Genomic DNA, 144,179 nt, shown 5'->3' with positions numbered 1-144,179 from the left:
TACTACATGAGATACAGAAGAATGTCGATAACCCAAGATCCCTGGCAACCATTGTAGCAACTGATTTCAGTAAAGCGTTCGACAGAATAAGTCATAATATCGCTATAACTAAATTACTTCGGATGAATGTACGCGAGAGCGTTGTTGCCTGGATCTGTAATTTCCTCGCATGTCGTGTTCAGTGTGTCCGCTATCGTAATGCGATGTCTCCGTGGTTGGACGTGCAATCAGGCGCTCCTCAGGGTACCCGACTAGGCCCGATAATATTTCTTGCTGTTATTAATGATGCCTGCCAACAATCAAATATCACATATTGGAAATACGTGGACGATTGAGTGGAACATTGAGTCAAATAGTCGTATCCAGTTTGTTATAAATGATCTTGTGAAATGGGCCCAGACAAACGGAATGAAACTGAACCCTCGGAAATGCATCACTATGAATGTCTCTTTTGTCCGTAATCCACCTGCTATTTCATCTGTTCAGATAAGTGGCGAAAATCTTGTCAATCATGAATCAGTTAAACTTCTTGGTGGTCTGATCCAACATGACCTTAAATGGTCAGCTCAAGTTGAAAAAATGTTAAAACAGGCAAACATGAGACTCCACATGCTCAGGATATTGAAGGGCTTTAACCTGCCTACAGCGGATTTAGTCAAGGTTTACACAGCATACGTCAGGCCAGTCCTAGAATACTGCACCATTGTTTGGAACTCAGGTTTGACAAAGAAACAAAGTGAAGAAATGGAGAAAATACAAAAACGTGCATGTCGTCTCATGCTTGGCCCCTCATTTGTAAATTACACAAATGCTTTGACTGTTTGATATTTACCACGGTTATGTCAACGCCGTCTAAAATTGTGTCAGAAATTTGCAGTTCAGTTTAATTGTCCACGATCACGATTTGCTGATTGGCTCCCACCTACTAGAATGGAAACACATGGACGTAATTTACGGAGTAAAAACTTGTTCAGTGAGTTTAAGTGCAGAACTAGCAGGTACCGCAACAGCTCTCTTCCATATATTACAAGACTTTTAAATAGTAATCTGTGAAATAACTTTTGTATTGTTGGAGTAGAGTATAAGGGAGGTGTACATTATGCACGTAAATAACTGTAGGTGTTATTTGTAGTCGTCATCTTGGATGAAGTTGGCGATGATGGCAATGATAGTGTTTAATCACCTATCAATGTTTGTTTTGTGTGTTTTTTTTTAGAGTTTTTCATATTTGTAAGGTATGTAAGCGCTGTGATATTTGGATATTTATATTTCATCTGTCAGGCATTGATAGTGTGTTGTTAAGATTGTAATATTTTTTATAAGGAGGGAACAGATATGGATTGTATAATGTTTTTTCGGTTATATGTTTGTGGCTAGGGATTTAGCGCACGTCCCAGATATTTAGAAAGCTTTTCGTCATTGCAAAGTGAAAAATTATTTTAAGAATATGACAAAAATGAGTGCAGTAGCTTCAATCTTTCTTTCTTTTTTTTTTTTGCTTTCTCCCTCCATCCTCTCTCTCTCTCTCTCTCTCTCATTTTTTCTCTCGATAACTTATTGTTTAGGATATTATGGATAATATACATCCAGTTTTGAAAGAAAATTGAACGGCTCATTTGAGTTCCTGATATTTGATATGTATATTTGAGTACAGTGATATTCGGATATTTGTAGAAAATCTGCCAGTTATTGAAAGTATGTTGTTATGATAGTTTCATTTTGTTTTTTAAAAGGGGCGAATAGATATGGATAATGTATGGTTTTTTTTTTGGTTTGTTATAAGTGACCGGGATTCAGCGCATACAGCTGTACGACGATCATAGCAGATTGGGTATCAGGGGATATTTTTTTGTTGTTGTTGTTGGAGGTATATTGTATGAAATATCATAGTAGTTTTGGGGATAGATCTGGCTCTCTAAGAGTTTGAGTATTTTGATTTGAGTTTCGTGGTTGTTGTTTTTTCTATTGAGAAAACGATATCTGATTTGGCTGACTAGTATACCCCCGATAATTTTGAGCAGTTTATTTAAAGTTTGGTGTAGGAGAATAGCTTATTGTTTCTCTCTTTTTTTGTTCTTTCTTTTTTTTCTTTGGTAAAAAAGTTGCCAACTGTAAGTTGATGGTAATGTAAAAGGTAGATAAGTATATTGTTAATTTATGTAGTATTTGAATATTTGATTTGAAATTTATTATTTATGTTGATGGGGCACATTATGTTATGTACGTATACACACGTGTACATACAACCGCAGGTCTTTTTGTGTCTTTTGATACTGTAAATCAGTTGTTTTGTGTGTTTTTTTTTTGCTGTAATTATCTATGTGTAATCAGTTGTTGATGGAATATTGTATTTTGCAAGAGAATTGTATTTGTAGTATATGAATATGAAATAAGGCTTATTTGTTTTGGATAGATTGTTAAATGTGAATGATTATTGTATTGTATTGTATTGTTTCGTTTGTATATTTACATCAAGAACACGCAATTCAGCCTCTGGGCTGCTATGTATTTTCCTTTTGATGAAATAAACCAATATCTAACTATCTATCTATCTATCTATCTATCTATTATAAATGCTTTTGTTATGGTGGCAGCTGCTTATAAAACTTTGTTTTTCTTGCTGTCTCCACATTCTGTTACATTTTTATTGTCAATTTGAATTTATTTATATACTTTGTCTGAATGTTTTTTATCTGTTTGAATGAAGTAAACGCGAATTGAATTGAATTGAATAATGATATAGAAATAGTTATACAATATGTGCAGGCAACGTGAAATGGGTTTCTGGTCCAGTCTTATTAGCAAATCAAATCAAAACAAATAACGAGAACTATCCAAAAGAGATTCCAAACGAACTTTACTGCTCATATATATTCATGGCGTTAAAGAAGGGAACTTATCGTTTTATTTTGCGTTTTAAACAATCATATAACAAGTCTCATTCTTTTTTTTTGCTCTGTACTCTCAAGTAAAAAATATATGATTATACATCACAGATGATTGCGACACAAGGATTACAAACTTATGAAGTTCTGACACGTAATATATATGTAGTTTCGTAGTGACAATCCCAAGAAAACCCATCCGATTATTTCTCAGTATGATATAGCTTATCAAAATCTGATAATATATTTCTTTTCAAAGCATCCGGGGCATTTTTAAAGTAGTCTTTACACTTGCTAAGTATTAGTACTGATTTGAGAAGGAAACAAATATTTTCTTCCTCTGAGCTTTTTCACTTTTATCATGAGTTGCTTCTGTTCCATCCGTTTTTTCTTTGTGTAAGTCGTCGCTAACTCCTACCATACTCAAAATAATAGAACAGAACACCTGTCAGAGATAAACTCCGATTAAAAATAAACTTTGCAACGAGTGAAGCACAGCAGATTGATGTGGATGGGGCGTCGTCTCGAACGGCTGCCTTAGTTCCCGCGGTAAGAAAATGTTTGCATTAATTTGTCTTAAATTTGCTCTTCTGACTAATAAAACATGAAGGCGATATGACGTAAAAGTGTAAACAACAAAGCGTATATATTCATGAATGGAAAACTACAAAATGGGAAAATTAAGAACTGTCTTTTTCTCTGCAATGACGCATACTGAAGGCGTCAATCTCGCTCCTCATTATATTATTTTGGAGGTAATGGATGTGTTCTTCTATCGCATACTTTGTATAGGTAGCTTACCAGCAGTCGATGCTTTAGCGGTACCATGTATACAAGACATTGTGGTATAAGAGGAAACACTATGTGGAGTTATTTCGAAGAGATCAGTAGGATTTTTGTGTGAGAACTTAACATCATTGCGTCATCAGAACTATATCAATAATTCTAAAGTGTTACAACTTTACAAATCCTTTACAAACTTTTTTTTTGTGCGTCTAGACATACTATACTTTTAAGCTGGAAGACAAATCAAGTATGTCGTGAAGTTATCATCAGTTTAGTTGGGGTCACTTGCTCCTCTCGAGATGCTTACCTTGATTTTTTTCTCTAAGTACTCATCATCAATGTGTGAACCACTTAAAGCCCTAAGGGTCAGCGGTAGTTGCTTTCTCTCGCAGGAATGTAACGGAATGATTTTCCCGCCGAGCACATTGTCCTCATAAGCCTTCTGAAAAGCCATTTCAATCATCATAGTCATTTCGGATTTTTCCTTGGTTTGGCAATCAGCCTTGCTGTACAGGACGACAAGATGATTCGACCTTATAAGAATGTTTGCGAGTGTTGTCGTGTAGGGTTCCCCAAGCCCTTCTGACTGCCCGTGTTCGTGCACTTTCCAACCGCCAGCTTTAAAGATATTGCGACACCTTCAACCGAAAATAGGATGGATTTAAGTAAATAACAGGAAAAATGTAGAATGTACATAAAGTGCACTTAAGGTTGCTTAGGAGTCTATTGACACTGTCATGACAGTATTGAAATAAACATTTGTCTTCATCACACACCGATAGTATAATCATCTGTTACTGTATTTGCTGTATAACACCTAATTTCTTTCTCTACTAGTATTTTGATGATAATTACATATAAAACATAACGAAATCAAATAGAACACAACATCTATGTTATCTATGGCAAAACCTAGCATTTAATGAGGCAGATTCCAATATTTGATGCTGTGTTTACAAATCTCTTTTGCAACACAGAAATAAACAAATCATGATTAACTAGAAATGTCGCTATGACGACTGGTATGCCTCCGCCATATTATATGGTTCTCCCAATAAGTTTATAGTACGTCTTGACAATTTTCAGGAGTTCACTTGACCGTTTGAACAGTTTGACCCGTCTTGACAATGTGTGATGACAATTTCACATTACTTTCAAAAAAATAAAATGAAATTTTTGTCAGAAATGTGGTGAGTGTTCACTTTCCTTGAAGTAGGTTTACTTGGATCAATGGCTATATTGTTTTAGGTATTAGGGGATTTGACGATTGTTACTTGACCTTTAACCTTTTTTACCCTTTTTGACCTTTTTATATGCATTGACAAAAATTCCAAAGTATGGAGAAAAAGTGTAATTTCAGCATGAAATGGTAAAATTTTAGCATATAACCTGACCTGTGACCCTTGACTTTTGACCCCATGACCCTAAAATTACCCAGGCGATCACCAACAGGCAGTACATGCACAGATATGTACGAGTCTTCAGAATACGATGATACCTGAACCACTTCCGAGATGTGGAGGAGGAATTGCAATGCAGCTTTTTCACTCGACATTTAACTTTTTGACTTTAGACCTTTTGGGCAAAAACTTTCAAAGAGACTTTCTACTTGGTAAAACATGTATACACTGGGTTTCAAGAAAAATCTTCCAGACATTGCATATAGATATGAGGGAAAAGCAAAACTTTCAAGAGTTCACTTGACCGTTTGACGCGTTTGACCACACAATTCCCACGAGAATTGTTGTCAGGCAGTACATGCACACATTCTAAGTTCCATTAGGACACCGTGAACCATTTCCAAGATATGGACAAAAAAGTGAAATTTTAGCCTTTTTACATGACCTTTGACCTATTACCTCTGACCTCACGTCCTGAAAATTTCTCTGAAGACTCTTTCCCGCGGGCAATACATGCATACACTTAGTTTTCAGGAAATACCTTCAGGTATGGCATAGATATGGGGAAATAGTGAAATTTTGAGCTTTTGACCTTAAAGGGCCCCTGAAATCCAAATGCACGTTGATTTGTGTTGATTTATGATACCCTCAACATCACTTTTGCAGTGAGCCGAATAATTATCTAGAAACATTCCATACATTTGAAAAGAAATGTCTGTTTTAGATTATTTGGGAACGCCCCCCCCAAAAAAAAAAAAAAATCCTTCCAAACCAATATTCCTCAGATGACTTGATCTTTAAGTCATTGCTTAAGTGCTAAAATGTTTAACAAAAGACATTGGAATGCACCTTCCCCTCGACTCAGCATAACTTGCATGTTTATGTGATATTAATGTGACTAACAAAAGACATGGTGAGGGAACGTGCAAGTTATAATGAGTCGAGGGGAAGTTGCGTTCCGACGTCTTTTGTTAAACATTTCAGTACTTTAGCAATGATTGACAGATGAGGTCATCTGAGGAATATTGGTTTGGAAGGATTTTTTTTTTTTTTTTTTTGCGGGCGTTCCCAAGTAATCCTAAGAAAAATAGAAAAAAAATCGTTAAAAATATATGGAATGTTTCTAGATATTCGTTTCACCACAAAAGTGATGTTGAGGGTATCATAAATCAACACAAATCAACATGCATTTGGATTTCGGGCCCTTTATTCTTTGACCTCTGACCTTGAGCATGTGCACTCTGAAGCTGATAGGCAGAATTTCGTCCACTCATGCACATACATTGTACCAAGTCTCTCATTTGGATACTTCAAATGGTGTATTACTTATGCTATCCACAAAATTCATTACAGACGGAAGGACAGACGGACGGACGGACGGACAGAAGGACGGACAACACAATGCCTCCGGTGACACCTCATGGCGGAGACCTAAAACACAGGAGTATGCTAGAAAGCAAGGAATAAAAAACATTCAATGGATATATCAATTCCATTTCGGACGCGTTCAAAGACAAATTAGTCATATGACAGTCATATTGGGTGAGTGTAGCTCTAATGCAGAAAAAACGCTTTAGACATGTTAGCGATTTACTTTGTTTTAGTCTCAAACTCTCAATGATAGTATACAAGTGGTATAGAGAAGCCTCCGTACTTGTTGATGCTTGGTAAATCGTGTGCCCTGGCTTCTTCCGTGAAAGCAAAGTAGATGTCGTAGCTGTTAGTTGTTGATGATTCCTCGTAACGTTCGTCTCTACTGTTGCTTCTGACACTATTGCTCGGCTCTGATGCTGAGGGAGAGCCACTGTATCTAGCGGCCACGAGGTTTGGTTCTTGCCCTAATTATGTAGACACAAAAGTCATTTAGTCAATTGAGTATCTGAATACAAGAAGGACCAAAGTCCATAGAAAAATTTCGAGTAAACTCAAATAAGCATGTCTTTTTCATTTGTCCAATAATATTCTATTTAACTGTGATGGGAAGGTAATATTGTATATACAAATTAAAACATAAATTATTATGACAATTGACATTTACATTAATTGTGGAGAGGCCATTTTGTGTGATGGTCGTTCTTTGAATCATACGTGTATGCATGATAGGCTGCCATATGAGATGAGAGAAACGATGAGAGAGGGCGCTATTTTAATATGAATGTAAGAATGACCCAAGGCCTGGATTTGGGTCATTCTTACATTCATATAACATTTCACTCATTCATTTCAGGCACTTCTGGGGGTAATTAGGATTTATCATTTACACAAGATGAGTCCATGCATAATATACAATTTCCCATGTCAAACTGAATTTGGCCAAAAATTGGACTTGGTTCGTTCATATAGTCAGGTCTCCAATTTTTCTTTCCTTCAACAGAACATAAGCTGAGGAAAAGTATCGGGCATCAAACCGTGTATACAATTGATGACAACATGAAATAGCGATTATGAACAAATAAGATGCATGTATACAGAGTTTAAATTTCATTTAACTTATACATTTCATTAAGGATCCAATGCATACAGCAATGTTTGTATTTTTTAAAACTTTTTTTTTTAAAACCAAAGGACAAACGCTACAAGGAGATGAAAAGAAAGTCCTTGGGTAGTGTCATGTTAACTCTTCTGCAAACCATATATCATTTCTCAATCATGGCCTTTACAGAAACGAACAAATATTTGGATTTATTGTTTGCACTGACAGAACACAATTGCTGAATGTGACTTCATGTGGCTTCTTGACCGACTATTGAAATGCAGCGATCATCGTAAGTATGGAGGAGGAATGCATTCCCCTCTTCCACCACCACAATAATTGCAAGCAAACAATTAGTATAGATTGTAAGGAAATCACTTTAGATGAAGAGTAAGAATGTTTTGAATATACCTTCTCTTGAACCTTCCTCACTTGCAGGTTGAGCATCAATTTCTGTGTATTGAGTAAGGAAAATAATCATTAAATATTTTAGCATTATTGGCTCAAGGAGGATACTGCATGTGTAACACGAAGGGAGGATGTTTTCAAAGATTTTAAAATGAAACACAGAGTGCAATATTATGATATAGGCACAGCAATTTTTCCGTCGTTCCCTATGAAGAATTATGATTTATCTTTCACAACCACTTGCGTGAAGTGAGAAAAAAATGGAATCTATGGTTTTCGACTCGTTTCAAAAGTAGATCGTCATGTCAACGCTGAAATGTATATAATAAATTGCCCCACTCAAACCTAGAAACACTTTACACAACTTAGGTCTTTAGAGCGCATAGACCGAAACTGTTTCCATAGTCAACCATGGCCACAAATGGCGCCCATTTGTACCGTACAAAGTCGCCCTCGTGATGACAGCTGCCAAGATAAGTGGAAATCTCGAAAAACATACCCAATTCCAAGGAATAAAATGAAAGAAAATAAAATAGAAAATGTCCCGATTTCAAGCTTTCCTCCCCCCCCCCCCCCCCCCTTCATCAAGCCCCGGCTCTACACTTGCAACAATGTACTTAAGGAAGCATTTCTCATCTCAATCTATATGTTGAGAAAAAGATTTTAAAAACATGATCACTTTATTAGTGGGCTTTAGACTGCCTTGGGAGGGGAGGGTAAAGGGGGTGGGGTGGTGGAGGGAGCCATTCTAACCCAGTTTGGCGAAATCATCACGGGGTTTTCAAGAAGGAGTCGAAAATATAAAGAAGTGCACATATGGACAACGATCGCATTGCTCACTTGAGCTAAAAATCTTCTATTCTATCCATTCAAATACTGATTAAAAGGTTACGTTTAGCAACCATTTCATTGTAATCATAGTTGAGTAAAGAAACAATGAAATAATACACAATGTGTATATGTTTATATACAATTATGTACCAAGTATGTAAACACGTATATAATACACCCAAGCAGGCCTATGAGTGTATCTATACTCACAGATTATATAACCAATATAAACGCAATCAACGTGAAAGGTTTAAGCAATAAAACACTTTAAGGCAATCACTCACTCACAAACACGAGTAACCACCCGGCCAAACCGAACTCCCAACTTAGTAACGGTAAAACACCTTTACCATGCTCTGGATGGCTTTACTGCTAATACCAAAACATGTTGGATGTGTTACGTTAGTTCATTTTAAACATGGGAAGACCCAAAAAAATTACAATTTCTGTGCTCGTCGAGAAGTCTCAAAGCAGATCTTACGTTCCATGAGCCAATCAGCTACTGTCTTCTGTTTGATTTCTTTGAGAGCAGTAATGAGGCCCGGCATAGGTTGTGTGTTATTCCGACAATAAACCTGGAGTATTTCGTAAATCTGTCGAGTTAGGTCGTCCTTGTAGTTGCTTCTTATTGGGTTGATTTCATGCTCTTGCAGTCCAAGCGTTAAGGCCAAGTGATGCTGGTGACTGAAAGAAAGCTTTTCAGCTAACTTCCACAAAAGAAGGTCTTGGCCTTCTCGTCTTGGTGTGCTGGGAGGGGAGCGAACAAGAACAAAACAAAACAAAAAGTAGGAGGGGTATCAAACATTAACACCAAGAACGTATTTGCAATTACGAAAGGCGATAAGATTTGGAATTTCTTTCAGACCCTGAAAACGACATCCATTCAGGAACTGTGTCACCTGAAGAACGGTATCCCATTAAACCACGGTTTAACCATGGAGCTACTAAAGAGCATCACGGTCAAACCCTTGTCACACAAAAGTGACGACAGGTTACTATTCAATGACCTCTGAAATCACTTGTCACCAGTTAGTTTCCAGAGGTCATAAAAAGATTTGTTTGGAAGTCTGAAAGTAGATGTCATCGTTCGACAAGCGGTGGCGACCAGTTTTGATTAGCTAGAGGCTTTTTTGCTATTGAATCGAAACCATCATGGTGACAAGAATTGTCAGGAAAAAGCCTTTCAATGGTCGTCTTAAAAGTCTGCAACTCCTTGCCGATTGGTCGCCAACTTTATTTTTAGGACTGGTCCTCAGGGATTTCAGGCCATTGAACATGAATATTTTTGTATATTTGTGTTTTTTTCTTGAGATTGTTATGAATTATATTTCTAGCATCTCGTGATCCTAGCGTTACACATTGCGTTATCGTGATATCTGTTACCTCTCCATTCCCTGCAGCTTATTTTGCCATTGCCGGTGATCATTATGCACTTTTAGTGCGTACACGAAGGGAAAGACGTGACAAATACGATTTCGACAAACTGTCCCCACTAGCTGTCTCTCCCCCTCTAAAATAAGATCGTTGAATATTTCATGTGTGTGTTTGTGGGTGTGGGTGTGTGTGTGTGTGTGTGGGGGGGGGGGGAGATACACTTTTTACTTTTGACAATATTCAAAATATTTTCCCGAAAGAGTGCACCAGATCGTTGAACTTCAGGTTAAAAAAAAACAAAAAACATACACAAGCTCTTTTTGTAGGCAAACGGGGATAGGAGGGGAACACTCCTACTCTTCCCGCTCGGTCTATCTCGCCATACAGTCTCGCCATTGTGAAAACGCACACGCAGAAAAAGAGGTAGCAGGGGCAACAATTTGTCCTAGAATATTTATTTGCCTTACTTTTCAACCAATTTTCCAAATATTTCCGCTAAAAGGTGTGGGCCAAATCGTGGAATTTATATTGTAAATATGCAAGATACCCCCTCCCGAAAAAAAACAACAACACAATATTGAACATATTCCAGCTTCCTATCACGCCTATATAGACCAATATTGCTATGAATGGCCATGTATTTAAAATTATATGCACACGTTGATTATATATATGTATATATGTATATATATATATATATATATATATATACTTATATTATATATATATATATATATATATATATATATATATACATATATATATATATGTGTGTGTGTGTGTGTGTGTGTGTGTGTGTGACTGCATAAAAACACTCACTTTCACTTTCGATTATCGTAAAGGGCACCTCAGTTACTAACTTGTTATCATTTCTTTTCAGCTGATTTGCAGAATCGATTTTGAATGACTTCTGAGACACCGATTCGGAGCGCGCCCCCTCAGGACTGGCTACTGTTGCGTCAGGATTTGCTTGTAGGTTGATGGCCTGGGGAGTGGGTGATAAAGACAAAAATAAATAGCTACACCAATAAACTCTCAAGGATTGAAAGCATAACCTCCGAACAGTCCAAGGAGTCACGCTGATATTATACTGTGTGTATCCAACAGGGTGTCATTTGAAATTAGGAAAACAATAAACATAACTCAATGAACTTCACGGAAGCACCACAAACATTCAAGTTATACAGAGATAGACAGTAAATATTAATATAGGCCCCTACTAAAATGGGAAATTTATTATGTTCACTGTGTAGTTGCAAACTCAATAGTAGTGAGGACGATTATGATGGCAACGACTGCAGCGAATGTTCTCATGACACATACACACACACACACACACACACACATATATATATATACAATATATATGTTGATAAGGTAGTCCACGTGTTGGCAAGATAAAAAGATAAGTAACAAAGCTGCAACAAAGTTCATGCTGTATTCACCAACGGTTTATTTCTTCACACAAATTTTCGGGCGTCTCGCCGCCCTTTCTCAAGTGTTGATACTGAGAGAACAATAACAAAATTTCCCATTTTGTTATTGTTCTCTCAGTATCAACACTTGAGAAAGGGCGGCGAGACGCCCGAAAATTTGTGTGAAGAAATAAACCGTTGGTGAATACAGCATGAACTTTGTTGCAGCTTTGTTACTTATACAATATATATATATATATATATATATATATATATATATATATATATATATACATTCAAGTAGACAAGGCGTGTGTTGTTCCTATATTTCCGATTTCACTACGATACCAATTGTGTTCAGATAAATATGAAAATCTGCACGCTCTTCGTGACTGAATTTTCAGCATAATATCTATTGCCCAAGTGTAAACATGTATCCTTGCAGTTCACTTACTGAAATGTTGAGTTGGCCAAAATCGCTGGTCATGCTGGTATTAGGACGTTCAGATGGCAGCTGGCAGTTCACTGAATTTTCCGGCACATCATCTTTTGCAGGTATAGAATTTGACTCTGAAAATGGGTTAATAAGCATGTGACAACCATGAAAATACACTGGTGGTTAGAATTTACTCTTTTTTTCTTCATATCCAAATGACATACACCAAAATGTTAACTATAGTCATTATTTCAAGTTCAATGTTAAATCATATCTAATCAGAGTATTATATCCATATTCATCAAACGCAAACAGACGGAAACTAACCAGAAATAAATTTGATTTATTGGTGAAAAACTGAGCAAAGAAAATGGGATTCCAACGGGATTCCCACCCGAGAGTACCGGATGCTAGCCAGGTCCTCTCCCGACTTAGCTATAGAAAGCCCTAGTACAGTGTCCGTCCCAAGATGGTCAGAAGTTATAGCAATGTGCTTTGTGTGCTTTGTGTGTGTGTGTGTGTGTGTGTGTGACACACACACGCACACACTAAAACCTGACATAAACCCGAAGGATAATTCAACTTGGGGATAAATGCGAGGGATCAGCGAAGTGATGCAGCTTTTTGAGTATGTAAAACTTCCATTCCCCCATTTTTTTCCTTATCGGTCACTCATCAGAAGGAAAGTTTGTCGCTTCCGGCCACCCATCGAAATGCATCGGATCGCAGTCTGATGAATGCCACTTGGTTGTTTGACTATCATGTCAGTGTCAGACGTGTGGCGGCTGATCTTCATCGGACGATCTTGCCTCATCGGATCACCCCTCGCCATGTCTGACCAAGGAGGTTTTATACATGGAGTTCCAACTGGCTGTAATTATTCAAATAGTTGTCAGATTTCTATTGATGTACAAAAGAATTCCACAGGTGCACTGTGCCTTTGATGATCGATGTTCCAAGCCGCCGTCTTGCTGAGCAATCTGAAGATTCATTTTGAACGTTATCATAATGTTGGCCATGCAGATGTATTTTGCTTATTTATTTGTCAAATGAAATAAAATTTCACTTAATAATAAAGCATGTAAAACAAAAGTCAATTCCGTTCAGAAATTTGCGCAAAAGTGTAAATCAGAGCTGTATTATGTGAAAATGTTTAAAACTGTACCATCCTGGAAAGCTGGTTTTTATCACTTTTCGACTTAATTTCCCCAAATGAAACTAACATGTAATAATCTTCAAGTATAATTCTTTATTGATAGATATATCAGATGAGTGCCCGCGTATGCCCAGTCGAGTAATTTTCATCTTCATTTTAGCATATTTTCCTCAATTTCTGTTCACGCATCCACGTGTCTGTACCACCTAGCTTTTATAAGAAGGAATAGTGAAAAGTAGTTACCATCACAAAGACATATCTTAATTTGAAAGTGGCTGGTGATTATGCAATGAGACACGAGTCAATTGTCTTCCTATCGGCGCGGCAGATCCTGTTTGGCACATGCCTTAAATATTTTTGAGCGGCGGCTTCTAACATAGATCAAAGGGAATAACTCTGTTGTTACTCCATCTCTTCAACATCCTTGGTCTGACACCCACCTGATAGTCAAAAAACACTAGTCGGATTCACTGGACTGTGATCCAATACACTTCGGTGGGTGCCCGGAAGCGATAAACTTTGCTTCCGATGAGTGACTGATGAGAGGAAATCTCTCTGTAATGGGGGTATTACAAACGCAAACAGACATGACAGAGGGAAACTGACTGAAAAAAATGATTTATCATTTGAAAAATGAATAACTAATTCATATTTATCCTCACAAATAAAAGCTGTCAACCTGCAAGTTTGCATGGTTTTATAAACTTTCACTATTAGGTGTCACTTAGTGTGCCAATTAACCTATGATTTGTTATGATTTCACTAAATACTTGACCTGTATGTCATATTTTGTGTGACGTTACCATAGTGCTAATAGTGTTTATTTCAGGAAGTTCAAATTTATGTACTAAAATAACATTAGAACTGCAGCTATATACCGTGAGTACCAGTGCTCAACTTCTATTTTCGTGAACGGTCCCTTGCAGTTCAACAGAATGTAGGTCAAGACTATAAACTTTATATAAAAACTCTGGCATCAACTGCGTACATCCAAATTAAACCCAACGATGTGTGTGTGTGTGTGTGTGTGTGTCTGCGTGTGCATGTGTTATTAAAGAAAGAATATGTCCTAATGTTATACATCTATTTGCTTTTTTAAAGATTTATCATGAGAAAGGCGTTCATTTGTTTATACTCACAAAATTAGAAATGATACAAACGATTGAAATGAGATGGTAGTCACTAAGGTAAAATAAAAGAAATGGTCTATGTGAGCTCTGCAGTGAATCTCGTGCAACTTTTCAAGTTTCCAAATCCTTTAAAATTGGTTTCTGCTTCTTAATGCCTGATTTAACTTTTCTTCATAAACCTCAAGGACTTCCAAATACTTTAGATACATTGAGTCTTTTAATGGACACACATCCACACTACATGTACATACATTAACATGTCTTGAAGGAGAGAGAGAGAAAAAAAATTTCATACTAAGAGTACAGATCCAAAATATGAGTAACATATTTTATCATACGTGCCCCCGTTGTCTCTGATGTAACCAAAAAAAATGAAGCAAAAACAGAAACAAAGACAAATAAAAGAGAAATACTCGCGTTTGAAACACCATGCTTACAGAAACACTGACAATATTCATTTTTTTTCTCCGAATTTGTTAGCCCTCCATTGGACTATTTTGTTGTATCAATGTCATCATAATACAGCTCTAAATATTTAACCATAATCTCGTTTTTTTTCCTAACATTTCTCTCTAACATTTACACAAACAGATGTTGGAGTGACTGCCGCTTTAAACTGAGCTTGTTGAGAGTAGCCGATACAGAATACATATAGCTCTCATCTGCATAATATCAAATAATAACTCGTATCATACTTGAATCTCCCTTGCACCATGCACAGTGCTAGAATTAACGGTTAAAGAAATGCTTTAGTGGCATGGTGATATTTGTGTACTGACACAGCATGATAATGACATCAAATATATTAACATCGGAGGGTTTTTTAATCAACTATTATCATGGTTTTACAGTTCAACCGCATTAAGCTTGGTGATTTTTAAAGCTGAATAGTCATACCATTTTTCTTTAAGAAACAACGGTGATTTCATTTGATTTGATTTATTAGTTTCTATTTTATCATTGTACATGTACATGCATATATATACATACCTTGTTCGTATCCTACATATACATAAACATAAACATAAGCTGTTAACAAAATTATTCTTTTCTTCATTACCTTTACGCAATGCACAGCAAAACGTGTTAGCAATACAACAATGAATAATACAGCGGGACTACAATAAGCGTGGCTTGATTTGTGTGCAGCTCTGGTAGAGAATACACATAACTGTAAATTGTTTGAGATGTCGTAGTCTTACCTATTGTGACTGATGCAAACTGTTCCCTCACTTCCTTCATTTTGTCGAGTAGCGAATCCTTGGCACTTTTTATGATGCTTTCAGTTCGTTGGTTCATTCTTTCCAAGCACTCAGCAGCGGCTTCGTCAGCTTTTCTTTGAGCCATCTTGATGAGTAGCGTTATCTGACGAAAAAAAAATATGAAGGGGATTTTTTCTCTTTTTTTATATTACTGAAAAAAGTACTTAATGCAATAATCTTGAATGTCTCATGCCATGTTTACATTAAGTTAATTTTCGACCATTCTAAATAACAAAACTGCGAAAAGCAATTTAAGGTTCAGAGGACGATTGCAGATATATATTTCAAAAGAACACACACACAAAAAAAAAAACCCTTCTATCAAACATGAATGAACTGCAATCCTAACTTATGCTCCACATTTGACTTACTTACTTACATGTACTTAAGTAAGTGAGTAAACCTGAACGAAGTGCAATCCTAAACTATGCTCCACATTTGACTTACTTACTTACTTAAGTAAGTGAGTAAACCTGAACGAAGTGCAATCCTAAACTATGCTCCACATTTGACTTACTTTCTTACTTAAGTAAGTGAGTAAACCTGAACGAAGTGCAATCCTAAACTATGCTCCACATTAAATTCGACATACTTGCTTACTTACTTGTAAACCTAAATGAAGTAGGCCTACAATCCTAAACTATACTACACATTTGACTTACTTTACAGTAGAAAAAAAAATGCGATCGTTAAAATATAACATTTTAGTATACGACAGTGAAATATCACTTAATAAGAAAAAAAATCAAAAAAAAATCAAAGTTTAATTTTTTTCTACTGGTGCTGGTTACTCTATCGTGTACATATATCTACATTATGTATAACAGGTATTATGTAATATAAGAGGACATTATGTCCTCTTTCATCACCTAGTTGTGCTTATTTTAATGAAAATTTATCTTTGTAAGATCGATACTAGTTCTTGAACCCATTTCTCCTTTTTACTCACTATTAGTATGAATTTTAACACCGGGCTAATGTGAAGAGAAAAAACAAATTCAACTTTAAATGACGTCATACAAAGTCTCGTGCTGAAGAAAATAGTCGAGAATGTGGCAAAATGGCCACGATAGATGTGTCTCCGAAAATGGTGATACTAAAGTGAAACACTGATTTCAGCTACCACAATAATGATTATTTCAGTGTGAATTAATTCTTGTGTCATTTGCACACAATTCAACACTTAAAATCATTATTTACTATGTGCGCATGAAAAAAAAAACAACTTAAGTGCTTCAAAATCGTTCTACAATGTGAGTTAGGGATAGAAACAACCAACATGACCAATGTAAAAATTCTACCCATTATTTTCAATGTTCAATGTTGTTAGATATACAAAACGTGAACAAAAGTTATACCAACAATTGTTTTTAGAATAAACCGTCTACAGTAATGGCTTATTGAGAGAAATAGTGTTATCTACTTGTGTTTCAGGCTTTATTGCGAAATTTTTATATGGTCGTATGTTTTTTGATACAAATGACCTGCACATATGCATCAGAACATTTTTGAATCGCCGCTCCCGATGCTAAACAATACCAAAATTGAATATTTCAAATGTCAATCTTTTGCGAGACATTTGACAGCGTACCTTAATATCTTGTATATAAAAATATGTTATGTGCATTGGACCCTACTATACCGTTGTTATCGGTAGAAAATGACATCATATATCATATAGAACCGTTGATTGAATTGGAGAATGGACTTTATAGACTGAATATGTTCATCTATCCATATACACTAGACACTCCTCGCGCCCGAGCAATATCAAACCTTGTATGACATTGCCTCTTTGGCATACACCTTCCCAGAATGATAATGTTTCATGTTCAATACTTGTCGGGTTTTATATCCAGACACGTTGCTTGTATGTAAAATCTCTCAAGTGATTTGTGGCCCATGGTCTCAAACAAGCAAATCAAAATACACACATACATTTGTATCATAGTCGTAGGTTGACTTGGAAAGCTATAAATAGAACACGCCAGCATCTGGGGAAAACCGAGCAGTATGGAAACAGCATAATGTGGCAATACATGTACATGTACTGTAATTCAACCCATACAATGGCTATTATTCGGGTACCACCATTGACAAGCAATCCGTGTTTAGACATGTTCATGGTAGACCTACACTAGGGCCTATATCATAGATATTTCGGCTGTTGGCAAAACACAAGTTTAAATCATTGAATGAATACAAAAATATGAGGGAAATCATTGCCTGACATTAAAGAGCACGTTATATGCGTTGAGAGTATACTGTCGGTTTTGAAATACCCATGACTATATACGTATTCCATTCCCACATCAGCAGTCGCAGACTTAGGTTTACGCATTATGTGTTTTATTTTCGGATCAGAAAATCTTACAAGGCTGGATAAAGGCTCCATTCATTTCACGTACTATCACTCAAGGGGTACGCATAATACGTGAAAAGCAAACTGGCATAACCATAACTGATAAGGCACACATTTTGTAATATTTACACACGAATTGGAGAAAAATGGTGACATTACCTGCACAAAGAGCTGGCTCTTGGTTGTTCTCAACCTCGTGGAATGATTCCACGTTGTGTTCAGTGCAATGGTGCGATACGATATCGATCGAGCTATATTTAGCATTACGTACGCGCACGTTTGTGTTAACAGCTGCAGTGTACGACTCGTCAAAGCTATTTGTGGAGGTACAGTATGTACTTGTAGATGGAAAGAGAACGAAGTATAGAAGTCTAAAGCTTATTGTCATCACGCCCTTATGCACAAATGGGATGAAACGGTCATTCATTGCAAATCGACCTCTATAAACAGTTAATAAAACATCCAGAAAAAGAAAGAAGCATATCGAAAATGTTTTCCTTCTCTTTGGTGAGTGTGAATTTTGGAATGAGATGCGTCTTACCCCACCATAGTTTGCATCCAATCTATGTTTTTTTTTTTTTTTTGAGGGCCTTTAATTGTTTCTTTGCTCTTTTCTTGGCGATGTCTACATTCGACCTTCTTGGAAGACCATGCTCTATGTGTGTGATTAGTTTCCGTTTCCATCCTCATACACCAATGTTATCGCACATTATAGCTTCGTATATTGTCTCCTTAAAGGGGTGGTATAGTTATGGTTGAGACCCGGCTTCAGGTTTGTAACTTTTTTTGGTGAGATAATGAGAAACCCTTTATAAAATGTGAAAGAGCATGTAATTCCAACGTTTATTTGATAAAACTAACTTGGTTTTGAAATGGTTGAGATATCTAAAACAAAGATATTCTAATAAAAGATGAGACCACATTTTACCAGAACCACTTTGATGTACTTTGTTTTGGGATATCTCAGGCATTTCAAAACCAATTTTCATCTGATAATCTTTTGATTCCTCTTAGAATGGTATGCTATGTACTATTTCATAAGTGGTTTCTTAGTATCGCACAAAAAGTTAAAAGCCCAACCCTTATCTCCACTAATACTATACCATCCCTTAACCTTTTTAACTGTATTATATCCCATTCAATGTTATGCTTTACTGCTGCCATTGCATGCCTTTCTACAAAATTAATGTCTCCCTATGAGTAAGCTGGATCCAGAGTTGCATACACACACACACACACACACACACACACACATATATATATATATATATATATATATATATATATAAGATAAGAAACAAAACTGGAACAAAGTTCATGCTGTATTCACCAACGGTTTATTTCTGCACACAAAATTTCGAGCGTCTCGCCGCCCTTTCTCAATGATATATATATATATATATATATATATTAACATATCATGAAGCCAGGGAACATTGTAAATTCTCTCCAGAGGAAGAGGAAAAAATAGAGAATATATTAATTTCGTTTATGCTACCGCCCCGTCAACTTTGCTATATAATAAATACAAAATGTTACGTGTTATTTTAGCAGTGGCAGTGAAAATTGCTGTCAGACATGACGTAATGCACTTGCGTAACATGCAGTGGACGGCTATTGCCATGATAAAACAACCTTCATCTATGAACTAATCATCGCACACTGACAATAATTTACTGTGTAATGAACGCTTTATATAAGTTGAGCACAAGATTTGTAGACGTCGCATGTCTTGGGATGTGAAACCTCCAATGGCTGTTTTACCCCTTTTGAGGAATAAAATAACGATGAAATTTACAAAGCAATATTTTCGTTATTAGATTATAGTTCGGTAACTTAGAAGGAAAAAAAAAGGAAAAACGAAGTTTTTCTGCGCGATGTGTTTGCATTGCTTACAAATTCCTGGCTTATTAACGGGGATGTTGCAAGAAAGTCGAATTGCAATTAATGGTTTATTGCAACTTTCTTGCAACACCCCATTGCCGTGACATTTTTTGGGAAAAGCTGAGGGTACAATCCCTACGTTGTATAAACACACAGACACAGACTGGGACACAGACACTCCACACACACACAGGCACAGACATTCCCCACAGTTTATCTGAAATAAAGTAATCAATGAAAATCAAGCGCATGATGACTTGTGTAGACTCATGATACACTGACCATTGCTAATAACGTTTCTACGACACAATTAATTTTGCAGGCAGAACCCACTTTGATAATGGTGAAGAGTTGATAACTAAGATGTAGGACCGAGGCCCTATATGTATACATTGTTTCAAAACAGTATACAAATGACGCACAGGTCTGAGTGCGTCAGTCGGAATTGTGTGCATAAGGTAACTATGGAATGCTTAACCAACGAGGCGAAGCCGAGTGGGTTTAGGCTAAATTCCAGTTACCGCATGCACACTATATTCCGACTGACGCACGAAAAGACATGTGCGTCATCTGTTTTATAGAATGGGTAATTTTCTTGCCAAAAACCCATTTTTCTATCGTGTTACCCGATGACAAATTTACTGGGTGTATTTCCTTTTGGCTTGCCATAGACGAGAGCTCCCCGAAAACCATACATCAGTTTTTACTGGACGCATGGTTTTTCTTCAGAACCATGCATCCAGTAAAAACTGATGCATGATTGTTTTAGCCAATATGCGTCCCGTACTGAGTGCGCGAACGCTTGCTTAGGGTGGGATTTCACGGAGCACGCGAACGATTTGCGAAGGACGCGAATGGCAAAATCCAGCATTCGTATTTTGTTCTGCAAAAGATCGCCAAACGAACGTGAGGGTTCGGAAGCGTCGTCAATTGTTCGCGAACGTCGTTTTTACTTCGGCGAGAATTTCAAAAAAGTTTGAAATTTTCTGCGAACCTTTTCCGCACACTTGGTCGTAATTTGCTCGTGAATTGTTCTCGAAAGTGTCTTTAAAGCCTCGTCATATGCGCAAGACCTTCGCAAGACACGCGCGATGTTCGCAAAATGTTCGTGAAACCACAAACAGACTCCGAAACTTTGGAGAATGTCTCGCGTATGTTACGCGAAATCTGCGAAGTTTTTCCGATCATTTCACGACGTAATCGCAAACTGTTCGCGTACCTTTTGAGACATTCTCGCGAACGTTTTGCGCTCGTTTGGGGGATGTATGACCTATACGTTTTCTACAAATAAAAATCGTAGCATACACCTAAACATCAAACAATTATTAACAACTATAGTAACAAAAGAAATTAAAGACTAGCAAAGAGAAAGAAATGTTTGATATACAAAAAAAAAATCGCAGAATACACTTAGAATTAATCTAAAGTATGTAAAATTTCATTTGAAGTATAGAGATTATGTGTTGGAGGAACTGCAAAAAAAAAAGAAGATCAAATGCTTTACTAGTGAAGATACGTCCTAGGGAAAAAATGTAGGCAAGCACACGATAGAGAGATGAGAAAAAAAGAAAGGAGAAATAGAGGAAAGAAAAAAAGTCAATTAAAGACAGCTTCCACCTCTCCTTGGGTACATTTTCTCCCATGATTATTGAAAATTTTTCGTTGTTCGCATTTCCGTCGCGTGTTCTTCGTGTACGTAACATGCTGTACTTAGCAATGATACACACGACATTCGCACATACGTCGTGGAAACTTCGCACACATTGCGCAAGAATAGTTTTCGGCTTCATTGTCTGAAAACATTCGGAGAAAAACTTTTCCGAATGTTGGATTTTATCATTCGCGTCCTTCGCAAATCGTTCGCGTGCTCCGTGAAATCCCACCCTTAGTGCTCGAACCTTTGTTACAAGTGGGTGATACTGTAACATGTTCACCACTGTGACTCAGCGTGAGGCCAGTACAAATCAACACATAGCTCTCGACCAATGAGATCGCAGGATTCTCGCTACCCATTCTATAACCATTCTTGTTGCATGAATGGGTGGCAAGGCGTATAAATCTTCAAAGTACTCCACAAAACAAACCTATACTTAACAAACACAATCAAATATGTTAAACGTATATTATGTGCAAAATGCGAAAAATATATCCACAAAATGCCAATGAACCCATGCATACAAGCTATACATTTACACTTGCACAAAATCGCATTCACATGCAAAATCTATGCTACTGGGAGAAAAAGCTCATGGACTGGATATAGCCTTTAACCATGGCCCTCTGGCTGTATGGTGGTGAGGGAATTGTGACGAAAGAAGCATACTATCGCTCGGCTGGGCTCGCTTTAGATCCCCCGTAGTAGCCATCATAGTATACTGCGAGAGGGCCTGGACAAACGGCTAAGACTGGATAGGGAAGTACGTTTTTAGATAAAGAACGTCCGAGCCTATACAGGTTCTAGTGTGTGCCTGTGTATAGTGTGCGAATGTATGTGTGTGTGTGTGTGTGTGTGTGTGTGTTATTAAACTATATCACTAACTTCCCTATGTTATCCAATCTGTGTAATTATGAAAAATATATAGGTCACATTCCTCTGAAGATATAAACGCAATACTCATAACGCTAATGTTCTACCGCATACCGTATCCATCTTATTGTACAAGATCGTGTCTGTAAACATGGGAGCAGGCTTGAATTAATCCTATCTAAGCTTCATTCTTCTTCATTGCCATGATTATTCTCAAAGTACTAATTTTCTTCGTGCTGGCACATATCATCTAGTGATTTATTTACATCCAATCTTCGATCATTAGTTTACATTGTCCCACAATTAATCCTCGGCATTTACTCATCTATTGAACAGTCTCAACAAAATATTGGTGACCGTTTTGTATGGTAATATATAACACATGTACTGTAATTATGTCACAAATGTATGTGTAATCATAATTTTTGAAATTGGAGAAACTAGCTATAATGAGTACAGTACTCTCCGCGTAATCGGGTATCGCTTAAACGGGTACTCCGTTTAATTGGGTAGTAAATTCAAAATCAGTTCCAATGCACATTAAAATTACCTGATAATCGGGTTGCCTCTTCGCATAAACGGGTAAATAATTGTCTTCTTATCTAATTTCTACCCACATTTTATCGCAGATATAATACTTTAAGAAATCGTGAATGTCAAATTTTCCACGGCTAATCATATTCTCTGCTTAATATGCAAAGAATACTGATCATTCGGGGAGTGATTAAACATGAAAACAGACATGTACAAGTACCAACTTGCCACACGGAAACGAACATTAGGCCTGCACATCTAACTGGCACTCACAATTGCATAGACAGACAGGAGTTGACAACACTTGCACTCATCCTGTGCTCCGCAGCAACATTCACAATGCGAGAAGTTTGCAACGAGAATCAGGCCATGCACTAGCTCCATAATTTTCCCAGGTCACTTCTCAAAAAGTAACCCGATGTTCTACGTGACTAGTGCTCGCAAAGAGACGTGTTCATTTCGGAAAACGCCTACACTGTAAAAAATGCGACATGCGACATGTTTATGAACTAAACACAGTGTTAAAAATATAAACACTTTGTTTAACATCTAAACACCCGGTGTGTATAGCACGTTTAAAGTATTGAGAGTTAAAGTGTTTAGCTTGGAGTGTTTAGTTGGAGTGTTTATTCTGGTCACGCTATGTTAATCTCAATATGTCCATATATATATGTAAAATTGTTGGAAATGGTGTGTAAATTGCAATTTCTAGTTTCCTTTTATCACTAGAAAGTGGAAACTGTTACGACATCAAGATGCACTATGAAATAATTCATGTTTTAGGCCTTTCATGGAAATGCCTAATCAATAGATAAAAGGATAACCTAAAAATATGTAATACAACTGTATTAAATCTATATTTTGGTCTCGCATGTACAGTCCTATATTTTAACTGCTAGAAAAAAAAAAGGAAATTGCCTTTGTTAATGATTTCGTTCATGGTTTAGGGCATTACCCAAATGTTTGTTGGTTAGGCCTAAACACTTCTGCTGTCAGGGTAAACAGACGCGTTTACATTTAGAACGCTCGTAAACACGTTCTAAACACCGCACATGTTTAACATAAACACTGTGATACTCGTACTCTGATCTACAAGACAGCAGCGCATGTGACATGACGGCCGCGGCCACAACGCACGCAGTGGTGCCCTGTGCGTGCGCTTCTAGCGCACACTCGTGCTATACATATTATGACCATAATCAATGCACAATTGGCGGGAAAGGAGATGTGCGCGTACGTACCTGTACGGATGGATCTGTCTGATTGGCTGGCTGGTGCTGCGCTAGCAGCGTGATGTGCGTAGGCCTACAGTACGTGCGCATTCGTTCTAGGCTTGGTACACTACACTGTACTTACGACTCGATCGACTGCACTGATTCGACTGTTGTATCCCCGTATTCTACGTAAGCTAAGGCCAAGGAGCGGATCTATAGCTAAGATGGCGTCGAAGCGATAAAGTTCTAGCCTGGCCGGCCTGCATGAAAGCGGTAAGTCTGCTAAGCCTGCTAAGTCGGTGAATAACCAGATTTATTGCAAAATTGCCCTCGTTTAATGTAAAACTGTAGTAGGCGTAGAAATAGGCTAAGCCCTTAAAGATTTTGCTCGTTTGTTTTAGTTTTCTATTACTAAATCTGACGGTTAGCGTTTATAGAACGGGGAACGCTGCCGCTCTAACTGTAACGTGTTAGTGTTGTTAACGTTACAATACGCCTACACTCTACAGATTACCGGTACCGTAGTTATGGGTAAACTCGGCCTAGCGGATAAACTCACTGTATCTTTTACGAAGTTATGAAGTATCTTTCATGTGAATGACGATGGGTTAGTGACTATATTTTGAGTGAAATTCAGTTTTATTCCCTGTAAATTCTTCATAAATCAACAGGTGGTGAAAATTGAATGTAAAGCCCGTTAGGATGTCTTGGAAAGGGATGCCGATGACACCAAAGTGGGTGACGATGATGTCCTGACGACTGTATAAATTCTGCAAGACATTACCTCTGCTGGCAGAGAACGAGGCATGCTGCAGTCAGCAGAGAAATCAACTGGGTATAGTACATCACTGTATACTACCCATGTGGAAAGTGGAAATCAAGTAAGTACTCAAAATTGCAGAGCCAAATCAATGAATATTATGTACATGTACTTAAAGGGCATGTAAATGATTTTCTATAAAATGCAGATTTTAGATGCTTTAAGTTCTTCTGTTTGTTTGTCTGTTTGTTTGTTTGTTTGTTGTTGTTGTTGTTGTTTTTTTTTTTTTGGGGGGGGGGGGGAGGGACCTACTCCCGACTGCCGAATCCATTCCATTACCTAAAATAAATATGGAAAATTGATTTATTGCAAATATTGTTGAAAGTGTAAATTACAGATGTGAAAATCTTCACCCAAGAGACAAAGGATACAGTAATGGTCGTAACTCTGCTTGATAATGATGATGAATAAGAAAGAAGCAACAACAACAAAAAAGACTTGAACTATGTCCAGAAAATTCAGCAAAGCAAGTAAAAACTGACGCAAGACAGTGCTAATGTGACGAAGGGATTCTGTCATTCCTTTTAATTTGAACTTGCTTATGGATTCAGTCAACTTCTTTGCTACCCATTCATTTTCAGAATCTATGGGAGCAGTTAAGTCCATTGTATTGCAAAGCCAACTGATTTGTTTTCCTTGTGTAATCATTTGTTTTTACCAGCACCAGTACGTCATGGAAGAATTGATCAGGGGTCACGCCAAACCTGTCTGGATTAGAATGAAACATGCATGCGCTTACTTCTATACAACCCGTCTAAAAGTGCAAACATCTGAGGATTACAAGGACATCGCAAGATATACTGATATATATTATATCTATAGGCCTACATGCCATATGAAGGAAATGAACCATGGATAACAATTTTTAATATTAATAATATTTTTCCCGCTAGCCATGTGATGTCTCACATCGTCATGATGGACTACAGACCTATTAGGAGGCATCCCACCTGTTAGAGCAACCTTTCTATTGTTTTTTTTTTCTTCACTGACAGTGTGCATGTAAACCTGTATACTAGAATAAAGTAAATCATATGGGGGATGATAGGGTTTTGTATGCGATAGGGCTTCAGTTCTCCGTGTGTGTGTATGCGTGTATTACATAATGACGAACCTCTACAGAAATATGAAGGTAGGGGGCCTATATAATTCGAAGAGGAATTCAATGCTTATTTGATGAAAATTGGTTTTGAAATTGTCCTCTGTGCTTACGATGATGGTCACCTTCATTCTTATTGCTCATAGATATATGTGTAATTGTCTTTTTTTTAACAGCTGGTACGTAAAATTGTAATTTTATCTAATATGTAAAGACACTTGCTCGAAATAGTTTTGCACTATTTAGAAAATAGTTTTATTCACTTCATTTTATTCATCAACCAATGTCCTTGTAATTCACTGTTAAGATATTACTCAAGAACTCTGTTCGATTGGCTTTCTGTTATATTCTTATGCAAAAAGGAATATAGAAATCAAAACAAATCAAATCAAAATATCTGCCATTTCATTTTTTCCCCTTAGGTGCTTCCTATACAATCAGCAGATATTTTACGCAAATAAGAGGCCAGTAGTTGTATTTGTTCGGAATTCTTTGCAATTTTCTTGTAGACCTGATAGGAAATGCAGTATTCGGTAGTTAATATTTTCTTTCTGAGATATTCTTGAAATCGGTCACATGGAGAGAGGTATTAGAAATGTAGTACAACATGTATGGAGAATAGGGAGGAGTCTTGCAACTGACTGACAAATTGACAAGGGAGGAGTCTTGCTGATCACACTGCGTGTTCATGACAGCCTTGCATACCCTCCCGCCTCCAGTTGCAATGCATTATTTTTTCTTTGTTCATATCCTCTTGTCTTTACCAAAAATTCTGCTGTGTCGAGATTGAAAGTAGCCCTCCATACCATGATTATGTGGAGTATGATGAGACTGATTAGACTCAAATAGACTATTCATGTATACCCATTGAGTTTGACTTTTTTCTCCAAGGTTCTAGCAAGGTACAGTTGTAGAAGTTTTTTCTCACTCACCCCTTGAAATCCACTAATATTCTAATATTTCTCTCAAAGTAGCAAAAGTGAAAAATCCATACAGTATTGTTAGCCTATTGTACTTTCAGTGATCGTCGCAGTGAATAGAACAATATCATGTATGTATTTAAGTTCCATTATTGGTACTGATCAGGGAGTGCAGATGTTCACCACAGGCTAAATACACTGAAAACATTTTTTTTTTTGTCTCTTTATGATGGAGTGCATCATCTATACTCCCTGATCAGTACCAATACGACCATAGTGTTGTGCATGGTATAATTTGCCGTGAGCCTAATCTGGTTCGGGTACCCCACCAAGCACTTTGCCAATAATTGATGCAATCTTGGATTTGTTCACAGACTGCAGTTATGTTCCTGCTATGGAGGTGTTACATATATGTCAAGCTTCCGAAGCGTTGAGTTGCAATTCACAATCAACAAGTTTATTAGTTTGTTTTACAATACTAAGAATTAGTTCTGAATACAATAGAAAGACGGCAATTCTTGAAAGTAGGCCAAGAATTACATGTGACTGAAAAGTAATTGTTAAATGCAATATTTTTTTTTCTCCAAAATGAGTTGTGTGCCATTTCCTGCATATACAAACTTTACTGTCTGTATAGGAGAGAATTTCATTTACGTCTTCCTGTACAGGCCAGTGACTCCTAGGTATCTTGCATTTAACTCAGTATGGTGTCGTATAGCAAAACATGGCAATATCTAAAGGGGAAATCCAGTGCAAATACAAGTTAGTCTGATAAGAAAGAGTAAAATATTAAGAGTTCATCGGTAAAATTTTGATCGAAATCGGATGTAAAATAAGGAAGTTATGACATTTTGAAGTTTCGCTAATTTTTGAGGAAACAGTTCTTGAATGGTTGATATGAATATGCAAATGGCAACGTGGGCATGTCATTCCCCACTTACTTAATATAAAGTTTTTCATCCAAACGCAATTATTCCCGAGGCTCAAGTCCTGATATATCTAACTGATCACTTACTGAAGTTATTCAACCAGCAATACCATTATGTTTCACATTTCATTAACATAAACATTGAATTTCATCATTTCTTTTTGTACACGATCAATGGAAAATGTGAGGTTATGACATAGTCAACTCACTAATTTGCATATTCATATCCACTTTTAACTGCTTTGCAGAAATTAGCAAAACGTCAAAAAATTTTAACTTCCTTATTTTTCATCCGATTTCATTCAAATTTTTACTGTTAAACTTGTAAGATTTTACTCTTTTTTATCAGACTATCTTATTTATTGGACTCGATTTCCCCTTTAAAGGATTTTAACTTATTATTCATCAGATATTGTCCAAGCTTTGACTGGTGTTTTGATAACTTACATTCAGAGAAGTGCCTTTGACTCTTGTAGCCAAAATGTTTGTGAAAGTTAACCCAGGTCTTCCCTGGTATTATGCGTTGTAAGTGTGCTGATGATTTGGTACATCCTTGGGTAAATTCTATATAATGTTATGCGTTTATCTCATTCCATGCAAAAGTGGAAACAATCCACTTTACATTAATAATTACATGGGAATTAACATGCATGATGAGTAATGTCTCATTTAAACACGTAAAAATTAGCATGTATGAATGTATGATGTGTAAACATGTCTCATATAAACACGTGGAAATTACCATGTATGATGTGTAAACATGTCTCATATAAACACTCAGCATGTATAAGGTGTAAACATGTCTCATATAAACACTGAGAAATTGCGATGTTTAATATGTAAACATGTCACATGTTTAGTGTATGCAATTTTGTGATCGATCTAAAAATCAGACATGTGTTCTGAGAATAAACACTCAAATGGCAAATAAACATGTCGCAGTGTTTTTAATCTGTCACAGCGAATAAACATGTCGCAGTGTTTACATTGTAAACAGTGCGTCATGTTTATTTTTTGGTTCAGTGTTTAGATCTTAAACATTGTGGGTGATTATGTGACTGTGCGGTGTTTAGTATTTAAACACTGTGAGTGATTATGGTGTAAACGTTTGGTGTTTAGGCTATGAACAGAGCAGGTGTTTAGTTTTTAAACATCAGAACCGTTTAAAACATAAACATGTGTGTGTGATAAACACCTAGGGTGTGCTGAAAATAAACACAGCATGTGTTTAGTTCCTAAACATGTTTAATATATAAACGCGTCGCAGTGTTTTTAAACTGTCACAGAAAAGTGTTTAGTTAGGTGTTTAGAAACTAAACAAATTTTTTACAGTGTACATGTTAGCAAAGAGCCTATAGTCAAACGACTAAAGTTTTCTGAAGACATATTTGTCCATAAAATGAGTGTAACTTATTGTTCGTGACTGAGCAAGTCTAAGGTACAGCTGTATGTATAATGTGCCGTGCAGGCATACAGTGTAGGTGTTTGGTGCAGTGGAAAATGCATGTACACACACGTTGGGTATGTCAATTGTGAGTGAGACGTGTTCTTCTGTTAATCGGGTACTCCGCTTAATCGGGTAAGAAACGCTCTGCTCGAGCCTACCCGATTATGCGGAGAGTACTGTATCATATTTGTATTATGTTTGATTATATTGGGAAAAATGTAAATGATGCCATACGGAGAATAAATAAATCAAATCAAATCAAATCAAATCAAATCAAATCAAATCAAATCAAATCAAATCAAATCAAATTAAATAAAAAAAAAGAAGATTGATAGGCTAATCATTCCTAAATTTCATCAAGTCTTTTGGTGTCTAACTCTGCATTTTCTACCAGATGTCCGAAGCTTTTCCTGTGCCCCTTTTAAATGAATAAACAAACTTTCCTCTTGAAGGTGTGATATTATGTCACATCTGTATCTATATTTTGCCTGTGCTGATGCTTATTTTTTCTTCGAAATCAGTGCTAATATGAACGCTAATGAATTTTTCACGAAGCCAAAATACTGAATTAACAATAGACCTTCGTGTCTTCCCCTTATCTAAATAGTACGTGTTTTTCTTTCTCTTAATTCATTGGTCTTTCCAATTAAATTAGAATGTATAGGTAAAATCTGCAGAACATACAACACACACATACACACACGCAAACGCACGCACATACTAGGTGTTGCAAAAAAGATTTCCCACTTTTGATCGTTAAGATTTCAAAAACTATGTATATCAGATAACACTGACATTGATATGAGCAATAGCTGAATAGTGTACATTTTTGTTGGAGGCAATTTCAAAATGACAGCATGATTCAGTTTCATTAAATCAAATATTAATTTTTCAGTTAGGTTTCAGATTTTGCTCAATTTTCAACCATCTGCACTAAACTTTAACTTTGCACAGACTTCGATTGATGTTTATGGGAGTGTGTAGTTGACACTCAGACAATGGTCCTGGACAATGAACAAGATTTGAACGCTCTATTATTTATTCATGAGAAATTCCACTAACACAACTAGTCTTTATTCATTCTAAAATGTGGTGTATGCAAGCACGTGGAAACATGTGCTTACTTTTTCATGTGCATGCATTTCACCCTTTGCTAGGAATTTAGACTAGCAGTGCTCAGGCAATCCATCATGAATGATTAATAAAGTATTCACGTGCCTTGGAGCAGACCTTTGAACAGGTGGTATCCGTGCAGGTGTATTGTTCAGGGTCATTGTGGTACACACTCACATACACATCATTAAGCCCCGGTCACACAGCGCTTTACGGCTTAAATCACGGCCAAAACCTGTCTAAAAGTGGTCTCCCGTGAAGCAGACGGTGTTGTTCGCGTTGAAGTCGAGTTAACGACGAGCTACGGTCGATCAAGGAGGTTCTAGAGAATGGAGTCACAGCCGTCTTACTTCCTTTGCTAGATGTTCGAAGCCGCCGCTCAAAAATATTTGAAGCATAGTGGCAAACTGGATCTGCCGCTCAGAAAGGAAGACAATTGACTCGTGTCTCATTGCATAATCACCAGCCACTTTCAAAGGAAGATATGTCTTTGTGATGGTAATTACTTTTCGCTCTCCCTTCTTATAAAAGGTAGGTGGTACAGACACGAGGATGCGCGAATAGCAATTGAGCAAAAAAAAAAATGCTGAAATAAAGATGAAAATTACTCGACTGGGCATATCCGGGCACTAATCTGATATATCTATCAATAAAGAATTATACTTGAAGATTATTCCATATTAGTTTCATTATTGTGGAAATTAAGCGGAAAAGTGATAAAAGCAGCTTTTCAGGATGGTACAGTTTTAAAAATTTTCACATGATACAGCTCTGATTTACACTTTTGCGCAAATTTCTGGACGGAATATTGACTTTTGTTTTACATGCTTTATCATTACTTAAAATTTCATTTCATTTGATAAATAAATAAGTAAAATATGGCCAACATTATGATAACGTTCAAAATGAAAATTCAGATTGCTCAGCAAGACGGCGGCTTGGAACATCGATCATCAAAGGCACAAGTGCACCTGTGGAATTCTTTTGTACATCAATAGAAATCTGACAACTGTTTGAATAATTGCAGCTAGTTGGAACTCCAATGTATTAAACCTCCTTGGGTCGATTTATAGACGTGGCAGGACGCGGGGAAAAATCGGAACGGCGTCGGACGCGGGGAAATATCGGAACGGCGTCGGACGCGGTAAAAGTTTTGAACTGCTCAAAATTTTACTCCGCGGACAACCACGGGTGTCTCACGTGGTAAAAACGCGCAACACACGTGAAACACAAGTGATAATCCGTGTTCCGGCAGTGATTAAAACTTGGGGAGACGCGGTAAGACGCGAAAATATAGCGGGCAGAGCACCGTCATCTGGCTTGAGCCGAAAGGGTGGGTTGGGTGGTGGCGCGTCGCGTTAATGGGAACACCACCCTTCGTCCAAAGCCCCCCCCCCCCCCCCGGTTTTGCCGAAAGAGTGCGTTGGGAGCGTTAGGTCGCGTCGCGTTGACTGGAACCCCACCCTTCGTCCAAAGGTCCCCCGGTTTTGCCGAAAAGGTGCGTTGGTACTTTTTCTCATGTACTATTAAAAGACGAGTTTTTAATTTATATTTAACCTTCAAACAGCCATTCTAAAGAGGCTATCGTCCGATCTAATATTTAGTTCGTCCAGTGTTCATTTTGGCCCGATATCCATTTGGTCTAATATCCGTTTCTGTTTCACATTACAGGGCATGGATCATGTGGACAATCAGTGGCTTATAGTCCAGCTGCTGGGGGTGCTGGCCTGGCACAATGGGGGAAGGGGCAAGGGACCCTAAACTTTACCCTACTCTTATTTCATGTGTATGAACATCTGTTTTCTCCCTCAATGCAGGGTCAGAGGGTAGTCCGTAGTCGTATAAAAAGGCCCCCCCCCCCAAAAAAAAAATAGCCCAGTTGGTCATATAGACGAAACAATGATTGGACCAAATGGTACATGATTAGACCAGGAAGCTGGCTATTAGACCAAATGACAATAAGATCAATGGTTATTAGACTAAATGGGCGTAGACTAAATGATGATAGACAGAGGCTAGACCAACTGGGCAATGGACCAAAATTAATGATGTGTACACCAAATTTATATTGGACAAATTTGGTTTTATTTTAGACCACTTGATGATTAGACGAAATGGAATTAGACCAACTCATAATAGACCAAATCGATATTTGATGATATAAATTAGTGTTAGACCAAAAATAGACCAAATGGCTATTAGTAGACGAATTGACTATAGACCAAATAGTAATTAAACCAAATAACAATTAGACCAAACAGTAATTGGACGAAATGATGACTAGACCAACTGGTTATTAGACCAACTGATATTAAACAGTCTATTATACACCAACTGGCTGTAGACCAAATGGTAATAGAGTGTAAACCGATCCGGACGATAGCCTCTTTGAAATGGTTGTTTGAAGGGTAAATATAAATTCAAAACTCGTCTTTTAATATTACATGAGAAAAAGTACCAACGCACCCTTACGGCAAAACCGGGGGGGGGGGGGGGGGGGGGCTTTGGACGAAGGGTGAGGTTCCAGTCAACGTAGACTTTTGTCAAGGCCCTCTCGCTGTACGGTGAAGAGAGCTCAGCTGAGTGGGGTTGCGCGAGGGCCTTTTGAGATCTGCTTCGCATCCTTTTGTTAGCCCTTTGAATTACCGACTTTTGCTCCCCGATTTCGGGAGCAAAAGTCGACCAATCAGCGTGTCTGTCTGCGCGAACCCGATTTAGATGGAGCGAATGCACGCCGCAGACCTCACAGAACTCTACACACAGAGTGTGTAGAGTTCTCTGGCAGACCTCTGCGGGTGGTCAGTGATGCATGCGAACAGGCATGACAACACCAAGACTGAGAACTCGGGGAGCGCGCCATTCCATTGGTTGACCGGAACCCGTTAAAATGAGTATTCAGAAGGGTTCACGTGTCATGAATAATAATGTACGACGCAGATCTCAAAAGGCCCTCGCGCTGGCGCTACAGTCAACGTGACGCGACTCAACGCTCCCAACGCACCCTTTCGGCAAAACCGGGGGGGGGGGGGGGGCTTTGGATGAAGGGTGGTGTTCCCATTAACGCGGCGCGCCACCACCCAACCCACCCTTTCGGCACAAGCCCCGTCATCTGGCGAGTGTTACGCGTTGGAAATAGCGTGTGTTTAGCGGCTTATCACACTGACAAATTGATTTTTCCGCGTACATACACGTTGCTGGACGTGGTTAGTCGTGCTTAGGCAGTGCTTCAGCAGTGGAACAGCCGCCAACGACCATACCCCGTACAAACCACGTCCAAACCAAAATTGACCAAAAATTACCACTTACGACTACGTCCACCAGATTTCCATAACTTTTTGTACGTGATTTAGACGTGGAGTGCTGTGTGACCGGGGTATAAGTTCCTGTGTAAAGTTCAGATTTTGTACAGAGGGTTCAAATATGAACAAAATCGGGAACCTTACTTTGAAAGAAATCATGGATTTCATGAAACTGATCTAGGTTTTCTCCTTTCAAATCACCTTTAACTAAATTGTACACTATTCAAATATTACTTATACCAATGACAGTTTTATCTGCTATATACATTTTAGATTGACTTACTTTTTTGTTTTCTAATGATGCTTAATCATCCCCCTTACATTTATATATATATATATATATATATATATATATATATACATATATATATGTATATATATATATATATATATATATATATATATATATATAAAGTACTTTTTGATCTATCTCTATAAAGATGTGCTGGTGTACCTGTTTGTGTACGTTTGTGTGTATTTTCTAGAATGGATGCATTTCATATTCATTACACAGTAACTACTTCTGTCTATCAGTTCTCCGTAATAAAAGACACGCCGCACCTCTTAGGTCTGATATTTCTTCTCTGATCAAATGTCGTCTTTATTTAGCCATGCCAATCTGCAAGTGATAAAAAAAAAACAGTAGGAACAAGTCCCATCGTTATCTTTTCTCGAACATTATTATTAAGACGAATTTGCATAGAGTCCAAGGTAGTTTAGATAGCTTGAAGCTTAGATGTTAAGCAAAGGTTTAGTTGAGATTTGGTTTTCCAAATTTCTTTTTGATAATGATTTTTCTGAGGTCATGGGAAACCTCTTGAGAACTTACTAAAAGAACATGTAATTCTAGAAATAATTACAATTTTCTCCATGAAAATTGGTTTTGAAACGGCAAAGATATGCAAAATGGAGTAATCCTACGATAAAAGCTGAGAACAAAATTTTATGAGGATGGCTTTCCTTTGCCCTGTATACCTCAGCCATTTCAAAATCGATTCTTCTCAAACAAAGTTTTAATTCTTCTTAGAATCATATCCTGCGTAACATTTCATCATGTTCATGATGTGGTTTGTACGTATTTCGCTTAAACATTAAAAGCTAAACCCTTGATCCCCTCAACCAATAATATACCATCCCTTTAACTGACTACACAGTAAAAAGTAAGGCAAAAGGTACACAAATAAACAATTTTCGGAGGAACAAATAGATTAAAATTGAACTTTTACACAAGATTATTCTTTTGGAAAAATTACATACCGATGGGATGAGTATTATATCATCACAAACCAAACTAATTTTCTCGCTAGATTAATGCATTGGTGTAACAATGTATTTTCCAAATTCAAGAGTTTTTCGATGTTTAGGCTAGTAACAAATAACATTTGCGGATGATCTAAATTCTTTTCTTATCCGATTTCTGTCATTAGTTCTTTGCGTAACCTTCTATTTGGATTAAAACAACCCAGAATTTATATGTTTAATTGAGTGGATGTCCTCTCTATTCAATTGATCGACCAATCACATTACGAAAAATATATCATAAACAACAGAATACCAGTATATCGTATTAAGAATATATACAATACGCAATGATAGCCAGATTTCTATAATGACAAGGCAATGGAAATTTCATCCATTGAATGTATGTGCATATATATGTATAAAACAATAATTTTATATTTTCACCTGATTATGCTACCAAAGTTCTCCGTAGGTTCTAGCTTTACAGACATAAGTATAGACCTCAAAAAGAAAAGAATCATCCAAAATGGAAGAGGTTTTAAATAGAAGTACTGATTTATGATACCGGAAGACAGATTTCCAACAAAATTACGTAATACAGTAATTTACTCTTTCCAACCTGTTATCATACACACTTTGATACACACGAATCTTTGATGTATCCTGTAAGTACGGTATATACAATAATTCAGTACTATTACAAGGTTGTAAGAAATAAACGTTTCAATGATGTATAGATAAAGATAGTATGGCACCCAATATCAAGTGATAAGCATGCCAAATGTGGGCTTTAAATCTAAAATAACAATATACAATGTAATGCCAATGGTTACAGTTAAACATGATCTTAAAAAATCGTTTGCATAACGAAAGCGATGTTGAGAAAAATGATTTTACTGGTGAATGCGATCTGGCAATTCAACTCGATGTGATTTGTCCACAAAATTAGTAAATTGTATTCCTCTTTATACATGTATACAGGTCTTGGGTTTGACATTTTGTTGTTTGTCTTTGCTTTCAACCGATTGTGCAAGGGAAGTGACATACAAAAGTGTGAAGACTTCCGTATTTTTTTATAGGGGAGGTTGAGCTGTTCAACCCCGGAAGCGGCAGCGAAAAAATGCAACAAAACTCTATTTTTGTTTTGGTTTGCTTGTCAGTCGATATATTTCGGAAGTGGCATTAGAAAGCGTTAAGCTCTTTTGTCTTGATTTTGATTTCCTTGTCAGTTAATTTTCTACTCAATAAACTGTCATCCAAAATGTCTTCCCCCTTCTCTCCTCAATATGAATCGACGTCCCTGTTCCCATAAACTGGGCCCCTCACTTTTCACAATGTACCGCCGGTATGACACATTAACTTACATTGCCAGTTCCATAAATGATAAGATAGTATGCAGAACATTCTTTTTTTTTGCATAGGATGTTATTTAGATGCACCTTCATCAATCAACGTCGAATCAATGAATTAATCAACGAGAAGGTAAAATAAAACCAAGAATGTTATAGAATATTTGGTCGGAATTTTCAGGGTATGCATGTTACAGAGAAGCATTTCTCAAACATGGTCAATATAATAATGCAGGAAAATAAAAATTTGAAGAGACATAGGCATGTAAATGAGAGACAATTCAGAGGTGTATTTGTGATACCATTTTATTGCTTACTTGACGCACTTAATTCTGTGATCATGGGAAGAATTCAAAAGTTCTCCTTGATTTTTATAAGATTATGGATTTGTTAATTGTACTTTAGCTTAAATTCAGTGGTTTGTCGTCCAAGAACAAGAATGTGGACTTGACTATAGACAGAAACATCAATTGTCAGATGACGTTCCGTTTATATTTAACATACTTTGTATGCAGTGGAGTTGGATGTGTAGATACTTCTGTATAGACCTGTTATCCAAATCTGGTTAATAGTAAAGTTATACCATGTTCCGCAAATAGTGCCATTGTATAATTAATCTATGCGAATAAGATTAGAACTGATTCGAATTCAGTGATTATAAATGCGAACAATGCTTTGTAAGTCGTTATATTTCTTTTCTAAATGTACTTTGAAGTATTTCAAACATTTGTGTGGCAGAAGTTTATGACAACCAAACATCATAACATCGATGTAAAATAAGGTAATTTCTCTGTGAATTATAAGTGCATTTTTGACTAGTATACGTTGATCATAATATACCGTGAAATATTATATCTTTATTTTCTTTTCGTTGATGACCGTATATTGCAAAATTCAGTATTTATGCTTTCTTTTGTAAGTTTTGGAGTCAATTGGTTGGTACTCAAGGGCATTTGTGACATTTTTTTTCTAATATGTTCAGTGGAAGAAGAAAATGAAATGATTTACTATCATGTATTCGAGAAGTTAGCCGACTTGTTAACATTAGTTACGTTGTTCTCGTTCCTTCCTCACTCCAAGATCAATGCTTCTTGCGAGTTTTCTCTCGAAGTATTCATCACCAATATGGACCCCTGTCAAAGCCTGGAGGCACAATGGCAAGTCTACCTGGCGGCAACAGCTTACTGGAATGATTCTTCCAACCAGATTCATGTCGTTAAACGCCTTCTGGAAAGCCATTTCTATGATCATATTCGTCTTGGGATCTTTAGTGTACTTCTCATCAGCAGCACTGTATGCAACGACAAGGTGGCTCGACACTCTGAGGATGCTTTCAATTGATTCCATCTGCGGAACTCCAAGTCTCTCGTCACATCCGTGTTCAAACACTTTCCACTCCGGATGTCTTTGGAAAATGTCCCGTAACCTGGTGCGTACAAATGATGTAAGATGGTGAAAAACATGCATTTACACTGTTCTAGGCTGTTGAACTGAGAATCACTTTGCGCTGCTAGTGAAAACTTTTGAATCTAATAAAAATTTGGAGGCCACACCAATTTTGCAGGGTATGGAATTTCTTGATCTCCAGGTTAGGAAATAACTTACTTGGAGGAAATTTGCGATTAGTTCAGAAATGTTTAAACTCCACAATGAATAGCCCATAAACGCCAGAACCAATGAGAGAGTTAATCATAATTCCATAACATTTCTTTTTTAAGGCTTGAGTAGTTGCATAGATCATTCGAACGTGCCCAGACTATTTATCCACATCTACAATTTATATGAATCCTTACGAAAAAATGTGAGAGGCCATTTATCAGATGATAGTTTTACAGACAAGACAATAAATTCACATGTGTAACGCCCAACAGAGAATCAAATTGTCCATCCATGCATTCTTGCAAACTAAATAATTTTCTGAAAACATATCGTACGTGGGAGGGGGGGGAGGGGTGGAGGGCATCTAGAAGGACATCATATCAAATTAAATATTTCACTACTGACATCGATGATATTTCCTGCCATTCTTGTAGAAAATTTGAATTTTATGAAACGAAGCATCCTCAAAAAAGTGCAAAACGTTTAAAAACATTTAAAACGTTTCGTTATGTCCTCTGTACACCGAAAATGGACTGCCACTCCACAAAATATACTCATAACACGTCCCGTCACCTGGTCGGACTTTTTGATTTCTTTCCACCGTGATAAGCTAGTTATCCTCATCTATAATTTCTATGAATCCTTACGAAAAGCTGTGAGAAGCCATTTATTGGGTGATAGTTTTACAGACAAGACAAGAAATTCAGATGTGAAACGCCCACCATAGAATCAATTGTCCATCCATGCATTCTTGCAGACTAAATAATTTTCTGAAAACATATCAAACGTGGAAGGAGGGGGGGGGAGGAGTTGAGGGCATCTAGAGGGACACCATATCCAATTAAATATTTCGTTACATCGATGATATTTCCTGCCATTCTTGTAGAAAATCTGAATTTTATGAAACGAAGCATCCTCAAAGAAGTGTAAAAATTTTGGGGCCACTTTCGGACTGCCATAAAAACAAAAATGAAAGTGCACCTACTGATGTATATATTTACTCGGAATTCTTCTACTTCTTAGAGACCTTTCTTTATTTTTTCGAGAATCTGTACTGCTTTAATACTGTGAATCCTCGTGTAGATTCTCAAGTTGCTATGGCGCAGATTACGTTCCGTTATGTCCTCTGTACACCGAAAATGGACTACCTCTCCACAAAATATACACAGGACACATCCCGCCACCTAGACGGACTTTTTGAATGTCTTTCCACCGCGAAGTGCTTGAATTTTCTTGGGTAAAAAAGCACGGACTGAAAAAAAAATGCATATCCACAGAAAAGTACCAATCGTATTGATCATCGCATCTTTTGCTTCCGTGGAACGAAATCAAGAAACAGAAGTAGCCTTCTCTGGAAGCCATGCACTAAACCGTCAGTATCATGGAAACGTTCCTATAGAATGCTTAATTGGCTTCGATGTATAGTACGCGGCGGTTTCAGTCAGTTATTTTTCCACTATCAAACTTGTAAATGACAGTCGTTTTTGGAAAAAAATTAAACAATAATTACAGTGATTGACGGAATTGTTACACACCATCGACATCATGTAGGCTGCATGTCTATACGTACTTGTTTATGTTCGTCTCTTCGTGTTTCTTGGTTTCCGCCGAGGTAACAAAGAAGATATCGTAAAACTCCGAAGGCCGTGAATCCTCAGAAGGGTCACATCGACCTCCACCACTGCATCCGGGAGTTGGTTCGGAAACAGCCGGAATGACCACGCCTTTGCTGCCATCATCTTCAAGTAGGCATGCTTCTCTTTCTAGCGTGGAGCAAATAGGAGTGTCTCTTTACAATAAAGATCCGTATTTCCTCAGGCAATCAAAGGAAACTTGCAGTATACAATATGCAAGCATCTCGTACATAATTTGTATAAGCGTGATTTCATGAATATATTTATATAAATTATTATGTACGTAATTAGGTGTACATATATATATATATATATATATATATACATTATATATATATATGTATATATATATATATATATATGTAGAGAGAGAGAGAGAGAGAGAGAGAGAGAGTGTTCCTGTCCCAAACGTACGCGATGCCTCAACGTCTGCTTCTAGTCCAATTTTTTCCACTTATACATGTATATGGTAATATGCTCACATTGAGTATATAAACAAAGAGGAAAACGAGGCGTAAAGGATATCATACAAGCAGGATATTAAAAGTCAGGGATCAGTTAATGGAAATTGACTGTAAAATATTACTCGGAGACGTATATTTGATTTTCTGATTTATGTTCAATCTCAACTTTAATGCAAACGTTTGGGGCTAGCACTGTCAATGAAGACAGAAATCTTTCATAGTATCATGCTTCATATTTCTAGAACGCAACTCAATGGTTTTAATCTATATGTTTTGTTTATGGTTTTATGTTTTCTGCTCTTTCCTTTAATTGCAAACTTTTAAGAGCACGTTATCTGTATTGAGTAATATTAATAGTATTGAGCAATATGAATACGAGAATAAACGAAAATGAGACTGTCAACATGCCGTTTGTTGAAACGTTACACAGTAGCATTTGAAAACATTCGTTTCCATGTAAAGGCCTCTTACGAAACAATGAAAACTCACAGTTTAAGGTACCTGCTATTGATAGCAATGCCGTTGTAGAAAGCGATACACCTCTGCCTATAATCATGATATTATCCAACATTTAATGATAGTGGTATAATAATGGTAGGCCCACTGGTAGAGCAGTGGCAACATTGAACAGGCTACCCTGGATATAATACTAAAAATAATTATATCACATCTGTATCTATATTTTGCCTGTGCTGATGCTTATTTTTTCTTCGAAATCAGTGCTAATATGAACGCTAATGAATTTTTCACGAAGCCAAAATACTGAATTAACAATAGACCTTCGTGTCTTCCCCTTATCTAAATAGTATGTGTTTTTCTTTCTGTTAATTCTTTGGTCTTTCCAATTAAATTAGAATGTATAGGTAAAATCTGCAGAACATGCAACACACACATACACACACACAAACACGCACATACTAGGTGTTGCAAAAAAGACTTCCCACTTTTGATCCTTAAAATTTCAAAAACTATATACATCAGATAACACTGACATTGATATGAGCAATAGCTGAATAGTGTACAATTTTGTTGGAGGCAATTTCAAAATGACAGCATGATTCAGTTTCATTAAAATAATCAAACATTAATTTTTCAGTCTAGGTTTCAGATTTTGCTCTATTTTCAACCCTCTGTACTAAACTTTAACTTTGCACAGACTTCGATTGGTGTGTGTGGGAGTGCGTAGTTGACACTCAGACAATGGTCCTGGACAATGAACAAGATTTGAACGCTCTATTATTTATTCATGAGAAATTCCACTTACACAGCTAGTCTTTATTCATTCTAAAATGTGGTGTATGCAAGCACGTGGAGACATGTGCTTACTTTTTCATGTGCATGCATTTCACCGTTTGCTAGGAATTTAGACTAGCAGTGCTCACGCAATCCATCATGAATAATTAATAAAATATTCACGTGTCTTGGAGCAGACCTTTGAACAGGTGGTATCCATGCAGGTCTATTGTTCAGGGTCATTGTAGGTACACACTCACATACACATCATTAAGCCCCGGTCACACAGCGCTTTACGGCTTAATCACGGCCAAAACCTGTCTAAAAGTGGTCTCCCGTGAAGCAGACGGTGGTGTTCGCGTTGAAGTCGAGTTGAAGACGAGCTACGGTCGATTTATAGACGTGGCAGGACGCGGGGAAAAATCGGAACGGCGTCGGACGCGGTAAAAAGTTTTGAACTGCTCAAAATTTTACTCCGCGGACAACCACGGGTGGCACAGGTGGTAAAGACGTGCAACACACGTGAAACACAAGTGATAATCCGTGTTCCGGCAGTGATTAAAACTTGGGGAGACGCGGTAAGACGCGAAAACTTAGCGGGCAGAGCACCGTCATCTGGCGAATGTTACGCGTTGGTATCACAGTAAATAGCGTGTGTTTAGCGGCTTATCACTGACAAATAGATTTTTCGGCGTACTTACACGTTGCTGGACGTGGTTAGCCGTGCTTAGGCAGTGCTTCAGCAGTGGAACAGCCGCCAACGACCATACCCCGTACAAACCACGTCCAAACCAAAATTGACCAAAAAATTACCACTTACGACCACGTCCACCAGATTTCCATAACTTTTTGTACGTGATTTAGACGTGGAGTGCTGTGTGACCGGGATATTAGTTCCTGTGTAAAGTTCAGATTTTCTACAGAGGGTTGAAATATGAACAGAATCTGGAACCTAACTGTGAAAGAAATCATGGATTTCATGAAACTGATCTAGGTTTTCTCCTTTCAAATCACCTTTAACTAAATTGTACACTATTCAAATATTACTCATACCAATGACAGTTTTATCTGCTATATAAATTTTAGATTGACTTACTTTTTTGTTTTCTAATGATGCTTAATTATCCCCCTTACATTTATATAGATAAGTACTTTTTGATCTAATCTCTATAAAGATGTGCTGGTGTACCTTGTTTGTGTACGTTTGTGTGTATTTTCTAGAATGGATGCATTTCATATTCATTACACAGCAACTACTTCTGTCTGTCAGTTCTCCGTAATAAAAGACCGCCGCACCTCTCAGGTCTGATATTTTTTCTCTGATCAAATGTCGTCTTTATTTAGCCATGCAAATCTGCCAGTGATAAAAAAAAACAGTAGGAACAAGTCCCATCGTTATCTTTTCTCGAACATGATTACTAAGACGAATTTGCATAGAGTCCAAGGTAGTTTAGATAGCTTGAAGCTTAGATGTTAAGCACAGGTTTAGTTGAGATTTGGTTTTCCAAATTTCTTTTTGATAATGATTTTTCTGAGGATGGGAAACCTCTTGAGAACTTACTAAAAGAACATGTAATTCTAGAAATAATTACAATTTTCTCCATGAAAATTGGTTTTGAAACGGCAAAGATATGCAAAATGGAGTAATCCTACGATAAAATCTGAGAACAAAATTTTATGAGGATGGCTTTCCTTTGCCCTGTATACCTCAGCCATTTCAAAATCGATTCTTCTCAAACAAAGTTTTAATTCTTCTTAGAATTATATCCTGTGTAACATTTCATCATGTTCATGATGTGGTTTATACGTATTTCGCTAAAACATTAAAAGCTAAACCCTTGATCCCCTCAACCAATAATATACCATCCCTTTAACTGACTACACAGTAAAAAGTAAGGCAAAATGTACAAAAATAAACAATTTTCGGAGGAACAAATAGATTTAAAAAAAAGCTTTACAGACATAAGTATAGACCTCAAAAAGAAAAGAATCATCCAAAATGGAAGAGGTTTTGAATAGAAGTACTGATTTATGATACCGGAAGACAGATTTGCAACAAAATTATGTAATACAGTAATTTACTCTTTCCAACCTGTTATTACACACACTTTGATACACACGAATCTTTGATGTATCCTGTAAGTACGGTATATACAATAATTCAGTACTATTACAAGGTTGTAAGAAATAAACGTTTCAATGATGTATAGATAAAGATAGTATGGCACCCAATATCAAGTGATAAGCATGCCAAATGTGGGCTTTAAATCTAAAATAACAATATACAATGTAATGCCAATGGTTACAGTTAAACATGATCTTAAAAAATCGTTTGCATAACGAAAGCGATGTTGAGAAAAATGATTTTACTGGTGAATGCGATCTGGCAATTCAACTCGATGTGATTTGTCCACAAAATTAGTAAATTGTATTCCTCTTTATACATGTATACAGGTCTTGGGTTTGACATTTTGTTGTTTGTCTTTGCTTTCAACCGATTGTGCAAGGGAAGTGACATACAAAAGTGTGAAGACTTCCGTATTTTTTTATAGGGGAGGTTGAGCTGTTCAACCCCGGAAGCGGCAGCGAAAAAATGCAACAAAACTCTATTATTGTTTTGGTTTGCTTGTCAGTCGATATATTTCGGAAGTGGCATTAGAAAGCGTTAAGCTCTTTTGTCTTGATTTTGATTTCCTTGTCAGTTAATTTTCTACTCAATAAACTGTCATCCAAAATGTCTTCCCCCTTCTCTCCTCAATATGAATCGACGTCCCTGTTCCCATAAACTGGGCCCCTCACTTTTCACAATGTACCGCCGGTATGACACATTAACTTACATTGCCAGTTCCATAAATGATAAGATAGTATGCAGAACATTCTTTTTTTTTTGCATAGGATGTTATTTAGATGCACCTTCATCGATCAACATCGAATCAATGAATTAATCAACGAGAAGGTAAAATAAACCAAGAATGTTATAAAATATTTGGTAGGAATTTTCTGGGTATGCATATTACAGAAAAACATTGGTCAAAACATCAAACATGGTCAATATAAGAATGCAGGAAAATAAAAATTTGAAGAGACATAGGTATGTAAATGAGACACAATTGAGAGGTGTATTTGTGATACCATTTTATTGTTTACTTGACGCACTTAATTCTGTGATCATGGGAAGAATTCAAAAGTTCTCCTTGATTTTTATACGATTATGGATTTGTTAATTGTACTTTAGCTTAAATTCAGTGGTTTGTCGTCCAAGAACAAGGCTGTGGACTTGACTATAGACAGAAACATCAATTGTCAGATGACGTTCCGTTTATATTTAACATACTTTGTATGCAGTGGAGTTGGATGTGTAGATACTTCTGTATAGACCTTTTTTTTTACCCAAATTTGGTTTGTTTGTTTTTTTTTCGTTGACGACCGTATATTGCAAAATTCAGTATTTATGCTTTCTTTTGTAAGTTTTGGAGTCAATTGGTTGGTACTCGAGGGCATTTGTGACATTTTTTTTCTAATATGTTCAGTGGAAGAAGAAAATGAAATGATTTACTGTCATGAAATCGAGAAGTTAGCCGACTTGTTAACATTAGTTACGTTGTACTCGTTCCTTCCTCACTCTTAGATCAATGCTTCGTGCGAGTTTTCTCTCGAAGTATTCATCACCAATATGGGTCCCTGTCAAAGCCTGGAGGCACAATGGCAAGTCTACCTGGCGGCAACAGCTCACTGGAATGATTTTTCCAACCAGATTCATGTCGTTAAACGCCTTGTGGAAAGCCATTTCTATGATCATATTCGTCTTGGCATCTTTAGTGTACTTCTCATCGGCAGCACTGTATGCAACGACAAGGTGGCTCGACACTCTGAGGATGTTTTCAATTGATTCCATCTGGGGAACTCCAAGTCTCTCGTCACATCCGTGTTCAAACACTTTCCACTCCGGATGTCTTTGGAAAATATCCCGTAACCTGGTGCGTACAAATGATGTAAGATGGTGAAAAACATGCATTTAAACTGTTCCAGGCTGGTGGTCTGAAAATCACTTTGCACTGCTAATGAGAACTTGTAAATCTAATCAAAATTTTGGGGCCACACCAGTTTTGCAGATCATGGAATTTCTTGATCTCCAGATTAGCAAACTGCTTATACCAGGAGAAAATTTGCAATTATTGCAGAAATGTCTAACTCCACAATGAACATCTCATAAACGCCAAAACCAATGAGAAAGTTAATTATAATTCCATAACATTTCTTGTTTTTTGAAAAGGCTGGTGTGGTTGAATAGAACATTCGAATGTGCCCGAACTATCAAACCCCATCTATGATTTCTATGAACCCTTACGAAAAATTGTGAGAAGCCGTTTATCAGAGGATAGTTTTTAGACAAGAGACTCAGATGTGTAACACCCATCCGAGTATCAAATTGTTCATCCATGCATTCTTGCAGACTATTTAATTGTCTGAAAACATATCAAACGTTGGGAGAGGGGGGGGGGGGGGTTAGGGCATCCAGAGGGACACCATGTCCAATTAGATATTTCATTACATCGATGATATTTCGTGCCATTCTTGTAGAAAATTTGAATTTTATGAAACGAAGCATCTTAAAAAAAAAGTGTAAAAATTTTGGACTGCCATAAAACAAAAATGAAAGTGCACCTATATACTAATGCATATATTTTCTCAGAATACTTCTAGTTCTTAGAGACCTTTCTCTATTTTTTTCCGAAATTCTGTAATGCTTTAATACTGTGTATATAACCTCATGTAGATTCTTAAGTTGCTATGGCGCAGATTACGTTCCGTTATGTCCTCTGTACGCCGAAAATGGACTACCACTCCACAAAATATACACATGACACATCCCGCCACCTGGACGGACTTTTTGAATGTCTTTCCACCGTGAAAAGCATCTTTCGCTTCCGTGGAACAAAATCAAGAAGCAGAAGTACTGGAAGTTATGGAAGCGACTAAACCGTCAGTATCATGGAAACGTTCCTACAGAATTCTTAACTGGCATCGATGTAAATGTAAGCGGCGGTTTCAGTCAGATTTTGTTTCACTAAACTTGTTAATGATAGTCGTTTTCGACAAAAAAGAAGAAGAATACAACAGTCACAGTAAGTGACGGAATTTTTAGACATCATCTACATCAAGTAGACATATTATGTCTATACGGGTGCACGTCATGAGACAGACACCCACGAGACAATAAAGCCCACGACTCATACAGCCCATGAGTTCGGCACTAAGCAAACAAGGCCCACGAGACCGACACATTGAACCCCATTTTGTATCTGTCGAATTCGTCGGCTGTCTTTACCTAGTGTCGGTCTCATGGGCTTTATTTTCATAGTGTCGAACTCGTGGGCTGTAGGACTCTTGGGCTGTACGACTCACGGGTGTCGGTCTTGTAGGATGACCCCCTTAATACGTACCTGTCTATGTTCGCCCGTTTGTATTCTTTGTTTCCTTCGAGGCAACAAAGAAGATGTCGTAAAACTGTGACGGCCGTAAATCCTCAGAAGAATCACCTCGACCTCCACTTCCGCATCCAGAAGTTAGTTCGGAAACTGACGGAATGACCACGCCTTTGCTGCCATCACCTTCCAGGCATGCTTCTCTTTCTAGCGTGGAGCAGATAGGAGTTTCATTTCACCATCAAGATCAGTATTTCCTGAGGCAATCGAAGGTAACTTATAGTATTTCTATATGCAAACATTATGTACGTAGATATATGTGTAAGCTTGATTTTATGAAAATAATTGTATATTCAAATAACGTGAATATATGATTATATGGTCATACATACAAGGTATATATGTATCAATGATATAATATAATCTATATACACACCGTATATATATATATATATATATATATATATACAAATAATCATACATGCATATATTATTGAGTAAAGATAAAAAGAGGAAAGCAAGGCGTCCCTGGGCCCTTTTGCACCAAAAAAAAAAAAAACCAACAACAACAAACAATGTAATACAAGCTAAATAAGTCAGGGATCAGCTAATGGGAATTGACTGTAAAATACTATTCAGAGACCTTTCTTTAATTTTCTGACGTGTGTTTGATCTCAACTTTATGCAACGAGGCCATTTTTTGTGCTTTTTTTAGAGCTCGTTATCTGTATTGAGGATCGGTCAGAATATGAATACCAGAATAAACGAGAAATGAGACTGTCACCATGCCATCTATTGCAACGTTACACAGTAGCAGTAAAAAAAAATATGTGTTTGCTTGTAGGCTTTTCAGTGACTGAACAATGAAGACTCACAGTTTTTAAGTTTGATACCTGTTGTTGATGACAATGGCGTCGTAGAGATTTCGCGTGAAACTGAGACGCACACTTTAATTATAATCATGATAATAATTATCCTACACCCAATGATCGTGCCATAAGTGGTAGAGCAGTGGATAGAGTTCTATTATTAACAATTAACAAATTGCTTGGATACAATGTGGGATCGAATCTACATACCCTCACGTTCTTCTTTTCCAAGAATTGATCCAGTTCCTGTGTGTGTTTAGAAACATTATAAGCAATATTCAATATCAACTTTCATTGGGGGAAAATATTGGCAAATACTCCAGACAAAAATGTAAATATTCAAGGGTTACAAAATGAGTAACACGCAAAGACAATATATACAGCAATTTGATTCTTGGAATTATCATTATTTCTAGCACGAAAATCATCATAAGCTTTCGATTTGGATTTCCTACATTCTTGCTTAGTGTAATGTTTATGATTTTATGTTGTCTGCTCTTTTCCTTTCTGTCCTTTAGTGATTGAATTATGAGTGCATAGACCATGTAGATGTTGTTGTCACTTGAAATTAAAGGCACAGTTTTATGCATTTTATTTGGTTTGCTAACTACAAAATGAGGTCAAGTTTTTTTTTTAAAGAATATTTTATTCTTCATCAATGGAAACAAAATATAAAAATAAATTTATACGAAATTCTCCGGACCAATTTCATAATCCTTTACATCAATGAATACAAAACTGATACCAAAACTTTACATCAGTTTAACATGTTTTGATACACTCTGGTACATTTTTTTTTTCACAATCCATATACACAATCCATATATAAACGTCTCTTATTTTCTAGTTTTACATTACTAATTCCTCAATCTCTTAACAATTTTATTCTTTCATTACATAATAAATTCTATTAACTGAATCACTTACCCAAAAAAAATTTCTTTTCAGCTTTCATTCAATCCAACCTAAAATATCAGTATCCATTGATTGAAGTTCATTGTTAAAAAGAAAAAAACATAACAACCCCCCTCGCAACCCCCCCCCGACCACTCTATACCCCGTCCATTCTTCCTCTTACTACCCCACCCCATCCCCCCTCCCCCTTCCAAAACCCCCATCAAAACAAAACCTCAAAGGCAACTGAAACCTGTGTGTCCTGACTTACATTATTACACATAATACGAGTGCGTGGAAAAGGCATTTCCTGGTGGATGTGCAGCAGACCCTACTCTATGAAATAAACGCAAAACAAATTCTCAATTCTTTTTCCAGTTTTCCCACTTTTGTAAATGTATTGACAACGTATTACGTATAACTGCAAATTTTTCTTCTTCTAACATATCCTGCTCTATAGACCTTTTAATGAAATATTCCGTTGGGGGTGTCTTATTTTTCCTTCCTAAAAAAAGCAATTTCTTCACCAAAATTATAACATGGTTAACTAAGTTTGAATTGATTAATCAATCTTGATGGAAGGGCTTGACTGGTTAAACTGTAGGCCTAAAGTGCCGTGCACAAAATGTTGTGTTGACTAGGACACATTTATCCATATTATCATAGTATTTACATGTATTATATATATATATATATATATATATATATATATATATATATATATATGTGTGTGTGTGTGTGTGTGTGTGTGTGTATGTGTGTGTGTGTGTGCATATACGTTCTTCTTCGAAATTGGAGATTATTGTATGTATGTATAATCTCACATCAAACCTTACGTTTAATGAGCCAATCAGCTGCTCCTTTCTGTCCCAAAATTTTGATGGCGGCTATCAGGCCTTCCAAGGCTTGACGCTCATCTTCACCTTGCCGATATGTCCGGAGTATTTCGTAATACTGCATGATTATGTCTTTTTCGTTGCGGTATATTATCGGGCCAATTTGCTCTTCCTTTATTCCGAGCCGTAGTGCCAGCTTACGTTGTTGCTGAGGTTGTGCAGATAGCCTCTCACTCAAATCATACAACACAAGGTCACTGAGGGGTCTGTATGGAGAAGAACATGCATTTGAGTGCACTTCATAAGAACTATCGTGATATAAGACATAAAAAAATGATCTATGGCCCTGACCGGTAAGGCCTCCTTGACGGAATTATTAGTCATTACATTTGTGTTGCCAAATGGTGATAACTGGCAATCACACATTCTGTTGATTCTTCAGACTTTGTAAGACCAGTACCAAACCGTCACTGGTCTTTAACTCTAGTACTTTGTTTTTGGAGACGCAACAAGCATTAAGAATACAAAAGGCCTAAAATCTTATTTCATTTCTTTCTGAAAACGCGTATGCCTTCCAATCAAATCTATAGCTCATTTATCATTCCACTACATTGCAATAAGTTTTGCTTTTATCACTGAATAATTGCTATTGACGATATTTTGAGGTAAGAAGTTATGTTTGAACAATCTTAAAAGAAATTGGACAAAATATGAGAAGACAAAACCTGAAATAGAAACTGAATTAGTACTGTAAACGCTACCTTCATGAATATGATTCAATTCTATACTCTTCTATATTTCATACAGTAATGGTATCATGAGCTTAACAAGTAGTTGTTTCATTATCTTTCATCATTTTCCATTATCTCTTGATAAAGCTGTATGAAACACGGGGTTATAGGTTTCAATGTTTGTTGGTGTAGCATACGTGCACACACCCACATATACGTGTTTAGGATGAGAAAAAAAACTGATAAAAAGATCATTCACAACAAATTTAGAAAATCGACATTGCACTAGGTGATTTCTCAATTTTAGGAGAAGATTTAAGCTTCAGGTATTTTACTTGGTGGGGGGGGGGGGACATCGGAGATCTGAATGCGTTTGGAGCTTGATTTATTTCAGTGCTTATAGACTGCAACCTTGACGATGCGAAAAGTTCTGAAAAAAAAGCACATAAAAAGGGGAATTGAAACCCATAATTACAATTGTTCATCAATGCAGCAGTTAGATAGTGGAGGTGCACCAAATACTACGTAATGACTGTGGGTGGTTTACAGTTTTTATTGTTACTAGCCGTGCTAGTGTTCTATCAGTTTTCTTTATATACTATCAGTTTTTATTGTTACTCTAGTGTTCTGTCAGTGTCAGCATGTGAAGCATAATAGATAAGCAAAAATCCAGGAAATGTTTATAATTTTACGGGAGGAGGGGGTGGTGGTTTCTTACTCAATATTCTCTCTTCCTGGCTGAGGACCGGCATTAGACTGACGGCAAAGTGGAGCCGCTCGTGCTTCAGAGCCCTTCGACCAAGGAGCTACAGATGAAGCTCCCTGCTCCGACTGTGGGATTAATAAGTCAGGTGCGGTGTTTGGACTACTCTTTGATGGGGAATGTGCCACCTGCTGTACCAACAAGAAATCATTCGCAGTCAGTGAACTCCTGTTTTGTATGACTTGTGGGTTTTACAAATTTTTCATGTCGGTCTCGTGGGCCATACGACTTATGGGTGTCAGTCTCGTGGAATTGCCCATAATATTTATGCCCATTATCACCTCTGATGGCAACTACACGTAAAACATTGAATTATTGGTGTTTATTAACGTCGATGAAGGGAAAATTGTCAAATCATAAAATATAGGTTACAGTATGAGGGTTATGATAATCGATTCAGATAGTGAATGAAATAATGATAGAGTGCTATTCAAAGACTTATCAACAATTAATAAATAGATCGCTGGCGGCCAGATGAAAGAAAAAGTACATCTGTGAATCCACTTGGAATTAAACCACTACATTACCACTCTTCGTACAGATAGGTACTGCTATATGTTGCAAATAGTTCAGTCCTTGTATGTATGCGGAGATACCGCCCATCCAAAAAGGTGTACTGCATACCATTTTAACCATAAAGCTAAATGTTTAAATGCATACAGTGTACGAACATCGTTAAGGACGATCCTTTTTCCCGACTTGTACAGAATGTATACAAATTTCAAAGATTCAGATACTTTAACGATACACTGGTATGCCAAATAGGTAACAATTTACATGTGCAAATTAGGTGAAGTAATGATGCCAGGTCAACATACCCTTCTGCAATAATTGGCACGTACAATTTCTGTTCATTCTTTAAAAAAAGCAAAACAAAAACAATCGATAATTAATTAATGGTATTGATTTCTATTTGCACACCTGATTTATATTTCGATGAAATTTTAGAATGCGATGACTATAGGGGTATGAATTAAAGAAGGCCATTCGCATTTTCGCGATTTTAAGGAAGCGTGCACGATCACTATTTCTAGTCTTAAAATACTTCTAGAAAATTTAAAGATAAAGGTTGTCTACGATTTTGGATCCAATCAGCATTCAGTTTAATAAGCAGTCAAGAGAGTAATGACAATTCTTGAGGAACAGTAAAACAAGTGGGGCAGAGATGATGATGAAAGTATGTGCCATCTATCGCATGTCTCTACATGCATTATTTTCTCTATACAGTATAGCAACGCTGGGTTCTAACCGTCAATGTTAAGCATTATTAAGCCGTATAACATCATTATTCGGGAACTTACTGAAGTGTCGTCTTGGTTATCAATATTGGTAGCCGGACATCGAGGTGGTCGCTGAGATTCTACTGAATATTGAGTCGGATGAACGTCATTACATGGTGCTGCTATAGAAGTTCCGTGGTTGTTGTTGGCAGCTGCAGAACAGTCCTCTGGTTTGGGGCAAAATACATCATGGCTCATACCAACGTTTCCTTTCATGGGCATATGAAAATATACCAAGAAAGTGAGACCATTAAAAATTTTACAGGATAGCATCGCGGGAAAATCTGCTAATGAAAATACCTGCCTATTTTCTACTTATGATAACATGACAACAGTTTCCCCCACAGTTATAACCGCCAAGTTCCTTTTTGACTTTTGACACAATAAGTAACCTAAATCTACCATGTCCTTTATCTGTTTGTGACGATAAGCTTGCCATAGTTATTCTTTCTAACATAACGCTTGGATTTTATGTGTTGCGTTATCACTGTGGACCGCATACGTTTTATACCGAATCCTTTAAAATCTTCACTGAAGTTTAACTGAAATTCAGTGTAATTTGATGATTGATACAGTCAATGAGCGTATACTACTTCTGCAACTTAGACTGATATTGATATAGGTTCCTTGCGGTTTAGGAGAAAATATGAAGTAACAATAAAGAATTAAAATACACGCGACGAATTTGACTGCACGCATCCAAGACAAGTGTCAGATGAAAATTTACATTAATTATGTGGTATTTATCATATTTTGCGTTTTCCTTTTTTTGAACGATTTACCGATGCAAAAGGTTATACCTTTTAACGATAAACTAAAAAGCGGGATACATTGTATAATCAGATAGATTTCAGAGCGTGCAGCTTCGGTATCTGAACAACAACACCGACAATGCATTCTGAAAAAAAAAAAACTCGTGCATAGCTTCAATATTTTTCCTGTTTCTTATTGTTCCATAAATCATAACCTCAACAAGTAGCTGAATGCGTGAATTGTCAAATACAACAAATAAGAGAACTAATACAGTCTTGTGAAATGTAAGGAATCTAAAGAGGCATGGCTTGTAAGGTGTAGATTCCAAGAAGCTATAATTTGAAGTAAATTCTTTCATGAATTTTACGCTTCTCAAGAATGACAAATTATGAAGTGGTAAAATACACATAAAATGCTCAGCAAAATAAAGAAAATCCGTACAGATATGATCAATTCATAGAAGGAAGATTTTGATTTCAGGCTTTAATATATCAAAAATACTGATTGCATTGGTTCTTAGTAAAGATCATTACGGAAATTGCGTCTTATGGAAATTATTTGATTTTAGGAAAGGCATAGCAGAGAGAGGGTGATGACAATAATCTATTTTTTGTATCATATTCTAAAAATATTCATAAATAATTGTTATTCTTCACGAAAATCGATGAAAACATGTTTCGAAGGTTAGCTTTATTTAACTGACGTACATAAATGATCCAATGTTGAATCCCAGAACAGGGGTAGATAGCGATTCGTGACCGGATTCACCAAACGCAATCCCCCCTCCCCCTATACAATCACATGTCGGAATTAATTTGTCGACATGGTACTATTTTTAGTATTGATATTTTGATAGTGATATGTTAATTTATAGGCCGTTTTTCATCTACGTCAACATCGGTACGTCATTCTACAGCTCAGCCGGATAATTTACTCAAGCTCTACCAGGGTTTATCTTTACAAAACAACTGTGATCACTTGTTTAGATCATCCCGGTCTTACGTATGTTCACGTCAGCAAACTCTAATATCAAGTCTGCTACTTTGTTGAGATTTGAATCCTTGACACTGTCCATTAGATGGTTGTTTCCTTGTTGGTACAAGTTGTTTGTTGACATGGTTGAAGCGCCTGTGCCATCATCTTCTTGAGCCATCCTGACAAGTAGGGTAGATTTGGCGGGTAAAAATAAGAAACGGTTTATTATTATTATTATTATTATTACGAAAGGGGTCATTCGCAAAGTCTGTTTTCTTGCCTGCAGTAGCAATTAATGAAGTATAAAGCGTTTTGATAGAAAACAGAGTGGGACAAGGTATGATCTGCAAAGCAAAAGGTGATGAATTAGAACAAAGCGGACTAATTATTTCACGAAAATAAAAACCCACTGTCAACCCTTCAAGTGCAATCCGTTATCCGTCGCCAGTTGACATTCCTATGCAGAAACAAATTCGAAGATACAATATGATAACTTTGACATCACCATGTAAGGGGAAAAACAATATGCAGTTACATGGAATAGTAAAGATACGTACTCATATCTCCATTGATATTGCTCCAAACTCTACACGTATAGTACTTTAATATGTGACATTCTGTTAAATGAGACGATTATGTTATCATGTCACGAATGCGTAGGGCGATATGTGGGAAATATTAAGAGAATCTTACAAAATTTTACTTTTTAAAAAAGTGCACATTTCTTCGACTTGTCACTGATTTATTTCAAGGGTAACATTATTCCACCTGCCTTCTGCAAGAGGGAAGTTGTGCGTTATTTTTTTTTTTTGTAATGCGAGAACAGTGAAAATTATTTTCTTTATATCATTGTTAACTTATGACATAACAAGCTGAAGTAGTCTTCTCATCCAGCAGTCATAGAGCATAAACTTGTAAAAATCAGAACTTTGAACGGATTGTCTGATTTTCCTCAAACTCTCACTGATGTGTTCTACAAATATTGTTGCATTCACTCAATCCACAGGCTATGAAGGTGACCTGAATTGTCCTTTAACGCAGGAATAAGAATATGACATCTCGGTAAAACCGTTGATTGAACTGATAATGTGAAAGGCGACATTAGCCACCTCAAACGTGGTATATATGGGCAAGTCCAAGATGATGTCCCCTCAGATGCTCAAAATTCATCTTGATTTAATCAAATGTTATTGATATCATGTTGTAGTCAAAGAGTTCCAGCAAAGAAAATATTCAATTATGCAAATTTATGCAAGAAATATGGCCTTAATTTGCATAAATTAAAAACAAACCTTACGTGTGGGACAAATTAAAAATATTCATCTAAAATCAGTTGAATGTGTCCTTGACCTAGTTCCTTTATGGACATGGCCCCTGTATAAGCTATTATGATATCCAATTGGTGAGACAAGGTCAGCACATTAATTATGCAAATTATGCACTTTCCCAGAACGAAGTGTCCCATACGTAAGGATTTGAGTATGTTTTTTGTTATTTTTCTGAAGATTTCTAACATTGACCAATCATACTTTAGGAAGTTCTAATTTATTCATTTTAACTCCAGACTGGCAAAACTAAATGTGGAAATTTAATTAGTCCTTCATCTTATTTATAACTAATTAAAGTTTGCTTACGTATGGGACATTACATGCAAAGTGAATGGGAAAACTGCCTTTTAACATGGATGCTATATGTCCTTAAATTTGTTTGGTTAATGGTTATCTGTGCCCCTACACTGAAGGATATATGTATATATCTGCCTCTCCTACTCAGTTGACCTCAGGGAAAGTGTAAGAACAGCATAATTGAGTCATTCTATGATTAAGAAAGGAAAATAAGAATATTCATTTATACTAGTATTTTCTTATTTTCACTACAGGCTGTGAGGCTGGTCTTCAATAAACATTCCTCCTTTTAACATTTTGATATTGGACATTTTGTTGATTCAGTTCTCATTTTCAACTGTACCTCTCTACAAAATGACTTTTCCAAGAGAATGGGATTCTCTGAGTGTCATTTTAGGTGCAGTACACTGTTCAGCATGTACTACTGGCTGTACAGCCTCAAAAGGGAAATCAAAACAATTGTGCTTGTGGCGCCCATCAATGACAACATTACAGGTCTTACTGAAAAGAAAAATCACTTGAGGTGACAGCACGTAACTTTGTCATTACTGATAGCAGAGGAAAAACCCTATGAGAATATTTTTTATTTTGATATTTTTGATATTTCAACTGCACACCCCTTAGAATAATTATGTCATGACTTATCAAGGTTATGAACATAATTTCTGAAAATAATGTAAAATGAAGACTATAGTTTACATTTGCTATAAACCACAATATCAATGCTGGTTCTGTGGTTGGAGTGCTAAAAACACAAATTACAGAAACAAATAGGGAATTCAATTTTCTTTTCCATTTTGTGTTTGAAGAGACAGATGTGGTCGGAGACACCTTCATCAACTCATACTTACTTTGTACCCCATATCTACACAATTATCAACATGCATTGCAATCTGGTAGTGTATGATCAAATGAGGTTAGTAGAATTTATCAAAATTGTAAGTTTCAGATCAGTGAGTTACTTAAGTGTTTCAATTCCAGAATTACATTTTCTCTTAAGATTTGAAAGTTCAAATATAATATTTTCTGTATCACTACACAAGCATGTTGTACATACTTATACATGTACAAAGTAACACAAATGTTGTCGTCTTTGGTTTCATGGACCTGAAGCCAAGCAATTTGAAGAAAAAAAAAAAGCCAGCATTGGTACATACATTCTTCTATCTCTTTGGTCTACCACTGCTTTTAAAATCTAAAAGTTTCATTAAAATTTGATTGATTTTGCACAAGCTAAAATCCACATGGCAAAACATGATGATTACAGAGCAAAATGAAGTACTCTTGTTGTTGTTGTGTTTTGTGCTGCATTTCAAACAATTATAAAGCTCTGTAAAAACTTAGTCAACTTGCAAGGTAAGCCTAGAGCTACTGAAAGTACCCACTTCAAACTGTATTAGCAAATTACATTGCACATGACATTTGATTTTAAAGTTGAAATTATCAAGACTACAAATTAGTCATGGTACATGTCCATGTATGCTGTATCAAGGTCGCAAGCTAGAATTCGCACATTTTTTATTTTCATTTGATAAAAAATATTGACCAGAGTATTACAAATGGGCTCGAAATAGAGTGTCAGTAACTGTATCTGTATATGTAGACATCATGAGGACAGTGTTAATGCATGACGGAATCCAAACTAAGACATTTAATTGTAAATTGGTAATTACTTTTATTTGTCTTATTTTAGCTTTTGTTAGGTACCTGAACCGGGAAAGTACCCACTTAGAAGTCTATTTCATTTGTTACATGTTGTAGTATGATTTGTGGAACTGAATATGACACTATCGGGAAATTTAAAGCCATTCCCATGAATGCACTTGTGCACTAAAGACAAATGTCCCATACGTAAGTTGAGCCATGTCCCATACGTAAAGTGTACTTTCGTTAATTAAACCAACATCATGAAAATATGCTTTATTCTTTTGCAGTGAAACTTTGCTGAAAGATACTTCAGTATTGTACCTTTCTTCACTTCTAAACTTGATCAGTAAGGTACTTTCAGAGAATTTTCAATTCAAACTTTATTTTGAAAAATCCAGTTTTTCTCTGGTCCCATACGTAAGTTGCCATATTTTTTTTTAATAAAGTAATTAACCCAAGGTCAAATGACATCAAACTTGAACACAATATTTTTCTCAGGGATACCAGTCCTCCTGATGACAAACAGTAAAATCCAAGTGCTCCTTCATTACTTTTCAGAGGTTTGAAATCTCTGAATGTCCCACACATAAGGTGCGCGATATCTTCGACTTGCACATATCTATTTGAAATCCAATCACCGATAACGTTGTTTCATGTTTAAGATGGCATCCTCTCAAGTATTTTTTCAGTGATTTTCAGCGACAAATTTTCTCTCAAGCAATCAGATGCCATGACTTTAAACAGTAGCTTAAAGCAGATGTCCGTGATTGATTAGTTTCAATTATGAAACGCTGCCCAGATCTTATTGGGTTTTTAATTACTTCACTGCAAAACTTCATAATATATTCTGGGCAAGTCCAAGATAACGCGCGTGTTACGTATGGGACATTCAGAGACTTTTATGACCTGAAAAAATAGTGTTAATGGCCTTTGATCATATTAAACTTTATCATGGTGATTGATATTTAGGAGAAGTATAATCATGTAAGAAAAAGGAGAAAAATGATTTTGACAATTATATTGTAGAAGAGAAAATATGTGCCGTTACGTATGGGACCAGAAAAATTTTGTTTTTTTGAACATTTTTTTTCAACCTCAAAACTCTCTGAAAGTATTTCATTCTACAACTTGTAACTCACTGTGATGAAAGTCACAACACTCAAGATTATCAGAGGTAAGTTTCAAGTCATGAGGCAAAAAACACCAATTACAGGTTCTAATAAAAAGACAGACATGACGTGTTACGTATGGGACAGTTACGTATATGGGACACTTTGTCCCCCGTTCGTTTAGTGTGTGGAGAACCATGTTTATGGGTAGCTTGCATAATTATTGAGTAAAATCAGTTACAACTACTCAAATACTCATCCAGATTGTTAAGTAAACAATATTCCCCAAATATTTACCATCATAATCATATTTAATCATATTTTATAATTCTTATGACCAACCTGAGTATGCATGCCCTTTGTCCCCCATTTGTTTAGTGTGTGGAGAACCATGTTTATGGGTATTTTGCGTAATTATTGAAGTAGAATCAGTTGAAATTACTCAAATACTGATCCAGATTGTCAAGAGAATCAATATTCCCCAAATATTTATCATCATAATCATATTCAATCATATTTTATATTTTTATGACCAACCTGAGTATGCATGCCCTGTATTTTTATCAGGATAGTTACTCCTTGAAATTGAAAAGTAAAGTGTTTACTTCCAGTGATGAAGGGCAGTTTGCCATTCAGTTTCAATAAAAAAAAATGGCACAAGAAATATTAATATTTGCAAATATGCAATACCTGCTGCGTTGAACCCCAGTGATCAAGTAGATATGTCTGTCTAGCAATCAGGTTGTTGATTTGAGTCACACTTCAGTATGTATACCCATGATTTTTTTTTTCGTCGTGGCTACTACTAAAAACTGTAAACTGAATAACTGCGATATCCAGAAATGTGCTGTCCTAATAAAAGGTGGGTCACATTTTCCATTAGGACCACTTCGTTTTACTTTGTATTTGTTTGTTTTTGTTTTTTTTAATATCTCAGCCATTTCACATTGGATCTTCATCAAATAAACTTTGAATTCCTCTAGTCTTAGAATTGCACGTTCTTTAATGATTCATATAAGTAGTTTCCAATAATCTTGTAAAATGTTGAAAACTGAATCCCCATTTCTACGAAAACTATACTATCCCTTTAATGCTGATTTTCATTGTGTATTTTGGCATCTCCCCCTCCCCCTTTCTGAAAATTGTTCAGGCAAGTACATGTATTGTTTCAAGTGTCTATTTTAACTCAAAAGTACATATTGTAGCTGCAAAGTTTGGATGCTTTCTGTAGGATGATTGACGATTTGTGTACTGAGAGACCTTTCCAGCTAGCTACATGCATTCACATGCAATAAGTATGAGGATGTCCCATACGTAACGCATCTGTCCAATTCGTAACATTATTTAATTGCCTAATAAAAAGCATTTCTTTTACTATTTTTTCTTCTTTCTGTGGCATTTAACTTCTTTAAACAATAAATCAGAACTTCCCAAAAGGGCATTCAAATAACCTTAGAAATTTCAGAAAAAACCTAAAAAAATGACCTCAATTTGTTAAGGGACATCTCATTATAGGACACATGCTAATTTGCATAATCATTTGCATAATCCCTAAATTTTCATACCAAGTGAAACTATTTGATGTTGATGTCCACATATTAATCAACTAAAATTTGCTTTCCTTTAAATAAATATGATGTTTTATAAATGTCCCATACGTAACGCTGTACATATTTTACATTTATGGAAATTAAGCCCTTGAAATTTGTATAAATTGACATTATATCATATTTTCCTCCCTGGAAAGCAAAACTTCAACTCATAAGCTTCAAAATGATACCAAACATGTCAATATTCAGGAAAGATGAAATTTTGCCTTCGGAGGGGACCTTATCTTGGACTTTAATACCCGTCTATAATAACTCCTTCTCGACCATTATGCACGTGCACATGTATTGCAGGACTTAAATTTAACTTTGGACAGTGGTTTACATAGTATTTCTTTCCTGCTATATTTTCAGGAAACTTTCGGTACAGAGTTCATGGAGAAATTCATTCATGTGAAAGTTTGCAAAATATCTAGATGTCATCTATAAACTTTAATTTACAGGTGTACAGGCCTACCTTCGAAAAATACTAACATAAAAAAGTGTTTCTTTGATATTAGTCTCTATGCATGGTGTTCAACTTCGTTCCTTATGAATACTGAAATATCCACATAAGAATCTACCTGTCAAGTTCTCAAAGGCACACTCTCAGATATATCGAAAAATAATATTGTAGGCCTATATATAACCCCAAATCCAAAACTTAATCCTTATCTTTACTCTAACCTCATCACTAACCCGTATTTTAATTTTGGCCGGGGGCTATTGTTTTCGAGGAATAATTGCCCTGATACGTATTTAAAGATATACTTTTATATCAATGTTATTTCTAATTGGGTAGAAATGCTAAAACACTGTGACGCTGCTTTAAGTCAAGTCATGGTTTTGCAAAGCCGCCTGCTTTCCAACACAAATCAGCTTGCATATCTATTGTCACGAACCACACCAGTAGTGGGTGGTAGAAGGCTTTACGGTGCACCACGTATTCTTTCTGGAGTATGTTAGTGGCCCTGAAAAGGGCCTACCCAATCCCGACGTTTCGGCAAGCATGTTCTCGCCGTTCTCAAGGGAATTGAGAACGGCGAGAACATGCTTGCCGAAACGTCGGGATTGGGTAGGCCCTTTTCAGGGCCACTCACATACCCCAGAAAGAATACGTGGTGCACCGTAAAGCCTTCTATCACCCAACGTTCTACCTCCACGGAAGCCTTCAAAGAAATCACGCCAGTAGTGCGTTGAACTGGAAAGCTATAAATAGAAGACGCTGCAATCGGGGGAAAACCAAGCAGAATGGAAACCAACAGGCGGTGATCACAGCGGAATAATGGCGATCTATCGCAGCTTTTGAAATCGTGTTCAGATATGTTCATGGTAGGCCTACATGATACAGATGTTTCTACCGTTGGCAAAGCACAGTGTCAAAATAAATGTACCGAACGAAAAATGATGGAAAACATTCCCTGACACAGAGGAGAACGTACGTTATATGCGGTACATGAGAATACTGTCCGAAATTCCCAAGCCTATCGTACGCCATGTATACAATATATTCCGTTTCCACACCAGCAATGTGCATACATGCATGCAGTTGAGATCCGAAGGTGCAAATCAACGCATAAGAATATGCATATAGTCTCAAGGAGAAAGGTTCAAGTCATTTCATGTACAATCACTCAAGGCTCCACAAATACATGAAAAACAACTGGGCATAGGGTACACACTTTGCAGTTCAAGGGCTTTGCACGTACTGCAGGAGTAACAAAGTAATGTTTACCTGAAATTGTACGAAGAGTGGGTTCACATTCGGTCTGCCAGGTGCTCCCGTCATAGAATGATTCCACACTGCATTGAGTCTCGCAATGATGCGATATCGATCGAGCTGTGGAGGGCGTGCGCACACGTTTGTCTATTATATCCCATTCAATTACATGCTTTACTGCTGCCACTGCTTTTCTGCACAATCAATGTCTCCCCATGAAAAAAAAAAAAAAAAAAAACAACAACACTGGATCCAGAGTTGTATGTTTTTGTGTAATAATTATACAAACATGTGTACATAATAAGTGTGTGTGTGTATATATATTATGTGCAATATTAACATAGCATAAAGCCAGGGAACAAAGTACAATACTCTATAGAGGAAGAGGGAAAACAAAATTAGAGAATATATTAATTTCGTATAAGCCAAGGCCCCGTTAACTTTGCTATGATAATCATAATAAATACAAAATGTGATGTGTTTTTCAGCAGTAGCAGTGAAAATTGCTATCAGACATAACGTATTACACTTACGGAGCATGCGCTGACAGCTATCTAACATGATAAAACAACCGTCATCATAAACGAATCATCGTACATTGACAATAATTCACTGTATAAATGAATGCTATGTAAGTTGAACAAAAGACTTGTAAATGTCGCATATCTTGGGATGTGAAATCCCCGATGGCTGTTTTACCCCTTTCGAGGTATAAAATTACGGTGAAATGTTAACAAAGCAATATATTTATGATAAAATTACTGTTCGGTAACTTATGAAACGAAGAAACAGAAAGTTTCTCTGCGAGACGTATTCGTAATTTTTTTAATGCCTGGCTTGAGGAGTGTTGCAACACTCCATTCACAATGACATTTTTTTTTTTTTTTTTTTTTTGGGGGGGGGGGCTTAGGGTACAATCCCTATACGTTGCATAAGCATACAGCCACAGACTAGGACGCAGACACACAGGCATATACACACGCGCCTCCAAAACACACACACAAACGTAGACACTCCCCCTCCCACAGGTTATCTGAAATAAAATCATCAATGTAATTCAAGCGCATGATGACTTATGTTGACTCATAATACCCTGACCATCGCTAAAAACGTCACCTACGACTTTTGTAGTCAGAACCCACTTTGATATAATGTAACAGATTGAGTTGAAGAGTTACTATAAATAAGATGTAGGGCTGAGGCCCAATAAGAATACACTGTTTCAAAACCAGGCATCATGGTTGCATGAATAGGTAAAGCATATAAATCTTCAAAGTATTCCACAAAACAAACCCATATTTAACGAACACATATGTTAAACGTATGTGCAAAGTGCGAAGAAAAATGCATCCACAAAATGGCAATGAACCAATGCATACAAAATTATACATTTACACTTTACACAAAATTGCATTCACACACAAAATCTATACTACAGGGAGAAAAAGCTCACGGACCGGATAAAGCCTTTTAAGGCCCTCTCGCTGTATAGTGGTGAGCGAATAGGGGCGAACTCTAGCGCTCGGCTGGGCTCGCTTCGCTCGCCCGTAGTAGCCACCATAACTGCGAGAGGGCCTTGACAAACGGCTGAGACTGGAGAGGGAAATACGTTTTTTAGGTATATACAGCCTTGGTACAGGTTCTATAGTGTGTGCATTTGTGTGTGTGTGTGTGTGTGTGTGTGTCAATTTATACCTATGAAACCAGGGGACATTACAATACTCACCAGAAGAAAATAAATCATCATAAATCATTATAAAAAGTACTAGTATACAAGATTTGGTACATGTCCCCGCCCCACTAACTTTGCTGAGTACAAAGTGTGATGTGTCATTGTTAATAGTAGCACAGAAAATTGTCCGTATGATCACACATAACTTAATGTACTTGGGTAGCATGGGTTGGATTGCTATCTAACATGATAGAAAAGGCACTAATCACTGAACTAATCATCGCACAATGACTATGATTTACTGTGTAAACAAAAAGCGCTCAAGGGTTGTAGATTTCACACTAGTCTAGCGGATATAGAGCACATATAGGGTGAATCATGCACATTATGGTAAAAGCACCATATTTGGTACACATGTACATGATGCCAATACAAGTCATTTCTGATATGGAAGCCACTCTGATTCTGCCTGTGTCGGCCGTGGCGGCCATTTTTCAAAATGGCCGCCATGTGATATAGCAATGCTGTATATTTTGGAAACTATAAGTCCGATTGTCGTGATTCTTGTACCAAAGTATAGGTTTTGAGGGTCAAGGATTCCAATAAAATAATCTTTGAGAGGATAAAACCATGGCAACCTACTTATTGGCAGCCATTTTGAAAAAATATGGCCACTATGCTAGATATAACACATCCTTAAAACGTATGGACAAAGGGTCATGACTCTGGTACCAACTTATATGTTTTTGGCGTCAAGGATTCCGATAAATTCAACTGTAAGTGAATATGAATCGTTTCATCCTACGTTGTGGCGGCCATTTTGATAAATATGGCTGCCATACAACAGATAATGAATATTGTATATCTTCGAACTCAAAAGATATATAATGACGATTCAAGTGTAAAAGTATAGTTTTGGGGTGAAGGTTTTTCAATATAATGATGTTTTAGCAAAGTGAATAGGTTCATCACATCCTTTGTTTTGGCGGCTATTTGATAAATATGGCCTCCCTCCAGTTAAACATGGCTGCCGCTCTACATTCTATTCATATATCTTTAAAACCAATGGATGCATCTTCATGATTCTGGTACAAAAATATGTTTTTGAGGTTCAATTATTTAAATGGATACATCTTTTCGTGTATACAACCATCACATCCTATGTTTTGGCTGCCATTTTAAAACATGGCCGCCGCAATATATACTATACTGTACGTCTTTGAAACTAATTGGGGTCAATGATTTTAAACAAGCATTTGTTGATTGATAGAAGTAACACATTTCGTTTTCATGTCCATTTTGATAATATATGACTGCTGCACTACAAAGAGTATGCACACACACACACACACACACACGTACACATTATATACAGTGTGGCCTAGAATTAATGGAAACGCGAGTTTTCGCAAATATCTGCACATTTGCATTACTTTGATGGCAAAATGAATGACATAGAGTTGTAGAGAATTTATCTAGAAGAAGAATGACACCAAAATCATCAGATTTGGTTGAGTAGTTTTCTTTCTACAGATGTTTTTGTAAAGACGGGTCGAGCGTAATTATTTCTTAGCTCAATTCAACAAATTTCAGCATCGAACAAAAGCCACTGCCTTGGGAGACTAACAAAGAATTGAGACAGCACATCACAATGTGGAATGCTTGAATAGGATTATTGTCGAAAATTGATCTTCAATTGTTGGGTAGTCTCCGTTGCTGAGCTTTGATAAGATAAAGTAAGAAATTAATGATTAACAAAAACATGTCTAGAAAGAAAAGTACTCAACCAAATTGGACAATTTCGTTTTGGTTTTGGAAAAATATTCGTTTCCATTTTCTGAGGGGCCACCCTGTATAGATTATATATACACCCTCACTTGCCATACGTATTGTCCCATTGACAAGAATCGTTCACCTATTATTGGTAAATCAACCTCCTATGTTGTTGCGGTGTTTAGTTCTTTATTGAATTGAATTGAATTGATTGTTTTATTGTCCACAATGCGAATGTGGAAATGCGCCTTCCACCAGCGTTACTTACAAAAGATACAAACAGAGAAGAATTATTCGTTGAACAACATATACGTCACAGATTACGAATAACATGAAACATAAATGTTTTGCAATACTTGTTGCAGAGAAATAAGAAGAATAACCATTATATTCATAATACATATCATTCAATTCATTCATTTGAATAAATTCTACAATCATTATACTTATTATCAAAAATTCAACTTTCAACAAATCTTCCACTTCTAATCAACATTTTTTTCTTCACATCTATGCCTCAAGGCCATAATGCCAACCAAATTTGATTTCAATTGCTTCAAAACTGTGGAAGTTGTTCACCCCACTAAATTTCGAAAAAAAACCCACCCCCCCTCAAAAAACAACAACAACAACAAACAAACATGCGGTTACCTTTTCAACGTTTTGTCAAATACAAACACAAAGAGTATCTTACATAACTACACGTATGAATCATCATAAATACCGATTTTAAAATTAATTACTTAAATACTATGAGAGCTATTCAACCCACAAAATGTTAATAAAATTATAGTTACCATGGAACGCTTTGTCCGACAAACACAAAAATTATGTGTTCCGCATCTATATCTCAAGGCCATAATGCCTACCAAATTTTATTTCAATTGCCTAATTGTGGAAGTTGTTCACTCCACAAGATTTCGAAGAAAACATGCGGTTACCATGGCAACGCTTTGTCAAATACACACACAAAGAGTGTCTTACATAACTACACCTGTAGATCATCATAAATACCAATTTTAAGATCGATTGCTTAAATGCTATGGAAGTTATTTGATCCACAAAATTTTAATAAAATTATGGTTACCATAGCAACGCATTGTCCAACAAACACAATTATTGTTCATTGATTGTTGTTGATTGACAATACCTCTATCACATTCACTATTCAAGTAGGTATTGAACATCACATAAGTGACATTTAGTACAATTGTTGCTTACCTGGAATACTAAAGATGATTATGTTGAATATCAGAGGTAGAATAAAATGGTGAGAATGGAATAGAAGATTTTCCCCCAATTTTGGATGCATAGACATGAGAGTACAATTAATGTACTGTCATAGTTTCCAGCCACAAAGACATGATTATTGCAGTCTTATAAGACCTACAGATTTCTAATGTTTGTTTTCAGTTCTTGTTCATTATTTCATAGCATGACCTTGTCAAAACTGTTACATAAAATTATAAGGAATCATATGAAGGAATCGAATTAGCTCTGACAATCCAAAACAATTATTGTTCCTGATCATCCATTGATGAGCGGTGATGAACGTGAATGCATATATAGATGCAGGTGCACTTTAGAGAACGTCTTCAGTATTTCTACTGGTGCCGGTAAGTAAGATCGATTTACTGAATATTGTATTCTGCAGTTTTATCTTCCAATAATTATGAACCTATTTCTTTGAGGTTTTCCTTCAATTCATAAATTAGCATAATTTTTCTTGTAGTTTATATTTTGCTAGTAGACTCATGTGGAGCTGCAAAAAATAATGACAATTAGATGTAAACCTATAAATATGTATTGTATAATACCTATTATATTTGCCGGAGAAATGATGAACTACAACATCTAACCGCCTTAGGGGTTCCGCTCCGGATTTGGAAAAGGTTTACTCCCTAGCCTTTGACGGAAACCCAAAAACTGCCCGCAAGGCAGCGGGAGACTCGTGGAGGACGGGGACGTCTCTCTACCCGTACAGGACCAGAAGGACCTGCCCACTGCCACTATTTACTTTATCGTTTGATGTATAAGACTCAGTGTAGTTATAAGTATCAGAACATCCTGGTCAATCATGGATTTTGTAGACATACATATAGTGTGTTTACATTTGATGTAAGTGACCCAAGAAGTTTTAGAACTTTTCTCACACTTAGGCTAGTGTCATGTTTCCAAAGAAAACAGATGTACTATATTGGTTGGAAACTATGATTTTCATTCCATAGTCCAGGGACCAGAGAAAGCGAGAGTCTATAGTGTAGAAAATGTATAATCTTGATACTTCAGACATGAAATTGTGAAGATCATGTTTTTCACATACACTGTACACACAGAAATCCTATGGAAGGAAGTTGAGCATATTTTCCTAAATGCTTACAAAGTTAACTATGCCCAGATGTTCCACATTAGAATACTAAAATTGAGTGAACAAGTAATTGTTGACCCCCAAAACAAACGTTTACACCTGAATCAATCCACAATGGGCATCCCGCTTTCATAACACTCGTACGCTATTTATTAAATGGCCGCCAAAACAAAGGATGTGATGAACCTATTCACTTTGCTAAAACATCATTATATTGAAAACCTTCACCCAAAAACTATACTTTTACACTTGAATCGTCATTATATATCTTTTGAGTTCGAAGATATACAATATTCATTATCTGTTGTATGGCAGCCATATTTATCAAAATGGCCGCCAAAACGTAGGATGAAACGATTTATATTCACTTACAGTTGACCCCTTGACCCCAAAATCATAAGTTGGTACCAGAGTCATGACCCTTTGTCCATATGTTTTAAGGATATGTTATATCTGGCATGGTGGCCATATTTTTTCAAAATGGCTGCCAATAAGTAGGTTGCCATGGTTTTATCCTCTCAAACATTATTTTATTGGAATCCTTGACCCTCAAAACCTATACTTTGGTACAAGAATCACGACAATCGGACTTATAGTTTCCCAAATACACAGCATTGCTATATCACATGGCGGCCATTTTGAAAAATGGCCGCCACGGCCGACACAGGCAAAATCAGAGTGGCTTCCATATCAGAAATGACTTGTATTGGCATCATGTACATGTGTACCAAGTATGGTGCTTTTACCATCAAGTGCATGATTTTTTCTATATCCGCTGGACTACACGTAGTTTGACGGGGAAAACCCAGTGGCTGTTTTTCTCTTTTGAGGTAAATAACGGCGAAACGACAAAGCAATGTACTTGTGATGAAGTAATGGTTGGGTGACTTTAAAGAAAGGCGGTTTTTTTTTTCGAGACGTGCTCGCAGTGTTTAAGAAATAAATTGGGAAAGCTCAGGGTAAAATCCCTTCATTGTATAAACTCACACACATACACACACACACACACACAGACACACAGACACACAGACACACACACAGACACACACAGAAAAAAATGTTTTCCTGAAATTAAATGATCTAAGTAGTTCAAGCGCTTGATGACTTATGTTTATTTAGGTACCCTGAGCATCGTGATCACCCTGACTTCACCGACGTTATTTATCACACAACTTATTAAGTATAATCATATTGATTGGAAATATCACTATAACTTCATTAAATATCATGTAGGTCCTATAGGCATAGGCTCAAACAACCATCATTATTCTACGGATAGTTGCCATAGGCCTATAAAAGAACTCCACAAACGTAAACCCATATCTAACACACGCAATCAATGCTACATATTATGCCAAATGCGTATACGATATTATTTTACGTGACATAGATTCCATGCTATTAAAGCTACACATACACAAGGGATCGTATAGTTTTGGTTGAGAACCAATTTCCGGTTTCTAAAATTTTTTGATAAGAAAATGAGAAAGCTCTTATGAAATGTGAAAGATCATGTAATTCCAAGAGCAATTCAGCGTATATTTGATGAAAATTGGTTTTGAAATGGCCGAGATATGTCAAAAACATAGCGATCCTAATAAAAGGTGGGACCCAACTTTTATTGCGATCGCTTTGTTTTACTTTGTTTTTGGATGCCTTAGCCATTCGATAACTGATTTTCATCAAATATACTGTACTATCTTGTAAGTGGTTTCTTAATATTTCGCAAAAAATTAAAAGCCCAGATCCTCATTTCCATCAATACTACTCCACTCCTTTAAAGGGGATGGCTAGTAACTGACCAGTGGGAATCAGTGGGGATGCTGGGGGATGATTGTTCCAATCCTTGTGGGATTCATGTAAGAGTACATTTATATCTATTGTTGTGTGAAAATTATTTGCTTCAGAATAGTCTCATATTCAAGTAATGTGCAGTTTAATGTTTCGAGGTTAGCATGCCTGTATACAGTGACGGGGCATTAAACTGCACATTACTTGAATATTATGAGACAATTCAGAAGCAAATAATTTTCACACAACAATAGATATATAATGTACTCTTAAATGAATCTCACAAGGATTGGAACAATCATCCCCCAGCATTTCCACTGATTCCCACTGATTAGTTACTAGCCATCCCCTTTAATACGCTGGCCACAAGGTTTCCGTATACGCAACGGGTTAAACCCCTCCTCTGGTGTTTCCTCCTTTAAAGTGGAAATCCAGTGCAGTTAAAGATTGTTCTGGAAAGAAGGAGTACAAATTTACAATTTTCTCAGCACAAATTTATACAAAATAGAATGAAAAAAGAGGATATGACATTTTGAAGTTTTGCTAATTATTCAGAAAACAATAATGAATGTGCAAATATGCAAATTTATTTTCTTATACTATTTCTCAAACAGTTGGTACATTCAGATATGGGTTTCTTCAATCTCCCTCTACACATGAAATTTGTTAGTCATTTACTATCAAGCAATTTGTTAAGATCGAAACTGCTGAGCTGTAAATGAACAAACATGTCGGAAAAAAGGAACCAGTGGGACTTGAAGAAACTCACACCTTCACCCATCTGAATATTATCTTGCTTTCAGTTTTACTATTCATTATACTATCATTTATTCGGCTTTCAATCGCAAATATCATATTACATTTTTTCGAAATCAGAACATACACCGGAGTGGTAAGGGTGCATCAGGTTGGGCAGCCCGGGTCTGGAAAGAGCCAACTAAATGACTTGGGCCCTCAGGCCATCCTCTCCAATCCACCTGGTGCACCCAAAACAGTCAGTTTACAATATAGAAAAAATACAAATTTCATTAAGAGGCATAAATAAAAGAAAAAAAAACTGTTTCTTTGTAAGTGTCAATTCAAGATATGTGTAACTACCAATATTTCTTATTCTATTCAAATATCACAGGTCATTTTCTACATAATAAAAAACTAGGAAAAAATATTGATAAGACATTGCAAATAGTATGTCAGCTCTTAAATGGCTACCGTCATCAAAACCTGACTCACTTACAAATACATACAGTTAATGCACAATGTATAAATTTGAAGTTTCCATATAAACCATATTCCCTTACAGCGTTTCATTTTCATTTCATTATATTTGGACAATTAACAAAACAGAACTGCAAGAGAGAGAGAGAGAGAGAGAGAAAGAGAGAAAAATAGAGAGAGGAAAAAAAATAAATTCATAAATAACTAAAACTCAACGTGACTAACACCCCTACCCAACGCCCAGGGAGCCAGCTCAACCAGCAATGATTATCTGCATGCTTTCTATTGAGGAAAAACAAAACAAAGAACTACCATGGCAATGTACCGCTCAACATTGAACAAATGTACACTCTGCTTACTAATAGTTACATGTGCCATATCTCAAATCAAATGCTCATAACCCGAATAAGGTATTGGAATAAACAATTTCGATGATTTTCGTTAAAGAATTGTGTTACCATGGCAACACAATGTTTGACAGGAAGAAAAAAATACGAAAAAAAAAGATGAAGTCTGCACAACTGTATATCATAGCTGTCAAAAGTGCCAAAATTTAAGTCAAATTGCTCAAAAGCTGAGGGAGTTAAGTAAATTCACAATGATATTATATAATTTTCATTCATAATGGTACTGTTAACATGGCAACACATTTTGTAACAATGACGAAAGATCAATTTTGTACAGGTTAATAGTTTAGTGGTAACATGTGCCATAATTGAAATCAATTGCTTTAAAAAAATCATAAATATCAACTAATTTCAATTTTCAATGATTTGTATTCAAAATATACCATTCAAAATACCCTTGCAAACAGATAAAAAAAACATACTTTAGATGTAGTCTAATCAAATAATTGCGAGACATGCGCCTTCAGTCTTTGCTGCCAGTTTGGAAAGTTCACAAGCACAAAATCTGTGCACAAGTCCATGGGCAGCTGATCCCATAAAATGGGAAAAAGGTGCATGGCTGTCTTTGAAAGTCTTTGTGTGCGAGCTTTCAGATGCTGGAAATGTACATCATCTGGGCGTCGAGTAACAACTTTGATGGTAGACACGATGTGATCACACGATATGAAGGCTTTGGCAATGACCTCCGGGAGGTCGTAGGTTCGAATCCTGCTGATCAACTTTTCTGATCAACTCAGTGCTTATTTACGTCGATGTAGGGCAATTTGTCAATCAGTTGCAATGAAAACATCTCGACGGAAGAATTTCATGAATTTGAACAAAAAAGAACCACTTGTGAAGACAATAAATTGATGCGAAAAGTAACTATAGGTTCATCGATGTAAGCCCTATAGGCCTACATTTCTCCAAACAACTATCATGATTAACATTGATAGGCGTCATACGCCTATCAAAGTACTCCACAAAAGTACACCCACATTTAACAAAGTTAATGCAATCAAAAAATTGTATACTTATTTACTGGTATGCATAGTGCGCAAATACATATCCACGAAATGACAATGCATCCAAAGTAAACTACACTTTTTTTTTTGTTTTTCAATGATATTTTATTGATTTCATTCAAATCAATCATAAATCAACCCATTCTGGGTGTAACATGAACATAAAAACGGTACAAATGCCATTCAAGAGACAAATCCATTACCAACTTATACTGCCAATCATCTCCCTTCAACATAACAACTCGATTATAAATCAATGCTACTGACCATTTCTTCACGAGAAAGTATTGACATGTACAAAAAAATATATATATATATATATGTATACACACACACACACAACACACATACACACACATATTTATACACACCTACATGGTATTGCATTCACACATAAAGCCTCTACCATAAAAAACAAAAACAAAAACAAAAACTCACGGAATGAATGAAGATCAAGTTCGACGACATGAACCCTTAAAGTGCTGTTGTCTTCCCATCCAACCATGACTGCTTTATTTTCAATTCAGAACTTTAAACGGATTATCCTATTTTCTTCAAAATTCCCTAATGTGTTCTACTAATATTGCTGCTTTCCCTCAATTCACATAGATTGTATCTGGGGCTTAAACTTCGTTATTCCGAAGGTTCGTTAGTCCAAAAATGAAAAAGAAGAGAGAAAGAGAGAGAGAGAGATAGAGAGAGAAAACAAGGTTCGTTATGATTCCGAAGGGTAGTTAATCCGAAAAAGAAAAAGGACAGTAATTCCGAAAGTTCATTAGTTCGCACTTTTTTCCATTTTCCGATCGAAGTATCTGATTTCATTAATCATTGACGGCATTAATGCTCTGATAACGATCCTACTTTATTTTCTGACTACGCCCAAACAGAAATATTTTCCGCTTTTCCGAAGTTAAAGTGTACGTCTACATAATGGGATAGAAGAAACATTTCGACGAGGTTATTTGATAATACCCACTACCTCAATTATATTATAATTTTATAACACACATTCTGAGGAAGGGGGTAGGGGTGGAGGTAATTGGGTGTCAGTACATGACTTCCAGTATTGTATGGCGTATTCCATCAAACTAATACAAGTGAAACTAAGAGAGTGTTGTAAACGATGACTATAGTTTCCCCCTCTCTTAAAATCCCCTTGACGTTACCGCTTAATGACTGATTAGCAATTCAAATTGAAGCCTTCTCATTGAAGCCTTCTCAATTTAGATTTATGCTCTCACCAGATTAACTGGTTTAAGATCCTCATGTAAATGAGGATCAGGGCATGAATGATCATCAAAAATGTGTAGATTAACTCGTACCAAGGAATGTCGGACTTATCTACAAATGAAAGCGTTTTCCCCCAAATATTAGGATTTTGTTGTATTCGACCATGATGTTACCCCATGGTTTGACTCAGGTAAGATTATACTGGTCAAAACCCTAGTTATTCAAAAGATGAAATAAAAATATGTTTGGCTGCTTAAAGAATATTTTTCTTCTTCTCTGGAAAGCAGAACTTTTAACATTGCAGATATAATTCTGTCAAACGTTTGATACCACATTACATAGACTAAACATAATCAACTTACAACTGGGAGTAAAAAGCATTAAGAAAAACAATCAAATCCGTACAACATCTAAGAACCAAGCTTACTATAAGAATCATGATTATTATCATGTTATTATTCATGATAACCCCAAATTGCAATCCCATTAGAGAATGCAATAAGGATAACTCGATGAAACAATATTGCATGGTGTCTTTTCAACCAAACACAACGCGATCTTTTGTTTGTTTTTGTATTTTATTGTTCCATATTCCACATTTCAACAAATACATAAAACATAAACATCACAATACAAAAGCCTGGATGAATTGTCAAGTACAGCTTATAAGACAATAAAACATGTGAAATATAAGGAATCTACATAGAAACATTGCTTGTAGGGTGTAGATTCCCAGATGCGGATGTGAGATTATTTCTTACTTGGTTATGTAATTAAAGGAACTAAACTAGGACTAAGAGTATTAAAGGAACTAAACTGGGACTAAGAGTATAGCATGATCCACTACTTGGAATAACAACAATAATTTCGGCATGTGTGTCTGTGTGTTTGTGTATGTTTGTGTGTTTTAATTCGTTGTTCAATTCTTAAGCAAAAAATGAAATGCAAAAAGAAAGGAAATCAAAAATATAGAGCTAGCGTGTGTCACAGCAGAACTCGGTTTAGGCATCTCACATATGTACTGAATCTTGAATGGAGTGTTACACGCGATGTCGTTCCAGTCTTTGAAATTATCGTTCTTGTCTTCAACGCGCCACACATTAGCACAGTCCTCGTTTCCATTGCTATCATTTGGTTCACCCGCCCTCCAATTTCTGTAATCAGATGTGGTCCCATCCGTCCACAGCCATGGAGCGCCATTATCCTGCCGGTACAGTCCTATCCAGTAGCCGTAGACTGGATCATCACCACTCTGTAGCGGAGACATCCGGGGACAGAAAGTGACATTGTTGTGTGTCTGTGTATTATTATGTCCTATGTGTGTGTGCGAATTAAACGTATTGAAACAGTTTTTGATACGTTTTTCTTCAACATACCAGGCTTTTATTAGCAGTATTCAATTACGGTACACTGTATAGCCTTGTTATTCTTAATCAGCATTAGTCTTCGAGAGGGTATTTCCACATTCAATGTCCTGCCGGCAGTGAAAGGTACCTGTTCTTTAAACAAGGGAGAAGAGTGCCGTAATTTGAGCAGTTTCTGGCCCAACGGTGACGGCGTAATTTAAAGCGTTGTAATGGTTTCGTACACCTTGATACAGTAGGACCTTTATAGGCCTACTCCTAAATGGGGAGGAGGAGCCGAAGAAGCCAAGGAAGAATAGATGTAGTGAAAGAAAAATGAGATCTTGAAGTTTGTGATTACACTTGGTGTTGCCGCAGCTACAACATGAAAGAGAGTGAGGGAACGGCACAACAGAGTGACGGCTTATGGTAAAACAAAAATAATGTTAACAAATGGAGAAATTCAACCGAAATCAAGCTGAATATAAGTGAATCAAAGTGACAAGATTTTTTTTTTTTTTAATGATAGCCATGGGGGAGCAATGACAGAAACATGGAAAGAGAAAACATATAGTGGGTCAAAGTTATCTTCCAAATTTGGTACTAGATGGCAAAACAGGTGAAGGATACGTAGAAATATAGTGACATTTCTCTTAGTGTAAAGCCCCTTTTACACTTTCACGGATCGCATCACGGATGACCACGGATCGTCGATCCGGGATCATCCGTACTGTTTCCGGCATGACCGTGTTGACTCCGTGAAGTCATCCGGCATTATCCTTGATCATCCGGCATGTCCGCGGGAAAAATTAAGCTTGCTTAATTTCTCATCCCGGACATCACGGATGAAAATCAATACGAACTCTTCCTTGTTGGCACCGTCTACTCCATGTTGCCGCCGTATTCCTTCCTTGTAGGCACTGGCTATTCCGTGTTGCCTCCGTACTCATTCCGGGACAATCCGTGTACACATCGGGACGTCCGTATTAGCATCGGCTCCATCCGGGATGAGAAATTCGTGTATTTTGCCAATACAAGCTCGTAAAGTCCATGAAATTTGCTCACATCTTCCCCCATCGGTACAGCCAGGAACCCCTCATACTGTTCGAGTAATTGTAGCCTGAGAAGCTTCAGTGACCCACACACATTTCCTTGATGATTTGTGTGTGTGTTTTTTTTATTTGTTTTGTTTTGTTTTGCTTTGTTTTGTTTTGCTTTGTTTATGTCATGATGTTCTCGCGAAATGAGAGTTTGCGAGAAGAGATTTGCCTGATGTCGACAAGCCCAGGCGTATGTCATGTACAGTATGTAGGCTGCTGTTATTAGCTCTGGCGGCATGTTGCCCGAGAATGATAAAGTATCCAAAGCAAAAGTAAATGTCATCTATCAACATTTTAGGGACATCTGTGTAAAGACCGCGAAGGGACCCAGCTGCATCCGTGCTTTTCCTTGATATCCGTGTTAGCTCCGTATCTTTTCCCTTGTGGTTCGCGTTCGTTGCTTGTCTGTTCGTGTAGGCACTTTAATTGTACGTGTAGCCTCCGTACTTGTCCGTGTAGGCACCCAGTTGGGATCGTATTCACACCGGCATTGAGAGGAAAATAGATAGTTTGCATGCCGGAACACCACGGATGACGATCCGTGGTCATCCGTGAAGCAATCCGTGAAAGTGTAAAAGGGGCATAAGTGCGATACCGGTCTTGCATTCCATATCAGTCCTTATGCATTGGTACTCTGATCAATCAATGAATGTATGTGTAAATATATTTGCATCATAAGATAAGACTACTCACCATGTGATTTTCGACGTCTCCCACTACGGAGCGGAAGATATCGTAGACGAAGTCGTTCTCCCTTGCATTTGAGATCGATACGAGTGACCCTTGCCCACTGTTTGTTTCGAAGGTGTTACAGAGGCCCTCCGCCTCCGATTGGATCACGCGTTCTCCGAAGTATCGGTAGCAGCTTCCGTCGTACTCGAGCCACAACGCCGGACATGTCTGACATGCGGAGGCCGACATTGCCGTGGCAAAGCCAACGAGGATTACGCCGATTTTAAAGACCTGCGTTACTGCACATTAGAAAGGAGTGTTAAGAATAATACAGCAGTTATTCCTTAGAAAAGTTAAAATTTCAAACAGTTTCAAAGAATTACTTCATAAGTGATTCCGATGAGAAAGAGTAAAATCTTGCGAAAACAAGAGTGTAAGTTTAATCTAAATCTGTGTTATTCCTGGTTGAATAACTTCAGAACAATCTTTTTTATTCCAATCCAATTTTTTTTATTCCCACCCTGACCCTAATACTTTAATTACTACAGTGAATGATGAATTGAAGAATGTCTCACAATGGATATATGCAAATAAATTGTCACTGAATACTGAGAAGACAAAGTATATATGTTTTTCAGTAATTCTTTAGATAGATTACCAGGTAATGTTATATTTGACACTACTCCCCTAGAAGAGGTTTCGTCTATTAAATTCTTAGGTGTTTGTGTTGATAATAAGTTATCATGGAAGTGTCATATAAACAATATTTGCAAAGTAATTGCACGTAACATAGGCATAATGAATAGATTGAAATATTATCTTCCTTCTTCGGCTTTGATTACGCTTTATTCAAGTTTGGTATTGCTGTACTTGAATTACGGAATTCTTGCTTGGGGGAATACATATTCGACATTGTTAGATAAACTTTTTCTTCTGCAAAAGATGGCGCTCAGAATCGTTTTTAACCTTCATATCCGAGCACATACTGACAAGCTTTTCCTTGAGCACAAAATTCTGAAAATAAAAGAGTTGTATTTGTTTCAACTTGGTCAATTTATGTTTAAGGTTGAGGAGAATGAGACCATTGCCTCCTTTGATGTGTCCGCACTGTTCACGAGTGTACCTCCTGACAAAGCTATTGAAGTAGTAAGGGAACGCCTGAGCAGTGACACCAGCTTACATCAAAGGACCAAACTGAGCCCAGAACAAATTTGCCAGCTGTTAGAACTGTGTCTTTCCACAACGTATTTTGTGTACAATGGCGCCTTCTTCAAACAGAAGCATGGCTGCGCCATGGGCTCACCCATATCTCCAGTCCTAGCCAACCTGTACATGGAACACTTTGAAACATCAGCTCTAGACTCATTTAATGGAACAGGGCCCTCCCACTGGTACAGGTACGTTGACGATACATGGGTCAAGATACAGTCTACCGAACTGGACAGTTTCTTTCAGCACATTAACAACTGTGATCCGTTCATTAAGTTCACCGTGGAGAACATCAGGGACAACAGTCTCCCTTTCTTGGATTGCTTGATCACGGTCAACAAGGACGGCACCTTATGTTCTTCAGTTTATCGCAAACCCACACACACAGACCAGTACTTGTTGTTCGACTCCCACCACCCACTTATTCACAAACTTGGAGTTGTAAGAACTCTGTTTCACAGAGCATCCTACCTCCCTTCCTCTGAAGAGACAAAGGAAAAGGAACATCAACACCTACGAACCGTCCTGAAAAACTGCGGTTACAAACACTGGAGCATTGAGAAAGCCCTTCACCCTCGCAAACGGGACGTCAGAGACAGGGCTTCCAGTAGCACAACCCAGCAACGAGGCAGAGGGGTTTCAGTCCCATACTGCCAAGGACTGTCGGAGAAAATCCAACGGATTTTCAGCTTCTACCGAATTCCTGTATATTTCAAGCCGACCAACACTCTTCGACAGAGACTAGTTCATCCTAAAGACAAAATCCCAAAACACAAACGGAACAATGTAATTTACAGGATAAAGTGTCAGGGAAAAGACTGCAAAGAAAACTACATCGGCGAAACCAAACAACCTCTCCACAAACGTCTCTACCAACATCGTAGATCCAGCTCAGCTGGGAACGAGTCGGCCGTGTTCACCCACCTGAAGAACACGGGGCACCTTTTTGAAGACAAAGAGGTCGACATCATTGACAAGGAAACCAGATGGTTTGAAAGAGGAGTCCGTGAAGCTGTGTATGTGAATGCGGAAAATCCTTCACTCAATAGGGGAGGGGGACTCCGACACAACCTTTCACCAACATACAAGTCGGTGATCCGGAAAATTCCTCGACGTACAGACAATAAAGGCAGTAACATCGCCCATTCACCCTCCACGGGTGAATGCTCGCCAGCCAGACAGAGCTGAAGAAGTGACTCGGACGAGTCACGAAACTGTTTTCTCCGTGACTTTGGATTATGTCAACTTTTTCTTTTCTTTTCTTTGTGATGATGGAAATAAATAAACCATTGAATTGAATTGAATTGAATAATGAATAGTAAGATATATCAGGGTTTAAGACAAGGACATTGTTTTTGAATGAAAACTAGAAATGTAAAGATCATTGCAAGTTGTGAGAGGATGGCATTATCACTTCACTAGTTGCATACTTATATTGACTGTCCTTTTTAAGAACTGTTTCTGAAAAATTAGCGAAACTTCAAGGCGTCATAAACTCATTTTTTCAGCTGATTTTGATCAAATGTTCATTGTTGTGGCAAGATAAAAAAAGACTCCTTCTTTTTAGTCGAGCTTTAATTTTACTGCACTGGAAATTCCCACGTTAACCTTTTCTGGAAGTGAATACATCTAAAACCTACCTCTAAACCACCGTCGCAGTCACACTTTAGTGTTATAATCCGTGGTGATTCCAACCTTCTTGATATTGAGGGGGATCAGCATATAGTGTTGCAAACTCCAACCATGCAAGTGTTCATCAACTAAGATCCGTAACCCAAGTAGATAGAGATATTGCATGTGCCATGTCATCAAACATACTAGACCTTATCCTCGCATCCAACCCAAACTTGGTGTCTGAAGTCTGATATTCATCCTGGAAAATCAGATCACAGCTCTATATCATTCACAATCAGCACCAACAAAAGGACCTTCCAGACGCCTCCGAGAAAAATGTATTAATCAATTCTACAAACGTGACCGCCAGAAACTTAAAGAATCATTGGAAGATTTTTTTATTGGAATTTATCTCATCTTCGTCACCAGAGAAAATCACAGCAGATGAAAACTGATTCAAAATTGCTTCCTTTGTAACACTCAACAAATGCTAGGGAGAACTCATCCCATCCAAGGTGTCTATTAAAAATCAAGACTCAACTTGCCATAATTATATCTCGACCAAACTTAAACGCTGGTTATGAGGAAGCGAGATAGCCTATTCGAGAAGGCTCACAAACAACCTAGTACACCTCCAAATGGCAGATATAAAGGCAGTATAGAAATAAATTTGCCAATCTGGTCCATCAAGCCCATCATGAATACGTACGCAACGCCATAGGAAATAGCCAAAACCTTTTGGTCGTATGTCAAGCACCGACGCTCTGAAAACTTAAAGGCATACTACTGCTACATCAAGATGATAAGCTCTGTAAGACAGACATAGATAACTGGATGTCTCAACAATTAGTACATCAGTTCAGTCTTCACTGATGCCAGCAATTAAGGTCCAAATTCACATCAGCAGATCTTTTTCAGTGACATCTGGCACCCTCACAAATATCGTCCTGGTGTGGAAGAGCACTGAGTTGCTTCAACTGGATTCAGGCAAAACCAGTGGCCCTGATGAATTGTCCCCAGGACTTTTAAACAGCTAGCACATGAGATTTTCCAAGCTTTGTCATTTCTTTTTCAAGAGAGTATAAGCACAGGTTGGGCTCGTCCCTCCTGAATGGAAACATGTTCTTGTTTACACCAATACACAATGCGGGTGGTGGAAGTCCAAGCAACTACAGGCCAATATCTCCGACTTGCATCTCTATATAGTAAGATCATGAAACATACCGTATTAAGCCATATCTGCATGCACATTGCTACAAACGACATTTTCACGGATGAACAACATGGTTTCAGAAAGAAAGTTTTAATTGCTACCCAACTCATTACTACGGCTGATGACTGGGCCTAATTCTCTCTTCAGTCTAGAGTGGTGACTCTCTCAAACATGAGACCTCCATTTTTATGTCCTATCCGAGGGACTGAGCGCTTTGCCTGTTACTAGAGGGACGGAATGATAACACAGTCATCATTTCTCTATGGACTCAGGAATCGAGCCCGTGCACGTCCTTTGGATGTGGAGGCAGACGCGCAACCGATTGAGCCAAATGACCGCCCCGCACCAAACTTTAAAGGGATAGTATAGTATTGGTGGAGATGAGAATGTGGCTTTTAATTTTTTTCGAGATACCAGGAAGCCACTCATGAAATAGTACAGAGAATACCATTCTAAGAGGAATTCAAAGTTTATTTGATGAAAATTGGTTTTGGTATATCTGAGGCACCCAAAAACAAAGTAAAACAAAGCGATCGTAATAAAAGATGGGTCCCATCTTTTATTAGGCTTTTGACGAGAATCCGTTCATTTATGAGTGTAATATATTAGGCCTACATATACCTGCATTTTTGTTGATATATCTAGACGAATCTCATTGATTTTTTTTTTTATTTGCCATCATTATGCCCTTTTTATACCCCTTTCCAAACCGAAGAGTACGTTTTGCCGCCTCTTGAGTGAGGGACAGATTCTCATTGAGTCTCTTGACTGGGACCAACCGGTAGTTAAAGAGTATCCCAAACCGAGCATGAAAGCAGCTTCCACTATATTAATGTGAGTTTTTTTTTATCTTCATCAATGCATTGAGCATCACCGATTTTCACTGTCAAATTGCGTACTTCGTCCGAAAGGAAAACCGAAACCGATTGCTACTACTGTGATTCATTGACAAGCTACAGTGTGTCTTCAATAAAAGAAACACACCTTTGTGCAACCCTTTCATTCAACCTATGTATGGAGTCCACGAAGTTGTGTCGAAAGATAATGAAGGCATAGCTATTTGATTCACATAGTGATTGGTGAAAGCAAGTTCAAATCAGTTTCTGAAATGAAAAGAAAAAAAATACGAAGGGCCTACGTTCGCTCTGCGTCGAGAATCGTGAAAGTTCGGAAATAAAACACCCTCTAGTATGATAACAAGTTATACATCTACATGTACAACATTTCACAGGAGAAATGGGTAGGGTCTAGATATCATAGGCCTACTATCTAAGCTATAATTATTCTATACTGTTTAGTTTTGTCTGTTTGTATAATGAATATTTGACGCACACGCATGCACACACACCCACACAAACACACACACACATATCAAAATCGATGCAATAACATTCAATGAAAGCGAAAATAATAGATCCATCGGCGTCTCACAGATTACTTAGAAATAACCTAACGCAAGTACCGCCCCCCCCCCCCCAACAGAAAAGACAAAACAGTATTCATGACACAAAAAGCAATAATGACATGCAACCATATAAGTTGAAGATCTACATTTGCAAACTATCCCCCAAGCAATCTTAAAAAGAAAAACCTTTCGAGAATATGAAGGGTAACTCAATTCAGAAGCAATCATCGCAGGTTCAACAATGATTATTACGTACATGCCAACATGGCGCAAAGCACTGAAAACTTACCATCACGCTTTAGGAGAGGCATGTTCGCTTTGAGAGGCAGGTCGAAAATCAGGGTTACACTTTAAGGATCTAAATCCTGTATGGTTGAGGAAAAGATGAGAGGGATGTGTTCTCGTGCTCACGCGGGTAGGATCGGCAATCGCTGTGATGTCACCTTGTATGCGACTCATAAAATAACGTATTTACAATGTTTAAATGGTCCAGGAGTGAATTCATTTCCCCTTTGAAAGTCAAAGTCTCTATACACCTACAAGTTTCAGAACAGTAGCCATAAAGAAAAGAATGGGTTTTCCCCATTTATTACTTTTGAACACTCGCATGACTTGAATAAATCAGATTTGGGTTAGTCGGTGAGAATATAAATATTGCAAAGAAAAAGTACCTCTGAATTGTAGGACTGCAGCAAACATTCACAGGGGGTGTTTCATAAAGCTGTTCGTAAAGTTACGAACAACTTACGAGCGACTGGTGATCAGTTGCGATGTGCTATACTTATAACTAGAATTTCAATAATTCACCACAAGAACTGATCACCAGTCGCTCGTAAGTCGTTCGTAACTTTACGAACAATTTTATGAAACAGGGCCCAGGTGCAAGTCCAATGTCGGGTGAAGTAAAACAAATAAAAGCAAATAGCAAAAAAAAAAAAATCGGTCGCAATTCCTTGAGTTGTGTTACACATCACCACTCAACCAATCCTGTCACAAAAAGAATAGATGATTATCCTAATGATAGTGAAATTGCACGAAAGACTGTTTCACGGTTTTTTAGCAATATAATCAATATTTTACCGGGTAAGTTGGTTGTAAACGACGTAGAATTGAACCAGGTGGAATATATAAAATTCCTTGGTCTCTATATTGATTGTAAGTTGACATGGAAAGTTCATGTTGATTCTTTGCGTAAATTATTATCAAAAAAATGTAGGTGTTATGTATAAGTTAAAACAGTTTTTTCCTAAACATGTTCTGCATTCATTGTATTCTACTCTATTTTGCCTTGTATAGGTTATGGAATCCTGGCATGGGGAAACTGCTGTACAACTAGACTTAATTCTTTGTTATTGATACAGAAAAGAGCTATACGGATAATTAACTTCGCCACATTTTTCGAACACACTAATGTCTTATTCTTTTCCAGTAGAACACTTAAGATCCAGGATTTATATCATTTTAATATCGGGTCATTTATGTATCAATTAAACTCAGGTGGTCTCCCTGATGTGTTTTCTTCGATGTTTGTCAAAAATACTGAAGTTCATTCTTACCCTACTAGACAAAAAGATTCTTTTCATCTTTCTCCTGTATACGAACCGTATCTGCTTTAAAAACAATAACCACTACAGGACCTAAATTTTGGAATGAGTTGGATAGAGAAATAATCCAATCTCAGTCTCTTTATTCATTTAAACATAAACTTAAACTAGTTTTTCTGAATTCATATGTATAGCTATTCTTCAATCCTCCTCGATATTCTCTGTTCATACTTCACATTACTGACATTATCGATTATGTAACATGTGCCTCGCTCGTGATTTCTGTATTATCTCCTGAACTTCCGTTGTACACATTTGGTATCTCTGCTATTGTACACTGCATCTGACTTGTACCTCGCTCGGGTGATCACGCAACACTCAAGAAGTCTGTGCCGCGGACATTGTTTTCATTGTTTTCTTTTTTCTTTTTCTTTTTAATTTTTGGCGTTTATATTTCTCCAACTCAGAAATTGTCATTCCTTTAATTACATACCCAAGTAAGAAATAATCTCACACCCGCATCTGGGAATCTACACCCTACAAGCAATGCTTCTATGTAGATTCCTCATATTTCACATGTTTTATTGTCTTATAAGCTGTACGTGACAATTCATCCAGGCTTTTGTATTGTGATGTTTATGTTTTATGTATTTGTTGAAATGTGGAATATGGAACAATAAAAAACAAAAAAACAAAACAAAACAAAAATCGGATAGAATATGTTACCGTAATCGTTAGTTAAGCTCATGCCTACACATACAAATGTAAAGGCCTAATCTTTGATCTCCAACAACCACAAACTGACAACCATGTCAGTCAGATTTCGCATCTTTTTTCTGTTAAAATTTCAATTAGTTATATTACAGTGTATTGAATGGGCGCTTCTTGGCTGAAATTTGCTGAAGAAGCAAAATATAAAGTAATTATGGTCCTGGAAATTATTTCTTATCATTTCCTTTGTTTTTATGTGATAAAGGCATAAAAGAAATAGATATGATAGACAATAATTGAAAACAAAAGTATTTCCAAAGATTGCTCTTCTGTTTACTGTCAATTTGATTCCTTCACTCAAGTTAAGCCTGTAATATTATAAGTTTATCATATTATCAATCTGCAAACTCAAAATTAGAATACTATGAAAACACGAAATGTGATAACTATAGATGTACCTATCCCAAACATTTCATCACAGGTCTCATAATGTACCTATTTCTTTATGTTGTTATAAGAGCACCCCCATGTGGTGATCTAGAGAAATTTCAACCATAACAAATACTAAGATTCCACTCCCTTATCATTTGTGGCAAATATGAAAATGATTGGTCAGTAATAAGACATATGCACTGGGGATAAAGAAATCATTCAGACAAATCTTGTTTTCAGCAAATTTCCTATGTATTTCTTTATATTTGGTAAATAGCGCCCTCCATGTGTGATCTTCAGAAAATTTAAATGTACGTTCATGTATAGAGTATAGGTTGCTCTAACCATGTGCCAAATATGACGATGATACATCAAATAATAAAACAAAAAGTTACATAGGGGGTGCACAATGTGCCCCCCCCCCCCCCGAAGGGTGAAAATAGCTTGGGATTTAGGGTTAACACACTGGTATACACATACACGTATACATGCACATAATACATACATGGAAACACACGCACAAGAACATTTTCGTTTCCTTATTCTTTATTCGAAGTTCGTTCATTGTTATGAAATCATCTTAAAAGAGAAACAAATACACACCCTCAAAGAAACACACACATATAGGCCCTACACACACACACACACACACACATATACATAAAGGACCTATCCACATATTGGCAAAGAAAATGATTGATCAGGAATTACTTGTGTAGGATAGGCCTATACGTACACATAGAAAATAACGGGAAATATAAAGTACTGTACATTTCAGCATACAGTATGTATAGTGCACTGATCTCTATAGTGTCATTGTGTGTGTGCGTTTTAAGAGTGTGTGAGCGGGCACATACTAGGTGTTACAAAAAAAAAAAATTTCCCACTTTTGATCCTAAAGAGCTCGAAAAATAAATATTAGATAACACTGTCATTAATATGAGTAATAGCTAAAGAGTGTATATATTGGAGGAGATTTGACTATGAAGACAGATTTTGGTCCGAAATTGAACCCTCTGTACAAAACTGAACTTTACAAGGGGACCAATGATGTATATGTCAGTGTGTGCTTACAATAACCCTGAAAAATAGATATGAATACCACGAATACCCGCTTTTTCAGTGCTTGGTGTCTTGCTCCTCGGCATGTGGATGCTGCATTAATAATTCATGATGGATTGTCCTGAGCACTACTAGTCTGAATTCATTGCAAAGGGCAAAATGCATACACATGAAAAAAGTAAGTATATGTTTTCATGTGCCTTCATACACTACATCTTAGGATGAATAAAGACTAACTGTGATAATGGAATATCATTCTCATGAATAATAAAAGAGCAATCAAACCCTGGCCATTGTTCAGGACCATAATTGTCTGGATGTTAACCACACTCTCATATACACACCAACTGAGCTCTGTGCATTGTTAAAGTTTTGTACAGAGGGTTGAAAATAGAGCAAAATCTGAACCCTAACTTAAAAATAAATCTTGATTTCGATGAAACTTATTTACGCTTTAATTTTTAGATTACCTACAACAAACTGCACACTCCTCAGTTATTGCCTGTATCAATGTCAGTATTAATTGATATAAAGTTTTGGAACTGTTAAGAATCAAAAGTTGGAAATGTGTGGTGTTTTTTTTTTTTTTTTTTGGTAACAAATAGTACATGAGAATAGAGTATGTGTCAATGGCCGCCGTGAACGTTTTTTTGGGTTGGGGTGGGGGCTGGGATTGGCTTACCCCCCCCCCCCCCCATGGCCCGAATTCACGAAGGTGGTACAAAAGAAACCGTGGTTTAAACCACGGACAAAAACCATGGAGCGCCAAGTGTCGTTACGTCGTTACGAAATCAGTCATTTTGTCGATGAAATGATTATTTTGTAACGGAATGACAACATTTTGTAACTAAATAAACATTTCGTCCACGAAATGATAATTTCGTTAACAAAACGGTCATTTTGTCGACGAAATGACCAATTTCGTAACGAAATATTCCGTGCGACACTGGCGCTCCATGGTTTTTGTCCATGGTTTAAACCATGGTTTCATTTGTACCACCTTCGTGAATTTGGGCCATTATGTCCAAATCTGTGATATAACTTTGGAGGTAAATTGGTGCTGTGGATTTATTGTTGATTTTTTTTTCATTCGTAATGAGCCCCCAAAATGTGTGGGGGGATAACCCCCCTTTTTTGTTAGTATCACTCTGTTTGGGATATCTCAGCTATTTCAACACCAATTTTTATCAAGTAACGTTGAATTCCTATCGGAATTACATGCCCTTTCATACTTCATAAGATGTTTCTCATTATATCACCAAAAATGTTAGAAACCTGAAGTTAGGTCTCAACCAAAACTTTACGATTCCTTTAAACCCTTCATTCGGTGTCTCGCACTCAAAGGGGAATTCCAGTCCACTTTAAGAGAACCAATACCGTTTGATGAACTTTCTCTGATTCAATGCTTGACATAATATTTGACTTATTCTTTGCAAATTCGAGATACATTGGACAAATAATAAGGAAACTACGGCTCTTTGAATAAATGAGCCGTAGCGGGCGACAAATTAACAGACTTACTCAGGGCGGAACTTGTGGACAACTCTCCATTTATTTTCTAAACAAAATGTCAGCATTTTAAAGCTTTATCTTGTTTCACATTATAAACATGTTTCTCCTTCAAAATACGAGCTTGAAAAATGCATTCTATCGTGCCGCATTTGGATTGTTGAGAAAAGTGGAAAAATGTGAAATTGTATGAGTATTAAACCTTTATAGACAAGTTCACAAATCCGTCACAAGCTGTTTGTGCCCTCTACTGACTGTTAAACTTTGCAAAGCTGTGATTTCTTTATTTTTTACCCGATTTGGCTAAAACTTGCAGTGATTAATTACAAGTGTAGAACATATCAAGCATTTGAAGAAGAATAACTTCACATGAAGGTATTTTTTTAAAGTTAGTTTGCAAAGAAGGAGTACAATTTTCCTCGCACAAGTTGTGACTTTTGGAGGTTTTGCTAATTTTTCAGGAAGCAGTTATTGAACAGTCAATATGAATATACGTAATGCAAATAGTGAAGTGACTGTGTCATTCCCTCATAACTTGCGTTACAGTATGTACATATTTTTTCTTTACATTTCCAGTGTTTCATTCTAATGAATTTACGTTCCAGTCTCAAATACTTATGTATCTAACTAATCACCATTCTGAAGATATTCGACCAGGAATAACACCATGTATCAATACACCTCAATAACAGAAACATGTACGACTGATTGCTGGTTGTTTTAGTTTTTCATTTCGTATTTCATTTTGTGTTTCATTCTGATACCCACACGCGAACAGTTCAATATCTTATAGTAAACACACATGAACAAACACGTACAGGAATGCATTTATTACTGACAAACAAACAGGAAACAAGTAAGAATATGTACAAAATTGGGTGATTTCAAGTTCTGTACTTGGGCTAGTGCTAGTGTTAAGGCCGTGTCACACCTTTCCGGGCAAGCCTTGCGTGCGACTTGCAAAGAACAATTTTTACTACCCGGAGGTTTCCGGAATGAGCCGCACATCACAGTACCTAGCACGTATCTCACCCGTAGTCACCCGGAGGTGTGCACGCAAATTTTTTTACCCGCAACCATGTTTAGGCCCTGTCACACCTTTAGGGCAAGCTATGAATTCTGTTGCGTGTAGGGATTTTCCAGCATACCGGGAATTTCTGAGGGCGAACAAGGATTTGGGCAAGCCAGCTCATGTGTCTTACTTGCTAGACGCGTTCTACTTAAATTCTACTTGCGGGTATACTGTGTGACCTTTGTACCAGTCGCGTGGGGGCTGACAACTCAGTGAAGGAATTCCTCTGAAGGAATGACTAAAGTCCCACGGAATGTCATTATCTTGGCTGCATACGGGGACTACGAAGTACCTGCGAGGGAGTTGCCTGTGAAGTGCTGCCGCTAAGGGCCTCCTACTGGCGTTCTGCGTGGATCTCTCCGGGCATCCCCGCGACTCACCCGGAAAAAGTTTTGGTCATGCTCAAAACTTGGGTGCGGTTAAATCGGACTTGCGTGAGCACCTCCGGGCAACTACAGGCGAGATACGCGCTAGGTACTGTCAGGTGCGGACCAACTGCGGAGAGCTCCAGGTAGCAAATTTGTTTCCCCGCAAGTCAAGCCGCAAAACTTCCCCAGATACGGTATAACAAGGCCTTGAGCATGCTCAAAACTTGTTTTGAGTGACTCGTGGGGTTCGCTCGCAGAGGTACACGCAGAACACCAGTAGGAGACCCTTACCGGCAGCACCTCGCAGGAGTTGGCTCTCACGCAGGTGACACGGAATGCACGCAAGTAGAAGCTAAGTAGCACGCGTCTAGTAGGTAAGAAACAAATGCGAAAATTGCAAACATTCTTGTTCGCCCGCGGAAAATCTTCTACGTGTTGGAAACTAACTCCTCGCCACAAGCCCGCGTAGCTTGCCCGGAAAGGTGTGACACGGCCTTTAGCTCCTAAGTAACTGCCCTAAATCGAGCTCCAACACAGACGGTCAGATTAACGAAGCGATACCGATCAAAATTATCGATTCAAACAAGAGGTGCTAGCATCGCACCACTCAGAGTCCGCGGGAATTGTGCAACGAAAAAAAAGTTATAGCTCACAAAGTTAAAGATTAAAATGCCACAAATTTTACCCCTTCTCCAAGATACGATCTTAATCTTGCCCCCAAGCTCAGATTTATGTAGCCATGTCAAGAGCGTTACGTGGGCGACCATTGCATTAGCATAGACTTTGCACGTAGGCCTACAACGAGCATTTACTTTGCATGGACGTAAATGTCGGTCTCACCCAACAACGCGAACAACTGCATGGATCTTGAACGACATAAATGACGAAGATGATAATTCTCGGGGGATAGTGTTGGCCGATGGGTAAAAAAGCACGTAAATCGCCAACACAAACGGTGGAGCGCGGTTCAGCACACGACATTAAACCAGGCTCAGCAATAACTACCGGCAATACTCATAATTTTGAGGTCAAACTCCCAACACCGACTGATTCCAAGTTCAGTTTAATTGCCGGTGCCAGTGCTAAGATAGCACTAGCTCTAGCACCGAACTTGAAAATCATCCATTGATCAAGAGAAAAGAATGAAAAACATGAATACTTGACAGTGGTGCTTTTAGTTTTTAATTCTTAGCGTTTTTACGACATGAAATTGTTTAAACTGACAAAGAACGACGTGCGTCACAATTTTTTCTACATACGAATATCAAGACAATAACAGCACGGTAGTAAGGTGATATATTTCTTGACGATTTTAGTAACTCTTAAACACCAATGACATAATGACGTAACGGAATGGCTAACATAAATCTATTGCCTCAAATATTAGAAATCATACCACGTTTTGATGCACTGACCCCATGCATTTCTACTGATTAACAAACAAACAAAAAGAAAACCAACCAAACAAACTTCATACAGTATATTATGTACCTTTTTATATACAGTCAAACCTGCCTTAGCGGCCACCTGTCTATAGCGGCCACCTGTCTACAGCGGCCACTGAAAAATCCCCCCGAGAGAAAAGCCCTGTTAAATACCCTGTGTATAGCGGCCACCTGTCTAACGCGGCCAGCGGCCACAAATTTTGTTTCCCGCGGTAGATTTTAACCTGTCTATAGCGGCCACAGAGCCGGTAATTCAGCATGTTTTTCTGATTTGTGGCCGTGCCAGACATTCATGGGCAACGTTCAGTGATCGCCACCGCTGCATTCATCACTTATTCAGTCATAATAATGCATTAGTGTAAAGCTTTCTTCACGACTGTACACATGCTACTGTGCAACAATTTTATAAACACCGGCATTGTTCAATGCATGAAATACACGCGTGTATACTTACGCATAGTACATTATGTACATTAAATTCTTATCGACGTATCCAACGATGATATATGTACATGTATAGGCAATGCACATTAAGTTGGGTAACCTGTCTATAGCGGCCACCTGTCTATAACGGCCACTTTTTTCGTTTCCCTTGGGTGGCCGCTATAGACAGGTTTGACTGTATATATATTTAATCTCAATAGATATGATATCCTGCTGTGTTCAAAAATTCTATAAATTGCTTACCTAAGAAATCATCTGTACTTGGAAGTCACCATCGCAAGGTTCTTCTGAAAGGTCATTATAAATTGCAACTACAGTATGTAATACATGTCGAACTTTTGCAAACAGGGCGCATTGGTATAGCAAGGCTTTGGAGAGTGTGATGCGGTTTTCTGTGCCATTGTGCTCTCAAACCACGAAACCACGAAAGAATTTCATTTCGTTTTTTTCGACTAGTATTGCTCGTTTGTAACGTGTGTCTGAGTGTTTTTTTTTCTAAGGAAAGTTTCTCCGATTTATTTTCCTACTTTTGTTATGGCAAAATGAAGAGGCTCAAATCAGACGGTCAAATCTATTCAATAGATCCAATGAGTGGTGCAAAATATAAACCTGAACAACGAATTGTCACTTGTCAAAAAAAAAAAAAAAAACGCATCGAGTTATAAAGATTGTTTTCCAAATGTCCCCGTTCGCATTCTATAATATGGAACAATTGGGTCTTTATGTTTCATTTGTTACTGAGTGAAGTGCCAGCCTTTGAGTCTTCGAGAGGTATGTACTCTTCTTCTCCGCCCTGATCCAGGCTTGCCCAATGCTGCAGACGAGTCGTGCCAAACAAGACAAATATCAGTCCGCCAAAGACGTACACTCCGGCCAAGAACCACATAACTTTCTGCCAACCAGTGATGTCAGACTGTGTGAAAGAGAAAAAAAAATCAAATAAAAAAAATTGAGAAGGACGTAAAAGTGATTAGAAACCACAAATGAGCGACGTCGGAGATACTATGAAATCAAGGTTATTCCCTTCCCCCGCCCACTCCCTCCAAAATTACCTCAGATTGATTACTACAGCACACTCTCATTATAACGAACATGGCTACAACGAAATTCCGGTTACAACGATATGAGTTGATATGAATATGTACATGAGTGAGCGTCTGATGTCATCACTTCACAATTTCCATTTATCGTGCACACACACACACACACACACACACACACACACAAAATGACGAATGTTTCTGTTATTAACATGTGAAACATGCTGGTATTCCTGGTCGAAAAACTTCAGAAGAAAGATTGGGTAAGTATACCAGGATTTGCTACTTGGATGTAGGCCCTTTTATTGGGTTTGAATGAAACACTGGAAATTTCAAACTATTTGTCAAGTTGAGAGAGGATGACATCATTACTTCACTTTGCATATTCTATACGAGAACTCTTTCCTGAAAAATCAGTGAAACTTCCAACTGTTATACCTTTCTGCTTGTTTTTCATCCGATTTTTATCAAATTAATGTTCGTTGTTGCGCTATAAGAATTTTACTCCTTCTTTTCAGACTAATTCTAAACTGCACTGGAATTCCCCTTAGATATGTGATATGTGATACGTTTACCTGCACTTCAGTGAACAGTCCTACGATGTAAGGCCCGACAATCCCGCCGAGTGTTCCGGCGGTGTTCATCATGCCCATAGCCGAACCCGCGTAGATTCCCGCTGCGTCAAGAAGCGACACGTAGTGACCAGAAAAGGAAGCACCGATTCCGCCCATTGCCAGCGTGACGAACGCCACTGACATTGCGATGTTACACCGGGCAAAACCAGTCAGTATGAGAAAGAATGCTCCGGAGAAAAACCCTTTAAAAAGAGAGAATGACAGGCAAAGATACGTAAAAACAAAACAAAACCCAGATAGAGTGTATGATGATACTTGGCTGCAAGGTGAAACAAACTATTCACCCGTCTTTACGTTACTGCAACATAAGGGTAACACTCATTATAGTATTTGTGTAAGATATATCTTTGTGGAAAATTGAGCAAAGAAAATGGGATTCCATCGGCATTCGAACCCGAGACCTCCGGATTGCTAGCCCGGTGCTCTACCGACTGAGCTATAGAAAGCCCTAGTTCAGTGTTCGTCCCAGAAACCCTAAATTATCAATAGTCGGTAGAGCACCGGGCTATCATCCGGAGGTCTCGGGTTCGAATCCCGATGGAATCCCATTTTCTTTGCTCAATTTTCCACTAATAAATGATATTTTTTCTGGTCAGTTTTTCTATTTGTTTTTGTTAAGATATATCTTATTAGATTTGTAAATAGACGTTTTTGTTAATCGATTTATTCATTCATTCATCTTATTCATTAATTTATTTATTTGGCTGTTTTTGTTGCTGTCTATTTGTTTTTCCAAATCCTCCTGCTTTTAACTGACATGGTGTACAATTATCTATAATGTTCAGAAATGTGTCCATTATTAGGTACGTGTTTGCTTGTTAGTTAGATTATTTTTCCTGTCTTGTCATGTTTTGGATATGTATAATTTTACATTTTTTGTGTGTGTGTTTGAGTGTGTGTGTGTGTGTGTGTGTGTTGTTGTTTTTTTTTTTTAAGCAGCATGAGCATCGAAAGGTGGACCTGTGTACTACACAAATAGCCACTATCAAACCATATCAAATTCAAGATGAATTTAGTTTTCTCAAGTGAATAGAATTCCATAAACTGGCACCAAAATGTCGCCTCCAGGGGCAATTTTTGTGAAATCTGCTACTGAGCACTCATATCATTATCTTTGAGTTTTTGTCCCAAACAATTTAATTTTATAGTCATATATTTTGACTGCGGATGTCTACGCTATAACACTATGCGCCTACGCCGACACAAAGTAAGTTTTCTGGAACTAAAGCATAAGCGTGGAGACTAAAAGCATATCAGTACTATAATTTCAATTAAACGCTGTTAAATGTTATTGACAAATTCTCATTACATCTAAACCTTACATTTTGACGTATTATCACTATTTATGAAAAGATACGATCAGCTGTGGTCTACCTATTGCTGACATCAGTTTTCGAATAGCCGTCTTGCCAATGACTTCACGCGCCAGAAGTCGGTCCGTCAGGTAGCTCCCTGTTACCATGGCGACGAATTGGAAAATAAATGGAAGCGCCGAGTACACACCCGTCTGTGCAGAGTGAACCGAAAACGAAAGATCAAGTGATCAAGATCAAGTACTAGATGTGCGATGCTGATTTATGTGCAAGTCCACTTTAAAAAGAGTATAATCAGAAAGAAGGATAACATCAGAAAGAAATCTTGTCACTATCGGATACAACATCCCAAAAATTCTTAATTCACTTTCACATTTTGTATAATTATTGTTTTTGGCAAAAAAAAATAAATGAGTAGGCCGCGACTATGTGTTTTCTGACTAAACTAAGATGAAATTATAAAAGTGAAGCACTGATGTACAAAAATGAGGATGATGACGGTACCACACTGATTATCATATTATGACATTCATTATAGTCATCCGTATCACTGTCAACATTACTTTCAACATAAAGATCACCATCTTTTTTATCATCTTATTCACTGTCAGGTCAAAAGGATCACTCCTTCATGTGTACGTCATCACCTGTTCGATAGGTACCCTGATACCATCGCTGAAATAGAGCGGGAGATTGGCGAGGAGCGTGATCATTCCGGTATGGTAGGCAAACTGCGTGAAGACCAGTACCCATATGGCAGGTGAGGTTAGCATTGCACCCCATGGTACTGACACTTTACTTTTCTATACCAAGTAGAAAGCAGAGAGGAAAGTCAAGGCTTGTTTAAATGTCTTACCTCGAGTATAAATGCTGTATTCCATATGAAACTAAACAACAGGTCGACCTTAAATCTGGCGGATGATAAATTTTCAACTTTACAATTGAAAGCTGGGACACAATGACATGTAATAATAGTGAGTTGACACATAATTTGCTTACATTTCTACTTTTTTTGTCCTCTGTTTTTGGCCTTCATCAAGGTATCCTTGAAAAGATTCGTTGAAATTAATAATTTGTGCTAATTTTGCATTCCTGTTTCGCAGACTATAAACTTTTAGATAATATAAAAAGTATACTTGCCTCGCTTAAGAACAAAAGACAGTTAAACGAGTGCAATACTGAGTGGAAAAAAAGGCTTTTGAAATTCAGATTATTATAGGCATTTATACACAATATGTCAAAATGAAATTCTACAGCAACATGCCTCAGACACTTCTCAAGAAATATTCGTGTCCTGCTAGTATGCTCAGACTTTGAAATTGCACAGGACGTAAATGCATAAGCCGCTCATCCAAGTACTCGAACTTAATCGACTGAGTTGAAAATGATGTTTAAAGGAATGACAACAATCCCCGGGTACACAAACGTTTCAAGTTGTCAGAACATATTGCCTGACAAATATTATGCTTATGCTACAGTTTTCACGACACTCTATCCCTGTTGTCGAATGAGAGACATTATTGAAAACTTTTACACGATAGAATCTATACTTGTCTACCATGACAACAGGTAGGATTATCCCGACCCCGACCCTAACCCTAACCACGTCATTTATCAATTTTACCGAGCCTGAAAAACGGAGCCCTTCTTCCAAGTATTTTCTCTCTTCCACTGATATCCACGGGTGATCCGCGGGCGAGCTGTACCCAAGGAAAGACCAAACGATGACCCATAACACCCCGCACGACCCTGCGGAGAAGGACAGAAACTTGTGTAGTCCCAATCATTACTGCAATGCTTGCAAACATCTTAGGTAGATCGGAAGTATAAAACGAGTCTCCGAAAGACAAACAAAATAAGACTGAAATCATGACCACAAATAGTAACTGAGACGGGAGAAAGTCTCTCTTATAGTGAGAATTGAGGGTTTCTGGGACGAATACTGTAATAGAGCCTTCTCTAGCTCAGTGGGTAGAGCACTGGGCTAGAAATCCGGAGGTCTCGGGTTCAAATCTAGATAGAATCCCATTTTTTTTGCTCATTTTCCCACTCTTTTAATCAGATTTTTCACTTATTCATCAGGTAGCCTATAGTAAATTATGCAACTTGTTTGAGTTGAGGACAGGCAACCCTGCTGGAAAGAACACAGTGTGAGAAACACAGTGTGAAATCTCTTCACACTGTCAATTTCGAGCGTTTTAACAGTGTGAACACAATGTGAGTCATTAATTTACAGTGTGAAACAAAGCATTACTATGTGAATACTCTGTGAAAACTACACCACAGTGTGAAATCACCTTTCACACTGTTAAATTCGAGCGGTTTCACATAGTCGACTGTGTGAACACACTGTGAACACACTGTGGGACACTGTGTTCTTTCCAGTAGGGAAAATAACACAAGAGATATCAAGATTTCTCGGAGTATCTTGCCTTTCGAGTCATTGGATCACACCCGACATGTCCGACACTGACCTCATAGTCGACCAACACAAGTCGGATTCAACAGACTGCGATCCCATACACTTTGGTTGGTGGCCGGAAACAACAAACTTTGCTTCCGACAAGTTAGTGACCGATGAGAAAAAAAAATCCGTCGGAAAGTGATATTATCCAGAATGACTCAAATCATTGCAGATCAATACTGACCGTAAATGTAGAAAGTAAAAGGCCATCCGCCAGCTACATCTAGGTTGATCAGAAAACCTGAAAGTGCATTACCGATGATTTTGCCAAAGTTGAAACCTAAAACAAAGAAACAGAAATTAGATGAAAATCGAAATAGCGAAAAGTCCAGGAAAAAAGAAGAAGCTGGGAGGTGCAGTGTCTCTGTATTACTGAAATTGAAAACTAGATCTTAAATTCTATGCCAAAGTGATTAGACAAAAGACTCATTGTGCAGTCAACGGCCAGACACAAAGTTTTATCAGTCTTGTTTTGAATAATCTACAGAACACATTCATTGCACCTTCACTGTGCCAAATATACTGAATATGCTCAGTCGCAAAGAACACTTTCTCTTTTCTTTTCTACTGCTTTTATGGTATCTCTCCTTTCTCTCTCTCTCTCTCTCTTTCTCTCTGTGTAATGTATATTCTAATTCATATATATATATATATATATATATATATATATATTGAAAGAAATTGGACTGAGGCGGGACGTTGCTCTCGATCTTAGTCTCCCTTTTATTTGTCAAGCTTTCGGCCCGGCATTGGGCCTTCGTCAGGACCTACCAACAGAATGATTATTATATGAATAATCTGATGTGTCATATTCGTTCGGGACCCAGGGAACTATCTCTCTCTCATATATATATATATATATATATATATATATATACGCTCACACAAACACATACATTATATATACATATATATGTGCCGTGCATAAATAAAGGAATGAAATGAAATGAAATGAAATAAGGTTTGTATATCGGGGATGCATAATTAATTTTATGGAAAGGGTACATATCAATAAGGTTTTTCTTTGTCTCATTCCAGGACAGGGCGGTAAAAGTGCTTGATTTTGTACAAAACATAACAGACAGTGAACGACCTTGCCATGTATATTTTACATTACAGTTTGCAAGGTCGAAAAGTTCGCTCCTAAATAATATTTTAGATCTTATAACGGAACAGCAATTGCTAACGACTTGCATGCTTTATATGACAAAAGAGGCACATAACACGAAGCGGCATCCGGGTATCCACAGAACAAAGAAACTGACACAACAAACAGAAAAGGGCATGACGAGTGTGGTATACCTGCGAATCCAGTTACACTCAAGCTACTCCTTTCACTTGGATGCGCCCATTTTGACCACAGTGCCTGCATTGATGGGAAGGACACACCCTACAGAAAAGAGAGCGAGATTAGTAAGAAACGGAGGGGAGGGGGTGGTGGAAGAGGAACGAAGATAGACAGACATAAAATGTAGAAACTATTTTTGAAGAGCTCGCTTCCAAAAGGCGCTAAATCCATTGAAAATGATCGATTTAGCGCCTTTTGCAAGCAAGCTCTTCATTTATTGTATGATACATATTATATGAAGTGTCAATCGGGAAAAAAAAAGAATTTAATCCTTTCTCGCGATTCTAGCGATTAAACCTACCCAAAACGCATAGAAATTAACAGTAAAAAAAGAATATTTGTAATCATGACTTCAAGAATATTCTTGTTATGCCACATGTCGAGGCATGGCCGATGCCACGTTTTCAGAATGATGTTTCGCGGCGGCGCATCTTTCTCATTCCACTTCCGGCTATAAGATGACGAGCCCCCCCCCCCCCCCCCCCCCCCCAAAAAAAAAACAAAAAAAAACAAACAAACAAACAAACAAAACAAACAAAACAAAACAAAAAAAGGTCATCAGCGCAAAAACAACGGCCTTACCGCGCTCAAAGGTTTCATTGTAATCTTATTTACTGCCACTTCAAGGGTAAAAAAAAAATAAAAGGGGGGGGGGCAAAGTGGTGACGTAGTGACGCCCTATGTATTTCTATGTAAGGGTGCAAAAAAAGTGGGAGGATGGGCGAGCCCAATGCCCGCCCCCCCCCCCCCTCCCCACCCCCGGTTCCGCCGGCCCTGTGAGGTATAACTTGTTAGGTTTTATTTTGCTCTTTCTGATGATGAAGTCAAACAACAACAACAACAACGATCGACCAATGATGACCAACCTCGCCCAAGCCGCTGAAGAAGCGGGTCACGAAATACCACCGGAAGTCTGCCATGGCTGCCACTGGACCTAGCAGAGTGCAGGCACTGGATAGAAGAAAACCGAAGCCCAAGACCCACTTCATGCCGTACTTGTCGGCGAGCCAGCCGCCAGGGATCTGGGCAAAGATGTATCCATAGTAGAAGGCTGCGAATATCAGCTCCTGCGTGTGGGAGTCCCAGAGAAACTTGCCGTCTCCCTATAAGTTGTCATAGATACAGCACATGGGTGTCACATACAAGGTAAAAGTTCATTATTTCACTTTTCTTTTTCGTTGCGTTCCCGTTTTTACATCTGCATAAATTCAAGGTGCACAGGTTCATGGGCCACACGATCATAATGCTATACTGAGAAGTATCAGCAAAGCAATTACGTCCTGGTGCAGAACCAAGTTAAAATTGGACCTCCGGATGAATTTCAAACTTATATGAACACTATACTGGGTACAGAGTTTCAGAATTTCTAGTGAATGGGATGAGGAATAAGAATGTTCTCTAAATGTATAACAATTGCAGTGAACAAGGATGATGACATGGCAGCCTCACCATAAGAATGCATGGGTTAGGGCTCAAGGAAGCAGAACAAAAGAAGAAAGAATGCATACATTCTACACGGTGAGCTTGCTAAGCATGTGGTATTGTAATGGAATTACATTGCTATGATACATTTTGTTTTGGGTTTTTCAGAGTATGGAGATCTCTGATCAAGGACCACTATAAATTCCACAAATCTACACATGGAGCCGTTGATTTACGTGTTCCATGATGTGAAATATGAACATCGTCTAGAATGTCCCTTTAAGGACCAGACAGGACTGAGTTTAACTGATGAAATTAATCAATCACTTGAAAATATAAATACTTCGCTTGCCAAGTAATGTCATCCTCAGAACCACATTTGGGTTTGTTTGACTCATAAATGCGGCTAAGAATTTACGGATACTATCACTCTTACTTCTGTGACTGACGTTGTGTTTGGAACAATATTCTGTTGACATGTCTCCAATGTCTCCATACTGCTATTCCAGGAAACCCGTTGTGTGACGTAGGTGTCATTCACCATGGCTAACATGGCAACACTGACGTTCTGTCTCATGGTGCAAATCACTGCCATTCCGAGGAACACGAGGATGCCCAGCTGATGGCGAGTGTGGATTATTCCTGGAAATGCAAGAAACATGGTCCCATCAATGCAATCATAACAACAACAACAACAACATCAATGTAATCATAACAACAACAACATCAATGCAATCATAACAACAACAACAACAACAAGAACAACACACACACACACACACACACACACACACACACACAATCAAAGATTTTGCCGATGACACCATCTACTAGTCATTGGGCCGGATGCATAAAAGCTAGCAATTGCTTGTGCTAGCCTTTTGCTTGAATCCGCATGCATAAAAACAAGCAACTGCTTGTGAGCAAAAACTTTTGCTAGCAAGCACAAACAATATTGCTTGCTGCCCGCAAGCAATTGCTAGTGGGTATCTCACTGAGCGGCGAACGTTTGCGAACGCAGCGAATTTGGGATTTCGCCAGGGTTTGTAAAGGGTTGCAAAAGGTTCGTTAACAGTTGCAAGAAAGTTCGCGAACTGTTTTTATTGTTCTTGTCGCAAAGAAATTTTGAACATGTTTAACATTTCTTTGCGAATTTGCATTTTCACTAACAGTTGCAAACATTCGCAAAACACTCGTAAGAATTCGCAAACGGTCGTAACACGGTATCGCTAACATTTTTTTTTTTGATTCGCCATTGCTAGCGAACAAGTGACCAAATGGTTCCTATATAAAGTTGACCCATTGAGAGAAATTTGTCATATTGACCGATTCGGGTTCGTTGAGGGCAGCAGACATTTTATGGCACTGGGCGCAGCCATGAGGTGTCTCAGCCGACCCCCCCCCCCCCTGCTCTCTCCCACCCCCCGGGCAACATGTTTATCACGCACTTGTAACAAAGGTTCGCGCACCAAGCAAGCATTCGCGCACTCAGTACGAGACGCCCATTGGCTAAAGCCATTTTTCATTCTGCGCGCGTGCTAATGTAGGGAGAGGGGTGGGGAGTGGGAAGGGGGGGGGGGGGTCGGCTGAGACACCGCGTAATGGCGCTGCCCATGCCAAAAATACACATAGCGCGTCACAGAATCGGTCAATAGCTTTAGTTCGTCATGCCGAAGAAGCAAGGTGTAAAAAGGAAAGCTAAGGCCCTTCGGGGACGGGGGAAGTACATGCCCTGGACCCGGTTGAAGAACTCAATCCAGTCCAGGAGGTTGCTACAGACCCCCCTAGTGCTGCTGATGAACCCACTGAGGTTGAAGAGGATGAGGAGTCTTCTGTCTCAGCACCCTCTGATGATGGGGAAGGAAAACAGACGAAAAAGAAGAAGAAGAAATCCTGTGTTGCCTATACTTGGACATCAGAGGACAACGAACTGTTGGCTGCCCCCCCTTTTTTTTGGAGGAATACCACGTGTTCTACAACTCCTATATATCTAGAAGAGTTGAAGGACACAACTGCCAAAAGAGAGGTGGTGAAGCAGTTTGTCAAGGAGAAATTCGAAGACAAGGAAGCTTGATGTACTCTTCATGAAATTCCTCGTAGATGGCCTGGCAGAAACTCTGGCACATTGGTCGAAATGGTGTTGTGTGCAGCACGAAATCCGTAGGACAGGGACTTTTATAACTATCACCACTGGTTAAGTATCTCAATGCAATGGCCACCTTCAGACCAGGCTCCAGAGCTCGTCTCAGGTTTGTGTCCTTCTTCTGGATGCGGGGGTTAACCTCTCAAGCTCCTGAAGCAGGCCAGGTTCCACTCTAAGAAAGTTCTTGAAGCTCTTGACATCTCCATCATGTAATTGCTGAAAGCTTTTCATATTGACCAAAGTATAGTCCTCTGCAACAACCACTCTCTGACTCAAACAGCCTTTTTTTTCTTCTTCCTTTCTTGTTTTTCTTCATCTTCTTTCTTTCTCTTAAGCTGCACGATAGCTGTAGCAGCTGCCAGGCAAAGCAGCTCTTCAAGGATAGCAGCACGTTGAGCAACTTCTTTTGCTTGACTGGGATGTTCGCTTTTAAGTATCATTTTCACATTCATAGACGAAAGACCAAACTTGTGCAGGAGTGGTATAAACCTACAAGAAATTCGTCTTAAGTTGTGTAAGAAACTTCTTTTCTTTTCGTTTTAACAACGAGAATGTCCAGTGGTTAGCACGCAAAATGTGATGAGAATGAGGCAGGATGTCTGACATCTGTGGAGAGCAAGGGGTCATCTCTCCGCGTGCGACCTGGCAGATCCGGGCTACTATAGGCAGTGATGGGAATCATCCAGTGGGCCTGTGTGTGTATGTGTGTGTGTGTGCGTAAAGATGTGTGTGTGTGTGTGTGTGTGTGTGTGTGTGTGTGTGTGTGTGTGGATGTATCTGAGTGTATGCATTTATCACGAGTGTCATTTCATAGCTCTTTTGCCAAGTCAGGAAATGTTTTCGCACACACACGTCCTTTCAAATACATGCTGTCACACCCGCCTTTGTTTTTGTGTTCGCACGGGCGGGACGTCCCTTTTGTTGAAAACGCTAGCAATTGTTTGTGCAGAACAAGCGAAAGGTTATGCATATGGATTTAAGCAATTGCTTGAGCTAGACCTTTAACTAGACGAGCTTATGCTTGTGCTTGAAGCAATTGCTTACAAGCAATTGCTAGTTTTATGCATTCGGCCCATTGTTAAGGCACTAATGTGATAAACAAAAGACAAAGTACACGTAAATGCACCTTTCTGTAGACAGATCATAACTAGCTTGTTTCCATGTTAAATGATAAGGTTATCAAAAGATGTCACGGAATCTTTGTTTGGTGAAGGTTTGGTGCCATTTCCAAGTAATCTGAAGAGAAATACTACAAAATTCAACACTGAATATAATCATGAGGAGTATTTAGATATTCATTTGGTCATAAGTGATGTTGAAGATACTATAAAATCACAAGTCAACATGCATTTCCATTGCATTGGTCCTTTAATCAACCCACAATAATGTACATGACGCAATTATATTATTACTACACGAAAAGGGGAGTGAGCGTTATTTTGGTCTCTGATATGAAAAAGATTACATGAGTTTGCATAAAATCGCATGAGAAAGATTGCATGAGAAAATGTTCTCTTGCATTCGAAGATAGATGGGGACATTCACACATCGAAAGGATTGGGCCAAAAGGAATGCAAAGAAAGGATACACTGCGATCGGCCATATTATGATAACTCACTTTTCTTTTTACCAATGAGCTGTTCAGTCTCTCGACCAGTCGCTTCGGGGAGAGACTCCTTCGACGACTTACTGAGATCCATCGCTTCCGACGTCGAATGATATTTCGACGGAACTGGCAGATGTCGAGGACGAGATCGAAGTCAAAGGATCGTATTTTTTCACTACTAATTGGATCTTTTGATAAAAATGTAACTCACTTAAAACAGTCCTTATAAAACAGGGATAAACACACACTTTAACTGTCTATCACGCTGTGGATAAATAACCCTTATTTTCACATAAACCACACTGTGTGACCGCGTTCCCTATGAAAGGAAAGGGAGCCAAAGGTCGGGAGTGGTCCATTAGCATAATTCCACGAAATGATTCTTTTTTTTTCTATTCCTTTGCTTCGATTATATACCAATCGCTATTCCCCCGAATCCCGTGCAGAGCTATTTGGGGCAAAAGCTGTGTGTAAAACGATGATGAAAAGACATGTTTTAAAAAGCACCACCACCACCAACAACAAGATTATAAAAAAAAAAATCCGTCACGAGCGCGATCACGGACAAGTGGAAAGAATTTCATAATGAGCAATCACAATGGTCATAACAACCCGCCACTAGAAAATTCATTCAGGCACACCGCAGGCTGTGAGTCAAACAACCCATCAATGACCCCTGCTGCATACATGCAGGTCTGAATCACTGATCTTTACGGGAGATATATCGACCTGGATATCTCAATGGCTCATTCTCGTTTAATTTCTTGACAAACTAGCGAAGCCTCCAAGCCGCCATCTTACCACGCAAACTCTACGGGGGGACTTGCACGCGTTTTCCAGTAGAGACTGTCATCAAAACCACGTGATGTCGTGAGCTACGTACGTCTATTGATTTAGTGCAAAATAAAAACAACCAAAAACAAACAAACAAACAGACAAACAAAAACAGGAATACTGAAACTCTTATAACAAAACGTCCGGGTATGTCATCATAAACTACAGGGGGAAAAAATCGCTCTCGTAAAATTCTCCCTTACCCACTCGTTATATTTACAGCCCCCATCCATTTCAAGCTGAATCCCTCATAATGGTGGTCTCCTGGATTCGATTATCTCTGTTATTTACTGAAATATACTACTCAGTATACATCTTTATGCACGTTTCTGTTTATGTATACTGATCAATACTATTGCTTATGTGTATCTATTTGTGTAATGCTTTATCATCGTTTTAAATTACTGCACTTGTGATTCTTTGTCTTTGTATATTTCTATATGTACATTCAGTTTATATTTGATTGAATGCGGAAATGAATCAAATCAAATCAAAATAAAATGTTTACATTTCATTCGCATTTCCTTTATTTCTTTTTCTCTCGCTGTTTAAAGGGATCGCAGTTTGATATCTTACACCAGCTTACTCCCTCAAACCAATGTCAGAATTTGTCTCGTATCAGCCCCAGCAGGCAGTCATCACTGTGCGTCTCAAAGTGTTAACGGATACAAAAAAAAAAAAAAAAATGCTGAAAACTGCTCATCTGTCCACAGCAAGCCAGTGAAGTAGAAACTGGGTCAAAAAGTTCCAGAGTTTTTTTATTCTAGCAGAACCTTCGTCACGTCAGAGGCAAATAACAAACACAGAAAGCAAGCAACAACACCTAGGTACTATGAACGTCAGGCACACAACAAAACAAAATGCACCAACAAGGGAGGAAGGGGGAGGGGGGGGGGGGGGTTACAGAGACACATAACCATGAACCATGAGAAGTTTCAGGGGACCGGTAGGTGCCAGTATAGCAGGTAGCCAATTAATTAGGTATGGAAGAGGGATAAAAAGAGTGAGAAGGCACAAATGAAAGGTACTGGAAGGCCAGACATGACTTCAATACATTACGGGTACGCAACCTGTGAAGCTTTCCGTTTTCCTGATATCTATTGGAGTGTTTGTTTGTTTGTTTGTTTGTTTTGTGCCTATAGGCCTATACGTATAGTATTTTCATATTGAAGGATAGCTAGAATTTAATGTATGTTGACTTTTAGTCTGTACATAGCAAAATCACTAGATACTTCGTAAAATATGCAGCATATAATTCTTTAACACTTTTTTTTAAATATTTGTTATGAACCTTTTAAGGCCTCCAGACCCTCATTATTCGTATTCCCGCTCTGAAATCATTCTCCTGGAACGCTTGAACTGAACAATAGACACGGTTATGCGCCTTACTATTCATTTCCATTACCATTACCACCCGCACTTACCCATAACAGCCAGTATAGGTCACGTAATTTTTCATGCAAATGTTTCCGACAAATTCTTACCATACCAATGAATGGTTAGACACGTATATTTTGTCATAATATACATGCAGACGAGAAGTAAAGAATTAATCATCTATTCGATGACTTTTAGTGAACCTATAATGATACACCATATTACTGACCAGGCTATGATATAATCCATTTTTCAATAATACCTAAGTTCGATCGGAAAAGTCTAATTGGCTTATAAACTTAAAATCTTATTTCACCGATCTACCTCCTGTTTTAGTCTATCGTGTCCATCCCCCCCCCCCCGTCAAAATGTTGGTTTATTTGCATAAGACGAGGAATTAATAGAAATGTATCTATAATTCTTACATTGTAGGCCTAAGCACACCATTAGCTATTGTTATGCATGGGATTTGAGATCTATTATGATTATGAGGTTAATATTTCAAAAGTGAAGTGGAAGTTGCATGGAGTTGAACTGACATTCTTAGTTAAGACGGAAAACCAACATGCTTAGTTCTGGTATTTAGATTCATACTCGTGAGCTCTTCTCCCTTTTCCACACATTTTAATGGCAACTTTGTTTTTGTTTTCTTTTATTCTATGTGTTGGTATTTTTTAAGAAGCCGCAATAAAGATTAGATGGCCGATTCAGAGGGCAGTCTCTTTCATTGTGAGCATTATGTCATGACTGGTACATTTCAAACACAAACATATGTTACGAGTAAGTAATTTTGTAGATAAAACAGATCAAAGCTCTGACAATTTCAAGTGTAGGGGCATATTATGTGAATGAATGTCGCCCTCTCTAGCTAGGAACTTTACAACCATTCGTGGTGTGGAAGTTGCTAAATTATATCGAGAACAAATTATTACAAGGAATGATTTCGCAAATTTCATTTGGTATAAGAAGACCGTATTTTCTTGATGTTTCCAATTTAAGATAAAGTATGTTGTACAGCTAATTTTGTTTTGCCTTCTGGACTATCAATAGATCCCATTCTAGTATAGGCACACTTTCAATGTTACAATATTTTTACAATATTTTTAGTTTCATAATATCGTCGTACTTGTGTGACACATTATGACATGCGTTAAACCATTCAATGTAATTTCCATCCATTGAGAGTCTTCAAAAAGTACTCAAGGTTTTTTTTCTTTCAAAACATGGCTGAATCAAATCATGGATAGGCTTGTATTTTCTTTTGAAAAGAATGCAGAATTCAACTTAATATGATTCTGATCCTATAGCAACTAAGTGACATAAAAGCTTGGTATACTATTGTTTGGTCTCAGCACTTAGAATTATTATTACAACAAAAAATGTGTTCACGCCTAATACTCTGGTTAAAAAAAAACCCAACATTTTACAACCTATTCAGCTTTAACATGAATTGGTGACTCTTTTTACGTCGAAAGAAACGGGATTTAATACAGAATGGTCTCCGATCTTTGATAACAATTACAGTTTAAGATAAAATTTTCGACTGGTTGTTGCTTGTTTATTATCATAATCTCGTATTTTATCTTTTTAAACGATATAAAATATGATACAATCTAATAAAGAATAAGCAGACATGAACAAACATAATATGCAAATTTGTACCAAAAATGTATGTATCATAGACAAACACGTAAGAAAACCAGCACATCACATGTACAACATAAGTAGTCAAGAACAAAATTAATAGACTGAAAATAAGCATGAGTTATGAGTGTACATAGCATCTGCCAAGTGCTTTGAGACTTGGAGCCTTTATAGTACAATGCATCATGACATGATACGGCTTAACCTGATAGATACTAGTAGAGACGTAACTTTATGTATAGAAATCACCACAAAATTACAATCTGTGCCTTGATGATGACTCTTTTCGCTTCTACGCCCCCTCTCCCCCCCCCCCCTCTCTCTCTCTCTCTCTTTGGTCTCTTTGTTAAGACCCAACAGTTTTAGACTGAGGCTGGTATAAGTGCCAATAACAGTGCCTCTTTTATATGTGGTATTCCAGTATACTGAATGTTGAATATTGAATGTGATTTCGAGGGTTCGTTTGTTCTCACCATATTTCATTCTCGGACATCGAACCTTCGGAACAACGAATATTGTTTCCATTTCAGAATAACGAACCTTCGAAATAACGCCACAAATAGTAGGATTAAAGGACAAGTCCACCTTTAAAGACATGTGTATCGAATGAATGCAGCATTATTGGTAGAACACATTAGTGAGAGTTTGAGGAAAATCGGACGATCCGTAATTCTTTAAGTTTCTGCTTAGTCACTGCTGCATGAGAAGACCACTATACCTTGTGATGTCATATACGTGCACAACGATATAAAGAAAATATAAAGAAAAATCAACATATCTTCCCTTATCTTGCATAATAAAAGAACATTTGACTTGCTTCTTTCAGAAGGTATGGGGAATAATGATATCCTGAACATATTGTACATTAGTGACAAGTTGAGGAAATGTGCACTTTTAACCAAAAATTAAGATTTGGGAAATTCTGTTTACATTTTCCTTATATCGTTGTATGCATGTGACATCATACACTGTAGTTGTCTTCTCATCCAGCAGTGACTGGGCAGATCGATACTTTAAAAATCGATAACTTTGGAACGGATTGTCCAATTTTTCTCCAACTTTTACCGATGCCTTCTACAAATATTGCTGCTGTCATTCAATCCTCGTGTATATGAAGGTGGACTAGTCCTTTAACGAATCCAATTTTATTCTTGGATTAGCATACATCCATGTGTAGAAAATCTTGTTAGCTTAGAATAACAAACCTTTGGAACAACAAGCCATATTTCATTTTCGAATTAACATTCCTTCCAAATAACGAATATCACCCAAACCCAAGGCTTCTGCCACTGTGACTTTTATAGTTACCAATAATAAGGTAGCTCTCTATACTCTTTACTTGTCTTTCCCTCATCTGATTAAATACGATATCCTGATTCAGCAAAGCCCTGTCACATCAGGCGAATTATCTGTTCCTTATACTGCCATCGTAAACATATTGTATCGATAGTCAATTTCGTAAGAAAGTCAAAACAATTTGAAATAAAAGGTGGAAAAAGTTAATGACATGACGTTGGTTTCAGCCATGAAAAATAAATTGTACATTAGTCCTGTGTTAGTACTCTCGAAACAACATTGTTGCCTTCCGAATGCGTAGACGTTGCCTTCATCTGGGATTTCATTCGCAAAATAAAAATCTGAGCAACCTATACAGTCTTTTGATCAGATCCAAGGGCTGAGATTTTATGAGTGATTTAACGCTTTCTACGCGAAAGACTTTTCACAGAGTGTACAATGCTGTAGGATTTTCTGCGCCAATCGGCTCTCAAAGCATCTAAAGGATATTTTTTTTTCCCGGACTGGTGTTACTTGTTTGATCTCAGGTTTGTGTGTGTGTGTTTTTTTTAAGAGAAAAGTTTCTCGGATTACATTTACTTTCCTCAGCAGGACATAATGAAGAGCCTAGGGAAGGACAGTCATGTTCTGCTAAATTCAGTGTAAGACTTTTGACCTAAACAACGAGGAATCTAAAAAGAAAATCCACCGTATTACGTCGGAAAAGCTGTTTTCCTTTGGTCCTGCTCGCGGTCTTTGGAAGCCGTGTCATCAGGTTTCACTTGTTACCATGGTTACAGCAGAGTCAGCCTTGGATTCATCTAGAACGTCATACTTTTGTTTGCTGCCCTCATCTATAGTCTTGCCCAATTCTGCAGACGAGTCGTGCCAAACAGGACAAATGTCAGTCCGCCAAAGGCGTACACTCCGGCCAAGAACCACATCACTTTTTGCCAACCAGTGATGTCAGACTTTGGGACAGAGAGAAAAAAAATTGGAATGAAAGAGGGAAAGAAGTGAAGGTGACTGGAAACCGGAAAAGAGAGAGAGATCAAAGAAATATGATAATATAATGAAGGATATCAACAATGTCCTTGAACATGAAACAAATTTGGTATGGTAATGGTAGGTAGAAAGGTCAACGGATACCAAAAGTGGTTGTATGCTATTTTTCTTTACAATGTTTAGACAAAAATTCATAAGTAGTTGCATGACACCAATATAACACCTCTCCTTAAAACGACGACTGTTTTATTATCATCACTTTTCCTATGTTGATAACGATAACAAAAACGGTAATAATGTCTTATCACTACTTTCATCGTCGTTACTATTTCTAGTGCTCAAGTCGTCTATCTATATCAAAGAGGTTTTTTATGATCATTGTTATTATCTAACAGTTTGCAAGGGTATTCTTACAGTGTGGTTAGTCGGAATCACGTTTAGTTGAGGAGAACACTAGCCAGCAAGGGATAATTGTTTGAGTGGCACCTGGCACAATGCGATTACAAGTTAAGTGGACAACGCCATCTGCTGGTAACCAACTTGCTTGCTACCGGTAGCAAAGTCCGTGGGTCTTTAAATGCGTTTCTTCTTGAATACTCATTTTAAACTTTTAAGCATCTCTTACATCTCCCGGCTGGAATGTTCGCGCGACCATAAATGCTTAGTGATATTATGTTAGGGTTAAAGGTAGCACAAAATAGGAAATCGAGTTGAAGTCTGTTTATGAAGGGGCCTTTACGTCTACCTGCACTTCTGTGAACACTCCTACGATGTAGGGCCCAACAATCGCGCCAAACGTTCCAGCGGTGCTCATCATGCCCATGGCCGAACCCGCGTAGACTCCAGCTACGTCAAGCAGCGACACGAAGTGACCAGCAAAGGAAGCACCGATTCCGCCCATCGACAGCGTGACGAACGCTACGGACATTCCAATGTTACAGCTGGCAAATCCGGTCAGTATGAGACAGAAAGATCCGGAGAACAACCCTGTAGGATAAAGAAGAACAAAGAGGAAATCTGCAAACAAAAACAAGCAACTATATGAGTGTCTTCGGATCACCAAATTTTACTCCGCCTTGACAACATTTGAACGGCTGACAACGCAAACAGCGATAAAGCCTTAGAAAAAAGAGAGAAGGATTTATACCAGAATTCTCCAGGAAAAGAAGTGATGAGACTTCAGAGGCTACTTGATTCAGACTTTGATGCAACCATAATGATCACCATTATGTATGCTGTTACTCTCTCTATCGTAATAATCGCCATCTGGGAAGTGAATATACATGTATTACCTGCACGCTAAGGGAATTGAATAATATGGAAAAACTTTTAAAATTTAGGATGAAAATAGTTGTCTTTCCTGATCAGAAATGGATTAAAAACTGGCCAAAAAGAATGGCGGCTTCAGAAAAACGTCAATATGTTATCATCTAGCTACCATTAAAGGACTCTTACCGTTATCATTGAGTTGTGACTTTGCGACATATGAACGAGGAATGATATCAAGGTATTACCAAAGATCTTACACTAGGATTTTGGGTATTACGACAAAGCGTGGAGACTGTCCCGGGGAGACTGGCTGGGCAATAACTGAAAACTCTCGTATTATTTTTATTATATCAAAGGGAGCAGAATAATCAGTAGTAATTCTCTTATCTACAGAGATACAACTGGCCGCCTGTCTCTCAAAAGTATGCTATTCTCACCGGCTACGCCGAGAAACCCGAGAGCATATAAGCACAGAGACACCAAGACAAAAACAGTCACTTACGCACGCACCCTCCGCGAGCCCGCCGAGCACGCACTCGGCGTGCGGGAGACCGCCATTGAATCATCCTCTGTAGTAGCCCAGAAGAGGGCCCTCCGACAGGAGCGACAGGCCGGTGCGAAGCGAGGCGAGGGGACAATGGGCGGGCGCCTGAGACAGGCGGCCAGTTGTATCTCGTAGATAAGAGAATCGCTTCTGATTCTTCTGATGTACATTCAGTACAACTGGCCGCCTGTCTCTCAAAAGTATGCTAGACCGGCACAGACGTGGGTGGCCGGCTGTCGAGGCCCGGAGGTAGGGTGTTTACATTTTTGGAGTCGCCGTGAATGCTCCCCGCTGAAAGGAGCCCTCGGAGGTGGGTATGTCCTTCAGATAGAAAGACGTGAAGGTGTTAGAGGAGGACTAGTATGCGGCAGACTGGATCTCTTCGAGGGAGACGCCGTGGTATTGGAGATGAGAGCCGCCGGGCCTGCGGCTTTGATTGCCGCCATGATCCAGGTGGAGATAGTATCTCGAGAGGCGTGAGTAAACGGCTCTGTAGTAATTACGAAGAGCTGCTCGCCCTGTCGCTTAGGTTTCGTACGCGCTAGATACCATTTTAACGCGCGAACCGGGCACCATACTTTGTCCTCGGGGACCGACGACAGGTCGGCGAGAGGACGAAGGAAGATCTCGGCTGGCCCCGAGAAGGCCGATTGGTTTTTGGCAATGAAGTCGGCGCGTGGGATGAGGCGAACGGCTCTCCTTTCCCAACGGATGTGACAGGGCGCAGTGGATAGGGCGTGGATCTTGGATCTTCTCTGTCCTGAGGCTATGGCCAACAGGAAGACTGTCTTAATGGTGAGGTCTCTGAGAGATGCTTCAGCGAGGGGCTTGAAGGGTCTTTTTGAGAGCACTTCGAGGACCTTCGGCAGGCTCCATGAGGGAAGGAGGCTGCGCGAAGGGGGCCGTTGGAGAAAAAGGGCCTTGAAGAGACGCGTCAGCGTCGTAGAGTTAGAGACGGACGAGCCGTCGGCAAGACCGGCATGAATGGCTGCTATGACCGATCTGTAACCCATGATCGTGGCCAGCGATAAGCCTTCATCGAAAAGATGTATTAGGAAGTCCGCGACTTTTTCTAAGGGAGCGGAGCGGGGCTCGATCTCGCGCTCCTGGCACCAGTTGAAGAAACCTGCAAAACGGGAGTTGTAGGTTTGGGCGGTAGATTGCCTATGTGAAGCTGCTACCGGGGAGGCGGCGCTCTCAGAGAGGCCGGCTGCCGTCCTGGCGTCCCTGATAAGGGCCATGCAGTCAGGCGCAGATGGTGGAGGCGGGTGTGTATGGGGCTTCCGAGATGGGCTGGGAGAGGAGATCTGGCCGGAGCGCTAGTGGGATCGGAAGTCCCACTACAACACTCCTCAGCTCCGGGTACCAAACCCTCTTCGGCCACATGCACCAGGGTCGCTTGATCCTCCCAGATCTTCTGGAGGACGCGGGGTAGGAGAGGGATTGGGGGAAAGGCGTTCACTCACAGATGCCTCCAACTCACCGAGAACGCGTCGAGCGCCTTAGCTGCCGGGTCCTGAACCCGCGAGCAGTACTGCGGAAGCCTGGCGTTCAGGGCCGACGCGAATAGATCAATGTCGAAAGGCGCTGAACATGGTTGAGCGAGTGGACTACCTCGCTGTGAAAAGGTCCACTCAGAGGGGCGATGTTGCCCTCGAGGTAAGAAATCCGCAATGAGGTTTTCGTCGCCGGGGATGTACGAGGCAATCGACAAAACTGCCTGAACCTGGCACCACGTCCAGAACTAAGCAGCTAGGGCGTTAAGCTGTAATAAACTTGTGCCCCCTGTCTGTTGATGTACGCGGCAACCGTGGTGTTGTCCGTAGGTATGATTACAGTGTAATCATATGTAATCAGTGTAATCGTATGATTACAGTGTTGCCCTGCACACGCCGCTGGAAAAAGCGGAGTGCGAGGAGCACCGCTCTCATTTTCAGTAGGTTGATATGTTGACAAGTAACATGGGGGGGGGGGGCACGTGCCGTGGGGAGTCTGTCCAGGTGCTCACGACTGGTATTGATACGCTGTGGGGTCGGCCGGACCAGACCCCAGCGGGATGTCGCAGGACGGCGCAGAGGAAGGTAGGGTGTTATGTGGGGGTGAGTTGGGATATCCCAGTTCACGAGCCAACCGAGGTGCTGAATGGTCTCGAGCAGGAAACGCAGCTGGCGATTGATGAGCTGTGGCGACGCTGCCACTAGCAGCCAATCGTCGAGGTAGGCATAAACACGCAAGCCGTTCTACCGAAGAAAGCCTATCACGGTGGAAACTAGTCGCGTGAACAGCTGCGGGGAGAACTTGAGATCGAAGGGGAGAGCTTTGTACCGGTAAGTCTTGCCTCCCGATGAGAAGCCTAGTAGGTCTCGCGACCGAGGGGCGATGGGTACGTGGAGGTACGCGTCTTTCAGGTCGATCGATACCGTCCAGTCTCCGGGGACTATGAAGATGGGGAGAGGGACAGGCGCGGATGGCCTGGGGTCTCCTCGATCGTTCCCTTCGCGAGCAGGGAAAAAATTCCCTGTCGAGAGCCTGGCGTTCCGCCGGCTTTAGGGGAGGGGAGGGAAGACGGAAGGCCCCTTCGGGAAGGTGCTGTATTAGGTCTACAGAATAGCCATTCCATACGACCGCCATCACGAAGGGGTCCTCCGTGATGCTGCGCCAGGAGGGGGGGGGGGGGGAAGGCTAGTAAGCGGTCGCCAATGCGTCCCACCTGTCCCAGAGTTCGGGCCTGAGTTTCAAAAACCGCCGCGCTGTTTCGCGGCGGGACGGGGACCGGAGCGGGAGGAGCCACGCCCTCTGTTCCTGCCGCCAGAACTGCGGTGCCGCTGTCAGTAGGAGGCATCCGACCTCGGGGCTGGGGCGGGGGCCACCAGCGGGGGTAGGGCTGCCTGCCGGGGCGGGGCCCAGGAGGCGCCGCGACCACGGGAGGGGGCAGCGCAGCTACGAGTTGAGCTATCTCGCTTGTTGTCGAACAGCGATCTCTTCACACAGCTGAGGCGCGAATTGACCAGAGAAGAGCTGAGGTCCCTCGAAGGGCACCCCTCTGGTCAACTGGGCGCTGTGACGTTCGGAGAAACCGAGCGTGCGAAGGGTCAGGTCGCGACGGCGGCGGTGCGTCGTATACAGACCCTCTCGCGTCGATTGCTGCCACAGTAGTTCGGTCAGGGTGATCAGTAGAGAGGCCAGTAGGGACCGGTCCTCCTGAGTGACCGCTAGTACGTCGGCCTGCGCCGATAGATTGGCCAGCGCGCCGGTATAGGCCGCTAGACGCATGGTGGATCGCGTGAGGAGCGTCATTTGGGCCCAGCGCGGGACGTCCTCTGTGAAGGGGCGGCGGCGCAGGGGGTTGCCCCCATAAAAGTGGTCCCCTAGTGGTGTATAGAACTCTACTAGGTAGCGGAGAAGGAGCGCCTCTGCTTCTTCACCAAGGAGGCGGAGGTGACGGGAGGGTTCTGAGCCAGGGCCAGATAGGCAGCGGATAACGGGCGATCGTTGAGCATCGACCAGTCAGAGTCCGGCGATGCGGACGGGTCGAGGGGGCGATGGAAGGCCGACGACGACGGGGGAAGTGCATCCCTCGGGTCCGGAGCGAGGGGCGCGGGAGCGCCCTGTCTAGCACGAAGCGCTGCCACGGTATGGAGCGGGCAGGGCGGGGGGGGGGGGGGGGGCACCCGCAGCTGCTGGGGCACGGATGGGGGATGGTTTCTCTGTGCTTTATGCTCTCGGGTTTCTCGGCGTAGCCGGTGAGAATAGCATACTTTTGAGAGACAGGCGGCCAGTTGTATTGAATGTAGATATCAGAACTCTAATCTTACCAACAAGCGTTCCTCATTATCTAAAGCCTATATATGTCTCAACGTATTGTCACTAAGAAAAGATAGGATCAGCTATAGTCTACCTATTGCTGACATCAGTTTTCGAATAGCCGTCTTGCCTATGACTTGCCGCGCCAGAAGTCGGTCCGTCAGGTGGCTCGCTGCTATCATGACGACGAACTGGAGAATAAATGGAAGGGCCGAGTACACACCCGCCTGTGAAAAGAGTGAACCGAAAACGAAAAATGTGTGATTTACATAGAAGTATAATGATGCTGCTACATGTTTAAGTCTACGTTAAAATCATATAATCAAACAAACAGTACGATAAAAGCTTCATTAATATGTGATAAAGAATGCGAAAATAGTTTAATTCACTTTCACGGCGTTCGCATTGCATTTTGCTGGCCAAAAGTTACTGATTCGCCACTGTGCACTGTCAAGATTTAACAATAAGTGTAACAATGACATCAAAAATGATGTGACAAATGATTACCATGAAACATGCTTCACGGCCATCACTTCCAACATCGCTTTCAATCAATAAGAAGCTTATCAATGCATTTATCATATTGATATGTTCATGTTCATTATCGCCATCAATATGGTTACCTCTTCATGGGGTAATGTCATCACCTGTTCGATAGGCACTCTCATACCGTCGCTGAAGTAGAGCGGTAGATTGACGAGGAGGGTGAATATGCCGCACGTGTGAGCAAAGTGCGTGAAGACCAGGACCCACATGGTAGGCGAAGTCAGCATCTTGCCCCACGGAACCGACACTTTGCCTTTCTAACCGAATGGAAGCATAGAGGATATGCAACGCTGGTGTAAATACAATGAGTACAAATTCGATATTTTGTGAAAATGAAGTTAAGATCGTCCTCAAAAAGGAGGACAATAAATAATTATCTAAACTGAAACTTGGGAAATTAGGATGCAATGTAATGGAAAGTAATGAAACTTGAGAAATTAGGATGTAACGTAATAACTTGGGAAATTGGGATTGTGTCCACCGAGTGGACACAATTGTTGCTTGCAGTTGATTTTTTTCTTCACCGTAAAGGGATTTATTTTTGGTTGTACAGTATTTACTACTCTCTTAACATGCTTAATGTAAATAATCCCAAGAAATTTCTCTCACAACGAGGAGTATATGTTTTTATCCAAATTCATGATTCTTGAGTCGACTTGTTTTTATTGCAACTGACTGACAAAATTACCCTATTCCGTGATTTTTTAGTCATAGCCATGAATAATATCATTGCCATATCTCTGGTTGGGTTTTGTTTACCCATGAATCATAGCTCTTTATCTATCATAATCATGATGTGATATGATATGATATAAATAAATAAATAAATAAATAAATCTTCAAACAAATGCAATTTATCCTATTTTTCAAACAACCAAAATCACATAACACGTCCGAGACTTTATCAGGGTAACGTGTTGACCGGCCATATCTTGATTAACGATGGCTACTTCTTGTTGATTTCCGTCAAATTATCTTGATTCTGATCTTATCCCACATCATGCCATTGATTTACCAAGCCTGACGAGCGGATCCCTTCTTCCAAGTATGTTCTCTCTTCCACTGATATCCACGGGTGATCGGCGGGCGAGCTGTGCCCCATAATGCACCACGCGATGACCCACACAACCCCGCACGATCCTGCTAATGATGATAGAAACTTTAAAAAAAATCCCAATCATTATGCCTAATAGTGTTGGCAACATGACAAGGTAAATTTAAAGATTCATTTTCTTTTTCACTTATACATCCCTGATTCTTTCTTCTTCTTACATCCCTACGTTTCCATCGTATCTTCTAGTCTTATACTTTCCTTTTACATTTCTGTTATTTCTTGGTTCATTAAAGATGCCATATTTTGTTTGTCTTCGGTGATTTGTTATATATGCCTGTAAAAAATCGTTGATAATGCTGAAATCAAGATAACCCAATTCAGCTGAATTCATTTCTTTGCCACGTTGTCAAATTCTTAAGTTGTCGAGATGTCAAAAAATTTAGATATTCCACCTCGTCACTTTAACAAAGAAATATATACCGTAGGAACACTAAGTCTGCGTCATCATTCTATGAGACATTCTGCTTCAAACAATAAACAATAAACATGTTTTCCGAGATAATTTCTCATAGCACAATCTATAGAGAATCATTTGTCCACATCCGAAATTCAGTGAAATCCATCGATGGTCTACGTTCATGTCTCAATGTACATGGAAATCCAAATTTGTATGACGTGCAATAGATCGTCAATTTTTGCTCATTTCAAAAGGAGTAGACGTCCAAAAAAACCTTTTAAAACCGTCTAGAACTTTCGAAAACCCTTTTAAAATGTCTTTAAAGGTCTTATGACACTGAAGTTTCGCACTAAAGGGCGCTATAGTACCACTCCTGCCACTGGACTCTAAGTGGGAACTCAACACTGGGACTCCGTGGTCTTATACCACGAGACTGACACGCCCAAGTCTTATAAGAGCCCACGAGTTCGACATTTAAAAAGAAAAAGTCAATGAGTCATACAGCCCATAAATTCGACACTAGGCAAATAAGGCCCGTGAGTTCGACATTACATACACACACAAAAAAAAAAAAAACAGCCCACGAGTTCGACTTTACAACACGGGTGTTAATGCGTCGGTCTCATGGACCTTCTTTGCTTAGTGTCGAACTCATGGGCTGCTCGACTCGTGGGCTGCATTATTCGTGGCTGTCGAAGTTGTGAAGTGCACTGGTGGTCTCATCCACTGCCCCACAATAGCTATAATCTGAAATAAAATTGCATATCAATACTGACCGTAAATGTAGAAAGTAAACGGCCTTCCGCCGGCTATATCTAGGTTAATCAGAAAACCCGAAAGCGCATTGCCGACAATGGTGCCAAAGTTGAAGCCTGCACACACACACAAACACACATACATATGTATGTAAAATCGTGAAAATCGGAAATGAGTAAACAAAACATGAACAGCAAAGAACTATCTTGATAGGGGGGAATAGTGTCTCTAAATTTGAATCGATATCTTCAACTCTACAGCAAATAATGACAGTCACCCTGACAGGATTATTAGACATAAGACTTGAAGGAACTATTATACAAAATGAATGTTTATGAGTGCAATGGATCAATACTTTCATCTTTCACAGAATGAAATATTCTGTCCCCTGCACGAGAGAAAAACATTAATTATTTGTTTTATATAACACCTGAAATAGATCCTTGCCATTTGATGTTTTATGAATTTATAACAAGCACTGTGCGCTTTACGCTAGCGCGCTGTCGCATGCACGCTACAAACGCAAGCTTTTTTTGTTTTTTGTTTTTGCCGAGCTCTCGGCGTGCGTGCAAGAGAGCAAATCGTATAGATCCACAGTTTCACCACACATGAAGCCACAGTTGCACGAATGATGACGTAATAGTAAAATGGGACGAATGATCACTAGCAAACACTCAATAATAGTGACAAGGATCCACCATAGGCGTCTAATATAAATGACTCTTATTCCACCTACTGTGTCGTATCGTATACTTTGTCGTAATCAACACCTCTCTCCTTCTTTATCGCCGTTACTCCCTCTGTACGTCTTAGATTGTATCGATCTGTATATTACGTTAAAACAATATCTTCCACTTCATCTCTGGCGGAATTGAATGATACGATTTTTTTTTCGTCGTTTTTTATATAAGAAACAAGGTCCATTGGCTTTAGGTGCTAGTCCCAAAATGTCTTAGGTAATAAACGTGCTATTAAATCATTGTGAACTGTCTTGATATTGTGTGTAGATGGATAGTGGATGACATAGGCCCGGATAGTAAAAGTAGTTTACTATAGAGGCTATGCTGTTTCCATTCTGGATATGACAATAGAACAATTAATGGTGGGCATAATTATTACAGAAGTAACACAAAACAATGGACGGCATCCAGGTATCATCGGAACTTGCAAATTGATACGACAGTGAGCAGAATAGAACGAGTATGGTATACCTGCGAATCCAAACACACTCAAGCTACTCCTTTCACTTGGATGCGCCCACTTGGACCACATTGCCAGCATTGATGGAAAAGACACGCCCTGCAGAAAAAGGTTTACATGGTTGGATAAAAATAAAGCACATCAAGGCTATCATCTACACCATCATAACTAACATGATAAGAAGATATTCCCTGAGTGATCTTCAACGCATGACTTCGTGCAGAATGCGTCTGTCAGTCATAACAAATTAGATAAACTCGCTGCATATACTCAGAATAATCAATTAGAGACAGGGTCTTTAAATCTACCATGTAATTTTGAAGCTATTGAATGTGAGCGATTTTCTGCTAGGAATCCACTCGGGATGTTCGAACCTACTTGGGTTTGTAGAACCCTCGTTAAAACAACAACAACAACAACATTAACGACAACAATAAGAACAACAATAAAACCTCGCCCAAGCCGCTGAAGAAGCGGGTCACGAAGTACCACCGGAAGTCTGCCATAGCTGCCACTGGACCTAGCAGAGTGCAGGCACTGGACAGGAGAAAACCGAAGCCCAAGACCCACTTCATGCCGTACTTGTCGGCGAGCCAGCCGCCGGGGATGTGGGTAAAGATGTATCCGTAGGAGAAGGCTGGAAATAACAGCTCCTGCGTGTGGGCGTCCCAGAGAAACTCACCGTCTTCCTTTAGATACAGAACATGCCAGGGTGTCACATACAACAGTCGTACGAGGTAAAAGTTTATTACTCCACATTTCTTTTTCGTTGCGTTTTTACATGTAGGGGAATCCGGGGCAAAGAGGAACACGGGCAAAGTGAAACACCTCCATTAAACCTAAATTTATTTAGTCTTGAATCTAACGCTCATACACCAATATCCCTCTCCGGATGCTCCATCTTTTGATATCAGAGCTGAATAAATGAATAATTGTATGTTTGTCTTTAAGGAAAACATCTGTCTTGCATACCTCAAACCAACAATTGATGATAATAATTATATTCTGTGTCAAATTATCATGCTTATCTGAAATAGTATCTCGAAAACCATGGTAACTACGATGCATGGGTTTTAATTCAATTCAATTCAGTTCAAAATGATTTTATTTCCATAATGTAAAGTAATATAAAGTAATTTAAGCTTCCATAAATCGTGGTATCAGGGCTAGCAAATATTGACCGACGTCACAGTGATGCATGCTCGGAAAAATTATACATGGTTGGGGCAAAGTGGACGGGGCAAGGTGGAACATGTTAACTAATGGGCTTGTGGGTATGAAGTTTGGTGCGTTTCCACGCTCGCTGCATGCCTTGCGTGTATATTCCACTATGCCCCAATGGTCTGGGGCAAAGTGGAATTTTCAAACTTTTTTTTTTTTGTAAAATTCACAGTAATCGATAAAACTGAAAATTTAAAAACAATTTTTACTGCCATTAGTTAGCGGTAGTCCTAAGGGAATAATGTAAACAAAAAATCTTGCTTTACTCTGCTTTGAATGCCCGTTTTCATGGTTTTGGCCGGACAAACATTTTTGGTCCACTTTGCCCCGGGTTCCCACTTAAATTCAAGGTGTACAGGTTCATGAATCACACGTTCATAATGCTACTTAGACGTACCAGCAAAGGAATCACATCCTGATACAGAACCAGACAGGATTGAGTTTAGCTAATAAAGTAAACCTATCGCTTGAAATAATGACCCCCCCCCCCCCACAAAACAAACAAACAAAAAACAAAAAACAAAAACAAAACAAAACAAAAAAATGCCAAGTAATCTCATCCTAATAACCACATTTGGGTTCGTTTGGCTCATGTAGGTCCTAAGTTATGGATACTATCACTCTTACTTCTGTGACTGACGTTGTGTTTTCATCAACATTCTGTTGACATGTCTTTAATGTGTCCATACTGCCGTTCCAGGAAACCCGCTTCGTGTCTACGTAGGTGTCATTCACCATGGCTACCATGGCAACGCTTACGTTCTGTCTCATGGCGCAAATCACCGTCATTCCGAGGAACACAAGGATGCCCAGCCGATGGCGGGTGTGGATTATTCCTGGAACTGCAAGAAACATGGCCCCATGCATCAATGAAATAACACACACACACACACACACACACACACACACACAAACACACAAACACACAAACACACACGCAGACGCACCCACAAACACACACTGTTTTATATGTTCACATTACCTTTATTTCCTCTGTACACTCATAAACCGTATTTTGATAAGCTTTTTTTATTTGCTTTACAGTGATGAATAGTCCACTTCAATTTCTATTTCTAATTTAATGTAGTTGACAAAAAAAAAATGTCATGTATTTCCTCTGGCACTGATCCAAGAACCCAACATTAAGTTTTGCTCGGCGTAAATACTTTCGAACTTTGACTAAATAAAAGCAGTATCTGTGCTGCGAAATGTGTGTTTATATAGATAAGCTACATGTATTCATTCTCTTTTTAATTCTGTACAGCGTGCATCTGTTCATCGGTTCTGGTATTGTTCTTCAGATTGTATGGATACACGCCTTCAAAACAGCTTTCAAACCAAATCCTGGCGATGACATTATCAGATCTGTTTATCACTCCTAATTTGAAGATCAACAAAAGACGTTTAAATGTATCTTTCAGTGAATTCAGCATAACTTGCCAATGACACCATCTACCAATCATTGTTATAAGGTACTAATCTGATGAAAAAAAGATATATAGTAATGCACCTTTCCTAGACAGAGCACAACTTTCTTGTTCCCAGGTTATAAGGTTACTATAGGGAGCTTTAGATTTTGACGCGCGGACGTTTGAGACGACGAGTGCGCTGGACGTTCTCCTCTCCCCTGCGTCGTGCTGAAAATGGCTTTAGATTACGCTGGGATGCAACGTATGAAGAATAAAATGGCGCCCCCATATGATCGGTGCATGAAGTAGTTCTCCACGTAACGGGTTGCAAACTGTGCGGACGTAAAATAGCCCAGTACGCGTAGTGAAAAACTCAGGCGACGAAAGTTGAAAGTTGAAAAGTTGACAGAAAGTTGAAAGTTTATTTTGCTCAACAACCCATACTCTGGGTATCGGAGTCCAATGTAAAAACATATATCACAGTATTAATTCAAAAATACAAAATTGCAAATAACTTTAAAAAGTGTACAAAACAGCTATTAATAATAGAGTAAATAAGAATGAAATACGATTGAAGAAAAGGAAAAAAATGTACAGAAATAAATACACAATATATGGTGAAAAAAAAGAAAATGAAATATGACGAAAGAGAGAGAGAGAGAGGAGAGAGAAGGGAAATGGAGGTGAAGAGGGAAGAGTGAGAAGGACACAAAACTGGTGACAAAGTACCTATACAAATTAACAAAAGAAATACATGTGACATATAGTTCAGAAAAGAATAAACAGAAAAAATGAAAATGAATAAAAATAAACACAAACACATGGATATATACCGAAATGTATTCGCACGATATGTGTGAACATAGAATGGAGGAAATATGGAGACGAGAACGAGAACAAGAAAAATGGAGGGGAGAGTGAGAAGACAAATAAGTTATAAATCAATAGTAAAGAAGGCACAGCCTGTAAAAAGGCTTATATGTAATATTTGCAAAAAGGACCAAAAATACTAGTAATCTAAACATGTGTCATTATATAACTACAAAACTTGGTTGAATTGGACAGGACTGTTCTCTTTTGACAATTAAGTAATTGATCCATCTTCATAGTATTTGGGTATTTCCAGTTATATTTTTTTACAAGTATTTCTTTCGTTGTTCATTAAAGAGGCTACACTGAAAAAGGTAGTGAAATTCATCACCAATTTCATCTTCATTGCAATGGGTACAAAATCTTTCGTTTCTAGGAATTTGATTATATCTTCCAGAAACAATATTGCCAGTTTATGATTAACACAACGGAATTTGCATAAAATCTTTGCCTGCGAATCATTTAGGTGTCGGAAGTAGTTCTCAAAATGAAGCTTCTGCTTAAAAATTCGATAGTTTATACATTGGGAATTTTCGTCTACAATACTATGCCACTCTTGTTTATAAATATCATTTAATCTGGTACTAACTAAACTTTTGAAGCCAACTAAAGTAAGACTTGATGCTTGGCTGTTCTAAATTTCCGTGAGACCTAGGTTGTTAAATATCTTGTTTATCGTAATTACCCTTGTAATCGAATGTTCTTGCCTCGCAGATAAAACATATCGAAAATTATATACCAAACATGTGCTATCTTTGACATATTACTGTGAACAAGCCTAGACCAAAACATTAACATCCGAAGGGTCACTGTTTTTTATAATCTATCTTTACCTATTTCACCATAAACCATACAGTCCGGAGTTCTCTTATATAATCCAAGAAGTTCCTTACAATATCTACAAAAGAAAGTTTCAATTTGGGCTAGGTCTTCAAAACCCAAAGTTTCACTGCCGTAGAGCAAAATAGGCATGATCAAATGTTCAAGTAGCTCTAGTTTTACGTCGATCAGAAGGAGGAGAGGTAACATTATACTTTTCATGGAGTACAACGCTCTTCTGGCTTGGTATACTTGTTTGTTTATAGCTTTCTTAAAATTATTATTATAGTTGAACGTCGTTCCTAAGTAAACATAATCATCCCAGACACAAATTTTATCATCTCCGAAAAGGAAGGTAGGAGCTGTTCTAACTTTCCCACGGGAAAAAATAACTATCTTAGTCTTAGCAGTATTAACGGTAAGATGCCACAATTGGCAATAATCAAATAAAGCATCAAGGACTAACCGGAGTTCCTCAGCATTTTCAGCCAACACAGTCGTAATCATCTGCATACCATTATAGTAATGTGAATGAATCAACAAACACATTCACTTCTTCGGTAAAACAAGTTTCCTTGATACCTGACGAAAGAGAATCCAGGCCAGGGTATCTCTGAGACAGAAACGATGAAAAGTCGTTTAGATACAACGAAAATGATATTGATGATAAATTCTCGCCTTGTTTTACACCTATGTTACTCTTTTAAAAAAAAATCTTATTTAGAATTGTCATAAGAACGCAGGATTTCGACTTTCTATAGATATCCTTAACGACCCGGAGTAATTAACCATTAATTCCATGATCAAACAATTTCAACCACAGTGAAGATCTATCAACTAAATCGAATGCTTTTTTATAATCAACAAAAGCTGTATACACTCTTTTCCTTCTCTGTAAATAAAAATCAAGAATGGCATGTAATGAAAATACATGGTCCATATAGTTGAATATCCGCATCTATAACCAGCTTGTTCCTCTCCTAGCAGGCCTTGTGATTCTACGAACAAAGTTAGTCTATCATTTAATACTGCCGTGAATAGCATCCCAACACAGCTCAATAATGTACTACCTCTGTTGTTGTCAACACAATCTCGTGAGCCCTTCCCTTTATACAATGGTTTTATCAAACCGTTTACCCAATCTGTTGGGAAAATGCCGCTGTCGAATATAAGATTAAACAATTTGGTTATCAACTTGACCATATTTTTAAACTATTCTTCAGAAGTTCATTCAAAATCAAATCAAGGCCTGGTGCCTTGTTATTTTTAAGTCGTTTCATATATTTGACAACTTCCGATATTTTAATCTCTCTGTCTAGTTCTTCATTTGACATAATATCATTAAGGAATCCTTCGATACCAGCATCATAAGATCGTACGTTACCACTACCCAAACTTTTAAAATGATCATAAAAATCATGCGAAGATAGTTCGTGAGATGTTTCGGATTCTCTATTCTTCCTATTTATCAGTTTCCAATAATCTTTCGGATTTGGACTTTTTACATTCCTTTACGCTGAATTTGATTGCCAAGTATGATTTTGCTTCTTTAAATGGATAACATTGTTGTACAGTTTACTTTTACATTTCATTTCACTCTCACTATAAACAGTTTAATTCGACGGAAGACATTTCTTGCTTGTATAAAATTTTTTCTTGTATCAGAACATTCCTTAACAAACCAAGGATTTGCATGAAATTTGTTTCGGCGTGCCTTGAAATCCTTTGCTTTAGACTCAATAACCATAAATACACGCAACTGCAGCATCTAAATAGATATTACCTAGATTACCAGCGATCTAATCAATTTCACTTTGAGAAATGTTTCCTTCAGTAAGTGTCGGTACGTAATCTATTGATGCAAGTATTTCTGCATCGTCAAAGTTTTGAAAGAACGTATTTCTTTTCTTACCCTCCATTTGACCTTGATTGACTTTTCATCATTACAATTACCTTCATCTGTTCTCAAAACGTTATAATTTTCGTGGATCTTCCTACAGCATGCGCAAATCTATTGACAATTTCGAGTGAAATCGGACAGTGTTTGTCTGATAGAAATTTATCAAAAGTACCGATGGAGAAATTTTCAATTTTTGTGAACACTTCGGGAGATGCCAAAGCATAATCAACGGTACTGACACTGCCACATGTTAAACGACCAATACCGAAATCATCGCCGAATGTGCCATTCACTATTATGTATATTCATATTTTTGCAAAGATCTAATAATCTACGACCGTTATCATTAACATGACGAACATTGTTGAACCTTTTAGTACAAATACCAAGCAATTTAAGTTCAGATTGAAAATCAGTTATATTGTGGGATATAGAAATGACAAACCAGTTTCATTTTGAATCTCATCTTCCACTGCAAGAAAATCACCAAGTATTCCTGTTCTGGCATTGAAGTCTCCTACCAACAAAAACGGGAGATTGTATTTAGCCCACAGAGTGGTACAGTCATTCAAGATTATGTCAAAAATATCGTCAGTATAGTACTTTGACTCTTCATGTAGAATATACACTGAGCCAATCAAAATAGAGAATCCAGAAAAGTCAAGTTTAATCCACAAGATATAGAATCAGACTGAGTCTGATTCAAAATTTCTGTGCAGCCCTTGAATCTCACAGAAACAATTATCGCTAACCCATGAGTCCCACTGAGGGGGTTAGAGACGTTTCTTTTCTGGGCCGTCACATATTGATATCCAGAAAAAATAATAAGAATAATTCAGATCGGTTTTAGTTTCACTGAGACAAATGATATCATGTTTTTCGAGAAAATCTTGTAGGAAGCCATAATCACATTTCTTAGAAATACCGCAAACATTTAGCCCTGCAATCTTCAGCCTTGAAATCGATGAGCAATGATATCTATGGTCATCGGAGCAGGCATGTGCCGCAAGTTCCTAGATGTCAAGGTAGACCCCCAACTTCTTGATGCGGTCCTCGTCCCAGCCGATGTCATGGAGAATGTCCAGCGAATCTAGAACTCTGATGTTCTTCCTCCCATCGGACTTACTAATGTAATGGATCTTTCCATCTATTGTCCAGACACGGAGTATGCCTGTGTCCTTCCTCATCTCGTGGACGACTTTGCTCCTGAGACGGGTGAGGTCGTCGTTGATGTAAACATGTTTCAGATCCTCTCTCTTTCTTAGACCTTTCTTGGCTCGCATGAAAGTTGCCTTTGCCTCACGCCTGGTGAAACGAGCAATGACGGTGCGCGCTTTCTTCCTTTGATGGTCATCCGCCGGTGTTGAGCCCAATCAATGGCAGATGCTCAAATCCGTGGCCTTGATGTCTACTCCCATTTGTTTCGCTAGGTCTAGCACCACTCCCGTCGTATTTTCACCCTCCTCCTCCTTCAGACCGCAGATTGTCACTTTCTCCTTCCTTGTGTATTGTTCGAGTCGTTCTACTTCGAAATGACCAATTTGAACAGACCTTTTCATTCTTCCACTAGCCCTTCCTTCCTCATTTTGTTCCTTCCAAGTCTTCTGTTCCTCAAGCATAGTATTCATTGCAGCGGTCACCGCGGAAGATACGGCATGGACAATGACAGGCTGGATAGCAACTATAACCTTGACGCAAGCTCAAAATAGATCAACTTGACGCGCGTTTCTGTGCATACTTAGAACATGTTTTTGTGTTTATTTTTTTTTTTCCTCTGAACGTCCGCGCGTCAAAATCTAAAGCTCCCTAAAAGACAACGCAGAATCTTGGTTTGGTAGAGTTTTGGTGGCATTTCAAATCAATCTGAAGAGAAATAGTAGAACATTTATCATTTAATATATCATGTAGGTATCTAGACAGTCACTTCGTCTGAAGTGATGTTGAAGATATTATAAATCACAAGTCAACATGCATTTCCTTTGCATTTGTCCTTTAATCAACCCACAATACTGTAGGCCTACATGACTCATTAGCCATTATTACAGGTATACACACGGAAAAGTGGAGTGTCCATCTGGTCTCAATGTTCTGTTGAGAAAGATAGATAGGGACGTTCAAATATCTAAAGGATTAGGAGAAATGAAACATTAACGCGGATCAGCTAAAATAACTCACTTTTCTGTTTACCAATGAGCGGTTCAGTCTCCTTTCCAGTCGCTTCTGAAAGCAGAGAATCTTTCGACGACTTCATGAGATCCATTTTTTCCGATATCAAATGATATTTCGACCGCATTGGTAGATGTCGAGGCCGAGATCGAAGTTAAAACATCATAAATGTTCTTCACCACTTCATCCAACTATGATAAAAATGTGACCCACTCACACAATCGTTGTGGAACAAAATCAGTCAAACTGTGTCCCGCTATTGGGAATCTGTGCAATGTCCCAGTATCACATAGTTGCACTGTGGATTTGAGAAATGTTTCCATAAACAACACTGCGTGACCGTGTGTTTGTTCCCTATTAAGGGAAAATGAGCCAAAAGTTGGGAATGGTCCGTTATCATAATTGCATGAAATGATTTTCTTTTTCTATTTCTCTGCTTCACAGCATACCAATCGCGATTCGTAAGAATCCTGTGTAGAGCTATCAAGGGCAAACCTCACAAGTATTGTGTAGAGTGGTGATGGAAAGACATGTTTTTAAAAAAAAAAACACCTTTATTTCATCATTTTTCCCTCACAGCGCGATCACATACAATTGGAAATATTTTCATTGTGAATAATCGTAATGGCTCACAACAATGATATTCATTCAGGCATAGCGCAAGCTTTCTGTCAAACGACCAATCAATGACCCATGTTACCATGGTTACACACATGTCTGAATCACTGATCTTCACAGGAGGTGTATCGACCTGAATATATCAAGGGCCCATTCACGTTGTATACAAATTGATAAACAAGTTAAGCCGCCGCCCTGCCATCTTTGTAGGCACACACTTATGTATACATTTCGACGCATTTTCCAGCAGAGAGTGTTACCCAAATGACGTGATGTGTGTGCTCTTTACCCAAATGTTGGGCGATTATCGTTGTAAGATGGTGTCGCGGTGGCTTCAAAAGCGATAGGTCTATGAAATATCCAGATACAATACTTGCATTTCCAGTAAGAGATCAGTGGTTTGAATGAATAAATGAATGAAAATGAAGTGGTCCTTGCTAACAAGATACATGCATAGCGTGTCCTAAATTTTTCATAAGTGTGTAGTCATCTTACAACAAACAAGCTAAAACAGGAATACTGCAAGCCTTATAACAAAACGTTCGGATGGGACATCATAACGGACAGTATAGAAAAATAAGTCGCAGCAGTAAAATTCTCCCTCACCCACTCGATATCTTTTGTATATTTCATTCGTATTCCATTTTTCTTTCTTTCGCTGTTTCGGATCCCAGTTTGATATAGGCTATTACACTAGTTTACTCCTTTAAACCAATGCCAGAATCTGTCTCGTATCAGATCTAGCAAGCAGACAACATAGTGCGCCTCAAAGTGTTAACGGATTCAGAAAAATGGTGAAAATGTTCATCTGACTGAAACAAGCCAGTGAAGTAAAAGCCGATTCAGAGGTTTCCTTATAGCTTTCTATTCTAGCAGAACCTTCGTCAGAGGCAAATAATAATTAAAGACAGAAAGCAAACATACACCTACGTACACTATGAACCTTAGGCACACAACTAATCAAAATGCACCAACAAGGGAGGAGGGGGGGGGGGAGGTTTACAGTGACACATAACCATGAACCATGAGAAGTTTCAGGGGACCGGTAGGGTGTCAGTAGCGGGTAGACTATCAGGTATATTATGGAATAGGGGATAAGAAAATAGTGAAAAGGCACAAATTAATGATACTGGAAGGCCAGATATGACTTCAATACATAAGAGGTAAGCAACCTGTGAAGCTTCCTGTTTTCCTGATATCTGTTAGGGTGTTTTTTTTTGTTTGTTTGTTTGTTTGTTTGTGCCCTATGAGGCCTATTTGTACAGTATATCATGTTATCATATTATTATGTTATCAATATTATGTTGACTTCTGTTGCTGCCTTTTGGTTTTTAAGTAACAAAATCACTAGACACTTGTTAGTTGAACCAGGGAGGTGAGTCACCTCCCTGGTTGAACTGACATTCTTATTGAAGACGGAAAACCAACATGATTAGTACTGGTATTTAGATTCATACTCGTGAGCTCTTCTCCCTTTTCCACACATTTTAATGACAATTTTGTTTTTGTTTTCTTTTATTCTATGTGTTGGTATTTTTTTTTAGGAAGCCGCAATAAAGATCAGATGGCCGATTCAGAGGGTGGTCTGTTTCATTGTGATAATCATATTATTTTATCTGATACATTTCAAACACAAACAGATGTTACTAATAGTCACTAATTGAGTGGTTCACAACATACAAGCTTGCTTTATATTAATGGACCTCTCAGTTCTCTTTTTCTCAACTGAAGCATAACTTTGTACTTTTTTGCCAGTATGCATTCTTTTGTTTATCTGTATCATTTATCTTTTATAAAGTCGAATGTTTATGTTTATGATGTAATTCCAAATTTATTATGCGTTTTGTTTTGTTGAAAAAGGAAGAATGAAAAAATAAATGAATTGAATTGAAACTGAAATTGAATAAAGTAATTTTGTAGATAAAAGACAGATCGAAATTTCAAGTGCAGGTCCTCGTGCAGGAATAAATGTCGCCCTCTCTAGCTAGGAACTTTACAACTATTCGTGGTGTGGAAATAGCCAAATCATATCGAGAACAAATAATTATTACAAAGAATAACTTCGCAATTGTCACTATGCATTTTAAGAATATATTTCTTTATACCGTATTTTTTTTTTAATGGTGTTTCTGATGTTAGATAAAGCATGTTGTACCACCATTTTTAGTTTACCATGCCTTCTGGCTATCAACAGGTCGCATAATTATAAGTGCACACTGTCGATGTTGTCGACTTCCGTTTTTACTTTTTTGGTTTCATAATATTGTCGTACTAGTGTGACACATTATTATATGCCTCCGCTTTAAATCATTCAATGTAACTCTGTCCATTCAAAGTCTTCAAAAAGTACTCAAGATCTTTCTATTTTTTTCTAAACATAATTGTTTCAAATCAAGGATAGGTTTGTATTTTTCTTCTGAAAAGAATGAAGAAATCAACTTGATATGATTCCGATCATATACCAACTCAGTGTCATAAAGGCTTGGTATACTTTTGTCGGTCTCAGCACAAATAATTACTATTACAACCCCCCCCCCCCCCAAAAAAAAAAAAAAAAAAAGAAGGAAAATGTGTTCACGCCTAATACTCCGGTTTAAAAACCTTTAACAACCTATTTAGCTTTTCCATCATTTGGTGACTCTTTTTACGTAGAAAGAAGCGGGATATAGAATTGTCTCCAATCTTTGATAGCAATTACAGTTTAAGATAAATTTTCTCGACTGGTTGTTGCTTGTTCATATTTTCGTATTTTATTTTGGTAAACGATATACAAAATAATAAATCTCATAAAGAATAAGGAGACATGACCAAACATAATTATGCAAATTTGTACCAAAACTGTATTCATCATAGACAAGCACGTAAGAAAACAAGCACATCACATGTACAACATAAGTAGTCCAGAACAAAATTAATAGACCAAAAAGAAGCATGAGTTATGAGTGTACATAGCATCTGCCCAGTGCATTGAGACTTGGATCCTTTATAATACACTGTACAGTGTATCATGACATGATACAAAATTACAATCTGTGCCTTGATGGCGACTCTTTTGGCTTCTATACGTCCCTCCCTCTCTCTTTATCTCTCTCTTTCTCTCTCTCTCTCTCTCTCTCTCTCTCTCTCTCTCTCTCTCTCTCTCTCTCTTTGGCCTCTTTGTTAACACCAAACAGTTTTTAGACAGAGGCTGGTATAAATGCCAATAACACTGTATCTTTTATAATGTGGTATTCCAGTATACTGCATATCATGTTGAATGTGATTTCGAAGGGTTCGTTTTTCTTACCTTATTTCATTCTCGGACATCGAACCTTCAGAACAACAAACATTACTTCCATTTAAGAATAACGAACCTTCGAAATAACGCGACAAATAGTAGCATGAACGAATCCAATTTTATTCTTGGATTAACAAACGTCTAGGTGCAGAGAATCGTGTGCTTAGAATAACAAACCTTCAGAATAACGAACCTTATCTTATTTTGTGATTAACATTCCTTCAAAATAACCAATATTACTCAAAACCAAGGCTTCTGCCACTGTGACTTTTATGATTACCAATATTAGTAATATGGTAGCTCTCTTTACTTTTACTTGTCTTTCCCTTATCTTATTAAATACGATATCCTGATTTTGAAAAGGTCTGCAAAAGGCGAATTATCTGTTCTTTATGCTGCCATCACAAACATCCCGTATGGATAGTCAAAACAAAGTCAAAACAATAAAATTGTCATGTCTATAACTTTTTTTTCAATTTTTATTTCAAATTTTGAAATAAAAGGTGCAAAAAGTTATAGACATGACTTTGGTTTAACAAAGGTTTATTTTCAGCCACGAAAAATAAATTGTATATCAGTACTGTGTTAGTACTCTCGAAGCTATATGTTAAAACAACATTGTTGCCTTCCGAATGCGCATACGTTGCCTGCATGTGGCATTTCATTGGCAAAATAAAAAATCTGAGCAACCTATATCAGGCCAAAGAGCTGAGATATTATGAGTGACTTAACGCTTTCTACGCAAAAGACTTTGTCCAGAGTGTACAATGCTGTGGGATTTTCTTGGCCAATTGCCACTCAAAGTACCCAAAGATCCCCCCCCCCCCGGACTGGTGTTGCTTGTTTGTTCTTTGTTTGTTTGTTTGTTTGTTTGCTTTTTTGAGGGGGGTGGATGTTTCTTGAACTTGATTTCATTTCTTCATCAGAATATGAAGAAGCTTGGGATAAACAGTTCTGTTCTATTAAATTCAGTGTAAAATTTTAACCTAAACAACGAGGACTTGTCAAAAATCCAGGTATGCCCGTATTGCGTCGTGAAGGCTGTTTTTCCTTTGGTCCTGCTCGCGGTCTTTGGAAGCCGTGTCATCAGGTTTCACTTGTTACCATGGTTACAGCAGAGTCAGCCTTGGATTCGTCTGGAACGTCATACTTTTGTTTGCTGCCCTCATCTAGTCTTGCCCAATTCTGCAGACGAGTCGTGCCAAACAGGACAAATGTCAGTCCGCCAAAGGCGTACACTCCGGCCAAGAACCACATCACTTTCTGCCAACCACTGATGTCAGACTTTGGGACAGAGAGAAAAAAAAATAATGGGAATGAAAGAGGGACAGAAGTGAAGGTGACTGGAATTCGGAAAGAGACAGAGAGAGAGATCGATCATAGGAATGTGATTATATAATCAATGACATCAAATGTCTGTGACCATGAAACAAATTTGTTCCTACCAAAATGACCTTAAATCGCTTCTATGGTCAAATGGTATATAGGTAGAAAGGGCAACGGATACCAAAAGTCGTTGCATGCTATTTTTCTTTCTAATGTTTCGAAAATAACTGATATGTAGTTGCATGACACCAAATACAACACCACCCCTAAAATGGAGACCGTTTTATAATCATTGCTTTCCCAATGATGATATAACGATAAACAAAAACTACTATCACCGTCGTTACTATTTCTAGTGCTCAAATCGTCTATACTATATCAGAATGTTGTTTTGTTTTGTCTTTTTATCATCTTTGCTAAAACAGTTTGCAAGGATATTCTTACAGTGTAGTTAGTCGGAATTAAGTTGAGAAGAACACTAGCCAGCAACGAATGATTGTTTGAGTCGTCCCCGTAATGGAATCAAAGTTCTCTTTACCTGGCATAATGTGATCATAAGTGGACAATGCCATCTTCTGGTAACCAGCTTGCTTGGTAATGGTAGCTAAGGCCATGGGTCTTTAATTGCTTTTCTCGTTGAAAACATGTTTTCACTTTAAACTTCTTTGAATTTCTTCACTCTATAGAAACGCATGAAACATTCTTCCGGATATATTGACTACCTACACAATGTCGTGATATCACGTTGCATATCTCAGATGTCGGCAAGAATCACTCCCACTCCCCCCCCCCACCCCCCCCCCCCCCAGAAGTACTAGCTTTATGTATTATGGACCTCGAAGCATCTCTTAAATCTCCCTGCCGGAATGTTCGCGAGGAAAACTAATGTTCAATGATATTATGTTAGGGTTAAAGGTAGCGCAAAGTGGGGAATCGAGTTTCTCTCTCTGTATGAAGGGGCCTACACGTCTACCTGCACTTCTGTGAACACTCCTACGATGTAAGGCCCGACAATCCCGCCAAGTGTTCCAGCGGTGTTCATCATGCCCATAGCCGAACCCGCGTAGACTCCGGCTACGTCAAGCAGCGACACGAAGTGACCGGCAAAGGAAAAACCGATTCCGCCCATTGCCAGCGTGACGAATGCTACAGACATGCCGATGTTACAGCTGGCAAATCCGGTCAGTATGAGAAAGAAAGATCCAGAGAAAAACCCTGTCAGATAAAGAAGAACAAAGAGGAAATCTGCAAACAAAACGAAGTGATTTTTTTTCGACGCGGTAATTCTGACGAGTGCCTCATGCAAACAGCGATAAAGCCTTAGAAAAAAAAAAGAGAGAAGAACTCCTCAGGAAAAGAAGTGATAGGACTTCAGAGACCATAATGACATGAATGATATGCTTTATTCAGACTTTGATGGAACCGTAATGATCGCCAGTATTGATGTTGTTGTTTCTCTCTATCATAATAATTGCCATCTGGCTGTTGAATCCACTTCCTGCACGCTATAAAGGGAGTTGTATATGGAAAAAACCTTTGAAATTTAGGATGTATTTAGCTCTCTTTTCTGATCACAAATAGGTTAAAAACTGGACAGAAAGAATGACTTCTGCAGAAAAACGTTATCATCATCTTGCTACTATTGAATGCCCCGTCACTGACCAGGCACGCTACCCTGGAAACATTAAACTGCACATTACTTGAATATGAGACCATTCTGAAGCCAATAATTTTCACACAACAAGAGATATATAATGTACTCTTAAATGAATCCCACAAGGATTAGAACAATCATCCTCCAGCATTCCCACTGATTCCCACTGATCAGTTACTAGCCATCCCCTTTAAGTCGTGACTTTGCCACAATCTGCACGAAGAATGTTATCGAGATATTTCTACAAATGCGTGGATATGGAGACTGGACGGGGGAGACTGGCTGGACAACACTGAAAAGTCTTTTATCATTTGTATCATATCAAAGGGAATTCATAACTATAATCTTACCAACAATGGTACCTCATATGCGGGGGGGGGGGGGGGACTGGGGGTTCGGACCCCCCCCCCCTTTTTTTTTTGCACCATACAGAGGAATACATAAGGTGTCACCACTTTGGGCCCCACTTTTTTTTTTTTTTTTTTTTTTTTTTTTTTTTTTTTTTTACCCCGGCAGTGCGTAAGTGGCATTGGTAAGAAATAGATAAGGTTATGGTAAGGTAAGGTTATGTTTTTTTTTTTTTTATTTTTTTTTTTTGCTTGTCAGCTAAAGAAACCCGGAAGTGGCATCAGAAGTTGCGCTGAAGGCCTTTTTTTTTTTTTTTTTTTTTATGGGGGGGGGGGGGGGGGGGGCTTGTAAGCTCATGAACCCGGAAGTGCTAACCCCCCCCCCCCCCCCCCCCACACACACACAACACTTTTGTAAACGTTCCGCCGGCGGTGCCTCATTATATAAAGCCTATATGTCTCAACGTATTGTCAGTAAGAAAAAATAGGATCATAGTCTACCTATTCCTGACATCAGTTTGCGAATAGCCGTCTTGCCAATGACTTCCCGCGCCAGAAGTCGGTCCGTTAGGTAGCTCGCTGCTATCATGACGACGAACTGAAGAATAAATGGAAGGGCCGAGTACACACCCGCCTGTGCAGAGTGAACCAAAGAGCAAAGATGTGTGATTACTACAGAAGTGTGACATTGCTTCATGTTTAGATCTACTTTGAAATCATGATAATCAAACAATAATGGTAGGAGCTTCATCAATATGGGATAAAAAATGCGAAAATTCTTAAATTCACTGCAACCGGGTTCGCATTGTATACTGCTGGCCAATGTGACGTAATTGGTTGCCACTGTGCGTACTGCTACTCAAAACAAATACAACTACACAAGTGACATCAATAATGATGGTTGCATGACATTTGCTACTGAGACAATTGCTCACATAAAATATCTGCACGCCAAACCAAACATAAAGTTTACCCACACACATGATCCCAACCCTAATCCTAGAATCCTCCCAGCAAATCAAACCTTAACCCTATCACAACCCTAATCCTAAGTCCTTTGAGAAAATAAGACCGGAGGAATTGTCGCAGGAGCAAATGTCGTGTCACCACTGTGACACATAATTGCCTTAAAACACGCATTCATTATACTTATTGTCACTTCCACTATTGTTTTCAATGTGAAGCTTGTCATATTCATATATCATTATTTGAATTATGATCTTGCTCATTATCGTCATCAATAAGGTTACTTCTTCACGGGGTAATGTTATCACCTGTTCGATAGGCACTCTGATACCGTCACTGAAATAGAGCGGCAGATTGACGAGGAGGGTGAATATGCCGCACGTGTGAGAAAAGTGAGTGAAGACCAGGACCCACATTGTGGGCGAAGTCAGCATCTTGGCCCACGGAACCGACACTTTGCCTTTCTAACCAAAATGAAAACATAGAGGAAAAAGCAATGCTAGTGTAAATACAGTGAGTACAAGTTCGATATTTTATGAAATTAAGGTTAAGATTGTTCTAAAAAATGCGAATAATGAATTTCCGTTTAAATTGAAATTTGTGAAAATACGACGTAAAGGAAGCTAACTGGACAAAGCTTTTGCTTTCGATTCAAATTTTCTTCATCGTAAAGGAATTTAGGCACGGTTGTACACCTACATTCCTTTCTCTCTTTACAAAAAAAAAAAAATTCTCCCTTAAAATTGAACGAAGAGTAGGTTTTATCCCAATTCATGATTGTTGCGCCTATTTTTTTATTGGAATTGATTGACAAATCGCCCTTCATAGACGCAATACACACCGATTATTCGATTATTTAGTGTTTTCAGTCACGGCATACATCTCTTGTTGGGAATTGTATGCTCATGAAACATGACTCTCTGTGATGATTATGATGTGATATGATAATCCTATTTTTCAAACACCAGCATTAATTGAAAGTTCCCAAACTTTAAGAGGGTAGCATGTTGACCGGCCATATCTTGATCAACTCTGGCTACTTCTTGTTGGTTTCATTCAAATTATCTTGATTCTGACCTTATCCCTGACCATGCCATTGATTTACCGAGCCTGACAAACGGAGCCCTTCTTCCAAGTACTTTTTCTCTTCCACCGATATCCACGGGTGCTCGGCGGGCGAGCTGTACCCCAGAAAGCACCACGCGATGACCCACACAACCCCGCACGATCCTGCAAGTGATGACAGAAACTTTATCTTTCTTTAAATCCCAATCATTTTGCCTAACAGCGTTGGCGACATGACAAGGTATATCTAAAGGTGTTTTTTTCACTTATACATCCCTGATTTTGGTTCTACTTACATCCCTCTGTTTCCATTGTAATCATCGCCTTGTCTTAAACTTTCCTTTTACATTTATGTTTTTTTTAATTCATAAAAGATGCCGTATTTTGTTTGTCTTCGCCGAATGATCTTGTTACGATATGTCAGTTGTATGTATGACTGTACAAACAAAAATCGTTAATGAAGCTGATGTAAAGTTGACTCAACTTAATTGAATTCAATACTTTGCTACGTTGTCAAATTGTCAAATTGTCACAGAATTCAGATTTTCTCCGTCGTCACTTGAGTCTTTACCCCCCCCCCCCCAAAAAAAAGACATTGATTATATGCTGTAAAAATACAAAGCCTGCGTCATCATTGTATGGGCAATTAGTGGGGCTTCAAACAATAAGACATAAACATATCTTCTGAGATATTTTCTCATGTCACAATCTAGACAATCTTTTATACACATCCTAAATTCAGTGAAATCCATCTATGGTCTACGTTCATGCCTCAGTGTACATGGAAATCCAAATTCGTACGTCGTGTAATAGAACGTTAATTTCTGCTCATTTCAAAAGGAGTGGACGTTCTGCGGACGTCAAAAAAAAAGAACTCTTGAAAATCGTCTCGAACTTTCTAAAAAAAAAAATTAGAAATGTCTTAAATAGTCTTATGACCCTTTCCAGAACGTTTAGAGAACCCTTCATATTGGGCTCACTCCGTGTAGCTACTGAGGAATCCATAAAATATGAGGGAGGAAAACGCGTGAAGACGAACAGCGTGAGATGAAACGGCGTTACTTTCTAAGAACAAGCCAACACAGGGCACTATCTATTAGTGTCGCGTTGAAGGGCGCTATAGTACTACTTCTGCCACTGGACTCTAGCGGGAACTCATCATTGGGACTCCGTGGTCTTAACCGCGAAATTGACACTCACAAGTCATTTAAGAGTTCACGAGTTCGACACTGAAAAAAAAAGGTCCATGAGTCATACAGCCCACGAGGCATACAGCCCATGAGTTCGACATTATGTATCGAGTTCGATATAACAACACGGGGATTAATGTGTCACTCTATATAGTGGACCTTCTTTGATTAGTGTCGAACTCATGGGCTGTATGATTCATGGGTGTAGAAGTCGTGACGTGCAGTCGTCGTCTCATCCACTGCGCCACAATAGCTATAATCTGAAATGAAATTGCATATCAATACTGACCGTAAATGTAGAAAGTAAACGGCCATCCGCCGGCTATATTTAGGTTGATCAGAAACCCTGAAAGCGCATTGCCAACAATGTTGCCAAAGTTGAAACCTGGTACAAAGAAAACGCACATATCATGGAAATCGAAATGAGTATAAACAACACATGAATAGCAAGGAGCTATCTCGATAAGAGGGGCAGTGTCTCTGTAAATTTGAATCGATATCTTCAATTCTACAGCAAATAATGACAGTGTTAGATATAATTATTACGTTGCTTGCCCGCACAAAGGCCACTATCGGCAAATTAGGTGTAACTAACTTTGCATTCGCGTTGCGCGATAGCGGCCTTGTGCGGGCTAGCAACGCGTCGTTAAGGCCGTGCCACACCTTTCCAGGCAAGCCTTCCTAACGACTTGGGAAGAACAATTTTTACAACCCGGAAGTCCCCGCAGATGACCCGCACATGACAGTACCTAGCACGTATCTCATCCGTAGTCGCCCGGAGGTGCGCACGTAAATCTTTTTACCCGCAACTATGTTTAGGCCCTGTCACACCTTTCCGGGCAAGTTACGCGGGCTTGTTGAGTGTAGGGATTTTTCAGCATACCGGACATTCCTGAGGGCGACAAGGATTTGAGCGAGTCACTGCATGTGTCCTACTTGTTGGACGCGTTCTACTTTAAATTCTACTTGCGAGTATACTCTGTGACCTTTGTACCAGTCGCGTGGGTGCTGACCACTCAGTAAAGGAATTCCTCTGAAGGAATGGTAGAAATCCCACAGAACGTTATTATCTTGGCTGCATACTGGACTGCGAAGTACTTGCGTGGGAGTTGCTTGCGTGGACCTCTCTGGGCATCCCCGCGACTCACCCGGAAAATTTTTGGTCATGCTCAAAGCTTGGCTGCGGTTATATCGGACTTGCGTGCGCACCTACGGGCAACTACAGGCGAGATACGCGCTAGGTACTGTCAGGTGCGGACCAACTGCGGAGAGCTCCGTGTAGCAAATTCGTTTACCCGCAAGTCAAGCCGCAAAACTTCCCAGATGCAGCATGACAAGGCCTTGAGCATGCTCAAAACTTGTTCCGAGTGAGTTATGGGGTTTTGCTCGCAGAGGTACACGCAGAACACCAGTATGAGACCCTTACCAGCAGCACCTCGCAGGCACCTCCAACGCAGGTACATCTCAGTACCTGCAAGTCGCTCGTAACAGAAAACGGATCACTTTCAAAGCTCTCACGCAGGTCACACGGAATACACGCAAGTAGAATGTAAGTAGTACGCGTCTAGTAGGTAGGAAACAGGTGCGAAACTCGCAAAAATTCTTGTCCGTCCGCGAAAATTCTCCTGCGCGCGGAAAATCCCTCCTCGCAACAAGCCCGGTTAGCTTGCTAGGAAAGGTGTGACACGGCCTTAAGACTGGAAGGAACTACTATACAAATAATGAATATATGAATGCAATCAAAGGCCGCAATGGACAGAATATTTCATGAGGTGAATATCGATTCAACGAGACGGGTATGGTATACCTGCGAATCCAATCACACTCAAGCTACTCCTTTCACTTGATGCGCCCACTTGGACCACATTGCCAGCATCGATGGGAAAGACACACCCTGCAGAAAAAAAAAAGGTTTACATCAAGGACTAAGAGCTCAGTCCTTCAACATGGTCGGAAAAAATAAAGCACATCAAGGCTGTTGTCTGCAACATCATAACTAATCTGAGAAGGAGGTATTCCCTGAGTGATCTTCAGCGTATGATTTCGTATACAAATGCGTCTGTCGAAGATACATTAGATAAACTCGCTGCACGTACTCAAAATAATCAATTAGTGACCGGGGCTCTAAATCTACCATGTGATTTGAAGCTATTGAATATCAGCGAATTTTTCACTCGGGATGTTTGAAGCTATTCGATCGGTTTGTCGAACCCTTGTTAAAGCAACAACAACAACAACAACAACAACAATCGACCAATAATGCTCAACCTCGCCAAAGCCGCTAAAGAAGCGGGTCACGAAGTACCATCGGAAGTCTGTCATGGCTGCCACTGGACCTACGAGAGTGCAGACACTGGACAGAAGAAAACCGAAGCCCAAGACCCACTTCATGCCGTATTTGTCGGCGAGCCAGCCGCCGGGGATCTGGGTAAGGATGTATCCGTAGAAGAAGGCTGCAAACAACAGCTCCTGCGTGTGGGCGTCCCAGAGAAAACTCGCCGTCTCCCTATAGAGATGCAACACAGAAAGTGTCACATGCGAGTAAAACAATGTGATATGCAAAAACACAAAATAAAAGCACATGATTGATACCCTACTAGAAAACAATGTTCAAAAACAATGGAACTAAAATCATAGCTGACGAAGTCGATCTGTAGGTGAAAATTAAGAGAGTAGATACATGGCTAGTAAATTAAGTCATGTCGTTATCAGAAGCATAAACCATCGTATGACCGAGAATTTACGAATATGCAATAGCGCTCTTACTTCTGTGGTTGACGTGTTATTAGTATCAGCATTCTGTTGACATGTCTGAAATGTCTCTACGCTGCCGTTCCTTGAAACCTGTTGGGTGACGTAGGTGTCATTCACCATGGCTACCATGGCAACGCTGACGTTTTGTCTCATGGCGCAAACAGCGGTCATTCCGACGAACACAATAATGCCCAGTTGGTGGCGGGTATGGATTGTTCCTGGAACTGCAAAGAAGAACAGCAAACACAAACAGACAAATAATTCAACCAAAAATGTTCCTGTGAGTGTAACTGAAAGTTAACTGTACAACACTGTAAAGCAATCTGGATGTAAAGAGGAAATACACGTCTGTGAGTGCGTAATTGTAAGAGTTTATATGTGGGGTTTTTTTTTCGAATTCTGTGCAAATAGCCTCAGTGAAAGTCCATTCGTGAGAATTATGTGTAAGAATGATAATATGTGTTGTTTTGTTGTTGCTTTTTCACAAAGAATGATGCAGTTTGCAAGTACTTACTGATTTTTATTCATACCATATGGACTTTATTTTCAACGCAGGGCGGTGAGTTGGCTCAGTCGGGAGTGCGTCTGCCTTTGACCCAAGCGACGGATTCGATACCCGAGTCTGGACTGAGCAATGTTGTGTGTGATCATATCGTCCCCTCTAGCAAAAGGCAGAACACTCTGTTCCTCGGATAGGACATAAAATGGAGGCCCCGTGTGTGAGAGAGTCACAACTGTGATGGGTGTTTAACCCGGTGAAGTGGTCTCGCCTAACATCCAACTGGACTCCATGGAAGACTAGCTTAGTGCAGCTGAATATTTGCTATCCAGCCATCTTCTCAGATGGAAAACAAACAAACAAACAAACGCATGACTCATGATTATTACATAACCTCCTTCCTGATGCCACGCAACCTGACACTTTCTACTACAGCAGATGGAAGCAAGATTACAATCCAGACTAATTTGATTCGCCTCAGGATCAGCTAATGGCCTCCCCACTTTTTACATCTCGAAACATTTTCCCTCATTTCCCTCACAGCCAGCATCGCCCAGAATTGGTCCACATTGGGTTACAAATTCCAGCCTTCCTATCCAAGCCCAAGCCATGCGCACGATGGGATTTCAGAAAAAAAGCTGATTGAGAAGGGTACACGCAAGAGGAGGAAGACTCGGTTCCTGGTCTCGCTCCAGTCTTTCTGCAGTATCCTGAAACAAGCGGCAAGGAAGTACATCCCTCAAGGTTTTCGGAAGACTAACACGAAATGGTAAGTCTGATGAGAACTGCTGGAGCTCACTGAATCAACGGAAGACCCCAGCATCGCCATTGAATTTCTTGCATCACTAGGCACGGCAAGACGCCAAAGGTGGCAGGGAATGGTGGAAGATCTAAAATTTTCTCACTTCAGAAGAAAGGCTTGGAACCTTCTCCGTCACTTCGTGTGAGCCCCACCAGCCCCTCACCAGCCTCCTAAGGTGTCTGTGTTGTTGCCAACTTAAAGGTCTCTCTTCTCTAAGGCAGCTCGAAAGAATAATGTTGCTAAAGGCCTGTGAGAATCCTACTGACCTTGTCAACAGGCTTCTGGCTTTTGCTATCCCTACTCACTAGCATACATGGAGATTGGTCTGAAAGCCACCAAGTTAAGCAAAATGGCTGAAATCGATTGTATATCTACTCGGAGTTCCTTAAGAACATTGGCCGCAACGGACGCATTTTCCTGACATCCCCTTTCTCCTGTGCCCATTCCACTGGAACAATATTCCCAAAAGCCTGGAGAGAGTTGAGGTCGGGGAAAGCTGCTTCAAACTGTACCAGCTACAGATCTATCTCGCTGATATTTACAACTTTCAAATTGTTTGAACTACTCCTATTTGCCAGGTTCTCTCCTTTAAAGGAGCCGATCCTGCCGAGAGAAGAGGCAGGTTTCAGACCGGTAGGAACCGATGAAGTTCTAGTCCTATAAACCAGTAATGTCGAGGATGGCTTCCGACAAGGCTTGTTAACAGGTCTTGCCTTCACAGACCATAGACAATTTTGCGTTGCTTGTGTTCAATCCTCAGCAATCGCAGATTCAGGGTCACTCTAGGTAACCATGCAGTCCAGCTGTTTGAAGACTCTGAACCATGCTCCCCCCCCCCCCCCCCCCCCCAGGATACTATATTAGCTTAACTCCAACTCTCAACAATATGTGAGTGGCATGCCTTGAAATCATCCAAGAAGCTTGCTAATGCAGATGACCTCGCCCTCACATGTCAGAATAGATCCGTGGATGACGTACACCCGCCAAGACCTCATTACAATGGAGGAGTACTTTAACTTTTTGGAGACTTCGCCGCAACTCTTCAAAGACTACAGTCACTGCCTTCTGTCTAAGTCACCATCTTACCAACGCTAAACTCAAGGTAGCCTTCTGTGATAACTCTGACAATGAAGTACAGGGCGTTTCCCAAAAACCTTAGAACACTTGAAGAGACTTGCAGACAAACAGAAATATCGAGTCGACATCAACAGGAAAATCCATTTTGGTCTAAAAGCCAGTACTCCCTCTACTGCAGCACTAGCCCTCATTTATGGACTCGACTGCAGAGTACTGCTCATCTTCGTGGGCCTAGAGCTGCCACACGGAACGTGTCGATACGATCCTGAACTCGGCCATGCGGGCAGTCTCAGGAACATTCAGGTCCACCCTCTTCACTGGCTTCCTGTTTTGTCACACATCCCCCCTCCCTACTAATGGTAGAAAAAATGGCAAGGATCGCCAGTGCCGTCAATGCAGACCCAGACCTTCCAATCCACGATGACCTGAACAACCTCCTATCAATGGTCCGATGCAGTCTCCGATACTACTAAAGTTACATGCAACACATCATTGACTAGACAGCAGAGCTACGGGGGACTTCGACCTCCCTCGGAAAGAGTGGCTCGCCCTGAACCGCAACCAAATCCTCCATGACACAAACAGGCCACCGTCCACACCAATGGGGATCCTGAGATAGTCTGGCATGTGATTGCAGCCATCCCGACCAAATCTTGGGTCACATTGTGCACAACTGCCACCGTCGCAAATTTTCCGGAGGGCTTGCATAAATTGCTAAACCAAGTGATGCTGCCCTGGACATGATCAGCAACTTGGACATTAACTTACAAGGATATGACCTCTCCTTTGTACGGTAGCATACGGCCGAAGAAGACTTTATGATTTGGATGAAATCTTGATCTATCTATACTCTATATTCATGAGTAGAAGAACTTTGTGGAATTGGAAAGTTATTTTGAAAGAGGAGGATTCACTTTATGACAACAAAGGAATAATTGTAAAAGATTTTTTTTTTAAAGTAAAATCTTGATTTAAATCAAAAATATTGTGCATGCGTATGTCCTCATGCATGTCACGTAAACTTCTCGTGGAATACACAAAGAACATGCAGCATAAAAGAATGACTTCTTTTCGTCATGCTTGTAGTGAACACAGAAATGGAGTGAGCAATAAATTAACCCGTTCCGTACGGAATTGTGAAATTCCCATTAATAAACTTAATACACATGAGTAGTATATATATGTACCCGTATACACCCCGATGGAGCAGGCGGAGCAAGGGTGCTCCATCGTGATTTGAATATGCATGAGATGAGATCTTATAATGAATATGCATGATATGACATCATACATGAATATGTATGATGTCATTATTTCCTGGTAAGGTTAGATAGCGTTAATAAGGGGGAAATGAACGCATCCTTCCGACAAGATTATGAAAGCTTGATGTTTTCAGCCGTCCATTGCACGAGTATTTTGATATGATATTCTTCGCAGATTATTCTTGTTCCTTAGTGATGCTACATTTTAGGAAATGCTTGCTTCAAAACAGCAAATATGTACGCGGTCATGATGTCGCTGTTGATTAATTCTCGACTATGTAAATCAGTGTGCAACGGTTGTGAATCTATCATAGAGTGGAGCCTTGCGTGTGGCAAGCGATGTGACATGGATTTCGTTTGTTGAGGAAAGGGGGAGTAAACTATGTGGAGCCTTATTGAGTATGCATGAGTTCAAAGTATCTCTAATGATGTTTTCGTAAATATGCAAATCAGCGTGCAATGAATGTGAATGGTGGTTGTGTGGAGCCTTGGCAAGCAATGCGACCATGAGATGTGGAGCACTACCTTTGATGTTGTTATTGTTGTTGACTTTTCTTAAGGAAAGTGAGCGTGGAGCCTTTAGAATTGTGACTATGACTAGTGATGTGGAGCACCAGAGGAAGGGTGAGAGTTCTAGCTGTGGTGCCTGATGCATATATGCATGAGGCCATAGTATCGCCAATGATTTATCAGTAAATATGCAAATTAGCTTTCCATAAACGCAAATCCATCAATTCGTGGAGCCTTTACAAACGCCGTGACTATCAGATGTGGAGCGCTACACTTAGTTTTTGTTTAGTTTGCTTGTAAATGCAAATTAGCTTCATGAACGCAAATCCATCATTCTTTCAGCCTTGAATCTACAGGCGCTCTATCGGATGTGGAGCGCTACACTTTTTTTTGGTTTTTTTTTTTTCGTTTGTTTGTTTGTTTGTTTGCTTGTTTAGGAAGGTGAGCGTGGATCCTTTAGCGCTGTGACTGCGACACTTGTGGAGCGTTACATAATTTTGCTTCTTAGAGGAAGGGTGGGAGTTCAAGCTGTGGAGCCTGATGCAAATGAGGCCATGGTATTGCCGATGATTTTCAGTGAATATGCAAATTAGCTTTCAATAAACGCAAATCCATCATTCGTGGAGCCTGTACAAGCGCTCTATCAGATCTGGAGCCTATACTTTCTCTT

At 38.7% G+C, this 144,179-nt stretch overlaps 5 protein-coding genes, 1 long non-coding RNA gene and 1 pseudogene across 6 annotated transcripts; 2 read left to right on the top strand and 5 right to left on the bottom strand.

Moving 5' to 3' along the window:
* The first annotated feature begins 24,295 nt into the window (after positions 1–24,295).
* On the top strand, positions 24,296–26,169 carry LOC139725877 (uncharacterized). The gene is made up of 3 exons (XR_011710574.1): positions 24,296–24,350; positions 24,749–24,958; positions 25,559–26,169. It is a non-coding gene; the product is annotated as an uncharacterized lncRNA (long non-coding RNA).
* Positions 26,170–43,864: 17,695 nt separating this feature from the next.
* On the bottom strand, positions 43,865–61,516 carry LOC139725864 (uncharacterized). Its single transcript, XM_071636941.1, has 9 exons — positions 61,454–61,516; positions 53,779–53,930; positions 52,045–52,190; positions 50,699–50,874; positions 49,250–49,515; positions 47,730–47,765; positions 46,676–46,857; positions 46,067–46,149; positions 43,865–45,198 (listed from the first exon to the last, which is right to left on the bottom strand). Exons 2-9 carry the CDS (start codon positions 53,927–53,929, stop codon positions 44,817–44,819), a joined length of 1,422 nt encoding a protein of 473 aa, XP_071493042.1. The 5' UTR covers position 53,930; positions 61,454–61,516; the 3' UTR covers positions 43,865–44,816.
* Positions 61,517–69,996: 8,480 nt separating this feature from the next.
* LOC139725862 (alpha-N-acetylgalactosamine-specific lectin-like) lies at positions 69,997–76,262 on the bottom strand. Its single transcript, XM_071636940.1, has 3 exons — positions 76,035–76,262; positions 73,913–74,150; positions 69,997–70,019 (listed from the first exon to the last, which is right to left on the bottom strand). Exons 1-3 carry the CDS (start codon positions 76,260–76,262, stop codon positions 69,997–69,999), a joined length of 489 nt encoding a protein of 162 aa, XP_071493041.1.
* Positions 76,263–77,069: 807 nt separating this feature from the next.
* Positions 77,070–80,887, top strand: LOC139725861 (uncharacterized). Its single transcript, XM_071636939.1, has 2 exons — positions 77,070–78,314; positions 80,765–80,887. Exons 1-2 carry the CDS (start codon positions 77,070–77,072, stop codon positions 80,885–80,887), a joined length of 1,368 nt encoding a protein of 455 aa, XP_071493040.1.
* Positions 80,888–90,768: 9,881 nt separating this feature from the next.
* Positions 90,769–98,840, bottom strand: LOC139725860 (sialin-like). The gene is made up of 9 exons (XM_071636938.1): positions 98,700–98,840; positions 97,708–97,944; positions 96,796–96,883; positions 95,678–95,773; positions 94,654–94,778; positions 93,677–93,832; positions 93,091–93,223; positions 91,657–91,898; positions 90,769–90,954 (listed from the first exon to the last, which is right to left on the bottom strand). Exons 1-9 carry the CDS (start codon positions 98,838–98,840, stop codon positions 90,769–90,771), a joined length of 1,404 nt encoding a protein of 467 aa, XP_071493039.1.
* Positions 98,841–107,996: 9,156 nt separating this feature from the next.
* Positions 107,997–119,814, bottom strand: LOC139725859 (sialin-like). Its single transcript, XM_071636937.1, has 9 exons — positions 119,626–119,814; positions 118,230–118,466; positions 117,789–117,876; positions 116,598–116,693; positions 115,326–115,450; positions 114,412–114,567; positions 113,859–113,991; positions 108,893–109,134; positions 107,997–108,113 (listed from the first exon to the last, which is right to left on the bottom strand). Exons 1-9 carry the CDS (start codon positions 119,785–119,787, stop codon positions 107,997–107,999), a joined length of 1,356 nt encoding a protein of 451 aa, XP_071493038.1. The 5' UTR covers positions 119,788–119,814.
* Positions 119,815–131,143: 11,329 nt separating this feature from the next.
* Positions 131,144–139,479, bottom strand: LOC139725858 (sialin-like; annotated as a pseudogene).
* Positions 139,480–144,179: the final 4,700 nt, after the last annotated feature.

Source organism: Diadema antillarum, unplaced genomic scaffold (assembly GCF_040938485.1).
Source record: "Diadema antillarum isolate AM-2024a unplaced genomic scaffold, OU_Dant_1.0 seq00000063_RagTag, whole genome shotgun sequence".
Lineage (NCBI taxonomy): Eukaryota > Metazoa > Echinodermata > Echinoidea > Diadematoida > Diadematidae > Diadema > Diadema antillarum.
This window is presented reverse-complemented; position numbering and strand designations above follow the sequence as displayed.

Coding starts and splice junctions, on each gene's coding strand:
- LOC139725861 (XM_071636939.1), top strand. CDS start 77,070: ATGTTTAAGGTTGAGGAGAATGAGACCATTGCCTCCTTTGATGTGTCC. Junction 78,315..80,764: donor TTTCACCAACATACAAGTCG/GTGATCCGGAAA, acceptor TCCAAACCGAAG/AGTACGTTTTGCCGCCTCTT.
- LOC139725859 (XM_071636937.1), bottom strand. CDS start 119,787: ATGACGGTGATTTGCGCCATGAGACAGAACGTAAGCGTTGCCATGGTA. Junction 117,877..118,229: donor TCTTCAGCGGCTTGGGCGAG/GTTTTATTGTTG, acceptor CTTTTTCTGCAG/GGCGTGTCTTTTCCATCAAT. Junction 116,694..117,788: donor GAGTGTGTTTGGATTCGCAG/GTATACCATACT, acceptor GTGTGTGTGCAG/GCTTCAACTTTGGCACCATT.
- LOC139725860 (XM_071636938.1), bottom strand. CDS start 98,840: ATGAGACAGAACGTCAGTGTTGCCATGTTAGCCATGGTGAATGACACC. Junction 97,945..98,699: donor ACACAACGTCAGTCACAGAA/GTAAGAGTGATA, acceptor GACAACTTATAG/GGAGACGGCAAGTTTCTCTG. Junction 95,774..96,795: donor GAGTGTAACTGGATTCGCAG/GTATACCACACT, acceptor TCTTTGTTTTAG/GTTTCAACTTTGGCAAAATC.
- LOC139725862 (XM_071636940.1), bottom strand. CDS start 76,262: ATGTCGGCCTCCGCATGTCAGACATGTCCGGCGTTGTGGCTCGAGTAC. Junction 74,151..76,034: donor GAGACGTCGAAAATCACATG/GTGAGTAGTCTT, acceptor TCTCCGCTACAG/AGTGGTGATGATCCAGTCTA. Junction 70,020..73,912: donor ATTCAAGATTCAGTACATAT/GTGAGATGCCTA, acceptor TGGGTGCACCAG/GTGGATTGGAGAGGATGGCC.
- LOC139725864 (XM_071636941.1), bottom strand. CDS start 53,929: ATGGCTCAAGAAGATGATGGCACAGGCGCTTCAACCATGTCAACAAAC. Junction 49,516..50,698: donor CCAGGAAGAGAGAATATTGA/GTAAGAAACCAC, acceptor TTCTCCATACAG/ACCCCTCAGTGACCTTGTGT. Junction 46,858..47,729: donor TGGAAAAGAAGAACGTGAGG/GTATGTAGATTC, acceptor GCTCCACGCTAG/AAAGAGAAGCATGCCTGGAA.